This window comes from Tachypleus tridentatus, chromosome 12 (genome assembly GCF_004210375.1).
Source record: "Tachypleus tridentatus isolate NWPU-2018 chromosome 12, ASM421037v1, whole genome shotgun sequence".
Taxonomy (NCBI): domain Eukaryota; kingdom Metazoa; phylum Arthropoda; class Merostomata; order Xiphosura; family Limulidae; genus Tachypleus; species Tachypleus tridentatus.
This window is the reverse complement of record NC_134836.1, coordinates 69,038,389-69,147,428: the sequence shown is the minus strand read 5'-3', so window position 1 is coordinate 69,147,428 and position 109,040 is coordinate 69,038,389. Positions and strand designations below refer to the sequence as shown.

The 109,040-nt window shown below is 34.8% G+C and overlaps 1 protein-coding gene and 1 long non-coding RNA gene across 3 annotated transcripts; one reads left to right on the top strand and one right to left on the bottom strand.

Annotated features, from left to right (window-relative positions):
- Positions 1–1,226: 1,226 nt before the first annotated feature.
- Positions 1,227–54,339, bottom strand: LOC143233509 (solute carrier organic anion transporter family member 3A1-like). 2 transcript variants are annotated; one of them, XM_076469804.1, is made up of 16 exons: positions 54,180–54,339; positions 46,249–46,765; positions 46,003–46,144; positions 43,052–43,200; positions 41,188–41,371; positions 40,635–40,831; positions 36,377–36,561; positions 35,694–35,889; positions 33,448–33,612; positions 18,813–18,893; positions 15,458–15,575; positions 14,777–14,951; positions 12,826–13,013; positions 12,253–12,317; positions 8,387–8,510; positions 1,227–5,529 (listed from the first exon to the last, which is right to left on the bottom strand). In XM_076469804.1, exons 2-16 carry the CDS (start codon positions 46,565–46,567, stop codon positions 5,136–5,138), a joined length of 2,682 nt encoding a protein of 893 aa, XP_076325919.1. In that variant the 5' UTR covers positions 46,568–46,765; positions 54,180–54,339; the 3' UTR covers positions 1,227–5,135. The 2 variants fall into 2 exon arrangements, with proteins under 2 accessions (XP_076325919.1, XP_076325920.1); XM_076469805.1 differs by having other exon boundaries at positions 54,123–54,250.
- A 19,453-nt stretch (positions 54,340–73,792) lies between these two features.
- LOC143235831 (uncharacterized) lies at positions 73,793–77,558 on the top strand. Its single transcript, XR_013019382.1, has 3 exons — positions 73,793–73,879; positions 75,938–76,010; positions 77,230–77,558. It is a non-coding gene; the product is annotated as an uncharacterized LOC143235831 (long non-coding RNA).
- Positions 77,559–109,040: the final 31,482 nt, after the last annotated feature.

Below are 109,040 nucleotides of genomic sequence, written 5' to 3'. Positions count from 1 at the left end.
TCATACATGTTAGAAATAAGAAAGATAGAAACGTGTCTCAAGTAAATTCTTTTAAAATGGCAGGAATAAATTCTCAAAGTTAAAACATGGTCCTGTGAAAGTATTTTTAAGTTAAAACATGATCCAGTGAAAGTATTTTTTAAGTTAAAACATGATCCAGTGAAAGTATTTTTTAAGTTAAATCGTGGTCCAGTGAAAGCATTTTTTAAGTTAAATCATGGTCCAGTGAAAGTTTGTGATAATTAACATTTAAATTTTATATTATTATTATTCATAACTTTTATCGTATAGTTTAAATGAACTTAAAGATTTTACTTTTATAGGTGTTGAGTAGCGAAAGAATATCAGAAGATAGGAAGTTAACAAATGTTAGTCTAATACATGAAGAATATTATTTTTAAATATAGTATAGTTAAGTGTACAGGTCACCTGTAAGACCTAACGTGGAGTCTTATGTACAGTTTGGGGTTTTTATTCTTCAAGGACATTGAATTGTTGGGGAAGGTTCAGAGACGAGCCGCTAGAGTGATGGGATTGTTCTATAAGAACAGACTTAAATATCTAAACTTGTTTCTCTAGAGAGGAGAAAGACCACAGGTGATTTGATTGAAGTGTTTAAAGTTATTAATGCTATTGATAATATGAATACATCAAACGTTTCATGTTTAGTAGTGAAAACAGTAAGACAAGAGGTCATAACTAAGTTTTGGCAGTTTAAGAATCATCTGTAATTTAGACAGTGGTACATTTCAAACAGGATGATGACGTTTGACGGTGAGATTTATTCTCAACGATTGTTTTATTTTTGATCGACTGCTTTGTTTCGCTTCACATATGAAGAAGAACGTAAGGGCTATCTGTTGCGTGGTGATCAAAACAAGGGCTTCCAGAAAATGACAAGTTTATTGTCATCTTTCAAGAGCAAGAACAGACAACACACATAGCTTTTACTATTTATCAGATAATTCACATATAAAGGGGATTTGTTTCCATGGGAGGTTTCAAAGCACGCTCGCTGTATGATTAACCGCACTAACATGCCCTGCCATCTTTATTCAATTCAACAAGTTACATAATTTCGTTGTCTTCAAGGCGAATTAAAAACGAAATGAATGATACACGTTTTGACTGTTGTTTTTTGTATTATACAAATATCAACTACAAGTACCAAGACTGTCAATATCATATGTCGTATTTCTGCAATAGAGAACAACAACAACACTGTGTTATTAATAAATATCTTTAATATCGTTTTGGCCCAGCAGAAAGAATATTTTCTAACTTCAAGCGTTTCTAGCTTTGGTGTTACAATAACATAATATTGTAACACTATCTGGACCCCCAAATGAGCATAATCTTGGTTTACAAGACTTTGTTTCTTTGGCTAATTTACGATACAGGAAAACTACTTTATGTTCTACATAACAATTAATTATTCAAGTAGTTCAACGTTCACAGACCAACTAGAAGCACAAAATGTTTTATGTTGAAGCGACAGTATGCTAAATACTACACTACTAACCCATAGATACTTGCTTTTCAAAATTACTATCAGAATAAACTGTAGTTGGTTATTTATCTCAACTGTAACCACTTTGAAATTTGTTTTATAATTCTATTAACAGAGTAAAACTATTTTAATATTTAACATTAAAAGCTCACCAGCGTTTTTAAAATATGGGGTAACATCTATTGAGCATTTCATGTACTGCAGGTTTAAAATAAAACATGATTTTAATAGATTGTCAAAGAATTTATAAAACAGTTAAAATGAGTATATTTTATGGAAGTGAAAAAATAAGGGTCGATTCCAATGGAGCATAAAAATAGATCGGTAATAAGTATTTAAATACGAATTAAAATCAATAATTTTTCACCAATTAGTTGTACATTTGAAACACTGCAACTACTATAACATTTAGCAGGATTATTAGAATAAAACATTTAATAGAATCTACTATTTCCAAGAGTATATTCATTAATGTGGTATGATGACCAGCTGAGTACAAACTTGGTCATTTCTGGTTTTAAAAGTAAAGCTATTCCTGGTTCCATTACACTACTGCAAACACACAAGTAAAATGACTAGAGTTTAACTTTCACATTCAATTTAATATATATATTTATTTTTAAATGGAACTGTTAAACATATTTTTAATCAGTCCAAATTCATCTAAATCTGTTATAAAATTTATCTTCAAATAACCACAAACTATAGTTTCTTAGAACTAGTAATTCTCAGATCCTACTAGGAAATCATTTAGAATTTTTCATAAAACCTGATAAAAATTAGTTTTTAATAAAAACCTAATAAGAAATTAATTCCTATAAGTAAACTTTTAATAAATACCAAAATACTATAAAAATGTAAGTAAACAAAGATAAAAAAATCCAAAAACTAAACCTAATATTTAAAATATCACATATCAGTAATGAAGTAGCAACATACAAAGTTAACAGTAATATTGTAATAATTGTGCTGTACAAAGTACACAGGAAACTTATGATACTGATTCTGTGAACAAGAATACATACTTATAGTTGAAGTGCATACAATTATTCAGTATCTTAATTCCAACCAGATGTACATATCTATTATTAAATATGCTATAACGTTGATAAAGTAAGGTCTAACTAACACTAAACTTCCTAATACATTACAAAATAATTCTATTGTGTAATTTTAACAAACATCAAATACTACTCTACCTTTTAAATTACTTCAACTTAACTTGAAAACATTTAGAAATGTAATATAAGCTCACACCCAATAGTTAGTTTATATTTGGCTAGTGTCATTGGCATCTATTACATAAATATACATGTCTTTTGAACATCTGTATTCTATATGCAAGTTACACTTAAAAGAGCTACATATCCAATGACACTATTTTAAACTCATTTCCTCAAACATACATTTGTCTTGTCTTTCCTGACCTTTCCATGGGAAAGTTTTGAAGGCTACAGGAGACTCAATTTCCATAGTATTATTTTTCTAACTTGTTTTACCATTTCCTCTACAGTCTGTTTAGTACTAAATTTCTCAGCATTCTTTCCTTTACTACAAAGTAAAACCATATCATGAAGAGAACAAGTTACCAATATCAGTCCTCTGTCACTGAGATATAAATAAATAAAACCACAAAGACTCACAAATCTGAACAGTGCAGCTTCATCCAGACAATAAATAACACAAGTTTCAGTCACAGCTTCTAATCTGAACAGTTCATCCAGACAATAAGAAACATGAACCATTTCATTTACAGCTTCTAATTTGAACAGTTCATCCAGACAAAAAGAAACATGAACCATTTCATTTACAGCTTCTAATCTGAACAGTTCATTTACAGCTTCAGATCCAGAAATAACAAACATGAACCATTTCTTTCAATAGCTTCTAATCTGAACAGTTCATCCAGACAAAAGAAACATCTTCATTTACAGCTTCTAATCTGAACAGTTCATCCAGACAAGAACCATGAACCATTTCTTTCACTGCTTCTTATCTGCTTCATCCATCTGAACAGTTCATCCAGAAAACAGTTCGTCCAGACAGTAACAAACAAACCATTTCTTTCACAACTTCTAAACTAAACAGTTCATCCAGACAAGAACCATGAACCATTTCTTTCACAACTTAAACTGAACAGTTCATCCAGACAAGAACCATGAACCATTTCTTTCACTGCTTATCTGAACAGTTCATCCAGACAAAATGAAACATGAACAATTTCATTAACAGCTTCTAACCTGAACAGTTCATCCAGAAAATAAGAAACATGAACCATTTCTTTCACATCTTCTAATCTGAACAGTTCATCCAGACAAGAAACATGAACCATTTCTTTCACATCTCCTAAACTAAACAGTTCATCCAGACAATAAGAAACATGAATCATTTCTTTCACTGCTTCTAATCTGAACAGTTCATCCAGACAATATGAAACATGAACCATTTCATTTACAGCTTCTAATCTGAACAGTTCATCCAGACAATAAGAAACATGAACCATTTCATTTACAGCTTCTAATCTGAACAGTTCATCCAGATAAAAAGAAACATAAACCACTTCATTTACAGCTTCTAATTTGAACAGTTCATTCAGACAAGAACCATGAACCATTTCTTTCACTGCTTTTAATTTGAACAGTTCATCCAGACAATAACAAACATGAACCATTTCTTTCAATAGCTTCTAATCTGAACAGTTCATCCAGACAAAAAGAAACATGAACCATTTCATTTACAGCTTCTAATCTGAACAGTTCATCCAGACAAAAACCATGAACCATTTCATTTACAGTTTCTAATCTGAACAGTTCATCCAGACAAAAACCATGAACCATTTCTTTCACTGCTTCTTATCTGAACAGTTCATCCAGACAAGAAACATGAACCATTTCTTTCACAGCTTCTAATCTGAACAGTTCATCCAGACAAAAGAAACATAAATCATTTCTTTCACTGCTTCTAATCTGAACAGTTCATCCAGACAAGAAACATGAACCATTTCTTTCACTGCTTCTAATCTGAACAGTTCATCCAGCTTCTAATCTGAACAGTTCATCCAGACAATAAGAAACATAAATCATTTCTTTCACTGCTTCTAATCTGAACAGTTCATCCAGACAATAAGAAACATAAATCATTTCTTTCACTGCTTCTAATCTGAATAGTTCATCCAGACAATAAGAAACATGAACCATTTCATTAACAGCTTCTAACCTAAACAGTTCATCCAGACAAAAAGTAATATGAACCATTTCTTTCACAGCTTCTAATCTGAGTAGTTCATCCAGGCAGTAAGAAACACGAACCATTTCAATCATATCTTCTAATTTGAACAATTCCTTCAGGCATTAAAAAACATTAACCATTTCATCCAGTTTCAAAAAATAGTCATGTTTATAATGCAGCTACCTCACATCTTTCACAAAATGTCCAAACCTTGCTGATTCTTTTATTCCTGGATGAAGCCACCCTTTCATCTCCTAATGCTGATATTATATTCAATAAATTAATAGTCGTAGTTTATAACAAAACTGCTGAGTGGAACTAAGTATTGAAACTTCTACTAACACAATTTAGGTTTTACTGGCTTTTACTGTCTCACTTGAAACACTGTCCTCAAATATTATCTTTCTTTAACCTGGTTATAGGATGAACTGTGAAGAGAATCAATGTTATCATTCTCCAATGGTTGCATTTCTTCTTTATCATGAACTGTTCCTTCCCTTACATCTTTGTGAATGAAATCTCTCTCTGCACCTGGATGAAGACCGGTATAATCATCCTCCAATGGCTGCATTTCTTCGTCACTACGAAGTGTCCCCATCCTTACATCTTCGTGAATGAAATCTCCCGTGGCGGAGTGTCGATCCATAGATATAACAGAGGATACCAGTTCCCCGAGGGTCATGGCCACTGGCTGTTCAATGTCTTTTCTCTGTTTCCAAGAGATGAGAACCCAATCAAGGAAGAACAAACATCCTGAAACCACCTTTAATCCTGTACATACTCCAATGTACCTAGAGATACATAAATAAAACAGGTTTAATACAATAAACTGCATCAGTTGATAAGCATGGAAATTAGCAGTTTATAAAACTGATGGAAATTTGGATATAAAACAAAACTTGAGATTTCTAGTGTGAAATTCTAAACTGAAACCATGACTCAAACAATTTCAATGATATAAACACTTCAAAACTACATGACTAACTTCATGTGTAAAATGAAATTAAAATTCATACTAACCTTTAATAAAGTACAAAAGGTATAATTTCTGAAAAGCAAAATCAACAGAAGGAGCACTTATAAACATTGGGGATGTTTTATCTACCAGAACACAATTTTAAAAAACAGAAATTAATAATGAAATAGCTGCAACATTCATTCATGTTGCTGGTTGTGAGTAGAATAGTTAACCTAAAAATATCATAGTAGAAACTAATTTCTTACAAGAACCATCCTTCATTTATAGTTCCTGTTACTAGGTAATTATTATCTACAGTTTATAGTTCCTGTTACTTGGCAATTACTATCTACAATTTATGAAAACTTTGAAGTTGATATCTCTGAATTTTCCTGTGAGTAATGGTTTTAGTTTTGAATTTTACACTAAATATCTTCTGTTTAGTTTAAGTTCAAAAATACATGAACAACTTTAATCCAGTGCATAAATTATACTGAGATGAAAATATTAATAAGAAAAGGTAACAAATGTAAATTGTGAATATTCAACCTTGTTGTTTTATGGTTGGTATAAATCATGTGATTTTTTCCTTTACACAAATTCCAAGCCTAAAGTAGAAACCATTTAATGTGTGTTTCAGGAGTTGTTTATGTGTTTTGTTTCATGTAGTGTGACTGTACCTTTTCATTTACTACTTTTGTTTTCTTTATCAAGCTTTGATTGTTTATTTGTTGTCAAACTACACAATAGGCTATCTGTGCTGTCCTAGTCTTAGATATCAAAATCTGGTTTTTAGCATCGAAGTTTGACAAATGGTAGAAAGATAGTAGAAACATTACAGACTAGGTGTATTTGGTACTTTTACCTATAATTCAGTAGGTTCCTTATTTGTGACTTTCTGTTCACATAAAGTGATATATCAAAAGAATTAACAAACAAGAGATTGTTACAAGATAAATTATTACTTGCAAACTAAAATTTAAAGTGAAAATCTTCTTTTTAATAAAACTAACAGACCAAACTACCAATCTTATTATTATTAATACCTGGCTTCTTTCCATCTTCATGTGAATCAATCTGACAGACATATCTTAGGGTTAAAATAAAATAATTTTTTTAGAATTCAGACCACTAGGTTAAAACTAACCAGAAGCAGCTGCAATGTAAACATATCTTACTTCATTATTTTATTTTTTACAAGTGTTGAAATTGTAACAGGGTCTATGTAAAACCATATGTAGTTTATGTACAGTCAAGTCTGAGATAAGGATGCACTTAGCTAATTCTCTCATTCTGCCCCAAAAATATGGATAAACTCAAGTCCACCTGCAACAGTTCTGTTAAAGTCATTCTACTAGGTATAACAGAGATCAGCTGTGTAACATTACATCCCATTGTAACACTTATCCATCAGTATTCTAGTAAGTATAATTACAACAGATCAGCTGTGTAATGTTACATCTCATTGTAACACTTATCTCTAACTACTGCAGGAAGTATATACTTTTTGTTTGTTTATGTGTTACTAAGTGCTAAGCTACACAACAAACTATCAGTATTGTGCTGACTATGAGTATCAAAATACAGTTTTTAGTGTTATAAGCTTTCAGATATTGGAAAGACATAAATATATAACACAATATTAACACACTAACTACTGATTCTCCATATATCGTATGCAGTGGAGTATTTAGTATAGGGATAGATGAGGCCCATTGATAATTTTATTCTATGTAAAATTATATGGGATGTTGGGGCCCATGCAATCTTAACCTGTTGACTGCCAAGTATTTCAGCTGCTACGGCAACTTCGAACCAAGTTCAAAATACAACTCTAATGCTTCTTCATTTTGTAACCTTTTTCGTGATGTCATTTTGGATCGAAAGTGAAACAATATATAAGTAGGTCAAATGCATGTATGGTGCTAACATTTAGCATTGAAGTTAGGTATTATTGATAATGAATTAACTCGTCCGTGGCACTGTGTTACCGATCGGCTTGGATAAGTTATCTCGTCTATGGCACTTGAACAGGTTAAACCCACCACTGATGGTATGGTCTATTTCCAATAGTTAAATGCAAGTTTACTGTGTTCAGAGTACAGCACTATGCACATTTAGAACAGCTCCAGTAAATGGGTTAAATAAAATAAAGTACTTGTGCACTTTACTGGAAATACCACAATAAAATCTATACTTCTTAGTTTATTAGTACAATTTATGTTCTAGACCATGTATCAGTGTTTGGTGGCATTTCTCATGCAATTCTAATTTTTGGTAAACTAAATTTAAGAATCATAACTCAGAAACCTTTCAACATTAATATATTATGTATTTCAAGACAATTTTAAAGGAAGGCTACAACAAGTTGATAACTTTACCAGTAAGATACTATGATCTCTGAATCTGTTACAATGATGTGAAGGAGATACTTTTACAAGAAAGTGCTAAAGGAAAATCAGTTTAATTTTGTTTTTTAAAGATTTCTTAAGGGATATCTCTGCATAACACTCCTCAATATTGAACTTCTTATAATGACAAAGTATCGGTTTAAAACTGTTCCATTAAATGATTTTGGAACAAAAGCAGGCCTCTCATAAATGCCCATATCACGAACATAACTATCTAATGTAATAAGATGTGACTGACAAATATTACAGCAAAACCTTCCTTCTTTACTTAAAACCAACCTGAGCCTGAATTGTTCAATATCATGCATCAGACAAAATCCACTAGGCCTTCCACAGTAAGCTTTCCAAACCAAGCATGTCGAGTCGATAACATTCCCAAACATAATAGGAGAAGGAATATATCCTGAAAAACAAACATGAACTTTCTCCATTAATATTAGATAAATACCTACTAAACCAATTCTCTTGAAAGTAAACAGACATTTGTTTGTTTTATGCCATTACTTCTGATGTTATCTTAAATATGTTACAAAAATAAAATTTAGAAACATTTTATGTTAATGAAGTAAAGGTTACAACAGTGAGAATGTAAACAGACAAAAATAATTATGATTGGTCTCTGGTTATGGAGTTTAAGAGCTTTTATGTACTGAATAATAAGTACTATAAGTAGGCAGTAACCTATAATCAAAAGAACTAAATTAACAAAGGTTACAGTGTGAATTAACACCTATTTCAAGCTGGTGAGAATCATTCAAATTAATTAACTATTCATGTCATAACAATGCTAATTCATTAACAATACTGTTTTAATATGTACCTCTCTCTCTCTTCTCACTCAGACTTAACACTGAGAAACTGTTTTATAGGCATAAAGAGTGACTAAAATAACATAAGGTAATTAAAAAATTGAGTTATACCATTAAATTCACTATTGAGTATCACACCTACACCATCCTTGATGGTTACCCTGAATTGATATGTTGATTATCACACCCATACCATCCTTGATGGCTAACTTATTGATATGTTGACTAACACAACTACACCACCCTTGATGGTTAACTGTATTAATATGTCAATTATCACAACTATAAAATCTTTGATGGTTAAGTGTATTAATATATTTAATAACACACCTACACCATCTTTGATGGTTAACTTTGCTAATGATAACCATCTAATTTAGTATCCTATTCTAACAGCTGTAAAATTTAACAACAGTTAACACAAACTGAGTGAGAGATGTCTGTGGAAAATAACAATGATACTTGAATGCCATCTTCTGCACACTTCCTATTTCTTTACAAAACCTAGATTAATATGAATTAACACGACAAAGGTAATCAATTAGCTCGTTTCACATATCTGTTTAAAGCTTACACAAATGCAGGTAATCAATTAGCTCGTTTCACATATCTGTTTAAAGCTTACACAAATGCAGGTAATCAATTAGCTCGTTTCACATATCTGTTTAAAGCTTACACAAATGCAGGTAATCAATTAGCTCGTTTCACATATCTGTTTAAAGCTTACACAAATGCTTTCTCTGGTAATTGTCCCTGATGTTGAAATAATAGATGATAAAGAAAGCCCTTAAACAACAATACCCACCACCGACTTCTGTACTGAACCACTGGTATCAGACAATCATTCTAATCTTTTCTCAAACAGTTGGATCTGAAAATCATTATAATCTCTTCTCAAACAGTTAGATCTGACAACCATTCTAATCTCTATTCAAACAGCTAGACCAGAAAACCATTCTAATCTCTACTCAAACATTGGGATCTCACAACCATTTTAATTTCCACTCAAACACTGGGATCTGACAACCATCTTAATCTCCACTCAAATACTGGGATTTGACAATCATTTTACTCTCCACTCAAACACTGGAATTTGACAACCATTCTAATCTCTACTCAAAATGTGGTTATCTGTCTACCAGCCTAATAATGAACATACTACAAACATTGAAATGTAGTTGTGCAGCAATGGTAACTAAATTATGGACTAAGAGATCCACAGCTCAGTGTGCTAACCACTAGGCCACACCTGATTCAGAAACACAGCAGAACATAATAAGATGTGAAAGCTCCTGAAATGCGTTTTAATGTTATTATGTAATGGACGTTTAATGTTTCACCTGAGGTTAGAAATTTTCTTGATAACATACAACTAAGACAATCGTTTTATATATATCTCAGAAGATGTTTCTCAAGATGAGATTTTATACACCTATTTTTATATTGTAAATATTATATTTAAGTGATGTACGCCATTTAATAATACGACAACTTCTCTAATAAACAATTTGGTTTTATAATTAACTGAAAAACCAATTTGTTAAAATGTCATATAGTCCAAACAGTCAGTTTAATTCTCTCTTTTCTTTCTGAATAAATCTTCATTTGTCATCTCTAATTTTTATATTCTCACTCAATACAAACTAAATCAATTTGACCAACCTCGTAACCACCACCACAAAAAAAAATGAAATAAATCAAAATGACTTCTTTCTAGAATTACTTCAAATTGTAACAGGATATAACTTTTACATTACATTTTAACCATATGAAATTCAGACTGCTAAATACTTTCCTCACCAGATGTCTCACACACAGGTAAGTTTGCTATAATATTGTTATAGGTGGACAAGAAGGGTGATACACAGGAGAGTTCTGTCAGTTATGTTTCTTCAAGTAGGCACACAGAAAAATTAATGGATGAAGTTATTGTACACAAATTAAATAAGAAAGGAACAGACATTGAAAATGCATGTGGACAATCATAGAATAATTTAGCAAATATGTCAGACAAATACAGTAACCTACAAGCACATCTCTACAACATAAACCAATGAATTGATTACATCTCTTGTGCAAGTGGAATGAAATGTTGTGGATGTGCATCAGGTTATTTTAATTTTCTTCAGACTGTAAAATGTTTGTGCTTCTTGAAACAAATGTTGGCAAAATATTTGCGATAACTTTAGAAGAAATTACCAAAGGCTAGTTACTCTTAAGTTCCTCAGGGGAACAAGATGGCCAACCAGATCAGTTTCAACAAAACATCTGTATGAAAACTACAAGAGAATTTATACAAACCTTAAAGCTTTGTCTAAGGATACTGGTGTAAGTCAAACTGTATGAAATGAAACCACTGCTTTAGTTAATAAAATAAGAACAATATGTATAAAATGTTTGTGCTTGACTTTATGAAAATTACCAAAGTTTTCTTAAGTTAAACCAGATCAGTTTCAACAAAACATTCTTTTATACAAACCTTAAAGTTTGATGTTAAAAGTGATAAGCTTCAAGAAGAGATTTAGTCTACTGGCATAAAACTTATCAGTTCACTGAAAGAATATGTGAAGAATCTGGTAGAATTAAAATCAGCTTTCAAATATAGTAGAACAGTTTGAAAGTGACATTTCTAGAAAAAGAATCTTGCAAATGATGCGACTTCTGAAAGTGAATATTTCGTAAACTCAGAAGTTTCAAGCAGAATGTTTTGTACTGGTAGTTGGCAGGTTACAAATTTGTTTGTAAAACCAGTCTGTTGCATATAAAGTGATAAAATTAAGTTTGGTTTTCTATTTAATTTCAAAAATGTAAAAGAGTGTGTGTTTTTGTTAAAGCAAAAGCATATCGGGCTGTGTTTACCGAGGGGAATTGAACTCCCTAATTTTAGTGTTATATATCCATAGACTTACAGCTTCCCTGGCGAGGTATACTCAAATGAGACTAAAATTTTGCTGCTAAAACATTGGGAGACATATACTCTCCAGGTCTAGACAGCTCTTTTTTTCCCAATAAAATGGTACAGTATGCAAAATTATTTCACAGTGAAACATCATCCATCCAAAAAATACATCAAAGCAATCAGAAAAAAACATACTGATTGAAAGGAAGAGACTTTATGAAAGTCTTAATTTCTTGTCTTCTCATGGCCAACATTGACAGTAGAACTTTCAAAATGCTCATTCAAGGTTTTGTAGATTGTTTCACAACATGCCTAGCAGTTCATTAAATTATTGGAGCTAATGTTATCTTTTCATTTCCAAATGTTGTAAGTTTCTACTCTATTTTATGATACATACTGTACTTTTATAAACATCAGAAAGTTAGATCAATACCTACCAAACAGTCGAAAAATAACAAACTGCATCCCTAACGCAAAGGATCGTTCCTCTTCACTAACTGATCTGCAAAATAAGTCATATAAATACTTAAATACTTGAAAGAAGTTCTGAAGAACATAATATGGATAAAGTAAAGTCAATACATAAACAAATTTAATCTACTAATAACATAACTAGGATCTTAACAAATGAGTTAAGACTGATCAATATGATCAGAAAATTAATTAAAATGTTAAATAATTTATGTTTATTCACATTTATTATCACATAATTATTTAGATTTTATAAGAAAAAAAATCATTTCAGATCTATTTGATAAATCAATGTTAAAATGCCTTATATTTACTCCTAGAACACATGATCTGGGCTACACTTGTTCAGTGCCAGTACTCATGGTCTAGGATAGACTTACAGTAGCCAAAGTGCAACTAAAGCACTGTATCTAAAACAAAAGTCTATTATGAATACAACATACAAAAGTGGGCATACCAATAAATCTCATTAAATAAAAACATTTGCAGTAAATCATTTCCTAAGCTAGTTACCATGATGAAAATGCTCTTTTATTTACCTAAGGGTTATCATCAGAACAGGCATCTGCATGATGGAAACAACCAGTGTCATGATGAAGAGAAGAACCATGAAAGGAATCATAGCTTTGCACACCTGTGGACAGGAGCCATACGTAGCAAGTGGAACTGCCATTACATCTCGAAGTACTGTTTTGTTTGTTGGAATACAAGCACAGCTGGTGAAGTTCTATAACGATATGTTATGAGCATAAGATTTACCACAAAAATCGTTTCAATAATCTATAGGTACATATATCTCATATTAGAATCAAAGATTCAATTTAGATAGATATGCTGACTTGAACTACAAAGAAAGACGATAGGAGGTGAGGCATTGTGGGTTTAAGTACTCATGTCTTCACCCTTGACTTTTCATGAAGGTCAAAGTGTTCAACATCAGCATTTTGAAATTTATTTGATAAACAGGATATCCTCAATGCTTTTTGGGTGCTATTACTACAAACTTTAATCCATTATCCCTATAGATGATGAAACAGGAATGGAAATACATTAAATGAATACACATTTAAGATAAAGCCAAGTTTTAAAAACCATATAAGCAAGTCCTATAGAGGGGGTCAATTCATGAAATTGACTACAAAATCTCGTACTTCCCCATCATAGACATGCACAAGTTGCTCTATAATAAAACTACTACTATCAATGGCTGCATGACTTTTAAAGTAACAGAATATGAAAACTATTAGTATATAAATGACAAAACAAGGAACCCACAAATACACAAGTAGAACCTTTCACCTCATAGGTAAAGTAATAAAGGTAATTGTCCACATTTTGATCTTATATTGTCTTCTAATGTCATGCAACAAAATTTTTTAACATTCCTTTGTGAAGCATTTAAGAATGAACTTTATTATTACAAAACATTTGATTATTCCAAGTAACATTTGAATGTTACCTATAGTTTCCAGATGATACTTGCACATACACATCCTCACATTAGTATATCACAAATGTCTTATCTTTGTGAATGGTTCCCAAACACCTTTCAATGTTGTCTCTTTTGTTAAAGTTTACACAATTTTTAAAAAAATAATCCAATACTCAATATTTCTGTTTACAAGAGACAAAACAAGCAAAATTCAATGTTTCTCTAAATAGCTGCTTAAATACTGCTGCTGAGAAGTGGTAATCAAACCAAAAAGTTAAAATCAGCTTTGGGTCATCAGTCAATTGAAAGGAACAAACTAAAAGATGCATGAGTTACCTGGCAATCAGAAAACAACCAAAGACAAGTCTGACATTAGAGAAAATAACAGTTTTAAAATAAATGTAAAATATTTATGGTGAGGTATCAGTACCAGTTTCAAGCTGTCAGTAATATACACAAAACTGATGGCACCCTGACTACTGATAAATACAGGTAGGTTCTGATCCATCATGTCATTTTCTCGATCACATGATGCTGAATGGGAAAACGTTGATCTTATCCATGAAGTAAATCTGGTGAAACATCTTTATAATTGAGAAGCTGAAGGAACACACACAGAGTCTTAATATAAATGTTCTTGAGACAAAGAAAAAACAGAGAAGGTCAAAAGCTGATCAAACTAACTGTGGGGGTTAATACAGAACATTTTAAAAAACACCTATAATTGTACATTGATAAACTGTATAATAGTATGAAAACAAGATATAAAATAATTATCAGTGTACAGTAAATGACTCGTGTACAAGCTTCTTCTACGTCATACAACTTACCAGCTTTTATTATTTATTTCCTGTGACAGTTTTGTAACATTAATTAATTTGGCATCTAGCTGTTACTGCTCATATTTTGTGAATTCTCTGTGTATCACTTGTGTACATTCATAGTTATTGTAATTAGCATAAAATAAAAATACAAAAGGAATTTCATCTGTTTAGTATCTCCTTTACTTCAGTAAAGTAACTCCAACCTTCATAAAGTTGAAAGTTTACATTAAATACCTGGATAATGCCGATCCCTTGAATCCTGTCATTATCAAGTCGACACCCAGCATGGCAAGGAGAAAAGTAAGTTATCCCATTACGGCCACAAACAGGTTCAATTTCATAAGGAGTGCACTGGCACCCAAGATTACAGTCAGCAGTGAGGTTTACTTGAAAGTGGTCAAACTCAGTGCTGTAAAAGTGTATTAATATCTTAAATAATCTGTTGATAAAATACCTTCTCACAATACAAAGATGCAGCATTTTTCGTGACTCTCATAATAAAATCTAAATCACCTATTCTAAGTAAATTTATTATTTTTCAATGCTCTAAGTTTGATCTATATTTTAATGACTCAGACAGCCTTTTCAAAAAGTAAAACTCAGAAACGTTGTTGTAGCCTACAAATGACAACTGTCAACAAGAAGGAAAAAAATAATTATAATGAAACAGTCTGTTAAAAGAAGGAATGTAATACTAAACTAATGCACATTCCACCAGTTTCCTTGGTGTTTGATACTACAAATAAATTATTTCTTTAACATACCAACATGCTTTAAGAATTTGTCTCTCATGACTAAAATTAAAATTAACTTTTTGGAATAAAAATGAATTATTTTGAGCTTACGATAACAATAAATCTATTCTGCAATGTACCAAGGAACATGAACCTTTTTCTAAGCATAATCAGAACTTACTTGTTAAAATAAGGTAATGTAGCACCAGCCATCCTTATGTTATCACACCCAAGGAAATAAAGAACAGTGTACAATCCCAAAGAGAGGATATTAAAAAGCATCATAAACTGTATGGCCCCTAAAGAAGAACCATATTGTTATCATACCAAAACCTTAAAATTTTCTCTGTTAGGAAAAAAAAAAAAAAAAAAGATGAAATTCTCAATTTTGTGAACATAAAAATCAGTTATATTGAGACAAGAAAAATGCCACTGCTATACATTTAAAGACAGAAGTCTGTTTTAGTATCCATAGCAGTGTCAAATTTCAACATTAGTTAGCTAATGTTATATCATTCTCAGGTTGTGTACAATAATTATATTTTGAAAAGGTGTTCAATGTGATTGATTCAGGTATTGTAAAAGTAGAAAACAAGCAGTTCTGATATTTTCACTGTGTAATAGCATGGCAGCAACAGTTTTAAACTTGGCATCATTTACAAGACTTCATCAGGATTGGCATCATTTACAAGACTTCATCAGGACTAGGGAACAAAAACAAACTTTGGCAGAGAAAAAGTCATCTTAACTAAAACAGCTTCACTTTTCTAACAGGGTTGTTGGAATGAGTTCCCTTCTGATGTGGTAGATGCAGTTAATTAACAGTTTAAAAAATGTTTGTAAATATTTGAAAGGCTGACTTAAATAGACCAACATCTCCCTTGTTGTCCTTATATTATATGAAATGTGTAACGTTTGAAGAGGTGACTTAAATAGGCCAACACCTCCCTTGTTATCCATACATTATATGAAATGTGTAATGTTTGAAGGGGTGACTTAAATGCACCCTCTCCCTTGTTGTCCTTGTGTTATATGAAATTTGTAATATTTAGAAGAATGGAAATTGCTGTTGAACAATCATTGAGAGGATGTATTTACAAATGTCAACTGAAGAACATATGTAGGATTATATACTGACTTCTCTCTTAAATATTGTCTGTGAGCTTTCAGCCATCTGAGTGGCCAACAATGTATGTTGTTACCCAATTAAGGATGTGTTGAAAGGGTCAAACCTCACAGATAAAAGTATTTTAACAGAGAAAGGTCCATGTATAATCCTGCATGTTAATTTACCTATGTTATTTGTCTTAAAAAAAATGAAGAAATTATGTTGGTACTAGATCTGACAAAGTAACAAAATATGCACTTACAGGATGGTGCAAGTCAATATTTTTATTGAAGTTTTTTATAATAAAACACTCACAGCTAAATAAGCAGTGTGTGGTCAGTGGTAAAACACTTCAACTTTCAGACTTTTTAATCCAGTACTTGGTATGTTAACCACCTAGCCATGTTACACCTATAAATACATTAATGAAGTAGTGCCTATATCAAAATGATGTCAGTTAGTTCAGTCTGTCCTGTTACTGATATAATTTATAAACGTTATCTTACTTACAATTAAAATCGATGAACCAGGTACAGCAATGATAATTCCTTCTGATTTCAACCCTAATTTAAGTTTTCATGTATTTGTGTGTCAGTTAACCCCTTTAAGCACCAGATTTGATTTTACCCAATTTTGTAATGCCTATTAGAAGCACGGTGGTCTTGAAGAAGGAAAAACTTTGTTGGAGATGATCCAAAGTTTATTGAAAAAGTATCTTTGTTTGCATAACTTGCATATTATGATGTCATCAAGTGGTTATCTTGGATTTTGTTAAAATCCCTGGATGTCAATTTTGTTGTACGTTGGTTCACACTGCATCCAATCTTTCTGATCAAAATTAAAATAGAGATATCCATACATTTTGTTATGTTTTATAAGCAATCATCTATATTTGTCAATTACGAAGAGACAGAACTCACCCAAGTCAGGCCTGTGGTCACCATCTGCCAGTGAATCTTGTTCCTCATATCCAGATAACATCTTTTGAAGTTTTTGACAGTGTGATACGTCTCAATGCAAGAATGAGCACAAACACCCACACCCCAATGTCTCCATTTACAGAACATTTGACATCTGTTTCCTGGTTTTTACAATTTGGCCTAGAGGCACCAGCAAGTTCAACCCAGTGCCTTCCTGTAAGCCCTTGTTGTTTTTCTCCAGTGCTGAATCTGTCTACTCTAGTTGGCTAAATAGCATATCATTACGAGAATGAACAGGTAAGTATTTTCTCTGAATAATTTCATTCAGAGAAAAGGCTTGCCTGTTCACAATACCTTTGTAAATAATGTGACAATTCACCACTGAAACACTGAACAAGGTATTGAAGATTTGGTTGTACCACTTAAATGACCTGTAAGAGAATAGCTATTTATTCATCCTCTGATCATTTCCATAAGCTCCATTCATAGGATTTCTGTACCTGTCCAAAGAGAGAAGCTTTTACACTTTTAAAACCAGTGTCACTGTTTTCTAGACATATCTCTTTTTCAACATAATCATTAATATGGACTGTTGAAAGCATGTGGAGTCTTTTGGTATTGTGCCAAGTGCAGGCTAACAATTTTCCATAAAAAACAGGGTGATTCTTCTTCCTGAGGGGTAAATTATCAGGCTGTAGTCCCACAGGCATTCCTCTTCTTTTCACATTTATAGTACTGCATATTCCTGTATTTCCATCAGCCAGTTCATTATCAAGGCCTTCTGTAGCAACTGGGTAATCCATTTCACATACTTCTTAAGGTCATGAAGTGGTAACCAGGTAGAAGTCCCATCATTAACCATTATTATTATTATTGACATTCCTAGGTCTATGCCTAGGCCTAGATTCTGTTGTAGCTGACCTCTACAACAGTCTCTTCTACTAGGACTGCCATGCCCATGGTAACAAGCTACAGTATCACACCCCATTTTTAGTATGGGAGGGGTGTATCATCATAATGGTCACTATCAGTCATTGTCAATTCTCTACCTGAATCCTCATCTACCATGATTTGCTCGAGGGCTTCATCAACAGTGAAGTTGCTACCTCACATGCTGTTTTCAAGTCCATCTTTTTACACAAAAATTCAATTAACTTTCATGTTTTAATTTGCTCAAACAAGTTGAATAGAAAGACACCTGAAATTACCTCGAAATGTGTGGCCAACTCATGCACATTCTAATAAAAGTTCAGTTAGCTAAGGATTCTTTATTTAGTGCTCTGATGTGCAATTTGAAAAACCAAAAAGAAAAATACATATATAAATGTTTCAAATTCATTAGCAATAAATTTGAAAATGGATTAATAACCTTAATAAACATTGTAATGAACAGGTATATTTTTGTCTTTCAGTAAATAACATCTACTTGTATAAAGCATTAAAGTTTCAGTTTTCCAACTTAATATGTAAAAACATTACTTCCCGACTTTCATTTTCAAAATTCTTACCTTTTGGTCGAAGTTGAAACCTTTTCAGTAAGTATCCTCCCAGGAATATCCCTACACAAGCACCTGGTATGGCTATACCACCTAAGTGGACATAACAAAGATCTCAGTTACAAATGGAACAGAAAAACTGCTTTCTTTAGAAATATGAATAATTGTACTAAAGCTGAACTGTACAATATGAACCCTGAATACTGAAGAATGTTTATTTGTGTTTGTTTTTTATAACTTACACAGTGAACTAGTAAAATTACAGCTTCTTTCATCAGTATGCAGAATATATTTTTTTTTTACTTAGATATTGGTTGCAAGAAGAATCACATCAGACTTTTATATATTAGTTTCTGTTCTGTGTTTTACAGAATAGTTGATTGATTGATTTAGTGTTTTATGGCACAAAGCAGCGAGGCTATCTGCACCAGACATTCATTAAGAATGTAAAAAAAAATAAATGTAGTAATAGACATAAATGGAAATGAAGGTAAAACAAAAAAGTATAAAACCAATGTTGACACCTAGTCTACAATGTTAAGATAGAAGGCAGAGTATAAGAAGTTGTAAGGTATTTACTCAAGCAAAAAGGTAATGATCATAACCCGCCAGGAAGATTAACAGGTAAGTTCAAGAACCACCGTCAGTCACCTGAAGTTGGTCTTTCCAGTCCTGGTTCCGGGTTATGTGTCATAGCAACCAGTATCAAAATGTAAAAGAATAGAAGTTTTAAAAGATACATAGCAAAATTGTAACAATGAGTAGCCAAATGTCCAGTAAAAAGATAAAAGTCAAGTAAATGGAGTAAAATTTGTAAAAGTAAATGAAGGTAAAAACAAAACAGCAATTAAACCAGAAAATGGTGTAAAAACCAATGGTGACATCCAGTCTTCAAAGTTGTAAAATATTTACTCTAGCAAAATGGTAATGATCATAACCCGCCAGGAAGACTAACAGGTAAGTTCAAGAATCACCGTCAATCACCTGAAGTTGGCCTTTCCAGTCCTGGTTACGGGTTATGTGTCATAGCAGCTATTATCAAAATGTAAAAGAATAAAAGTTTTAAAAGACACTCCGCAAAATCGTAATAATGAGTAGCCAAATGTCCAGTAAAAAGATAAAAGTCAAGTAAATGAAGATAAAAGCAAAACGGCAATTAAAACAGAAAATGGTGTAAAAACCATTGTTGACATCCAGTCAACAAAGTTGTAAAGGACTACCTGTAGCAGAATGGTAATGATCATAACCCGCCAGGAAGACTAACAGGTAAGTATAAAAACCACCGTCAGTCACCTGAAGTTGGTCTTTCCAGTCCTGGTTCTGGGTTATGAGTCATTATGGCCAGTACTAAAAAGTAAAGTAGTAAAAGTGTGAAATGATATGCAGCAAAAGTATAATAACAACTCGCCAGGACGACTAACGGATAGTTCAAACAGTAGCGTTAGACACCTGAAGTTGGCCTTTCCAGTCCTGGTGTCGAGTTATTTAATGTTCTGGCCATTGTCCAATGTCAAATTGAATGAGAGATATTAAAACTGTAAAAAAGGAACCACAATTAAAAAGGTGTAATGAATAAATATGCAACACTTAAATGAGATTAAAAAGATTAATGGCCATTAAAAAATTAAAAACATTATCAAGGTGGACAAAGTAACCATCACTAATAACTCTGTCCAATGTTACAAACTGACCCTTGGAAAAAATATGTTTAAAATATTGCTGTCGTTGAGAATTGTAATGATGGCAAGAAAGTAAAACGTGACTGATAGTGATTTGAGTGTTACACAAACTACACATTGGTGCATCAGTTCCAGATAAAAGAAAATGATAAGTTAAAAAACTGTGACCAATCGTAGCCTAGTGAGAACAACTTCCTCCTTCCGAACTTTATGAAAGCTAGATGGCCAAAGTCCAATTTTGGGTTTGATTTGAAAAAGTTTGTTGTCACGTTGCTCACTCCAGGTGGACTGCCAGCTGGCATGGAGCCGAGCCTTGAAGATAACACCATAGTCCATATACGGAATAGGCATAGGAGTGATGGTGCTGAAGCAGACATATTTAGCTGCCATGTCTGCAAGCTCGTTCCCACGAATACCAACATGGCCTGGTATCCAGGAAAACTGGATTGAAGTAGCTGCTAATGAGAAATGGGCCAGTCGGTTTCGAATATCAGCGAGAATAGGATGTGAGCTAACGTGTAGTGATTCCAAGGCAAGTATAGAACTAAGCTAATCAGTATAAATAGTGCAGTTGGAGTACTGCTCAGCTGCAATATGATCCAGGGCAAGAGATATGGCATACAGTTCAGCAGTGAACACAGAATCTGTAGAAGGGATTCTGCGTGCAACTACTGACCCATAGCAAACCATAGAAGAGCCCACTGAGTTACCTGATTTGGAACCATCTGTATAAATGGGAACTGAATGATTGTTTGAAAGATATTCATTGAATAAAAGACGGTACTTCCAATCTGGAGTATCTGCCTTTTTTAGGTGACTGAAAAAAGGGTCACATTTGGGGGCTGTAATAAGCCATGGTGGGATGGGCCGACCTGTGGAATCTGCAATGTTATCCAATGACAGACCCAATTCATCCAATTGCGCCTGGATGCGAAGGCCAAACGGAGCAATGACAGATCGTCTGTTCTGAAAAAGTACTGCCCACCGAGGAAGGAAAACACATTTCCAGGTGGGATGCTTTGGTGAGGAATGAAGTTTCAAAGTATATTGTAAAGATAGTTGCAAATGGCGAAGGTGTAGAGAAGGTTCATGAGATTCAATGTATATACTTTGAACTGGAGAAGTACGGAAAGCCCCAGTGCAGAGTCGAAGTCCTTGGTGATGAATGGGGTCCAGCATCTTTAAGGCGAGGTCTGGCAGAGCCATAGACTATTGATCCATAATCAAGTTTCGATCTAATAAGAGCACGATATACCTTTAACATTGAACAGCGATCTGCTCCCCAACTGGTAGAAGAGAGAACACAGAGGATGTTCAGTGCTCTTGTGCATTTGGCCCGAAGCTGCTTTAAGTGTGGTATAAAGGTCAGTTTACGATCAAAGATAAGCCCCAAGAACTTGGTCTCCGGGACCACTGGCAGCAAAACTTCACCGATATGAAGTTCAGGATCAGGGTGAATACCTCGTCGACGGCAAAAGTGCATGCATACAGTTTTGGAGAGAGAGAAATTAAAGCTGTTTGCCAGAGTCCACTTCCGTACACAATGGAGGGCAGTTTGTAGTTGCCGCTCAATATATCTCATGTTTGACGACTGACATGAGATGTGAAAGTCATCGACATACAGCCCATTCGCAACAGTGAGAGGGAGTTGTTCAGTGATGGCATTTATCTTTATACTGAAGAGTGTAACACTCAATAGACAGCCTTGAGGGACTCCAAGTTCCTGTACAAAAGAACGGGAAAGTGTCAAACCCACACGAACTTGGAATCTCCTGTTCATTAAAAAATTTTTAATAAACATGGGAAGATAGCCACGTAACCCATATGTATGGAGGTCTCGCAAAATGCCATACCTCCATGTTGTGTCGTAAGCCTTCTCTATGTCAAAGAATATTGATACAAGATGTTGGCAGTTGAGAAAGGCTACTCTGGTAGATGTTTCAAGACGAATTAGGTGGTCTGTGGTGGAGTGCTGTCGACGGAACCCACACTGGGTGGGCGAGAGGAGGTTGTTTGATTCAAGGAACCAAACAAGACGAGCATTAACCATCCTTTCTAATGTCTTACAGAGATAGCTCGTCAAATCAATTGGACGGTAGTTTGAAGGAATCTTGGGATCTTTCCCTGGCTTAGAGAAAGGTAAAATAATAGCCTGGCACCAGGCATCAGGAAAAACATTCTCCTGCCAGATCCGGTTGAAAACAATAAGAAGGACATCAAGAGAAGCAGGAGATAGATGGTGCAGCATGTCATAATGAATATCATCAGGTCCAACAGACGTACTGGCAGACCGATGAAGGGCCATTTTTAGTTCCACCAGGGTAAAGGGACAATTATAGTCAAAGAAACAGTCAGTTCGAAAGGAAAGAGGTGATCGCTCTGCCCGAGTCTTGATGGCCAGGAAGGTGGACGAACAAGCAGAAGTGCTAGATACCCGGCAAAAGCTTTCACCTAGAGTGTTAGCGATGTTCAGAACATCAGTCACCTCCTGACCATCAGAGAGTAAGATCAAGAGGGGGACAGAATTGTAGCACCCATTAACCTTTCAAATCCTGTCCCATATGGTCTTGGAACTGGTGGTAGAATATATGCTGGTTGTGAACTTAATCCAAGATTCCTTCTGGCTTTGACGTCTTACCTACCTAGCATGTGCACGGGCCCGTTGGAAAGCAATCCGGTTTGAAAGTGTGGGATATCTACGAAAAGTATCCCAGGCCCGCTTTTGAGCCTTCCGTGCTAAGTGGCAAGCAGGATTCCACCATGGACGAGGATATCGTGGAAAACGTGTCGAGGTTTTAGAAATACACTGAGCAGCTGCATGTGTAATACAGTCAGTTACCGCTGCTACACAGTCGTCTATTGATGGCTGATTTACGATGGCAGGATCAAGTTCTGCGAGAGCAGTGAAAGTGGACCAGTCTGCCTGATCCAGCTTCCACTGGGGCATGCGGGTAGGGTGGCATTGACCACGGCCAGTCTCTCTCAAAAGGATCGGAAAATGATCACTGCCTAGTGGATTACTGTCAACCCTCCATGAAAAATGGGAGAATAATGAAGGGGAGCAAACTGAGAGATCAATAGTGGTAAAGGACTGACTAGGTGCATGAAAGTAAGTGGAAGAACCAGTATTGAAAGAGAAAGATTGTGATCAGAGAGCATCCGCTCTACAGATTGGCCCCTCCCATCAATAATAGCACTTCCCCAGAGGGATGATGTCCATTAAAATCCCTAGGATTAGAAATGGAGATGGCAACTGTTCAACGAGCATCAAGATCTGATTGATCATATGTCTCTCCAGGGGACAGGTACAGAGAACAAACAGTGATGGTATGACCCAAGAAAACACGGATGGCTACAGCCTCCAAGGGTGTGTTGAGTGACAAAGACAGGGTGAGCACGTGTTGATCAACCAACAGTGCCACCCCTCCATGTACTCAACCATCACACAACCTGTCATTTCTGTACAGAGAAAACTGCCGAATGGAGACAGTATCAACAGTTTTGAGAAATGTTTCTTGTAAAGAAAGACAAACAGGATGGTAGGAAGCAATCAGCATTTTGATATCATCCAGATTAAAATGTAAACCTCAACAGTTCCATTGTATCAAGGTAGCCATTTTTAAGAATGGGTAGGTGAAGCAGCTGGAGAACCCTTCGGTTTACGACCACGTCTTTTTTCTTTACTGTCTTTAGTTGGAGGAGGTCTATCAACCTCCATGGATCCTGCTCTGGGTCGGGTGGGCAGGTTTTTGTTACTGGAAGGGGAATCCAGTGACTGAGGACGTGAACAAATAATTGTTTTGTCTCTTGTGGTGGGAGAAAAAGATGTATCAGAAGAAATGCCTGTATTTGAAACTGAAAAACGTGGATCTTGAGGTTTGTTGGAAGGTATGGGAGGAACAGAGATGGGTGTGAAAGTCGATTCATCAACCTTTTTAACCACGGAGGTCAAAAGGCTTTTCATTTGTTTTGAAAACGATTCTCTTGGAGGCACAGAGATCTGTCTGCACTCCCACTGTAGTTGTGGAATGAAGTGCAGCAGCATATGTTCGAGATGGAGTTGTAAACAGCAATTTCCGAGCCTCAGGATAACTAATGTTATGTGTCGTTTTAAAACGCTGCACCTCTTTTTCCTCCAACCATTTTGGGCAAGAATGAAAGTAAGAGGGGTGAGAACCATTGCAGTTTACACAATGTGGGTTCATGTCACAGTCATAGGCATCGTGGTCCTTGCCTCCACAACGAGCACGTCAGGGAACCACGACAAGATGTCTTTGAGTAGCCGAATCTCTGACATTGGAACCATCGAAGAGGGTTTGGTATGTATGGCGAACCCTGCAAATGAGATAACCTGCCTTGATGGTGGCAGGTGCACGTGGTGAAGTAAATGTTAAAACGAGGGTATTTGTTGGCAGTGTAACTCCATCTTTGCGAGTGGAGATGTGCCTCACTGCAGAAACTCCTTGAGTGGAGAGACCAGCGAGAATCTCTGACTCTGGAACGTTCTTCAAATCCCTTTCAACAATAACTCCTCGTGAAGAATTCAAGGTAGCATGGGGTGTAACCTCAATAGGTATATCCCCAATTGCCTTTGAATTCAAGAGGAGTTCACTGTGTTGGGATGTGGATGTTTCAACCAATATGTCACCAGATCGAAGTTGCTTAACTGACTTTGGAGAGCCAGCAAGTCCCTCTAGTCCCTTTTGAATAAAAAAGGGGACATTTGCCCTAAAGGTTTTCGAAGAGAATGTATTATAAGAAAATGAGGTGCGTGTGTTACTGATGTTGAAGATTGCTGTTCTGAGTATTCAAGGCGTGGTAAACACCCATTGACTGTTTTTTACAATTTTATTTAAATTTTTGGAGGATCCATAGGAAAAGAAAAATTTCGGTACCCACTGACCCCACCACCATGGAGCCCTACAAGGGGACGCACTACAAAGTCATGCAAGGACAATGCAGCAACGCCAGGGTTTCGTGAGCACTATACCCAAACACCAGCATCAGGCACAATGTTCACAACACCCATTGAGAACTTCCAACACTGGTACTTGGTTGACTCTAGCCCAAGTGGACCAGCCGATTGACCCAAGGGGGGCCACCCAAAGGCTGCCCGTCTACAGGAATTCGAGGCCAAAGTGGTGTGTTGGGGTTGGACCCCTCAACCAACAGGTTCCTCTCCTCCCTTCACAGGTCGCCACGCACGGCAAACACGTGGGTGGATGTTTAGATCCCAGAGAAGGTAACCAGATAGAACTAAACCTTCCCTGGGAGGTCCCCTAACCACGTACAGGAATCCACACCGAGGAGTTACAGAATAGAGTTCTAAAAAATGTATTCTAAAGATGGCTGCAATGGGTATTAAAATTATAATTAAAATAAAGTACAGAACAACATTTCAACCTTCTTAGGTAATTTTCAGGTGAGCAAAAGGAGTTTTGCAACTTGAAGAGTTCTTAAAAATCAAATAATTGTTAATTATTTGTTTTTATGTATCATAAGTTAGAATGTTTGAATTTTTCTTCAAAAACAAAACTGCTGGCTTAAATATAAGAATTTCACAAACAGAATTACTTATGCTGAGTCAGATTAAAACACTAACCTTCACTTTTGAACATTGGAATCAGTTAACACTTTCATTAATTACACTCGTCGTAAAAATCAATATTAGGCCTATTAAATTTTTAACACTACATAATCTATATAGTTGTTTAAGGATTTTTAAGATTTAGAAAATAATATACTAATAATATTTCAAATAATATTCGGCACGTCCGTTTATGATTATATGTTTCACTCAATGATCGTCCTAGCTATTGGAAGTTCCATATTGATTAGGATGTCACTGGTGATGATTTTCACCTTTAGATCTGCCACTTTCTCATCTAACTCATCCCAAAAACAGATATTTACACTCAACTCTTCACTTTAAGGGTCAGAGTAAAATAAAACAGTGCTTTTGTCTCTACCCAACCCAACTACCTTCTCTTTTGACTCCTCATCAACTGAGCTTATCATAGGTTTATCAATCACATATAGCCCCAGATGATCAATATGTGTTATGAACTTCTGCAGGCCTTTTAACTGCTATAACTGATTCACTGGATCACAATATGGAGTCTACTCCTGTCAGAGATAAGTGTAGTTTATGCTGCTGACACACACTAAAGTTACTTCTAGTCTCCACTTTGGTACATCATTTATTTCACTGATTTATTGTAGCACCTCTTCTATTTCATAGATGCCTGTCCTAGGTGTCGATATACAAATCATGCACACCAAATATTGCAGAATAACTATTCTGTATACTTATATGAACATTGTAAGTTCCATACACCATATCCAATGGAAGCATAACTTCTCAACAAACATTACCATACTCAGTAAACAACTTGTTAATCTCTCTTAATATAAGGCAAGTGTTCATCCCACTCAACACGGTGTCACGACATAAGGCAAATGTTCATCCCACTCGACACAAATGTTCATCCCACTCGACACAGTATCACGACATAAGGTACCTAGCTCAAGAGGTGGTACAGTTGATGTGTCTCTGGCATTACAACTGGCATGGCTACCTTCACTTTCCTTATCATGTCGATAACGATTATTCTAGCATGCAGCTGGATAACCCATTGTCTATCACTGGCTACCTTCATTTCCCTTACCATGTCAATGACTATTCCAACATACAGCTGAATAACCCATGGTCCATCACTGGCTACCTTCATACATTTAACATTCAGTATCATCCTCTCCACAAACCAATCAGACTGAGAACAGTAAGGTGAAGTGCACATCTTCACCACACCTTACACAACTAGGAAAATCTCTTAAGAATAGCTCCTTGATCTGAATGGAGCTTTTCATGGTTATCTCGTGTTCCATGACATCAGCCACAGACTGGGCAAAAATACTGAGAAAAAGGAAAGCTTTTGTTTACATTAAGTAATTGATGGCCAAAAATATACAGCTGTGACTTCCTTTCACCTTCAGGAATGGACCATCAATAACCAGGGTTATTCTCTGTATAAGAGAACAAACAATTTCTGCTGGAGTGTATGTTGTAGAGGTGACTTCTTTCCTGGGTGCTACACATCATACTGTGAGCTGAAGAACTCAACTCATACGAGCAGTTTCTTGCAATAAAAACAGTCATGATTCTATTCTTCTCATATAGTTCAACTTGCCAGGCATAAAGTCTAAGCCAAAGGGCCAATCCATCCAAACGTTTATTTGTTCATGTTAATGGAAAGAAGGACCACAAATTCTTTTCCTCACCCATCTAGAATCCTCCTTTCTTAAAACTGGAAACAACCAAGAATGTCCAATTCCATCCTTTAAAGATAATTGTATTTTAATGGAGATAACCAAGGCTGTACAATTCCATCCTTTAACAACAACTTTATTTTTTTAATGCTAGTGATGTCCCTAGTTGTCTAGGGAAGCCTGTATGGCAATTGTTTAATGTATTTATATGACAGGTCTCTGTCCTTGACCAAATTAGCCATCCAGTCCAATAAGTACATTGACATATTCTGTCAACAAGTTACTAAATTGTTGAGTCTACATTGTGACATAACCCTCTACTAGAGAGAACAGATGTGTTGGTATCCAAGAACCTAGCTCAAATGGGGGTACAGTTAATGTGTCCCTGGCATTATAACTGGCATGGCTACCTTCACTTCCCTTACCATGTCAATGACTATTCCAACATACAGCTGAATAACCCATTGCCTATCACTGGCTATCTTCACTTCCCTTACCAAGTCGACATCTATTCCAACATAGAGCTGGATAATCCATTGTCTATCATTGGCTTCCTTCACTTCTTTTACCATGTTGATGACTATTCATCATGCAGATGGATAACCCATTCTCTATCACTGGCTTCTTTCACTTCCCTTACCATGTTGATGACTATTCCAACATGCAGCTTGATAACTCATTGTCCATAACTACAAAACATCACTAGGTCTTTATCTCCCTCAAGCAAATAACTGCTCAAGCTAATCCTGGTTGTTTTCTGGTGAGGAAATAGTTTACTTTATGAACCCTTTAATCATGACACATAACACCAATGCACCAAACACTGTTCACAGAAACCAAGGGACAACATTTGTGGGCATGGAAATATTGTGATTTATTGTAGTATACTATTCCTTCATTTTATCTGGCTGATACTGGATAACCCAGTTCAACTGTTACACAGACAAAATTAATTAAATAACAATGTTTTAATCAAGATCAGTGACAACTACATTTTTCTTAACCACACCCTTCTGAATGTCATTAGAGGATAATCTCTTTATTCACATCTAGTTTATCTACATTTGTCAGAAAAGATTTGTGTCAACAAGTTACATTGATGGTTTTGTTGTACAGCAAGATCTATCAATGTTCACACTACTTCTGTTAAAAAAAAGAGCAGTGTATCTTACCCCTGTACTCCACCAGATGTGTATCAAGACCCACCAAAGCTCTTAAAAACTAAACTGACCACCACAATTCTTTTGCATGTGTCAGCTGTTACTTGCAATTCCCAAAACTGTGTGAAAATCTGAGCTAGGTTCCTCTAGCCTTTAGATTGGTTGATTTAGTGTTTCATGGCACAAAGCAGCTACACTATTTGTGCCAAACGTCCAGTAAAAAGTTAAAATTAAAGTAAATTTACTAAAATTCAAAAAAAAAAGGTGAAACAAAACAAAGTTTAAAAACATAAATAGCATTAAAACCAATTTTTACATCTAGTCTAAGGCAGAAAGAAAAAAAAACTACAGTGATAAAAGTTGTAAAGGACTTTCTGTAGAGCAGTGAGTGGAGATACATCTCACTGCAGAAACTCCTTGAGTGGAGAAACCAGATGACTTAAAGATAGGTTGCAGCGAGAATCTCTGACTCAAATTGGACAAGGTACATGAAAATAAGTAGAAGAACCAGTATTGAATGTTTTCTCAAATCCCTCTCAACAATAACTCCTCATAATGAATTCAAAGTAGCATGAGGTGCAACCTCAATAGGTATATCCCCAATTGCCTTCAAATGCATGAGGAGTTCACTGTGTTGAGATGTGGATGTTTCCACCAATATGTCACCAGATTGAAGTTTCTTTACTGACTCTGGAGAGACAGCAAGTCCCTCTAGTCCTTTCTTAAGAAAAAAGTGAGACATTTGCCCTAAAGATGTGTCTGAAAGAGAATGTAGTATCAGAAAACGAGGTACAGGTGTTACAGATGTTGAAAATTGCTGCTCTGAATATTCTAGATGTGGGCATTTACCTATGGACTGTTTTTCACTATTTAAATTTTTATTTGGGGGATTCATAATAAAAAAAGGAAATTTCAGTGCCCACTGACTCCACCCACCATGGAGCCCTACAAAGGGATACACTACAATGTCAAGCAAGGACACTGCAGCAACACCAGGGTTTCTTTAACACTATACCTAAACATCAGTATCAGATACAATGTCCACAACACCTATTAAGAACATCCAACAATGGTACTAGGTTGACCCTAGCTCAAGTGGACCAGCTGACTGACTCAAGGACTGACCCATCTACAGGAATTCAAGGCCAAAGTGGTGTGTTAGGGTTAGACCCCTCAACTACCAGGATCCTCTCCTCCCCCCTTCATGGGTCACCACATATGGCAAACACGTGGGTGGATGTTTAAAGCCCAGAGGACTAGCCTTTAGAAGCTATAGCTTCAGTGTTCACTGTTTGCTCTAATGAACCCATTAGTCAAAACCAACAGTCTTGTGCATCTTGTTGCTCAGGAAGGTATGGCAGTTTAATAAAAGTTGACCTAATACTCTACAGGTAAAGCATGTGTCTTGCTCTTCTATTCTAGGGTACTATCTGAGAAAAGGTATTTGCTGCATATACCCCTTGATGAAAGTGTCAGAACAGCACTACCTATTTACTGGACACTAACGGATATGACATGGGTAGTTTGTCCTGGCTGCATCTTAATGCCAAGACATGTGGGTGGTTGGCTGACACAATCAAGTTGGATGTGACATGGGTAGTCTGTCCAAAGTAAAGACATAATTCTGTCTCCAACACCGACTGAAAGCTAGTACTACATGTATTAACAGAGACTGCCATAATAAAGACAAGAAGAATTTCTCACACCCACAAAATGCTGCATTATCTCACTGGGTAACTTTTCACCATGGAAACTGTAAAGGTCAGCTACATAAGCAGTCAAGATTTCAGGGCCTTAAATTCAAAAGGATAAATCTCTGGCACAGCCTAGTAATGATTGTACTGCAGTCTCAGAGTTGATCCTTACAGAATGCCCAAGAAAGTCTAAGGCTAGACTGTCTAAATTTAAAACTAGGCATTGAACAGCTTCCTATGGAGTCTAGCAATTCCAGGCAGTTAACAGCCTGAAATACTTTAGAAAGTGGTTCAAGTCTTCCTCTACTGTAACCCTAAATACAAACTGACCTGTTTCACCTTGCTTGTGGGGATCCGTAACTGTGACCATAAACTTTCTGAGCTTCTTGGTCATTTGGCTGAAACGTGCCATTTCTGGCACAGCATGGTAAGTTCTCAGGTGCCCCAAAGTCTCCTGATCCAGGATGGCCTAAACATGATGTGCCCTAATTGATTCATGTTGTCTCTAACACCATGTTCCTCCTGAATCATGCTCACTTCAGCAGTATACCTCCTAGTTCAGGGGGTGTCTTGACTGTCCCATGGCCCTATATGTTCACGTTTTAATACTCACTATCTCTCTGGGTAGCAAACTAGACTGTGCATCTAGTCTTACTTCATCTGCAGATGACTTCCATCAGAGCTGGGATTGAGACACTCAGGTTACTGCAAATCTGGGAGTCCTGTACATTCAGCCCTACCTGGTTTTAAAGTACCAAATCGACACAGTAATCCTCAGTTCATGTTTCTATCAGAGTTGGGTTAATTTTCAGAAAAAGAACTTAATCAACTGAACTGGATCAAACACACCAGTAACTGTTAGCACAGTCCACAAGAATGATATCCTGTAGGTACATCACCAAATTATCCTCCTGGATTTGAACACTGTGGTGTATTCAGGTGAAGATGGATTAACTTCAGAGATGTATTGGATAAACCTGCTAGATAACATGAAATTTGTTCTATATGTCACTTATGAATCATAACTGAAACTCTTACTTGACTTAGTTGATGTCAGATGAAGTAACTAGACTGGACAAAAAGTGATAGCCAAAAAGAGCTGTCCTTATTGTACACTAAACATCACTTTGAATGTATCACTGGACTGACTACCAATGGCCACTTCTACGTACAAAGATGTTACACAAACTAACAAGTCCAAGATTCTTTAATTTGAAAAAAAACTTATTTAACAAGCATGACAGACGTGAATTGTCATTCAAATTACCATTTGGACTGTAACCTGTAGATATCACCTGAACAACTACTGAAGGATACTATCATCAACAGTATTACACAGTGTATTGTTAGAAACAATGATACACAGTTCAACAATATTTATAATAATTGAGTTTTCTTAATGTAGCTTAATAACAATTGGTAATATTTTGTTAAAAATTACAACTTTTAAAAAAGTTGTTATATTTGAACATTTAAATGAAGGAATCATTATTTTTTGTTTTATAGTTAGTTGCACTTAGAATCTCAATATTTCAAGTATTATCACCAATGTGTTGTGCAGTGAAATGTTTAAAACTAAAAATAGAAAAAAAAAACATATCTTTCAATTTTTTGTTAAATTATCTTGAAAATCTTCTTAGTTTATATTCGTAATCATAAGGTTTTACTTTTTTGTGAAAAGTTTAATGTTTGATATTTTCTTTTATGATTATTACTCATCATGAAACAAACCAGTGTTGGGACATTTACCTGCTACACTAAGCCTGACAAAGTAAAGCAGTTTGGCTTATATTTCAAAAAAAACTATCCAACTTTTCTAATATGCATTGCAAAGCATCCCTAATGTATAATTAACTAAAATAAACTTGAATTGTATATCTACCTAACATATCTACAGGTGAGAACTAATGCTAAAGCACCAGTATGGACACAAGCAGTAACAATGCTAAGAGACATTTTATGAGTTCTCTGTGGAACTATTAATGCTGATTTTAAAATAACTGTTAGAAAATAGTATTTAAAAATGTGATCTTTCTATTGGTTACAAACACCTAGCTTAATCAAGTATAACTGACTGAGAAACTACCAATGAACATACACTGAATGACATCAAGAATTCCACGAGTTCCTCCCAACATCCCAGTAAGGAATTAAAATAAGGTGCAAGATAAACAGCTAACCTAGTTTGAGTCTATACAAAGAACTATGGTGAACAAAAGTTATACAGACAAAAACGTTCACCTTTGGTCAACTTCTGTATTAAACTGAAGCTAAAAATGTTTATTTACAATTTCTTCAGATATAAAAGAATCACAACTTACATAATATAAAAATTTGAACCACAATGAAAATTATTTTAATGCTTATTTTATTTCAATACATAGACATTAAGATTCTTTAATTAAATTTTAAATGTAACAAAGTAGAATCTTGTGATTTTAGCTGTAATTATATGGTTAAACAACATTTTCCCAGAGAACTAACAGGTATTACCTACACTTCAAGAATAATAAAGGAACAGGGATGACTTGAAACAAGGTCAAGTTAATGGTTTTCTTGACCTCATATTGTGTGAAAATTGCAGTTATATAAAACAAGGAACAGACTCAGAATTTATGTTATAATACCATGTGAAAAGAAAAATACATGATATATTCATAAACAACTGAACCTCCAGGAAAGTGGATGTTTGACATGAAGTGTATTAGACTTAAATTTTTTCACCTGTAATCCACTGTAAAAATTATTTGCTAACACAATTTTACTGTAACAGACAAAATCAACACTGTTTAAAAGTAATATCTTCAAAGAAGTTCTATTTGTGAAGTCAATCTTATCACAGTACCTGTAAATACGTTGGCTTCAGACTTTCCCAAGCTAAACTGTGTCTCTAAGTATTTTGGAAGGAAGATGATGAAGCCATTGACAATTGATAGTTCCATAGATGCTCCAAGACAGGTGACTATGTAGACTGGGTTAGTTAACAGATGCCACATAGACACTGGAATATCTGTTAAAAACAACATAAAAATGAAATCAGGACAATATTTAATAAGACAATATTAAGTATTTCAAGAATTAAGAACATTAAAATATAATTTGTTATGCTCTGCTCTAGTCAACTACACATATAAGAACCAATGATGAGCTTTCATATGATTAATACATATAAACCTGAAACAAAAGTATTTAAGTCATATCTAACTTAGCACTGTCCAACCAAAGTTATCTGATACTGTAACATATTTTCTTTTATTAAGGTAACTAAAAATATTTATTATTCATCTTTATCACATTTCTCACTTTTTGGTTAGAATCAGACACTGTAAATCTATTATTCATCTGTCTCTATCACATTTCTCACCTTTTGGTTAGAATCAGACACTGTAAATCTATTATTCATCTATCTCTATCACATTTTTCACCCTCTGGTTAGAATCAGACTGTGTAAATCCTAAAAGTCAGGTATCAAGTATGTAACTTGAGTTGCCAATAACTGTTGTTTTTATCAACTTATTTTCTATGTTAACCATTAAACCACGAGTGCAAAAGATACCACACTGTACTAGTTCTGGGATATTTGAAAGGTTTCTGGTGTAAATTGAAGATTTTTTTGTTTGTGTCAACTATGAACTTCGTACATGTCGTCCTGGACAAATGTAAGTTTAGAACCCATCACTGAAGTATACTGATGGAACATGAAGTGACTTATCTGAAACCATCACTGAAGTATATTAATAAGGCATGAAGTGACTTATCTGAAACTATCACTAAAATATACTGATAAGACATGAAGTGACTTATCTGTAGAAGTACAAATGTACCAATTATGGAATCTCTAGTGGTTTACATTAACAAATACCAGAAAGTCATGCACATGTCAATTGTCCTTTATGATGGGCAATTACTTGAACTTTATACATATCAATTGTTTTTATCATGGGAATTATTTGAGCTTATTTAAGTTTCAATTGTCTTTAATTTATCCTTGGCAATCTGTACAACAAAAGAAGAACATAAACAAACTGCTACAGTCTATATAATGGTTTATAGCTTGTGATGTAAATGTTATAAACCATTGGACAAAGGAAAACACACCAATGACTGTAGACTTAAAACAAGTACATCACATAGTTATTTAAACTTATTACTGAGTGTCTTGATAATCTAGTGAAAGATACCTCTTAAGAGGACTTATTACATAATAGTAAAACTATTTTGAATATCCAAATCAACAAATCAATTGACAGCAATCACCAATACAAATTCATAGCAGAATTACATTTTACTATTTCACAGATAGTGTGATGCCATCATAAAAGGATTGAAGAGAGTTTTTAACCATGGGCATCTCCAGAAATTTTTCCATATAGGAGTGAAAATCATGAGACAATGGACTGACCCATCTTCAAAATTTTGCCATTAAAACCAAAAGAACATGCAAGTTTCCACCAGCAGTTTTGATGGGTTTAATGTTTGTAAGGTTAATTTTGACCCATACTTGTAGCTATATATTCTGGTTCATTTTTTTAGGTTCATATATAAGACAACTGCTTATATGAATACAGTAACGTGAATTTACATACAGTACAATATTTCAATGGCTTTTATTGTGTGTTCATAGTAAGGACAAAAATATTGGACCAGTCTCCTTGATAACCTGCTGGTGGTATCAATACCATCAGCAAAGGAAAATTGGTTGACCCCAATCACACTGCTTCAGAGCTCAGAGGATGACGGTATTGGGTCAGTTTCACCAGCAGGTGAAAACTGGTTGACTCCAGAGGATGTAAGACCTAGTCTCTCTTTCCGATAATCTGAGTGACAATTGTCATGTCCAATACCCAAGAGCTACAACCTTTTCATTACGTGGAATACCTCTTAAATATTTCATATAATACTGAATGTAGCAGGAGTAGGATATAATGATGAGTACAGCACAACTGAGAAATTTAAAATAAGCCTGAAGATTGAATTTTCTCATCTCAAATCTTGTACTCTTTAACCATTACCATTTAGAAATAGCAAGTGTTGCATTACTTAAAGACTCTGAGGACAGATTTTCTTCATGAAACTCCTTGATAAACAAACCTTTAACATCTTTCCCATACTTCTGTTTCTTTTCAGTTTCCTTGGAGACAGAATGACTTGGCTGTGTTTCTCCAGGCATGTGCAGTTCTTCTTGTATTTGACATTCATTTGATGGTGAAAGTTCGTTACTCTCCAAAATCAAACGTTCTTTTTCTTTCTTTAAAGTTTTAGGGAAGGCAAAGAATGGAATTGCAATCTGTTAAAACAAATAAAATAATCATCACTGTTTATATGAAATATAAGGAGATACATACAATATTTATACTAAAAGTGTAAAATGACCATCACTACTCTTCATGTGAAATCAACCAAGGAATTACAATATGGTTATTGAGTATGTAAAGGGAGAAAACGAATATTAATACTGTCACAGATTCACATCTAAAGTGGCTAGGTTCATTCTGACATCCACTCACCCACATGCCCAACAGCAAATAGCTGTACAAATAAATAAATCCATTATTAAAAACACAAAGGCAGATAAACCCACGAGTGTAATCAATTCTATTTGCCTCAACATAATAAAAGCAATGAAGAATATGCGAGTAAAGAAAATGTAACTTAGCTAGAAAGCAACACTGTTAATTAATCATACGTTAGACACGTTAGAAAAATAACACAAATGTTTCTATAATTATGTTCTCCTATATAACACATGTAAACATGAAAAATATCCAACATACCACCATAAGCAAAACTCCATACAGCACAAAGCCTGCCCACCAAGCTCCAACCCAACGAGGACTGCCTGGATGTACGTCATAAGGCACAGTGTCATATAAGATGGCATCTTCATGGATAGACAACAAATATCCTCCCAGAAGAAATCCACAAACAAGTCCAAGTCCTGAGGTACTGTACATGCATCCTACAGGTATTGCTGCACTTAGGTTATGTTACTTCTTTAACTACAGATCATCAAATACATCTTTAAGGATATAATATACTAATTTTTTGTTGATTTTACTAAAAACTTTCATGCATTTCTGATTAAGTTAAACTTTCTATAAATATCTTAAATGTAATGAAATAAGACTGGTAATAATGATGCATTACATTATACATCAATATTATGTGATGATAAAAATTGCTTTATTATTTATTTAATGTATGGTTGTTAAACCTAAAGTTACCTGTGCTATGCCAACCATAATTAACAAACCTGATATTTAGAACTGTAAGCCTGTAGACAAACCACTGAGCCACTAGAGGCATATAGGTTTGTTCACATTTACAACACTGATTCAAAACCTTGTTATTATTACATAACCATCAAAACATGACTTTGTAGAAATTGGAGTTCTTAACTTGTTTGATATGCATATAGTTTAACATCACATTCCCAGAGTTATGAATTTAAAAAAATTGACAAAGAGTGTTAATTGCTTGATGCAAGCGCCACAGGCAAGAAGCCATGCTAGGGGGTTCAGGAGCATGTCCTTCTGCAGGAAATATTTTAATAAAAACATAAAAGAAAAGCCTGAATTATGCATTTTGAGACCACCTTTTTGGCAAATTTCAGAATGGCACACTGAGGTGTTTGTCTTATTTTTTTAATCATATATAACTTAAAGTTATCAGGCCCAGCAAAGTAGGCCTACAGTCCTGTCATCAACATAAAATAAAGTCACTTAAGAGAGTGCAAAATATATGTATAGTGTCTATAATCTGTATTCAAATATCATGGACAGTGTATGTTCAGATTCCCTGGATTTCAAGAATTAACTTCAAAAATAAACAGTGGGTGGCACCATGACACTAACCCAGTACCATTGGCGCCATCTATAGTGAATCATTCACTATAGATGACGCCAATGGTAATGTGAATGTGACGTTGACAAACAGAAGTTGCGGTAAACAAATCATTCACTATGTCAAGCCTGAAAAAGCAAAAAACACTGCATGGGTTCTTTAAACCCATTCATGAGGCTGAACCTGATCAATCTACTGCAGCCAATCAGGTTGAGTCAGAATTGTCAACTGAATTGTCAGAGTCATCACCGTGGCCTTCTACTTGTGCTGCCACTACCACCTCAGATCCAGTCTGGGGCATTGGAAATTACATTTCTGATGATGTCAGCAATGGTAAACAGGTAAGTCAACTCCTTATTATATTAATTTTGTATTAAAAATCATGCAAACACTCTGATGAGTTTTAGACTGAATATTTATTGCTGCTAGTGATTGTAGGCCTACAGCCACAGGATGTTAGGCCTGCTCTGTGAAGTGCAGCTCTAAGCCTTTCTCTTCGAGGTTATTGTACTCTCATAACAAACTTTCCTATGTGCAAAATAACTTAATTAGAACTATGTCTTTCTGTCTCTTTTAGATAAATGCTGAAACCAAAAAATGTCTCTTTGAGAATGCCTGGAAGCCAGGGAGTGATTATGTTTTCCCCCAGTGTGGTCCAAGAAAGCTGCATTTTCAGCATCATTGGCTTTCACAGTGGAGATGACTACTCTACAATCAACATGCAAAGGGTGCTTTCTGCAAGTACTGCTGTCTTTTTGCTCCTGATGGTGCTGGTGTTGGAAGCCAGAAATTGAGACAACTAGTGAAATTTCCATACACAAACTGGAAGAAGGCTGTTGAAGACTTCCAGGCACAAGAATTAAAACAGTACCACCAGGACAGCAAAGAGAAAGCTAACAATTTTCTACAAGTCATAAACACACGTTCATCTGTGCACTTGCAACTTGATGCAACTTACAAGCAAGAAATTGAACAGAACCAGCAATATTTAATGCCTATTATTGATACTGTATTGCTGTGTCGGAGACAGGGTTTAGCTTTGAGGGGAAAATATGATTCTGGTCCAATATTCGTTGGTGAAACTGATGAGAAGCACACCAATAATGATGGGAATTTTTTGGGCAATTTTGTGCTACAGAGCAAAGGGTGATGTCAAGCTTTCAGCAAGCCTTAAGAGTACAAAGAGGAATGCTATGTATGCGAGTCCTCAAATTCAAAATGAAATCATCAATGCCTGTAATACTCGTGTTCTTGATGCTTTGGTTAACAGGGTTAATGCTGCAAAGTGTTTCTCAATATTAGCTGATGAAACAACAGATATTTCAGGTATTGAACAGTTTTTGCTGTGTGTTAGATATTTGCATGCCAATGACAACTCTGTTGCAATGAGAGAAGATTTTTTGCAATTTATATCTGTTTACGACGTGACAGGCAGAAACTTGGCTGATGTTATCATAACTAATCTGACAAAATATGGTATTGACATAGCTTACCTGCGAGGACAAGGGTACGACGGTGCTGCCTCTATGAGTGGGAAATTCAATGGTACCCAGAGACACATCACTGATAAATTCCCATGTGCACCCTATGTACAATGCAGTGTCCATTCCCTAGACTTGGCAATTTCTGATGCTTGTAAAAAAGTTCCTGTGCGAAATTGCATGGGAGTAATTTCTAGCATTGGAAACTTTCTCAATACACCCAAGCAAAAGCACATTTAAGCTCTTTCGGTGGAGAATAAAGCACCTGAATCGAAAAAAAAAAAGTTGAAAGGTCTCTGCCCCACCCGGTGGGTTGAGAGGCACGACTCAGTCATTGTCTTTCTAGAATTAATCCATGCAGTTGCAGATGCCCTTGAGACCATATCAGGTTGGCAAGACAGATTCTGCCATGCAAGCCAATCAACTGTTGTGTTCTATAATACGGCCAGAATTCATCATCACTCTACTTACCATTGCTAAATTGTTTTCCTTTAGTTTACCTCTGTGCAACTTACCACAGCAACAGAACATTGATTTAGGTGCTGCAATGCATGATGCAGAAATAGTGGAAGATTTAATCCATTCACTCAGAAATAATACTGTGAATAAATTTAACATTTTCTGTGAGGCTCAAACTCTGTGTCGTGAGCTTCAAATTGACATCATAATGCCAAGGCAGGCTAAATGACAGATGTACCATGTTAACCCACAAACCTCTAGCCCTGAGGAGTACTTTCGTATTGTTGTATTTGTACCATTTGTTGATCACTTTCTTTCACAAATATGTGACCATCTGTCCAGTCACAAAACTCTCCTTACAAACTTCATGTGTCTACTACCATCAGGATCTACAACAGAATGGTCAGAACCTACAGCACAGCAATGTGACCAAATTAAAGAGTTGGTCAATATATACAAGACTGACATTGACAGCACTTCACTAGGTGCAGTAGGTGAACTCAGGGTTTGGTATAAATCACTTGCAAACAACAGACCAAAAAATGTCATAGATGCATATGCAATGTGAATTGCAGAAATGTTCCCAGTCATTTCTAGACTGTTGAAAGTATTTGCCATGCTGCCAGTGTCAACAAGCTCAGTGGAGCGTTTGTTTTCAACTCTCAGAAGACTCAAAACGAAACGTATTTGAAAAATACCACCATTGAAGATCAACTGAATGGCCTAGCCTCATTATACATTCACTGTGATATTAAAGTTGAACCAAACTGTGTTGTAGATGTCCTGGCAAGAACAAACAGGCGTTTGAGCCATTTACAGATATTCGATTGTATTTCTCTAGTTCTGACAAATCTTGTTGTCTTAAAAGTGTTCAATCAGAAATTTGCATTTGACAATTTGTTGTGTATGAAATTATCTACCATGCAATCACAGATCTTTATGAAACTTTACAGGTGGCAACTGAACTTGTCTAAAAAGTTTGGTTCCATAGGGGAGTTTTAACTCCCAACCCCCCCTTGGCTACGCCCCTGATCTTGTGCCTTACTTTCTTAAGAAACTCTGAACAAACAAAATCTTACATCCCTGTTCTTATCAGTATTGTTTAATTTGTTGCTTCCCACTGGCACAGCAGTACATCTTCAGACTAACAACTCTAGAAACATGGTTTTGATACCTGTGTGAGCAGAACATAGATAGTCCATTGTGGAGTTCTGCGCTTAACTACAGATAAACCCACAATGTTTCTTACCTATGTACATAGACGAACTCTCCTTTTTCACATGGTCATCTATGTATGTTGTACCCAACGTGAAGATAGGTGACCCTCCACAGCCTATCAATACCTGGGAAATCATGAATATCAAAATATGCAAAACACTTGATGAGCTTCCTTCTGAACACCTGGAGGAGGTCAGGTCACGACCTGGATGCTGAATACCAAAGTGACTAACAGAAAAATTTACCAAAAAAAAATCTTTGTGAGAATTTTTATCTCAACACACTTCCCATCAAATTATCTGTCCCTAAATTTCAAGTACAAATAAGGGTATCTAAATAACAGATTTCCTCAAAATAGAATGTTAGAATAAAATTTAGATGTTGAAGATTATTAAAAGTAATCTATTAAAAGAAAATCAAAAAAGTACCAGTATTTACATTTTCAAAATTCTGTTAACCATATCACAGTTATGTTACACTATCAGTGTTGAAAACAAAAACTGTACACTGAGCTTCTGATATTTATGTTATACTACCAGGTAAAAAAATTAAATTAAATTTCAAAAATTAAGAACAATACATACCCGCCACCCTGCAGCTCAGCATGGACAGGTTGGACGGACACTGGAGATATTCGACACGTGTTCCCATCCCGGAAATGAGAAGCATTTGACCCATGTTTATTAACATAATTATAGCTAGAACTTGGTTGATCCAGAAAGTATGGGAGTGAAAAAACCAAAGATCCTACACCCATTATTAAACAACCTGAAAACAGCACATAATATTAACCAACCAATGCATATTAAACAAGTTACAGCATATTAAACACAGTTTTTTTCATATTTCAAAGTGGTTTATTTAGCATATTTATAGTGCTTACATCATCACTTATGGACTCCTCTTACCTATTAGTTTTGAGATGACATATCAAACTTGATACATGCTAAGCCTTTCTCTGGATTTTCCACCTCCAAATCATTAGTTAGGATCCCTGTTCTAAAGTGTATGTAAAGCTAATAACTGGTTGAAGCCCTGTTACCATAATACCCAGCTGACAGAAGTGTAAAAATTTGGAGATTTTTTATTCCTCAAAAACTTTAATATATAGAGAAACAAAATAAAAGCTTTCACATGAAACAAGTTACTACCTAATTACAAACCAAAATTTGGTGAAATTGGTTTTAATTCATATTGTGTTTGAATTTGTTTGACTATGAAATCCTCAAATAATTTTGGTGCTAGCAGAACCAAAGTTGTTGTACAGTGGTTTGAATCTAAGAGATTCTGTGAAGGGTGTGCTGAAACATCCCTCAGACATAATAGAAATCTTGCAATAGGTTTTAAGATTCACCCAAAACCATTTTGGCGGGATCAAACTACCAGTTCATAACTCACTAGAGAGTCCTGTATTTCACTGTCAAGTAACATCTCAGCTCTATTTATAAAACAAGTGGTGTGTCCACTTGGTCTCATACCAGTAGTAACGTACCTCAAAGTGATGTTATGGTGATCCATTTTTGTAAAATTGAGAAAGTTCTTTATTTTGTTTTCAATGACAAAGAAAATAGCCAGGTATGGTAATGGTGCATAGGCCTAATCAAAACCATAAAGAGTAATAAAAGAAATACCTACCTACCTACACATAATAAGAATTGTACAAAGTCAGTGAAAATCAAATCAAACTGAATATAATTCAAATGAAAGTTTTGTTTGAAATTTAGCATCATTCTTTCATATAATCAAGAAATTAAAGAAATGAAAATGTGATGAACAGTGAAAAAAAGGGGTATAAACAACAATACAAGTTCTGGTAAAACAAAAATGCATCTAAGGATAAACACAGTCTGAGGAAAGAATGAGTCTGTCCATGTGCTATTACTACTCATGAGAACTACTGTGTATGGAGGATGTATCATCCTTGTATTGGTAGAGAGCTATAACTTGATTATATCAGAAACTGGCACACATAAGGATGAGAGTGTTCTTCAAGGCTTGTGGCAGAAATGTAGATGGCAGCATGCAATAGATAGCTTTTGTGGTGCACAGAGGTGAGTAGCATTTCTGAAATTATGCATATTTATTTATGAATTGCAGGGTTTATTTCAGAACCAACAGAAATGTATATATCTTGAGCATGCCAAGTTTAATGTGATATTCCAGAGTTAATAAAGAAACCAATTCTGTAACTCACACTGTCAAAAACTAACCTAAGAGGGCTTGTTAACTTTTGAAAAAAATAACATTGTATAAAATAATTTCTGAAAAGCGTATCCAATTCTAAAACACATGGGCTTGTTTTCAAATTATAAAGTAGCTCTTACATTAGAAGATGCTAAAGAATCAGTTTTCTAATAATAACGATGCATCAAATTATCATGCAATGTTCGAAATGTACGAGAATCAGAAAATTAGAAAAACTAATAAATGGGAAAGAAAAACAGCTACCTTTTCCAATCCAAACAGGAATATGTCTGTGACTTCCCAAGTAGCTAACAAAGATGATCGTCAACAAATTCCCGACTTCAAAAGTGCTCGCAATTCCACCCAATACACGACTAGGAATGTCAAACCTCTTCTCTATCGTTGTAATGACACTTGGAAAAAAAAAAAAAATTTCTAAGATGATTAACTCCAGTTAAAAGTTCTTCAAGTGAATTAAAAAACTAATGAATTTCTATAGCATCTCAGTGTTCATAAACATTTCATAAATTTGTGTTTCTTGTTGTTTTTTATCACCCTCCTTTCTCTCTTTATTAACTTGAAGATGACCTAAACATTGTTCTGTACTTTGTTTTAAAGTTTTAATACACACACCACCCATCTTTAGAATACATTTTTACTTCAAGTGGGTTTCTCATCATCATGGATCTACTTTCTCTCTGTTCACGCTCAGTAAGTTACATGCTCTTCATTTCTAAATCACACAATGAACTAAAGAATTATTTTCAGTCAATAGTTCAATATACATCCTACCTAACAATCCTTTAGCTGGTCATATCCAGGTTCCATTTTACTATTAAAAATATTAATTCCAAATGCAACACCTAACAAATCTTTACTACAACTGCTATACATATGGGAGTAAAATTACCAAGTAAGGATAGAAGTAATAGTTCTGTACAACAGAAACGAGGACAATAGCATGGTAAAAATTGAAATACATGTAAAAGGAATTGCCCCAATGAGTGTGGCTAGATACATGATTTTAGCCATATTAATCCCTTAGCTTCTGAGTTTTATGAAATAATTTATCAACCAATCAAAATTTAGTAATCAGTTAGATGCATTCCACATACTGTTACTCAAAAGAAATTAAAGCAGACCACTGGGTATGTTTTGCAATTGTCTGTCAGTTTACAATCGTACTATGTGGCAAGTTCTGCAATTGCTTGTCAGTTTACAATCGTGCCCTATGGTGTCTTCTGCAGCTAAGGGGTTAATATGCCCTGGCCATGAGCATGTTTTATATCTTGAACAATTTACAATGTTTCATTGTGGTTCTTTGGATGTGGGCAATGCAGTAGATGGCACTATTAAAGCATCTGTATATGTGGGTCTCCCACAGTTATTCTACAAGCTACAGAACAGTGTTGGGGTTTTAGAGGCCAATAGTTATTATTAGTGTATAATATCATCTTAGTGTGGATTACTCAACGTTCATGCTACAACCAACTCCAGTAGTAATTATTCATGTTTCATGTTACAACCAACTTCAGTATGGATTACTCATGTTTCATGTTACAACCATTTGCCAGCAAATGAAGTTATGAAGTAGAAAACCCATGGATTATAAATGCTTAATTAACTTCTTATATATATACTTAAATAACTTAATATTCCACTTTAGGAACTGTTTTTGTCATTCTCTTCTTTATCCAAGTCTAATCCCAGTTCCATATTATATTCTTTGACTGTTAGCTATTTCAAAGTATATATTCAACTTGAAAGAAACTGATAACTTACTTTAACTCAATTTTTACAGTACAGACCTTACTGTTTATAAACATAAAAGAAAGTTTAAGTTAATTATAAGTGTATATACGAAGTAAGGAACCATCAGTTTATTGATTAAACATGGGTGTCAAGTTAACTTGCAGAGGAAAAATTGAAAAAGTTTTCAGCTTTTGGCATTCTGTGTTTCATGTTGAGATGTAACACAAAGCGTACTGACATAACCAACCATAAGGGTGTACATTTGTACAATCATCCTATGATATAATTAATCTGGTATTCATTACAACATATTCAAATTCACTTTTTGAAAACTAAAAGAGTGAATTTTGATAGATGCATTTATCCCAAGACCAGATCTGAATTTTCCACTAGTGTTTCTATAATTGGTTATATGTACTACAACTACAGCAAAACAAGTATCATGTACAATCAGGCTATGTTCTATTATAAAAGTTTGCATATATTTGTAGCTTGTTTTCAGATCGTAAACATATTTCAAATGGAGTCTTGATGTATTATTTGTACTCCTGAATAATCAGGGAAATGCAGAAGTTAATAAGGTTTGTAGTGTATCAAAGTTTTTCAAACAATCAAGTTGTCCCAGCACAAACCATACTGGCTTCAACATGGTAAAATCGTTTCAAATATTTAAAATTTTTTAACATAAAATACACGTGCGATATAGTGATATCTAAAATGAGATTATAAATACACTGTTGTTTATTTCTCCACCAACTACATACAGTATTATTTCCCACCATGTTCATTGTTATTATTTTCCAACAACCATGTTCACTGTTCTTTTCTATCAAACAAGAATTTTTTTGGTTGCATCTTCTACCATCAGTGCCCTAATTTTGTTACCTACATTATAATAAAAAAACAATTAACAGCAGCTAAACATCAACATATATTAATTGTGCCTTAATAGCTATTACCAAAATGTATGGTATGCCTTCAGAACTTCATGCATTTAATGTGGTGTGAAAAAAGTAGTTTTTAAGATCGACTAATTAACCCAGCAACAAGGTCAACATATCTAAAGATTATAGACAAAAACCTTTAAACATATGTTATACTCAGTTATAGAAGTACTTTTCCATCTCTATCATAGAAGAATCAAAAACATAACTTTAAGATTAATTATAAACCTAAGTACATTCTCATCAGAGAAACCATCAACTTATCACTATAAGCTAGGGCACCATAAATGTGCTGATTTAGGCTACAACAAAATATTACAATCAAACAAAAACGAGTAACAGAAAATTAAAGGATTTTTACAAAACTTACAAGTTTTTTTTCCCACTGATGAAATGGTTTTTCAATCAATATTTACTGAAATAATTTTTAATATTTCTAAACAATAAGTAAAATATCCATCTATTATCAATGTTTCAAAAACTTTGATCAGAACTGTATAATGTTTGAGAAAACATTACCTGTTAAAATAGCCTGAAGAAAGAGCCTGTTGTAAGGTGACCAGAACACAAGACAGGAAGACAAAGATACGAATTCTAGCAAAAGTCTGCACACATTGTGGACGGAGGTTTAAAATTCCACATTCTCTGTCAAGTGGGTCCTCTAAATGACAATAAAAATAATTACCTCATTAGTGTTTACTAATACAAATATACCCATTAATAGAATAAATGGTACTAAAGTCTGAAGTAAGTCCTAACACATACCTACAGCCCCTTGATCTAAACACAGACATTCAGTTTTCTCCAACACTTTCACTACTTCATGCGTGCTAGCACTTGAGGACTCGGCAGTTTTGTAAAGTGACACGAAATCACCTGTTACAGTTTCTGTCTTTACCAATCTTGTGATCACATGATGACTGTAGAGACCCATGTTGGTGTAAAGAGAGAGGTCTCGTGAGGTGTTACTGCCTGCACTCTTGGTACGTCTATGGGAACGCCAATACTGAATAGCCTCTTCTCTGGATATTGTCCCAGCATATGGACCCCCATGGGCACTAAGGTCAGAACAACTTGATGCCATTTTGGTGACAACCAGGAAGAAGATAAGAAAAGCAACCAAAGGATTCTTAAATTAACTTTTACTGTTTACTTTCAGGCCTGTAAGTTGTCCCACATGAAGCCCTTTATGTACAGTTCTGCACATATTTCCATGTGCTGCAAAGGAAAAAATACTTTGTGATCTAACCTTTGAACTTTAGCCATCTTGAAGTAGAATAACCTGAAAGAGAAAACATGTCTTTAAAATAATTTGGTTGTTTTTGTTTTTTATAAACAAGTCTTATATTTTAGTGACTTATAAAGAACTGTAGATGTACTAGCAACACTTAAGTACCACATGATGCATGTATGATGAGAAACCTTCCTCAAATATTTGTTCTATCAGGTACTGCATGTACTGTTGAGAAATGTTCCTCAGATAATTGTTCCATCAGTTAAAAAGACAGGTAACTCACATACAGATAACAAACTTTGCTAACACATACAGCTCACTAGTTAGGCCACACTTAGATTACTGTATTCAGTCTTGGGTTCCTTAATGTAGAAGGGATATTGAATTGTTGTAAATGGTTCAGTGGAGGTATACAAAGATAATATTCAAATGGAAGTGCTGTCATTAGAGAATTGATCAAGATCTTTGAGCTTCTTTTCACTTGCAGAAAGAAGTCTCTGAGAAATCTGATTTAGGTCTTTAAGATTGTTAACAGAATAGAAAATGTTGATATATGATTTTATTTTCATATTTAATAGTGAAAATGATAAGACTCTGGAACAAAAATGTAAATTTTGGCAGGGTAGAAGTTATTTTCAACTAAGATAGCTTAATTTTCCCAACAGGGTAATTAGCCTTTGGAATGGATTATCTTCAAATGTGGTAGATGCAATTAAGGAAGTTAAGGGAAAGCTTAGCAAATACTTGTATTTTAAGGGCTGGCCTACATTTCATTTTAGAGTATGCACCACCCTACATGAGCCCACAAGGCTTCAAGTTACTGTAGTTTAGTACTAAATTTAAATTACAACCTTATATCTGTACTTCCACAAGATGACTAACTACACCTTATACTGGTTTTCTGTTTCACAGACAACTTTATTAGTATTGTAAACTATATTTTGAATGTTTCAATTTAAGTGTTAACTAAAGTGCATATGACATTAAAGTAGGCCTAGAAAACCTGGAAAGTTCTAAGTTTGATTTCAAGACTTGTTACTGATGAACACTTAAAAGTGATATTACATACAAAGGAACCAATCAACCAGATCATTTTGCTTTCTGCTTCCAGACAGCCAGTATCAGTGTAGTATTTAAATCAATTTTAGTTACCAGGTACATTCAGATGTTTAATCAGTGACCTGTGAAATTGCACAAGTTTATCTTTACCTTTACCATAGTAAATACAGTATTTCAAAGACAGTTGTTACAAGAGTGTAAAAACCTGTAGTAACACAAAAAAGAAAGAACCTAACATTTTATTATTAAGTGAACTAGACTATAAATTATTTTCACAAGATAATTAAAAAGAAGTAGCCCAATAAAGAATAACGTTACTCTTGAAACAGATTAAAAACTAACTCTGTAAAATACATATTTAAACATAAAAAATGTATAAACTCTGGCACACATACACTCAGAATTTAGCATAGATCCCACCTGCAAGACAATTCCCCCCACTTGTTGAGGATCCTTAAATTAGTATATAATAAAATAATCCACACAAGTTTTGAAATCAAGATATCTAACTCTTTTACAAGGTTCTGAGATTCAGAATTCATTTTCATACAAAATAATTTGTTTTTGGTATGTTGCCAGAATATTTTTAACTGTACTATTGGATACAGTCACTAATGTCTTTGGTCCAGGTGATTCTTTAAACAATCATAATTATGGTTCTTATTATCAACAATATACACAAAAGTTTGTTGCAAATTAACAGTTTTTGAAGATTGTACCTATTTTACATACATTACTGTAGCCTTTCTTTAGGCACTGAATACAGAACTTAAATTGTACAGGCCTGATCAACGAGTTATATACAGAATATTAAAACTCAACAGTCAAGTAAAATAAAACAAAAGAACAGTTAATCTTGGCACTAATTCACAAGGATGAACACATTATCATATATAAAAGCTTGTTTAGAGGCTGCAAATTGGTAGTTACAACACCCATAGATTGCTCTTTTGATTTCTATTTATTTTGGTTATTTTATTATTTATGAATTTCTTCATGTAATAATTGGAGAACGGAAGTTATGGTTAACAGACAGTGTGTCCCCATTGCAATATGGGTCCTACTTCTTCAAAACCTAGGGTACATTTTATATCCCACATATAAACCTGCATCTTTGGGAAGATCCTTTTGATTGGTGCAGTATTTTTTTTTTTATTTGTTTATTATTACAAATTATATATATATATTAATTTCACTTTCTTATCCATAAACAAACCTTCTGCAACTTATATGGAAAGAAACACCAGAACACCTCTGAAAATCAAGTTGGCAAAAGTTAAATAAAGTTAGCATTTATAATTCTGTGAATTTGTACAGTAAGATAACATAGCATTAAAAAACAGCAAAGGACCTACTAGTCCATCCATCTAGGGCATCTTATTTAGTACATCCTCCCATGAAAGAAAAAAAAACTCAAAACTAGCCTTTACACTCAAATAATTGTCACGTTATCCATTAAATTACTGTATCCACCACATCTGAAGTTGACTCATTCCAGAAGCCAACCACCCTATTAGAAAAATAACATTGTCTTAGCTGAAGATGACTTCTTCCTTACAAAATCTGATGTGTCCCCTACTTTATCACTTTCAACATCAAATATGAAAGCACAGATGATGCTTCAACACTTCCAGTTACCTCTAACAATCTTAAATACCACTCCCTAACTCTTGTTTTCTTTCAAGAGAAAACAAGTTCAGAAATCTCAATATATCCTATGATAACATTTTCATCCCAGGTGTCATCCTAGTTGCCTTCAACTGAATTCTTGCCAACAATTCAAATGGGAAACTTAAAGAATGATAAAGAACCTGTGTCACATAATATCTACTTAAAAATTTTAAAATGGATATGCAGGCTACTTGATGATATTTTCTCCCAATCCTTGGACAGTTGAAATATGCTAGAAAACTGGAAGTTGACTAATGTTACTCCTCTTTACAAATGAAGCAATAAAATTTGTCTCAGCAATTGAAGACCTATTAGTCTTACATCGGTTGTGGGAAATGTTTTGAAAAGTTGTAATGAATATTTACAAATGTTCAATTTTGACTTGTTTTCAAAGTCTGAAGTCTACAACTTATCAGAGTACAGAAATTAGCACCTTTTTAAGAACTGTCTAGGGAGCTGAAACTGTAGAATGTTTATGCTTAAAAGTCAAACTATACAACATTTTCCTCAATTTTAAAAATACTTTCACTTTAACAAAATAATAAATTATTGAATCAAGATGAGTCCTCACTAAAAAATGTAGTTTTACTTTATACATATAGTTTCCATTATGAATCAAAAATTGTCTTTCAATATTTTTACATCAGTACACGAGAAATCTCCTCATAATAAGATTAATTTTGTAAGTTTTACAACAATCATGTCATGAACAAACTATGCTGTTTTGTTAAAGTGATATCTTATGCTCCTTTTAATTAACAGACCAACAAAATACAACTAAAACATATACCCCACAGAACACCCCTGCTTGCATCACCAGTAAAATTTCCCACTAGCTGAATCAATAAGAGAAACACTGACCTAGTTACTATGGTAACAAATAATATTGATCCACTAGAATCTACATCTCTCCTCTATATAGAACATGTACTCAGTGCTGAAACACTATGAGAACACACTTTGATAGATGAAAATCCAACCCAAAATAAAAGATTTGGTAGTTTTTTATATAATTTCAAAAACTAAATAATATTTATATTTCTTCTTTTTTGCTAATTTGTCTAAAACAATCTAGAAATTTTGAACTTTGCAATTTTGTGTATTTTTCATGTTAACAAAAATTATAGGGAATTGTATCATGACAAACTATGAACATATTGTGCATATTCTACACCAATATTCTGCTAAACTTACCAAAAACTGCTGAAAGTGTCATAAATTACCTATTTGAAGATTGTTTATGTGTTAAAAAGTTCTGTTATCAATGGTTTAAGTTTTTATTTGTATACCAGAACTTGATATTACATACATTTCATATTATACTTTAAATCACATAATATTAAATAATGTGAAATATCTTATTCTTATTATATTTTGTTTCACCTAAATTGTGATAATTTCATATTCTATTCATGTACTTAAAAAATGGTTGAAATACGTACATTGATACAACCTTTGTGCATGTATTCTCAAATCAAAACATAAACATGACAATACAGAAGGATTTGGTATAACAGAACTATACAAGGGTATATCACAGTACCACACATAAATGACGATTTGGTCTTACAGTTAAACTATAGAAGGGTATATCACAATACCTCAATTGAATAACGATTTGATATAGCAGTTAAACTGTACAAGGGTATATCACTGTATCATACATGAATGATGATTTGGTCTTAACAGTTAAACTATACAAGGGTACATCAAGGTATCACACACACACACACACACACAAAAATCATTATGTTTGATTTTGTGTAACTATCAACATTATTAAGTTAATTAGATTTAAAAGCTAACAGGTGGTTTTTAAATAAAAGAATGCTGATCAACATGTTATTACACTTCAGATGTTTTTTATGGGAGGATATCTGGAACTTTAATGATATACAGACATACACATCTAATCCTAAGCCTTTCTCTTACAAATACATAGAAAGTGTTTTTAAAATATTTTCTTGTTATTACTCATCACTTATGACAAAACAACTACTACTTGTTTCTGTGTCCTCTATAAACATGATGGGATATAGATTTTTCATTTATAGTAAGAGTTCAAGTAGTTAGAAATAATTTGTTAGGTGATGTGAACAGATATTTTCGGTACTACCCATAGGATTATATACAGTAACATCACCTGGTACAAAATGTAAATGTTGTGTGAAACAGTTGAGATGGTAGAAACTAATGACAGAATACACAAAGTATTCTAAATAAATAAAGCAATGTTAATTAAATATTAAATATATGCTGAAAATTCCACTATCTATATAGTGATATGATACAGTGAACATTCATTCTATCATGTGTATCATGGCTAAGAGTTAAACCAACACTTTGAAATGACACATTCTTACCTCTACAGAGACTGTAAGTAGGGTAAGTGAAACTTAATGAATAATCGTCTACACATAGATGATGACTCAGCAGTAATGTGTCATCATAAATATATAATGGCTGAATACCAATCAGCTCTTTAGGGTTAGGTTAAATGTTTCAAAGGTACTCCACATATATACATATTGACCTTAAAAAACCATCTGAACGTTTAAGATCACTAAATTTGATGAAATAATCCGATAGTCTACCATAACAGTTGTTGGCACATTGTCTAACATATCTAAATTATACAATAATAATAAAGTTAATAAAGTTAAGACAAGAAACATTTCTAATAAATGCTTCACATTACCATTCTTTTAGTAACAACTGTTATCAAGTGAAAAAAAAGGACATTTATGAAACTAGCCATAAATATTTAACTACTTGAAATTATTTTTAAATGGTAATCATTTACACACAGGAAGTAAAACAAAACATTTTAGTACCTTTTAAGAAACCAACAGATTTTAAATTAGAAACAGTAATTGCATGAAATAATAACTAAAATACATAGTTATGGAAATAAAACAAACAGTTATTAGGAATATTCATAAAAATGGTAAAATACATTTTTAAACTTATTCATTGAGAGATGTTTTTAGCTTTGTAATGTGGGTCACTTCATGTTGATTCACAGATTTTCATAGAAGCTTACCTCTCAGAAATGTTTATTCCAAACTACAAAAAAAGGCAAGATTATAAAACCTAACAATTTCCAGCAAATACACAATAAACAGATAAATCAGAGAAACTTTCAATAGCAATGGTTAAATACTTTATAATAAAACATCCTAGTTTCTACTCCTGATTGTAGTTTGTTTAATAGAACATGATTACAATGATCTAAATAGTGATCTAAGTCAATAACATAACACAAACCAACACACACACACACACACAGTCAACACCAACCAACATGATAACAGTCAATAGTAAAGTTCTCCATAAGAAGTACAAATACTCAGATTTGCCAAAACCATGTGTTACTTGTAGAAATACCTTCTATGAACACAACTACTTTACCATACTCTCCAGACACATGACACACCTACCTTGTATGAACACAACTACTTTACCATACTCTCCAGACACGACACACCTACCTTGTATGAACACAACTTCTTTACCATACTCTCCAGACACTACCTTGTATGAACACAACTACTTTACCATACTCTCCAGACACACGACACACCTAACTTGCATGAACACAACTACTTTACCATACTCTCCAGACACACAACACACCTACCTTGCATGAACACAACAACTTTACCATACTCTCCAGACACACAACACACCTAACTTGCATGAACACAACAACTTTACCATACTCTCCAGACACATGACACACCTACTTTGTATGAACACTACTTTACCATACTCTCCAGACACATGACACACCTACTTTGTATGAACACAACTACTTTACCATACTCTCCAGACACATGACACACCTACTTTGTATGAACACAACTACTTTACCATACTCTCCAGACACGACACACCTACCTTCTATGAACACAACTACTTTACCATACTCTCCAGACACGACACACCTACCTTGTATGAACACAACTACTTTAACATACTCTCCATCAACTAGTTCTGAAAATTTGATTTAAATGTTTGTTTTAATGGTTAACATTTTAATCACCTGCTAGAGCACTCTACAACAGATATATGACTTCTAATCATTACATGTATTAGTGCAATATTTTCTAGCAAATCTACTTTTAGTTCATAGCTTGGAAAGTACCATGTCTTCATTCAGCAGAAATAAGGCTCAATAATTTATCATATTTTGATAATTGCTAGCGAAAATAACCATTTATCTCCTATTCTTTATGAAACCGTTTACACCAATAATACTAATTTAATCTGTACGTGTAATTTCATATAGCATGAAAAGAAACGTAAAGCAATGACTTAATATAAACAACTACCTCAGACATGTAGTTTACTTATTTGACAATTATTGAATTAGAATGTTAATGTCATTGCTATTAAAATTTCCACCAAATTTCAACCGTTATAATGAGAAATATACAAGCTTACTTTTAAACGTTCTAAACAGAATTCAGTTAATTTGTATTTTTTTCACAACAGTTGATCCATATGGTTGCGAAACTTCGTGGGAGAATATTCGTGTCAGTAAATTGCTAAAGCAGTACAGTATAAATTATCCCATGCCGATACATGAAAATATAGCAACAAACACAAAAATTGATTGATTCATTGAAAACAAATTGACGCAGTAAAATTATGTTTTAAAAAAATTGCTTACTTTTCTAGTGGGAGCAAAAAACGATTACTATACAAATGAGAGCTTAGAATTTCTCACCTTCACATGAAATAACAAGTTTAAACTTATTGTTATCGAATCCTTGTTTAAGCACAATCTCTGTTCAGGCTGTTTTGATTTTGCGCAACCATTTGACCTTCACCTATTCACAGTCAGCTGTCAGACTTCGTTGTGAAAAATTACGAAGTGGAAGGCTGCTAGCGTCATCCTGTGGCAATTACAAACAGTTTCTACAGAAGAAAGTTGTATTTCTATTACAAATAAATCTCCACGAAAGAAGCAATGTGGAAGATTGAATAGTTTTTTAATATTAATATTATGTAGCGTGAACGGAAGTCTGTTTGTAGTAACAAACAAATGACTGATTTCAGAGTTGTCTCTCTGATTATCGCTATTTTCATGATGTTTTATTTTATCGCTGTACGGTTTCAAACAAATTATAACAATATGAATGTATGCGTAAAAGCAAATGAGAATATAACAGCAGTAATCATAAATATTACGTATCCTCATACCGCCGCTACTTTTTGAAACTGTATGTGTTTTTAAAACTCATAAAATCTTTCTCAGGTCAATGATTATTAACGAATCGGATTACTTTTTGTAGTGTGTTTAAGAGTCTCAAACCTAAGGTACTCATGAAATTTGGTTCTTTGGTTTCGTTTTGTTTGAATTTCGCATAAAGCTACATGAGGGCTACCTGCGCTAGCCGTCCCTAATTTAGCAGTGTAAGGCTAGAGGGAAGGCAGCTAGTCATCACCACCTACCGCCAACACTTGAGTTACTCTTTTCTCAATAAATAGTGGATTTGAACGTCACATTATAAAGCCTCCACGGCTGAAATGGCGAGCATGTTTGATGTGACGGAGATTCGAATTAGGAGTCGAGTGCTTTAACCACCTGACCATGCCGCGCCAGATTTGGTTCCAATTCAACAACACTTATTATCTTCTGCTGATCTATATTATTAGGTCGTTCCAAAAATAATGGTAGACTTTTATATCATAATTTTAGTCATTTATAGGGATAAAAATCTCTCTTTTTTATTACTTCATATATAACATCGAAAAACTAAATCTTTCTTCTGTTCATTAATGTTTTCATTCTTTTCTAAAACTGTATTTCCAATATTTCAGACCATTACAATTATTGATGGGAAAATGTTGCGCATCATTAATTTGCATGAATCCAAACTTGGTCATAATACACTACAAACAGCTCACAGTATCAACCAAGCATGGATCGAACAACATTAGTTCCAAAAGTTTCGTAATAGAGATGCGAGTCTTGAAGATAAGGAACGCAGAGAACGTCCTTCTGCTGTTGAAAACAGCCAAGTTACAGCATCAGAGGAACGAAACCCGCACCAAACTGTTCGAGAAATAGCACAAGGACTGGGTGTTGGGATTTCCAAAATTTCGGACCATCTTAAGCAAATTGGAAAGTTGTAAAAGTTCGACAAGTGGGTTCCACACGAACTCAGTGAAAATCAGAAAAAAAAATACCGTTTTGAACTGTGCTTCATTCTGATTTTGTGCAACAGAAATGAATCATTTCTTGATCGAATTGTCACCTGTGATAAAAAGTGGATCATTTAAACAACATAAAGCGATCTGCCCAGTGGCTCAACCGTGACGAAGTTCGAAAACACTTCCCAGAGCCGAAGTTGTACCAACAGAAGATTATGGTCACTGTATGGTTGTCTGCCGTCAGTATTATCCATTACAGCTCGCTAAGCCATGGCCAGAATATCACCGTGGAGGTTTGCTGTCAAGAATTGAAAGTAATGCATAGAAAGTTGTGTGAAAAAATACCAGCATTGGACAGTCGAAGAGAACCAATCTTACTTGATGATAATGATTGGTCACACGTTGTTCAAATGACGCTCCAGAAGCTCAGTGAATTGGGCTACAGAGGATTGCCTTATCCTCCTTAGCCCCAGACTTTTTCAAACACTTGAACAGCTTTCTAATGGACAAAAGATTTAAGAATAAAGCAGCAACAGAGAATAGCTTTAAAGAATTTTTAAGTCCTAGGACTTCAGGGTTTTATTGTCATGGTATAATATCTCGTTGACAAAAGTGTATAGATTTACTAGGTTCTTACTTTTGTTTCATAAGGTAGCTTTTGACTGTTTTTAAAAATTTTATTAAAGTTGACATTCAAAATCCGCCATTATTTTTCTAGCAACATAATATTAGCCGAGTGATAGCTTTGGTGCGTGATATTATTGATACATCTAAGCCTAAGTTTCCCATATTTCACGTGTTCTACAACATACTTTATATTAGTCAAGTAACAGTTCTATTGTACGACACTGTTGGACTCGGCATGGCCCAATGTGTTGAGGCGTTCGACTTGTCATCCGAGGGTCTCGGGTTCGAATCCCGGTCGCACCAAACATGCTAGCCCTTTCAGCCGTGGGGGCGTTATAACGTTACGGTCAATCCCACTATTCGTTGGTAAAAGAGTAGGCCAAGAGTTGGCGGTCGGTGGTGATGACTAGCTGTCTTCCCTCTAGTCTTACACTGCTAAATTAGGGACGACTAGCACAGATAGCCCTCGAGTAGCTTTGCGCGAAATGAAGAAAAACAAAACAAACAAACGACACTGTTGATACATCTAAGCCTACGTTTCAATATTTCACATGTTCTACAATATACGTTATATTAGCCGAGTAAAGCTATGATGTGTGATATTGTTGATACATGCTTGCCCTTTCAGTCGTGTGGGCCGTTGTTATAAACGGTCAATCCCACTACTCGTTGTTAAAGAGTAGCCTAAGAGTTGGCGGTGTTGACAATCTGCTTGCTATCTCGTCTATCTCTTCAACATTAGGGACAACTAGTGCAGATAGCCACCGAGTAACACTGCACAAAATTCAACAGAACAAATAAATTATTGTTGTTGTTGTTGTTTTGAATTAAGCACAAAGCTACACAATGGGCTATCTGTGCTCTGCCCACCACAGGTATCGAAACCCGGTTTTTAGGGTTGTAAATCCGCAGACATACCGCAGAGCCATTGGGGTGCCAAATAAATTATAACAGAATGTTTTATCATCAAGTTTGTGGATGAAATACCTCCCCTCCCTCAACGTTCCAGTTATTTAGCAATTTTAAAATAACAGCAGTAATACTAATTTTTTTTCTAAATGTTGGGTCGTTAGCCATTAATCAAATGGTATTAAGATGTTGGATTATTTTAGTTTATTTTTAACGTGTTTAGCATAAATTCTTTGAATCAAGCAAAACACATATTAAATGCTATCAAATGTGCAAAAATTGTGTTGTAAAATATGACGTAAAAAACAACTGTAAAGCATTACGTATTGTAAAATGAAACTATAGATGTTTAAATTCATTTAATGTGCCAAGTAAAGTAAGAAATAATTTAGTTCATTCAATATACCACTGTATGTTATCTAAAAATAATAATAGTTTAAGTTTAATTTATTAGAAGCTTTCTTCACCAATTGGAAGGCCCAGCATGGCCAGGTGGGTTAAGGCGTTTGACTCGTAATTTGAGGGTCACAGGTTCGAACCCCGTCACACCAAACATGCTCGCCCTTTCAACCGTGGGGGCATTATAATGTACGGTCAATCCCACTATTCACTAGTAAAAGAGTAGCCCAAGAGTTGACGGTGGATAGTGATAACTAGCTGCCTTTCCTCTAGTCTTATGCTGCTAAATTAGGGACGGCTAGCGCAGATAGCCCTGGAATAGCTTTGCGCGAAATTCCAAAAAAAAAAAAACAAAAAAAAACAAATTGGAATAGCTCTCCATTGATTTTCCTACACAAAACAAACTGATTACGTGGCTATTTGTACCGCATTAATGCGCGGATGTAGTCGCATCATGTTTAGTCCGTCAAGCAACAAATAAGAATAAAGGTATAATAGTGTTTATATCTCTAGCAGAAATAACGTATCAGAGATCGTTACTTTGACTGGTGTTTCAAAGAAGAATATACTAAGGGTAACAGTTGACAAGACATCTGCTGTTAAGAATAAAGTGTGCCGATGTTTGACAAAGGGAAAACCAACGACTGATAGACATGTAAAATGTAACAGACGAACCGACCTTAACCCGGTGTTTTACAAACCTTTACCTCGGCAAAGTTTCCGTTGTACTTTCCTCTTCACGTTAAAATAATGTCGGCTCGGCAACTGATAAGACAGTGACAGATATAGGAGAGTTATGTTTTTGAATGTGTTACTTAATGAATGCTTAATACTTGATTACATGATGGCCGAGCGCGTAAGGCGTGCGACTCGTAATCCGAGGGTCGCGGGTTCGCGCCCGCGTCGCGCTAAACATGCTCGCCCTCCCAGCCGTGGGGGTGTATAATGTGACGGTCAATTAAGAATAGCCCAAGAGTTGGCGGTGGGTGGTGATGACTAGCTGCCTTCCCTCTAGTCTTACACTGCTAAATTAGGGACGGCTAGCACAGATAGCCCTCGAGTAGCTTTGTGCGAATTTCCAAAAACAAAACAAACAAACGATTACATGAATTATTAAACGTCGTGAGCTAACTGACTAATATCTATAAAGCACGACCTGTGAATAACCAATTAAAAGCTTAGAATATCCCCCACGTGATTCTCTGGCACTTTACACATATTTACGCGGGAAACCGTTATTTTCATGGAAGATTTCAATAGGTGAGACAAATGAGCTCGAAGTTTCATATTTTTTAGATCCAAATACAGTTTATATATAAAGCTTGATAAATTATATGGCATTAGTAAATTAATTTATGAATTTTTGTTTATTTCAAAATGTATATATAAAACCTAATAAAGATTATTTCGTTTCACATCTTCCAAGTATGAAATTTAACAAGGCCTAGCAACCTGTAGCAAACAGCAACCAGCTTCGTAAGTAGAAGAGATAATTGTTTTTTTGTAATTCTTTATTCACTGTTCAATTTTGAAACAAAATAACTTACTACTATTTAAAACATTTTATTAAATATAATGTATACACAGCCAAGACGTGTCACACTGTAAAGGCCAGTTTGATACTCTTGGATACAATGAATACACGTGTGCCACGTCATTGCATAATTGCCAGATACGGCTGAAAGATCAGTGTAATGAAAATAAGATATATAAATGTGCGTAATATTATGAAGTTTAAGATATTTAAAACTAAATATTTATTATTTCATGTTAAAATTTGTTGTCACTGTAGAACGGAAAAAACAAAGTAATTTAATTTTCTAACTTTGTGGTAGCTACGAGGTTGGCGAAATCTACCGAACTCGTAGACAGGTTCTATAGTTAAAATAACAGGAACAATATAAAGTTTTTCTTAACGTTTGATAATTAGCTGGAGGTTATAATGATTTTGTATGTCAAATTTGAAAAGTTTCTTTGCATAAACTAATTTAATTCTTAAACTGAAAATTACTTTGTATGTTCAATAATATTAAACATGCGAAAATAAAAAAGGCATATGAAAAACAATATTTAAAAATCTTGAGACTTAACAATACAATCTAATATTTTGCATATTAAAGCCCTATAATGTTTACTGATATTCTTCAACATTTAGTGAACAAATGCTTACAAATTTAAGTTTTATAGCATGAAAAATATTACGAGCACAAAATGGTTATGATGCAGGTCCAATGGACCGAACCCGTGCTGAAATAAATAATTAGCTAGCATTTTACTTGTGTTTTTGGTTTAAATAGTGTTACTGATGTTATATACTCACGTGTTTTATTTTTCAGTTATTTATCAAGTCTGTCGGACCTCTAACTAAAGTAAGTGTCCTATTTCATTTTGAACTGAGCAGTACTCCAAAATCTGATGAAACATGCTATGAAGGCAAATCAACAGAGAGCTACAACGCAGCCTTAGGAATCAGTTCTTATACTTTACAAATAAAAGACAACTTTAGCAAGAGATATTGCATCTACACTTCATGAAAACGTTTCAACAGAGGTGTAGATAGCCCTCGTGAAGCTTTGCGCGAAATTCAAAACAAACAAACAAGTGTCAACAAACACAATAATACAATAGCACACACAAATAAAAAAAAGCCAAAGCTTTCAAAGCTCAACTTCAAAAGACATTTAAAACTCACTGATCCAGATATGAATACATATTTCTACAATAAAGTCACCAACCATATACTTTAGTATATAATAATTTTTTTTCAATAAAAAACAATTTGAACCAATTTTCCCAATAAACATAATTAATCAAACACACGACCTATCACAAACTATGAAAACATGATACTAACGAAAGAAATATCTCCACAAGAACTACTTGAAGCAAGCCTGGCATGGCCAAGCGCGTAAAAGAGTTGGCGGTGGGTGGTGATGACTAGCTGCCTTCCCTCTAGTCTTACACTGCTAAATTAGGGACGGCTAGCACAGATATCCCTCGAGTAGCTTTGTGCGAAATTCCCAAACAAACAAACAAACAAAACTACTTGAAGCAATAAACAAAAAACAAATCTCCAGGTGAAGATATGAAATACGAGTCATCTTTCTAAAACCGCAACTAAATAGAATAAGCGAATACTCTCAAAATTATAGAATAAAAATAAACAGCAAAAACACAACTCGTAGTCTTTACGAAATTGACAAAACACAAAAAACAATAGCCAGAAATATGTATGGATGGCACATTACTTCAGACTGCCCCATCTAAAGTCTGGCGAAGAACTAACTATGCTAGGAGTCTAACTGGCAAAAGCAGTGGAGCATCTACAGATAACATACTAAAAATATATAAAACATATATTAGACCTGTAATAGATTATGCAGCTCCAGCATGGATAACTGTAAGCAATAAAATAATTAAAACCAAACTACAAACAATCCAAAACACACTCCCCACAACTGCATACAGAGTTCCAAGAACTATATCATCTCAGTTCATTCACAAATACTCGAACATAACAACCATACCAGATAGACTCCTACATAGTACAATAACGTACTTCGATAAAAATTGGATGAAAAATGAATTACTGTGCGAAGTGGATAGGTACCTCATACATGATGAAGTTAGTCCTAAACATCTCTCCCCACTCAATTTATATTTTAAACATAAAAAATAATAAAAATTAATTTTAAAAAAGTGCTACCAACAAACTTGACATTCTGCTGATAGAGCAAAATAACAATCATATATGTACCACAATATATGGACATCGCCCTGAAAAGTATCAGAATAATATTCATTTCACTCTGACTTAAAAGTAAAATAATTACAAATTTCAATACTGCAAGACCACATAAGTACGGGGAGGAGGAAGAGGTCAAAGAGAACCTGACCCTCCAGGGTATGAACATATCATACCCAAACACCGAGAGAGAGAGATGAGTGACTTATCGACAGTGGAATTTATGGAACGTAACTGGAAGCCTTCCCCACATTACAAGTTTGACAATAAAATGTTCAAAATAGGACAAAATTTAAGACTTCCTTTTCAACTGATGTGGTTTCATGACTACAAGTGACTTTCTTAAAGCAATCAAACTAGTTACAAAGGTAAATGGTGTCTCTCTCGTGTTCTACTTTTGCAAAAGAAAGTGGATAAACAAAACTTGGATGTTTTCGTGAAGACTTACTCAGTAACTTCAGTAAGTCCAAAAAGTCAATGATCAGTCGTGAATCGAAGGCCTACTGCCATGAAAGCATTCAGTGTGCATCCAACAATAAATCTCAAGCATATGATCCTGGACCTCGAGGCGACTTAATTATTAATTCAATTACTGCTGGCCCTGTAAAAAATTATAAAGAAATCCTCCTAACCATAGTTGGTCCTGTTTTATATTGTGTAAGAAGGCAGATAGGTTTACGAAGGCATCGAGATGACAAGATCAAATACACAGAGGTTGCTGCTCACAATTAAAGTAATTTTATTGCACAAGTTTGTCTCACGTCCAAGCACGGCCCGGCATGGCCAGGTGTGTTAAGGCGTGAGACACGTAATCTGAGCGTCGAGGGTTCGCATCCCCGCCGCACCAATCATGCTAGCCTTTTCAGCCGTGGGGGCTTTATAACGTGACGCTCAATCCCACTATTCGTTGGTAAAAGAGTAGCCTAAGAGTTACAGTGAGTGGTGATGACTAGCCGCTTTTCCTCTAGTCTTACACTGCTAAATTAGGGACGGCTAGCGCATATAGCCCTCGAATAGCTTTGCGCGAAATTCAAAAACAAATTCAAAACAACGTCAAAGCACAACCCCATTTTGAAAGAATAACACCTTTGAAGTCCACAAAATGCCACGCACACTGATAAAACAATACAAAACGAAATAATACAAATTGTTTCCATGTTTAATGGGCTTCCGTGAATGTCCTCACAACGCATTATTAGCGAATGAAATCTTTTCCACTGAGTGTGAAATTCTATCAGTTTGAGTAGAATATGCCATGGTTGTGACTATGAATATGATGGATTCATGTCAGTAGTAATTTTAAATATTTGACAAATCACCCAAACCCAAAATGTTATTTCAAAATGTAATTGTTGATTTCACTCCTGAGAAAAAACTTAGAAAAACGCAATAGGCATACTGATACACCACTTTTGACACAATTGAAGAGCTTTATGTCTACGTTGTCAGAACATTTGATGGAATTTTCCAACCCTCTAGTCACCCAGATATTCATATTGAAGGAGAGAGCTAGAGTTGGTCATCAGAAACATGAAGCAAGACAAATGGGCTATGTCATACATTTACCAACTTTGAGCATATCTTCAGTTTTATCGTTGCAAGGAATATTTTGAACCAATATTTCCAATAGTGTCATGTCTTCAGGGTAAACTATATGATGTTTATTTAGGCTTTCAAAAGTAGATCAGATGATTTTTAAGTAAACCTTTAAGCCTCTGTTGATTATTGGCTTTCCATTGTTTATACCAAAGAATTAGCACGGTTTGCAGATTCAGAAGAAACATGTCCCAGAATTATATGTTGTCATCAGATGCATCGCTCTAATAGCCCTGAAACAAGAACCTCTGACTATTAGAAACACAATATGGTAAATTATTTTCTAAATATAATGTCTGGAAGTCACGCTTTGGAGAAAACATGCTATGCTCGTTGATACTAGATGTCACGATAAAGGAGGACTATGATGAACTTCAAGCACTGACAAATATATTTTTCAAAATGGCGGTTTCTTCATCCATATCCAACTGTCTTGATCAGTGAGTTATATAACTTTATACGAACAACAAAATCAGTATTGAATTTGTGATGCAACTCATTTGTGAATCTTCTGATGAAATATTCTTTCCAAACATCAGATAATTATTTTACATTTTGGCAATTTTACCAGTTGGTTGTTGCAAATCTGAACTTCTGTTCTCTTTTTTCATTCTTTTAATACATGACTTCACACCACTATGACTTCTGATAGGCTATCTAATATGTGCATGAGAGTCATACCTAGACAAAAAGCAAAATCAACCAACAAAAGTAAATATCTCACGAATAAAAAAATCACGAAACCATATACTGCTACATACCATATATTCCCGACATCAGCAGAAAAATAACCAACATTTGGCAAAAACTAGTAACAAAATATGGCATTCCAGTTAATACCAAATTTATTCAAAAATCAGACACAAAACTGAGGTCTATACTATGTAAAAACTACACTGACAAACACCACACCAACATTATTTATTAGACACAATGTGATAACTGCCACGGCTTCTATATTGGAGAAACAAGTAGAAAAATGGAAACCAGATTCAGAGAACATAAAAAGTCACCTTCACACGTTTTCGAACACTGCAAGTCAAATAAACACAACATTAACCATAGAAAACACTCAAATGCTGAATAAAGAAACAAACATAAACAAATGCAAAATTAAAGAAGCCTTACTTATACAACAACTTAAACCCAAAATAAACCAATGTAAAGGAACACCTTTATACCTATTTTTAAAATAATATTACAAATAATAACAATAAAATAAATAATATAAAATTATATATTCAAATATCTAAGTACGTCCTCTACATTCCGACACTTAGATACACAACCCCTTTCAAACATGCGGTCAGCTTCCGGTCAGTTACCTCTTCCTTTCTTTGTGAACCTGACGATGACCGAAGATGGTCGAAACGTTGTTCGCTCCTCTACGTAAAAAAAATTTTTCAACCCAAACAAGCCGTTTTTGCATATATTTTTTTCTCTACAAATGGGTTTTCTCGACATAACTAATATGTTACTTGATGAAAATATTAAATCATATTTATTTCACTTCAACCTTGTCGAATACAAACACAAACCCTGATTTAACTATCAGAGTAAAACCTTTCTTGTTTGAGCCCACTCGCCGTCATAAACTATAATGTTTGTTTTGATTTCTGTCCATCTACTACCTTATACTTGGAAACACTGAAGAGATTTCTGTGTTTATCTAATACTTCATTTCAATGTTTGAAATAATTCATTTTTTATCCTATTTTAGTTATAAATTCAAATGGAATATATAACTTTTACCGAGATCATATTCACAACATTTAAACAAGGCATTGTTTATACATCTTCGTAAATTTTTTTCTCAGCTGCTTTACGCACAATAAAATCCTGCATTCACCACTTTAACCTATGTCTAATCCTTTTATCAAAATGACAAATTACTTACAAGGAGAGAATAAATGTGAGAAGAAAAGTACTTTGTGAGAAAAGTAACAGTTTTATAAGATTATTGACTTCTCCAACACTTTTGATTCTTCCGTCGTTATTCCCCTCGGTGTGGATTCCTATACGTGGTGAGGGGATCTCCCAGAGAAGGTTCTGTTCTTTCAATTTACCTTCTCTGGGATCTAAACATCCACTCTCGTGTTTGCCCCGGCATGGCCAAGCGTGTTAAGGCGTGCAACTCATAATCTGAGGGTCGCATCCCCGTCGCGCCAAACATGCTCGCCCTTTCAGCCGTGGGGGCTTTATAATGTTACGGTCAATCCCACTATTCGTTGGTAAAAGAGTAGCCCAAGAGTTGGCAGTGGGTGGTGATGGTTAGCTGCCTTTCTTCTATTCTTACACTGCTAAATTAGTGACGGCTAGCACAGATATCCCTCGAGTAGCTTTGAGCAAATTTCAAAAACAACCAACCCTCGTGTTTACCAAGCGTGGTGACTCGTGAAGGGGAGGAGAGGATCCAGGGAGTTGAGGGGTCCAACCCTAACACACCGCTTTGGCCTTCAATTCATGTAGACGGGCGGCCTTGTGGTGGTCCCCTTGTGGGTCAATCGGCTGGTTCACTTAGGCTCGGGCACCAAGTACCTATATTAGATGTTCTCAACAGGTATTGTGGATATTGTATCTGATGCTGGTGTTTGGGTATAGTGCTTGTGAAACCCTGGCATTGCTGCAGTGTTCTTGTTTGGCATTGCAGTGCGTCCCCACGTAGGTCTCCATGGTGGGTGGGGTCAGTAGGCACCGAAATTTTTTTCTAATGGATCCTCCAAATAAAAATAGTCAACAGGTAAACGACCACGTCTTGAAGAATCTGATCAGCAATCTTCAACGTCTGTACCACCAGTTATACCTCATTTTCTCATCCTACATTCTCTTTCAGAAAAACCTTTAGGGAAAATGTCCCTCGTTTTTATTCAGAAGGGACTGGAGGGATTTGTTGACTCTCCAAAGTCAGTAAAGAAGCTTGATCTGGAGACATATTGGTTGAAACATCCACATCCCAACACAGTGAACTCCTCTTGAATTTAAAGACAATTGAAGATGTACCGATTGAGGTTACCCCTCATGCTACCTTGAATTCATCACGAGGAGTTATGGCATGGGCCACGATGCCTATGAGTGTGAAATGGACCCACATTGTGTCAACTACAATGGTTCTCACCCTTCCTACTTTCGTTCCTGCCCTAAATTGTTGTAGGAAAAAGAGGTGCAGCGTTTTAAAATGACTCATAACATCAGTTATCCTGAGGCTCTGAAATTGCTGTCCACCACTTCATTTTGAACATATACTGCTGCACTTCGTTTCACAATTACAGTGGGAGTGCAGACAGATCTATCTGTACCTCCAAGAGAATCGTTCTCTAAAGAAATGAATAGCCTTATGACCTCCATGGTTAAAAAAGTTGATCAATCAACTTCTACATCCATCTCTGTACCTCCCTTACATTCCAACAAACCCCACGATCCACATTTTTTGGTTCCAGATACAGGTATTTCTTCAGATACATCTTTTTCACCCACCCCAAAATGCAAAACAATCATTCGTTCGCGTCCTTAGTTACTGGATTTCCATACCAACAACAGAGACCTGCCCAATTGACCCCAGGGCAGGATTTATGGAGGTCGATAGACCTCCCCCGCATAAGGACAGTAAGGAAAAAAGACGTGGTCGTTAACAGAAGGGCTCTCCAGCTAATTCATCTACACGTCATTAAAAATGGCCACCTTGATACAATAGAACTGTCGAGGTTTACCTTCTAATCTGGATGACATCAAAACACTGATTTGATTCCTACCATCCTGTATGTCTTTCCTTACAGGAAACACTTCTGAAACCTGCCGTTACAGTCACCTTTCGGCGGTTTTCTTTGTACAGAAAGGACAGACTGTGTGATGGACGAGTGCATAGGGGGGGGGTGGCACTGTTGGTTGATCAGCATGTGCCCACCCTGTCTTTGTCACTTGACACACCCTTGGAGGCCGTAGCCATCCGTGTTTCCTTGGGTCATACCATCAATGTTTGTTTTCTCTGTCACCTGGAGAGACATATGATCAATCAGACCTTGATGCTCTCGTTGAACAGTTGCCGTCTCCCTTTCTAATCCTGGGGGACTTTAATGGACATCATCCTCTCTGGGGAAGTGCTGTTATTAATGGGAGGGGTCGCTCTGTAGAGCGTATGCTCTCTGATCACAACCTTTCTGTTCAGGCACTGGTTCTTTTACTTATTTTCATGCACCTAGCCAGTCTTTTACTGCTATTGATCTCTCAATTTGTTCTCCTTCACTATTCTCCCATTTTTCATGAAGGGTTGACAATAATCCACTAGGCAGTGATCATTTTCCTATACCTTTGAGAGAGACTGGCCGTGGTCGATGCCACCCTACCCGCGTGCTCTGGTGGAAGCTGGATCAGGCAGACTGGTTCACTTTCACTGCTCTCGCAGAACTTTATCCTGCCTTTGTATGTCAGCCACAAATAGACGACTGTGTGGCAGCAGTAACTGACTGTATTATACAAACAGCTGCTCAGTGTATTCCAAAAAACCTCGACACGTTTTCCACTATATCCTCGTCCGTGGTGAAATCCTGCCCGCCACTTGGCACGGAAGGCTCAAAAACGGGCCTGGGATACTTTCCGTAGATATCCCACACTTTCAAACCGCATCTCTTTCCAACAGGCCCGTGCTCATGCTAGGTGGATAAGAGTCAAAGCCAGAAGGAATCTTGGATTTAGTTCACAACTAACATATCTTCTACCACCAGTTCCAAGGTCATATGGGACAGGGTTCGAAAGGTTAGTGGGCACTACAATTCTGTCTCCCTCTCGATCTTACTCTCTGATGGCCAAGAGGTAGCTGATGTCTGGAGCATCGCCGATACTCCAGGTGAAAGGTTTTGCCGGGTATCTAGCACTTCTGCTTGTTCCTCCACCTTCCTGGCCATCAAGACTCCAGGCAGAGCATTCACTTCTTTACTTTCAAACTGACTATCTCTTTGACTATAATCGTCCCTTTACACTGGTGGAACTGAAAATGGCCCTTCATCAGTCTGGCAATGCATCTGTTGGACCAGATGATATACACTGTGACATGCTGCACCATCTATCTTCTGCTTCTCTTGATATTCTTCTAATTGTTTTTTAACCAGATCTGGCAGGAGAATATTCTTCCTAATGCCTGGCGCCAGGCTATTATCTTATCTTTCTCTAAGCCTGGGAAAGATCCCAAGATTCCTTCAAACTACCGTCCAATTACTTTGACGAGCTGTCTCTGTAAGACCTTAGAGAGGATGGTTAATGCTCATATTGAAGCTAAGCAGTACTCCAACTGCACTATTTATACTGACTTGCTTAGTTCTCTACTGGCCCTGGAATCGCTTCACGTTGGTTCACACCCTGTTCTCGCCGATATTCAAAACCGACAGGCCCATTTCTCTTTAACATCTACTTCTATCCAGTTTTTCTATATACCAGGCCACGTTGGTATTCGCGGGAACGAGCTTGCAGATTTTGTTTGTTTGTCTGTTTTGGAATTTCGCACAAAGCTACTCGAGGGCTATCTGTGCTAGCCGTCCCTAATTTAGCAGTGTAAGACTAGAGGGAAGGCAGCTAGTCATCACCACCCACCGCCAACTCTTGGGCTACTCTTTTACCAACGAATAGTGGGATTGACCGTAACATTATACGCCCCCACGGCTGGGAGAGCGAGCATGTTTAGCGCGACGCGGGCGCGAACCCGCGACACTCGGAATACGAGTCGCACGCCTCACGCGCTTGGCCATGCCAGGCCCCGAGCTTGCAGACACGGCAGCTAAATCTATCTGCTCTGGCACTATCACCACTGTGTCTGTTCCATACATGGACTATGGCCCTGTTTTCAAGGCTCGGCTACGTGCCAGCTGGAGTGAGCAACGTGAAAACAAGCTTTTCCAAATAAAACCATATATTGGACTTTGGCTTTCTTGCTTCTGTAAGGATCGGAAGGAGGTAGTTGTTCTGCATAGACTACGCATTGGTCACAGTTTTCTAACTCATCGTTTTCTTTTATCTGGAACTGATGCACCAATGTGTTGTCTGTGTAACACTCAGATCACAATAAGTCACATTTTACTTTCTTGCCATCGTTACGACTCTGAACCAACGCACTATTTTAAACATGTTTTGTCCCAAGGTTTTTCCATAACACTAGACAGTGTTATTGGTGACGGTAACTCTGTCCACCTTGATAAAGTTTTAATTTTTTTAACGGCCATCATTTAAGTGTTTTATATTCCTTCATTAAACCTTCTTTATTGTGGTTCCCTTTTTAGAGTCACAATCTCTATTGTTCGATTTGAAAGTAGAAAATGGCTGTAACATTAAATAACTTGACACCAGGACTGAAAAGGCCAACTTCAGGTGACTGATGGTGGTTCTTGTACTTACCTGTTAGTCTTCCTGGTGGGTTATGATAATTACTATTATGTTCCAGAAAGTCTTTTACAACTTCTTTTACTCTGGTTTTCTCTTAACATTGTAGACTAGACGGCAATATTGGTTTTACTGTCTTTATGTTTTTCAATGCTGTTTTGTTTTACCTTCATTTCCTTTTATGAATTTTACTACATTTACTTTTACCTTTTTACTGGACGTTTGGTGCAGATAGCCCAGCAGCTTTGTGCCATAAAACACTAAATCAACCAAACAGTTAAATAATTATACATGACTTTATACATAATTATAAAATAATTTATAATTTATTCTTTACCATTAATTTTGTGTGTGAGGGATTATGTGGAATGGGATCATGTTACCTGCTCTCAGTATCGCTCACCTTCCTTCTGTACTGATTGAACCCATTTTCAGATGACCAACAGTTAAACAGTTTCTCCTGCACCTTCTCATAGATGGCCTCCCAAGCCTCTACTGCAGAATTTACTTTGCCTATCTCAGTTATTTTATTAAACATGTTTCACAGTATATTCCCCTTCTCATGTCATTATATCATGATAATCTTTTGTTACTTATTTTAGAATGGATAATTGCAAGCCTCACAATGTACAGGCTTTAATTCTTTATGTCTTAGTGTACCATCAGCAGATTTTACTTCTGATTTTATGTTATTTAAATCTCTTCTAAAACTATACATTTTTATCCCCAGCTTGGTTTTTAGCTTTGTTTTACCCTATTGGCATGCCTACAGTTAATTTTTACATTCAGTTTCCTTCCTTCTATGTTCCATTTATATTTAGGGTATTTTTGTGGGACACCTCTCTTTTCCTACTATAATGAGGTGTTTGTTATTTCCAGTTCATACCCTCCGCACATGTTTTTTTTTTTGCTTTTAGCATTTTCTTGAATATATTAAGGCAATAACAATGACATATATACATATAAATGGTTATAAAACCTTTCAGATGAAAGTAGAACAGTGGTGTTCATCTGATATATATAGCATGATACTGTCCACTGTGTAACATGTGAATGAGTCATCAAAATTGCAGTTTACCCCTTAGATTGATGTCACTCATCCTACCTTTATGTGGACCTTGGTTTCAAGTAGCTAGGTTTAGATTTAGAGCTGACAAAATCAGCACAAGTCCTCACACATGTAGTACAAATGTCTGTTTCTTGACTCCTTTATACTCTTACCAGATTCTTATTGTAGGTCAAGGTGGAGGTATTCACAGCTTACTATGATTCTTCCTTTTCTATTATTCCTTGATGTTAATCTTCTGAGGATGTTACTGCACTCGGGGCAATTCCTGTCAATTTAAAGTTTTGGAGAGATGGTTTACATTTAGTAGACATCCTTTCAGTCTCGGATGTTGCATTCCCATATCGACCAATCAATTTCTCACGTGTCTGAAATTCCTTCTGTTCTTATGGACTTGTGGTGAAGATGGTATGAAATTTTTTCCTACCCTCACCAGGTGGCTGTGTTTTGATTTGTAGTTGACTTGTTGCCAGTATGGTCCTGTTTCATACTCCATGTTAATGTCAGTTCTCAGTGGCCTGGAGCATGGATTGTAATTGACTAGCCGTGTACAGTCCATTGTACTATAGCCACTCTATATCTTACCCACTTTGATGTTTTCTGGGATTGAGTTTCTTAAATATGAGCAAAGACCATACCTGTTCCATAAGTGGTGTGGTCTTCCACTTCAAATTCTCAATTCCAAAGATCTTCTCATAAGCAGTAACCTTCAATTACTTTTGAAAAATGCTTCTTTCTTTCCATTACACCAGACTCTCCACTTATTCAGCATGAGGAGTGGAGGTAATGTACTGTATCAGAAGTTTTAATATTCCAAAACTGAAAATGTATTTCTGATAGGTTGTTGTCTCTTTTCACACTTTCCCCTTTCCCCTCATTAGAAACCAGTGAATCCATAGTTTTGCTGAAACTTTGAGTTGTAGTTTGATAGAATTGAATAGAGAGTCACATATATCAAGAGAGTATGTCACACATTTATTGGTGGAGAGTTGTCACATAATGATTTCCATAAAAGATGCATGATAATCAGTCAGTTCCAGATAAGTAGGAGATTCAAGTCTCATGGCATGCTCAAAAACATTTGTTCAGATAGAGGGCAGCAATGAACAGGAATAGCTATTTATGTGAGAAGAGGTAACTATCGATCAGAAATACATTTTCAGCAGAGGAAAAAAAATATCTTTGGCTTTAAAAAACAAAATCTATTTCCAAATCATGATATTAAAACATATAAAGTTAGGAAGACAATTTCATTGTTTTAATCACTATTTAGGCTTAATTTTGAGTATTATGTACAGGTATGATTCCGTTATCTCAGGTAAAATATTGAGTATTGTTATGTATTGTATAGGAAAAAGGCTATTAGGATGGATGGGTTATCATATAAGAATAGGTTTATCTTTTAACTTGTTTCAAGTATTAAACATTCTCAAGAAACTTATGAAATTGGGGCTTTTTTTTTATATTCGATATAAAGTGTAGAAGGAAAAGAGGATATGTATGTAAGATTTGAAAAGGTTACATTACACCTTCAGTTAAGATTGAAAGAGCCATCAACTTTATAGCATGTTAAAAAAAGAAAGTTAATGATTATTAACATAATAGTACACCACTAGCAACAAGAAACCATTTGATCTATCAGAGCTGTTCCTATGCACTCTCGCATTGAAAGAAATAAAGGTAAACCCACATTTCATTTTACAAGAAATTATCTATTCCCATGTTGCAAGATGTTGGTGCACACTAATGCTAGTGATAATTTATTGTTTATGCATGACACCCTGTTAAGAAGATAAAATTGGCCTTACCTGAAATCTAGTATGTCTTTTTAAAATCCTAAACTTGTATATTCTTATCCTTTGGTCTTCAGATAAATTACAAGAAATCAAGACACATTCATTCTTTCTGAATAAATTTATATATTTCAATAAAATCTCTTCTTTCTTTTAAGGTTCTTAACATGATTTTCATTAGTTGCCAGGCCAGTCAATCGCCTACTTCAGTTGATAACAGAGAATCTACCTAATTCTATCTAATTACTTTGGTTTTGTATATACCTTATCAACCAGTTTTTTTTTATTTTGTAAAATATCAGTCGTCAACATTATTTTAACAGATCTTTTCAAGTCCTTAATTAAAGGAATATGTTTTAAAGTAATTTTAAATACTTTATTGTGAGAGAGAAAAATGTAATGTAGATTGTGTGGTCTGTAGTATGTGCTTAATGGGCATTCTCTACTCATTCATACAAAATTAAAAAATAGTCATATAGCATTGGATTCAGTCAATAAATCAAACCACCCCATCCACTGCCCAAAACAAATTATATTTACCAAAAAGTTTTGCCTACTTCAAAGGCATCTTCATGTTACTGAAGGGAGAAGAGTTATGACATTTATGAAAAGATGTTTTACACGTAATTCAGAAAATGCTAAATCACTTGTTTATTGCAAATTTAAACACTTTTTATACCCTTATTTGAAAGAGACCAGAAAATAGAGAGAATGGTGTTTCTGATTTTAAATATTTCTGTGGGAGCATGCCTCTGGATCTTCTTAAAGGTATTGTGCCTAAAATATGATGTAAAGTCATAAGCCAGCACAACATAGTACACTAGCAGGATTACTTGCCTGATTCATTAGTATCACCCACTTACTCTTAAACATACTGAAAACCCTGTCTGCTGCTCTTTTCTGAAGAAATCTTAATATAACGTTTTATCCCTGGAGTAATTTTAGTAGCTGTTGTGTGAACAATTTACAACAAATTAGTGTCATTACTCAGACAAAACTCACACAATATTTTAAGTGAAGACTATTGAGGATTAACTAGTGACTTGAATAGAAAGATAACTTCCTGTATTTTACTTGATAATCACTTTAAGTTGCATCACTGTGAACAATCCTTTATACATCACTATTCCTTCTTGTGTAAGAAGACCAAAGCTGTAGACTACTTGAAAAGTATTTGGTGGATCAGAGCAAGATATATTGATTATCTTTCTCATGAAGCAGTTTGATCCTAGAAGCACTTGACATCTTGTAATTCAGAAGTTATTTTTTGTTTCATAAATGTTTAGCAGAATTTGAATTAATAATTTTTTTAATGTAAACCAATAAGATTTTCTATACTTAATCTTTACCCATAGAAAAAGATTTTAAGATTATAATATTTATTTATTTTAATTTATTCAATAAAGATATATGACTTGATATAAAATTGTAGAAAGACCTGCCAACATTATGGTTAAGAATGTAACTGAAATGCGTCTGAGGTAATAAACCACATTAATTCAAAAGTATCCAATACCAAATAATTAGTAGTAAACTGTATTTTAACAAAAAGATTAATTATGGGGCATTGAAAAACAAACTACATATTATGTATTATAAACATTCTCCCTGATTTTATTCCTCACTTATGTTTAAAATTAAGTGTGACAAGTAAATTTAGAAAAAGTAATTTTTTACAGCATCCAATCAAGAGCAGTTTTCCTGATGAAGTCACTGGTGGTGTTTTATCAAAAGTGAAAAGAAAATTGGGCTTACTAGAAGTTTCCAAAATGGTAAGTGTATCTAAAGAATTAAAATGCACTTCAAACTAAAACATTTAGGCTTCTGATTGTGATCGACATACATATTTCATTATCAATTAAATTATACTCCATTAAGTCTGTATATGGACTTGGTCATTCTGACCGGTTTTGTAATATCCATGTAATCATGAAACTACATAAACTACTGTAATGTTCTAAATATACTAAGTGTATCATCATAAGTTTTGGCAAATTTTTATGTAAACATTACAAGCCTTTTGTAAACTGAAATTATATTTTAAGTAAATTGCTTTTACAAAACATTTATCCAGTAATTTTTGAATTCTCTGTCAAGTAATTTTGTGTAAAGTGTAATTTTTCATGCTGAGAACAAAATTACTTTTGTTCACCTCATGGTTTTTATGTTTAATTTACATTACTTATAATACCTTCTAAATGTATAAGATTTTTTTTTATTTTTCATAGAACTTTAAACTTGCTCTCTTATCTTCTCTACCATAACACCAGCTTTCATGAAAATAGTGAAAAAAATGTTGAAAGTACAAAATAACTGCAGATTCTGAAATACAATTACAATTTTTATTTTAGCGCAGCCTCAGTTTTATAAACATTTCCCATTTGGCTGCTTTTGATTTCACTACTTTACAATGCCTTTCTGACCATGTATAACTGTCAAATATACACTTAACCAACCGACTCAAATACAAAGTGTACAAGAGCACTGAACATCTTCAATTTTCACAACCTCTCTTCCACCTCTTGTGGAGCAGATTGATTTTTTGTTCAAAATGGACCATTTGTCTCGTATCTATGTTTATGCCAGGACCTTGGCCTTGAAGATGCTGTACCCTATTTACAATCTGAGACTTCAGCCCTGAACAGGGTCTTTCCATACGTCTCCAGTTCAGAGTGTGTACACTGGGTTTCACTGGCTATACTTTTCAGGAATATACAGTCTGCTATTCTTCCTTTTTGTCTTCATAGATAGGTGTAGCTGTCTGAGTTCGGTATGTCATGGATTGACGTTGCTGTCTCCACCGATCAGTCCACCACACTATGTCTTATTACCACCTCTGCCTGTTACCTTTCTCTGAGTTATCTGAGGAAGGTTGATACTTCCAATTGATTACCAAACATTTTTTAAACCTTTTTTCCATTTCCAATTATACAGATGGTTTGAAATCAGTTAAGTCTATAGGATCTGCCATGGTTTGTTGTAGTTAGGTGGTTTCGTACAAAATCCCCTCTACAGTTTCCGTGTTTGCTGTCAAGTTGTATGACATTTCTCTTGTTCTGGATGATACAGAAGCTACGCAGTTCACTTACTGTACTATTTATGCCAACTCTTTTCACTCTCTACTGGTCAGAAAATCGCTTTGTATTAATTCTCACCTTGTTCTTGCAATATTCAACATTGGCTGGCCTATTTTTCTTCTATCTTCTATTCACATCCAGTTTTTCTGGATAACTGGCCATGTTGGTATTCACAGGAATGAGTTTGCTGACACTAAGTCAGTCTGTTCTGGTGCTGTCACTGCTGTGATTGTTCTGTATATGGACTACATTGCTGTATTCAAGGCTCAGCTTTGTTCCAGTTAGCAGTCATCTTGGAATGAGCAATGTCATAAGTTTTTCTAAATCAAATCTTCTGTTTCTCTTTGGCCATCTTGTTCCAGTAAGGATTGGAATGAGAAGTTGTCCTGGCTAGGCTATGCACTGTCACAGTTTAATAATCAATATTTTTTTTTATTTGGGACTGATCCACCAATATGTGGCTTTTGTGAGATTCAAGTATCAATAGCTTACTTTTATGTTGTGCTGTTATGAATCTAAGTGATGGTGCCATTTTAGACATGCATTTTCACAGGTTTACCTCTGATCTTAGACAATGTCATTATCAATGGTGACACTGTCGAACCTATTTGTGTTTTCAAATATTTATGAGACATTGGCCTTTTTAATTCTATTTAAGTTTTTTAGCTGCCTTTGGAACATTATTTGGTTTTTAACTTTATTTTTAACTTGTATAATATTTTAATTTAGTATTTTTACCACTCATCTGCACAGAGAGTGTTGTTGCTTTGTGTCAGAAACCACCAGTTGACAAACCAACCAATGAAAAACTACAGTTATAAAAAATGTGAGTGAATTTATGTGCTCTATCTATAAAACCTTTTAATGATGGACAAATTCTTTTGTATCAAATAAGTAAATATTGTAATATAACTTGTTTGTAATATTCCTATTTACAAATGAAAATATTATAACTTTAAAAGTTTAACACAATTAACGATGGTGACATCTAAATCTAATTGGTTTAATTTATTTCTATCAGAAAAGTTTTTTTCTAGAGTGAGCTCTAGTCAATATAAAGAAAGCTGTGCCCAGAAAACCTTAATAATTTGGTATAATATTATCTGTATATCTGCAAAGCTTTACTGTAGTCTGACTAGTAAGGTTTGCAATGTAAGGAAATTTTAGTCTAAATAAATAAAGATCTGCAACTTCTAGACTGAAGTTAACAGTCATTGAAGTTTCTTGTACCAGTTTGAATACATGTTGACCACATTGCATAAATGTATTACCAAGTAAAATTTTCATGGCGTGTAAAAATGTACTTGACTGAAACAGTGTAATTTTCATCAGGCCTTATACAGTCCTGTGTTTACAGAAGCAGAAAAGCCATTAACTTAAGTAATCCAAAAACTAAAACTTTTCATCAAATCTTCTAATTTTATAAACAGGAAAACTGGTGTAAAGATTACTAAACTTAAAAGTTTATACTGTCACAGCTTCAAAGCTTTTAATTTTCTGTTAACATTAAACTGAATTACCATTGATTACACATTGATTAATACTTGTTCTTTCTCTCACTCTATTTTTTTTAATAACATTGTATTATTTCTTTAAAAGTTGTTTGATGTAATTCAGACCATTACCTATAATAATTGACGTTTCCTTGGCTATAGTTTTTTATTGCTGTAATAAAACCTGTATTTTTATGTAAGTTTAGAATCTAAAGTAATGTAGGTTTAACGATATTTGATCTGACCAAATATATATTAAAATCTCATGAAACAGAAATTTCAGTTTTATTGTTTATGAACTTTTAATACCTGGATGTTTTAATGTATTTAAATTTGCTAAGCTTTGTCATATTTTACATCTGGAAGATATACAACAAAATGATATTTTTAGGTGTTATATATGCATTTCAAAATAAGTAAGTATTGCCAATTACTCGATCAATATTGCAGCATTCCACTGTGATTTATCAGACTTACTAACTGATATGTATTTTGGTTTAAAAAAAAGTACTGTTTTTTTGGATAACATTTTATTTTCCCCTTCCTATTAAGATGCAGGACAAATAATTTTGAAAACTTCCTACTTTTTGAAGACTGAGTAAACCATGTGGAGGAAAGTATACTGATATTTCAAATGATTATTCACATGTTAGAGGCAGAAGTAGGTGAACATAAGCAGGTACTTACAAAAATGAATATTTGGGCAGTACCCACCAGGTTTGATTTGTTAAATTTAGTGATAACTCTGCAAATAGAAAAGACAGGAAGTTCTTAATTTACACTCTAGCTTTTCAGTATTGGTAATTTGAATTTTTAATTCATAGGAAACTATAGTTGTTATATTTGAACATCAAAAACATCTAATATCTACCAAAACTGCAATCAACATACCAGGTGGCACACAAAATTTGCTATTCAAGAACTTTGTTGTAAAACTTATCTTTAAATTAAGAAATTAATTAATGTGTAATTCTAAAATTTGAACTATAGGTGACACCAAACTTACTGAAGTACATTCATAAAATTGTGTCACTAAAAGTTTGAATGTAAGTCTACAAAGATGATGAAACCCCTTTGGCCCCTAACCATAGGAAGGCCTGTAGTGAGAGGGTTAATTAATTTATCCTTTAAACAGCAACAAAGTCCATGAGACCAATCTCATAACCATTTTTACTTGTTACAGTTTACATACTGTTAGCTTCTAATATGTTAATTGTGTTTTCACTATATTTGGTAGACTTTATTAAACATTACAAGGCTTTTGCACATGAAAAACCAGGTTTTTTAATGAAGTACTTTTTAATAGTTTAACCTACCAGGGTGAAAGGCTCACTTTTTACAACCCTTACATCACTGGAGTGAACCACGTGAGCTTTATTTAACTTGAGTTCACATTAATGTCCTATACTGACTTACTTTATCATTCTAAAATTTAAAATTACTTTATTCAAACTATGAAACAGCCAATATTTAGCAGTAAGTACTATACTATAGTCCTGTGAAAAGTAAACACTTGGGACAGGAACAGTTTCATTTTATAAATATGGTGAGTAGTGAATTTTAGTTAATAATATTTTTTTCATTTCTGAGGCATTACTCATTGAAGAAGCAATTTACTTAGATAAAATGTACTTCAGTTTTTGATTGCTGAAAAAAAGATGTAAATATATCAGATGTTTTGTTGAGATGATTGTAAAATGTTAAGAAAATTAGTAATAATAGGTTAATACAGTGATTCTGTTTTTATTTTATCAAATAACTTATTTTAATGAAATAGTCCACCTGAGAAGAAACTGTGATTGCTATCATAATTACTTGATGAATTGAAGTTTCAGTTGTGATTTGTGTAAAGGATGTGTATTTCAATTTTGTATTTGTTTCTTGAGTTATTTTATTTTGATTTTAGTTTATATAAATACATTTATCAGATTTATTTAACTTGAATTATTTTTGTTTACTCTCCAGATATTGATGGCTTTTGTAGTTTTTTTATATGAAGCATGTGTTGATGATGTGAATGTTTCTGTATTCTTTATACATAAGTGTTTAATTTCCCTGGAAAAATTAGTAATTTTTTGCTGATGCATTATATCAGTAAATAAAATTAAGTAGTATATTTAGAATAAAACTCCAATATTTTCAGTGATGAATTTAAACAGTTAACTCTATATGAACAGTCTGATACTAGTAAAATATCCTGTTAGAAGATATTACCAAAGGATACAGACATCATAAATTACAAAAAAATCACTTTACAGCACTTCATCATATCACGTGATATTTCACAGACAAGGTCACTGTTGGATAGGCTGTGCACATTAGGCCTTATCAGTTTAAGTAACTGTATGAATAAGTGAAGGAACTTACCGAAAAGAATCATCAAATATTATATGTAAATTGATTAAAAAAACTGTTTTAAAAGTTATAATCTATATTAAGTGAAACCTTTTAACAATAAAACAAAGTGAATTTGCACAGAGTTTTAACAGAGTAAAATTTTATCTTAGAACAGTGTGTGTGATGGGTTTTGAATTGATACAAAAAATATATATTTCATAAAATCAAAACTACTGGAGAGGTTTACATTTGGCATTTGTTTCTGGCTTATCTCTCTCTGAGGATGAAATGGCACTTTTTGTGTTTGCTGTGCTCATGAATCAGGTATGTGATATTAATTTTTGTTTAAACTACACATTATAAATTATCTTTGATCATTCAACTTCTTACTGTTCTAACTCTGTATTGTCCCACATCTGTATTGTCGTACTCATCTTTTTGACACATTTGCTTCAGCCCTTTTATATTTCATGATACCCAACATCTTCTTTTTCTGCTTAGGGTCTCCTCTTTCTCTGTCTATTCTTGCCCACTATTTGTTTGTTTTTGTCTATCTTTTCTCTCTCTGTTTTTCACCTCCTTACTGATGTTTGTCATCGTGACTCCAATGCTTTTGATGAAGACCTCTATTCTTCTTTGTTTGTTACTTTAGTTTTAATTTTTTTCTTCTGTCTTTGTTCTGATTTTTTTGTTTTGGTATTTCCTTAGTTTGGTGTTCATACTCCTCCATCTTATATCTAGGTGCTTTGTGTTGTCCATTGTTTTTATAGTTCTGGCCTTTAGGGTTACTCCCAACTCTTTGGAATCCAGGGTTTAGACTTCTTGTCTGCAGTTTTTTATTATTATTTCCATGTTTTTACAAATCACTGGTTAGTAGGTATTTGTGTCTGACATCCATACTCAGAAGTGACATTCAGTTACAATTTTTTATTTTTATTCACTTGCTTATGTTTGTTGTTTCCTTCTTACAAGGCTAGTTGTCACAGTTTTCAGATGTTGGAACCAGTCCTAGACTTTGGTCCTATCAGTGCCTACCTCTCTCACTTCATCTCCCAGTCTTCTTTCTTCTCTAGCAACCATGGGGCTTTGTGTGTTCCATCTCATCATTTCAATCTTCTTTTTTCATACTTTACCTTTCTTATTGTTCTCTTTTTTATCCACTTCTCACCGATCCTCTGTATCTTCATTATTAACAGGGGGAATTATAGAATCTGTCTCCCACTCTACTCTGGATTTATATTCTAGTCTTTTTGTTGTCCCCATAAAGTTGGTTTCTCAACCTGTCATTTTTTTATCATCTCTGAATCACTATTTTCATTATTCCTCAGTTCTGTGTGTACAGCTCTCTTGGTCTATATTATACCCTGTCTTCCAGGCTTGGTTTAACCAAACTACATATTTCAGATATCTTTCCCCACATTCCTATTATACTGTGGTTGTATGGCTTTTTGTGGAACCTGTCTTGGCAGAAACTGGCAATTGCTACCTTCACTTATCTTTGGGAGCTTTCTTGTTTACTGATATAATATTTCAAATATAGTTTCTTGTTTACCTGGGTGTTTAACTCGACTACTGCACATGTTGGGCTCAATCCTCTTCCTTGTGTATATGTGCTATGGAAATTTTTCTCTACAATTCACTTTTTTTTTTTTTTGCATTTGGGGACTCTTGCTTCCCTGGAAGTCCTAGTTCCACATAGTCATGTACACAAGCATCTCCTTTAATAGACTCTAGGGGACCACTGAAACATGCCCTGCATTCTCTTATCTACACCACATTCCTGGATATACTGATCCCTCTTTGGGGTAACTTTCATCTTTTCACTGATGCTTCTGTTTCTGTATGGAAGGGGGGACAGTGTGTGTCTTCATATTTTCATCCTTTCGTTTGGTCATAGTTGCTTGGGGATCTTATGATGATCTACTCTAACAGTTATACAGCCATTACTTCACCCAATCACCAGGGAGGCATCTGTTTCTGGCACCTGTGATTTCTTTCTCTGAATTTCCTTTCTTGGGCCTACAATTATTATATTCAATTCATAACATGTCATGTCCTTCACATTTGTATCTGGTGATCATTCACTTTTCTTGTCTTGTCAGGAACTATCCCACAGAATAGCATGGCCAGGTAGTTAGGGTGCTTGACTCATGGTCTGAGGGTTTGAATTTCTGTTCCACTGAATGTGTTTGCCTTTTCAGCCATGGAAGTATCATAAACTGAGAGTCAATCTCACTATTCATTGTTAAAAGACTAACCCAAGAGTTGGCATTGGGTGGTTACGATTAGCTACGTTTCCTTTATTCTCTAAATTAGGGAAGGCTAAGCTCTCTTGTAGCTTTGTGCAAAATTCAAAACAAACCCTTGGAGTGGCCCTTACACCCTTTAATTATCTGTTGGGTTTTTAAACTTTTGAACCCTCTTCAATACTTTTGCAACACCCAATTTTATGGTTTCTTTCAGTTGACCTCAATCGTCCACTTTTATGACAGGGTGTTGCACCTTCATATGGTAAAACTTGTCTGGTTTCTTGTCTGACACATGAGATTGCCCTGGTTTTTCATCCAGGGCCTGTCTGTTCTGTCCGATGCAGGTTATCATGGAGTATTGTCCATAAACTCTTGCCTCTTTCCAGGCAGTAATCCCTTTCTTTTGCACCATCTCCTTGTGTACCCCTCACCCCAACAGGGGGACAGCCTATGTATGGTTGTTTGGGCATTGTATTTCACTGTGTGAGTTGTCACATTCCTGTTACTTGTATTATATGACTCTCAAGACATAATTTCTTGTTCGTGGTCATCATTGTTCAGACACTTATGCCTAAGATGTTTCCCCTACTCTTTATCTTAAGGACTTGTTGATGTTTCCTGTGCACATTTTTCTGTCAGAGTTTAGCTATTCGAAAATAAGATCAGATGTTCTCTTCTTTCTCCTCACTTCTATTTCATTTTCATCACTTTACAAGCATTGTAATGTATTGTCTTTTGCATTCTTAAATGAATATTTCTTTTTGTTACTTTTTCTCATGATACTGATATTTATTTATTTTACAAAAAATATTTTTCATTTGAAATTTTTATACCTAAAGTATTATGTCCCTTGACATATATTTCAGGTTATCAACTACCAGACACATTTCTCTCCTGGTTTCTTGTAATGAATTACATGTCTGGTAAGCTTATCTATCTCCCAGTTTTTCTGTATTAAAGGAGTAGGTATGCAGATATACTTGCTTGTCAAAAATGTAAATAGCACAAAATAATGAAGGTACCAAACATTTGTAGTGGATACGTATAAAAATATACAGGATAAATAGGACATACGTTTAGGATGCTCTTTCATATGTAAATATTTTCATTGAATTTTTCCATTTAAGTACATGATAGGATTGTTGGTTTTAATTTCTAAGAGAAGCTACTTGTAAATAATTATATTCTGTGGAATAACTAATGATACCATGAAATTTGTTGGCTTTATCAGTTTCCTCTACTTAAAAGTAGGCAATTTCACAAATGTAATTTGACTTTTATATTTTACATAGAATTTAAAAAGGTGTTGTGATCTTTATTAAATATTTTTACTGTATAGATGGTGATAGAAATCTGCATAACCAGCAGTAGGATAAACTCAAAATGCTTACCAAAAACATTGTCCTACATACTTTAGAACAAGGAGGGATACAGACAAAGAAGTGTGTGAAGCATCCAAGTAAAATATGAAAAAATACTTTGTTTTTATAACAGTCTGTAGCTGATGCTCAATATACCTCATGTTTGACGACTGATGTGAGATAGGAAAGTCATTGACATAGAGCCCGTTTTTAACAATAAGAGGGAGTTGTTCAGTGATGGCATTAATCTTTATATTGAAAGATGTGACACTCAAAACACAGCCCAGAGGGACTCCAAGTTCCTGTAGAAAAGAACGGGAAAGTGTCGAACCCACAAGAACTTGGAATCTCCTGTTGATTAAAAAAGTTTCAATAAAAATGGGCAAATAGCCACGCCACCCAAATATATGGAGGTTTCACAAAATGTCATACCTCAATGCTGTATCATAAGCTTTCTCAATGTCAAAGAGTATTGATACAAGATGTTGCCTTTTGAGAAAAGCTTCTCTGATTGACATTTCGACTCAAGTGGTCCATGGCGGAGCTCTGTCATCGGAACCCACACTGGGTGGGCGAGAGGATGTAGTTTGATTCCAGGAACCCAGGCGACAGGTAGAGAGAACAAACAGTGACAGTACAACTCGAGGAAACACGGATGGCAACGGCCTTCAAGGGTGTGTCGAGTAGTAAAGACAGGATGAGCACATGCTGATTAACCAACAGTGTCACCACTCCATCCATCACACAGCTTTTTATTTCTGCGCAAAGAAAAGTACCGAAATGTTACTGTATCGCCCGGTTTCAGAAATGTTTACTGTAAGATATACATACAGGATGGTAGGAAGCAATCGATGTTTTCATGTCACCCAGATTAGAACGTAAACGTCGATAGTTCCATTGTATCAAGGTGTCCATTTTTATTTATGTGTATGTAAATTGGATGGAAAACTCTTCTGTTTATGACCGCATTTTTTTTTTCTTTACTGTCTTTATTCGAGGGAGGTCTATCGACCTTTATGGATCCTGCTCTGGGTCGACTGGGCAGGTCTTTGCAGTTGGAAGAGGATTCCAGTAACTGAGGACGTGATAAATCATCGTTTTGCATCTTAGGGCGGGAGAAGATGTATCCAAAAAATGCTTGTACTTATAACCAAAGGAAGTGGATCTTGTGATTTGTTGGAATGTATGTAAGAGACAGGGATGGATGTTGAAGTTGATTCATCAACTTTTTAACCATGGAGGTCAGAAGACTTTTCATTTGTTTTGAAAACAATTCTTTTGGATGCACAGAGAGATCCGTCTGAACTCCCACTGTAGTAGTGGAACGAAGTGCAGCAACATATGTCCGAGATGAGTGGTGGACAGCAACTCTCGAGCCTCAGGATAAGTAATGTTATGAATCGTTTTCAATTGCTGCATCTCTTTTTTCTTCCAACCATTTAGGGCAAGAACGAAAGTAGGATGGGTGTATTACTGCAATTGACACAATGAAAATCCATTTCACACTCATAGGCATCGTGGTCCTTGCCACCGCAACGAGCACGTGTCTTTGAGGGACCGAACTGCTAACTCTGGAAACATGGGAGAGGGTTTGGAATGTATGGCTGTATCCTACAATTAAGATAACCTGCCTTGATGGTGGCAGGTGGATGTGGTGATATAAATGTCAGAACGAGGATATGAGCCAGCATTGTAATTCCATCTTTGTGAGTGGAGATACCCCTCACTGCAAAAAACTCCTTGAGTGGAGAAACCACTGACTCGGGAATGTTCTTCAAATCCCTCTCAACAATAACTCCTCGTAATGAATTCAAAGTAGCATGGGGTGTAACCTCAATAGGCATATCCCCAATTGCCTTTAAATGCAAGAGGAGTTCACTGTGTAGATATGTGGATATTTCCACCTATATGTCTCCAGAGCAAAGCTTCTTTACTGACTTTGGAGAGCCAGCAAGTCTTTCTAGTCCCTTCTGAATGAAAAAGGGAAACATTTGCCTTAACGGTTTGTCTGAATGAGGGTGCAGTATGAGAAAATGTGGTACAACAGGTGTTAAAGATGTTGAAGATTGCTTCTCAGAATCTTGAAGACATGGTCGTTTACCTATGGACTGTTTTTCGCCATTTTACTTGGGTTATTATTTGGAGGATCCATAATGAAAAAAGGAATATTTCAGTGCCCACTGACTCCATGAGGGGCCGCACTACAGTGTCAAACAAGAACACTACGACAACGCCAGGGTTTTGTGAACACTAAACCCAAACACCAGCATCAGGTACAATGTCCACAACACCTGTTGAGTACATCCAACACTGGTACTTGGCTGACCCTACCTCAAGTGTATCAGCTGATTGACTCAAGGGGGGGGGCACTCAAAGGCTACCCGTCTACATGAATTCAAAGTTAAAGTGGTGAGTTATAGTTGGACACATCTCCTTCTCTTTACGGGTCATCATGCACGGCAAACATGTGGGTGGATGTTTAGATCCCAGAGGAGATAAACTGTGAGAACAGAACCTTACATGGGATGTCCCTTATCACGTATAGGAATCCATACCAAGGGGTTATAATCCTTAATAATGTACACAGATGAGTTATTGGCGTGTCCCAAGTTTGTCTTTGGCAAAACCTCCTGGCACATTATAAAATTAACGTAGTATATCTAACAAATCATAAAATATATATTTGATACTCTAATATCATAAAAACAATTTTTAGTTTGATATAAAATTATAATTACTAAAAGTCTGATGATTTCTCACACTAACGTTAATGTTCTTATTGAGTCTAAGATTAATATTTGTGTTGTCAAAATCATAAGATAATTCTACTTTTTAAATTTGCATCAAAGAATATATTTAAGTGCTTCACTTTATGAAAAACGTATTAAAATTTTGAATTTAGAAGTGTAATATAATTCTAGGGTCTGATTAAATTATGGAGATAAAAATATGCACATAACGTGAATACACTTGTTGCATGAAGCAACAACTGTGACTTAGAAACAGTTTACACTTATCAACAAAACTTGTGTTTTGTTTACAGCAAAAGCTGACTTAAAAAAATACAAGTAACAAATAAGTCAGTTGTTATGACCTCGTGTCAGTACACATGAACATGAATTATTAGATGTTGTGGTTGTATTTAGGAATAAATACTCTTTCAAACAATTTGAAAACTTAATTTCTCAAACTGTATGAAGCCAATGTGTACCTGTTTATATGGTTTCATGGAGTGTCTACTGGCCTTCAAGGACTGCATTAGTGCTGGACATAGATAGCATATTCGTTTCTTAAAAAAATGAAATAAAGTCATCTTAATGTAAGAAAAACCACGTCCATACGAAAGTTTATTCTTAGGCCTGCTTGGACTTTTCTTGATCAATATAGAAACAATCACTTTAAACATTTTCAATAGTTAAAATAAAAGCAAATCACAATCTCATTGTATAAGAAATAGTTTCAAAATGTTGTGATAATAATTTGACATAAAAATGTTAAAACACTTGTAATACTAAAATTTTCAAGGTCAGAATTCCTTTGATTAAAATTTAAAAACTATAGAAGCAAAAGAGCACATATACATTAAATCAGAAATTTAGTCAAAACATATTAAGAACTCAATTTGCTTTATAAATAAAACACAGTTAGTATGCCTACGAAGCCCTTAATACAAAATAACTCATTTGATTCTCAACAGAAACAAGAACCATAATTTAAAGTTTTGAATAACAGGAATAGATCTACAGTTTAAATTTTATAAACAGCAACATAATTTTTTTGTTATTTCAGTGACACTGGGAAACAATAAAATGTGTGTTAATACAGCATTACATTATTCTAGTGATGTATGTGCATACAGTACTATTGTGGAAATTACATGGACATGTGGGTAACCCAACTGTTGCACCATAAGGAAATGGTTTTGCAACACCATTGGATAAATCCACTTGTCGCACCAAATAGTTTTAAATGTCAAGTCAGATAAATCCAACGATAGCATCCAAAGAGTTTTAATAATTTCCATTTTCTAAATTATAGAATGGTTGGATGAGAAAAAGCAAAAAAATGTTACTAATGGACTTACCTAATACCGAACACAGTATGCAATATTTTTGTAAATACAACCTAAAATACTGTTGGTTCTATCACTAACAACAACACAATGCTTAAATGATTTAAGAGACTGATCAACCATTACACTGAGATCCCTTTCTTTCACAAAACTGTTAATTGCATCTAAATTATACTCGTAATTCAAATTGTGATATCTTACAATAATTTGCATTTATTATAATTAAAACTCATTTCCCATTTAGTTCCCCAATTCACTGAATGATCTAAATACTTTTGTAAGTTAACTGCATTCTATTTAAAGATAAAAACACCCAAGACCTGAGTATTATCTGCACATTTTTTCAATTTATTGACTATTCCTCCATTTGCCATTGATGAAAATAGAAAAAAGTATAAAGACTTTAGTCGTGATGTACCTCACATGTGACATTAATCCAATGAGGCTAAACTCCATTTATAGCAATCTTCTACCCAGTCATTTATTATCCAATTAGTTAACTTGTCCCCGACATCCACAGATATAAATTTTATAAGAATTTCATGAAGCACCTTCCAAAATGTTTCTTTTAAATCCAGATACACAACATCTGCACCATTACTCTCACGTAAATAAGAAGTCACCTTTCCAAAGAATATCAAAAGATTTGTAAGGCATGATTTTCTCTCAGTGAAACTTTGTTGATATGTTGGTGGTTTAATTTGAACTGAAATAAAATGTTCAAGAAAGTATTCAGTTGTGTTTCACTTTTATATTTTGACTGATTGATTGTTTTATATTTAAGTATGAAGATACATAAAGGTCTATCTGTGAGCTCTGATCACCGCAGGTGTCAAAATCAGGTTTCTAGCGATGTAGTATCAGACACAGCTCTGTATCACTGGAAGGCTTTATCTGTTATACCTATTTGCATTGGTGCTGGGTCCAGTTTGATGTTTTTAGCTCATAAAAGAAGACTTTCTTCCAACAAAATTGTTAACCATTGGCACTGTGAGTAGTTAATTGATTTGTTTGTTGTTGAGCACAAACATACATATACAGAGGACTATTTTGGCTCTGTATGCAGCGGATATTGAAATCCAAGTGTTAGCTTTAGGAACTCAATAAGTGTGGACCCCATGAATAGCTATTTAGAACAACATTTTCTTCTAAAAATAACACATAAATACTGCTCCAGAGCGTTAAAGTCTGTATATGTGTCAAAACGGTTTAAAAACAGAGAAAGTTATTGTACGTCGGTCAAACGAAATCTGTGGGAGAGATCAGTGTTTGTTGAATGTGTTGACCATAGTACTTATTGGGCGTATGAAACCTTTGTTTTACTACGAGACTTTTTAAAACTTCATGGTTTTTCATGATGTTTACAATGCTGTAAAACACTTTACTCTAAAAATTGGCATATTTTTAACGTTAAACCAAAGTATCAGCTGAATTATTTTGTAACTTTTATCGTCACAAAATTATTTCAGAAATAATTTTGTTTAAATGAATGTCAGTTTATTCATGGTTACTGATTTTGATATTCAATGAAAGATTAATCTTACCGTTTATTAGGTAACTCATAACAGATATCAAAACCAGAACCTGATTTTAGCTTCATAACCCATTAAATTTAATTTTGCCCTTGTGATGCAGTGGTATGTTTGCTGTAAACCGGATTTCGACACCCGTGATGCTCAAAGCACAAATAACCAGTTGTATAACTTTGTGGTTACTTCCAGACAATCACTCGCTCACTTATTGATGAGTCACTCATGTTTGACGATTATGTACTTTTTTATTTTAACGTAGAACCGCAAAAAAACGCTAGTTGTGCTCCATCCACCTCGAAGAATTTGAGTACACAATTTACAGTCGTAATTTGGTAAAATTGACCGCCGACAAATAGAAGGGCAGAAATTCTATAAGTAAAGATTGCGCTGTTAAAATGATGTATTTTCAGTCTTCTGGTTTTACGGGTGCTGATTAACAAATTTAAAAATTCAATAATATATTTTAATCCTAGAAGCTTCCAACAAATGCTCACACAAAAACTTTTAGTATGATCGTATCTCCAAACGGCATAAGGTTTACTTAACACTATGTACAGTCAAAGATAATTTGTAAATTTCTTTTAAAGTTATTTTGTCGTGTTTTATAAGGTTATTAATTTCATAAATACAACTTTATAGCGTTTTCAAACGTTGTCAAGATTTATTTTGATTCATAATAAAATACTACAACTAGAATAATGAGCGCGAGAGGGCGTCGCCTTTAAAGTTTCTTTTCTCACAACGTGAACGAAAAGTTGGGAGACAATACTTATTTATTCTAAATAGTAATTAGGCAAAGCAAGGTGAAGTTGATTTATTATATACCTAAATTTCGATCCCAAATTATGTTTTCCATATCAAGTGTAACTCTTCAAGTTTAACTTTTATTGCTTCCGCCTGCTACTGAGGGTTTACAGTTTACAAAACTTTAAAGTGTCTTGTCAGAGTCGCATACTCACGGTTTGACTCACGTACCCACTAAACTGTGGTGTTTCTATGTAAGATCGCTTCTATTACTCTTTGTAAGGCGATACTGTAAACCAAATGAAAAGAAAGAATCTGTGTAAGTTTCAATGTGTATCGCTCTACTTATTATAAATTATAATTATCATTATAAATCCTACTTTCACAAACTAAAACTGAATCATCTATTAAACATACCTTTTCGGTACGAACGAAGTCACCATATTAGTGATAAAGACAGGGGTTCGATTACCCTGGGTGGGATCAGCAGATAGCCCGATTTGGGTTTGTTGTAAGAAAAACACACTCACACGCGTATGTCTTTTCAAAAGAGGCCCGGCATGGCCTAGCGCGTAAGGCATGCGACTCGTAATCCGAGGGTCGCGAGTTCGCGCCCGCGTCGCGCTAAACATGCTCGCCCTCCCAGCCGTGGGGCGTTATAATGTTACGGTCAATTCCACTATTCGTTGGTAAAAGAGTAGCCCAAGAGTTGGCGGTGGGTGGTGATGACTAGCTGCCTTCCCTCTAGTCTTACACTGCTAAATTAGGGACGGCTAGCACAGATAGCCCTCGAGTAGCTTTGTGCGAAATTCCAAAACCAAAAACAAACAAACTTTTCAAAAGAATCTTTATTTGAGCTACAAATATATAAAACAAAGACTTTAGTGTTTTTTATTTAAATTACATAAATTTTACATAATTTTATTTCTTCTTTAAACGTTTATTCAATTAGTGATTTTAACATCAATATCAATTTTTTACATAGAGCCATGAACTTCAAGGAAGCAGTCATGGAGATTGTACTGTTCTCAAATAACATCAGCAATAACTATATATTCGATTAATATTAGTACACGTAAATCTGAAAGTAGTAACTATTAAGTTTAATTCAAATTAAAAATAGACTTCTTATGTTTTCCAAAATTTCAATCTCTTTATAATACGGTGAACTGCATTTTTAATTTTAGTCGTGTTTGGTCTTGGTTGTTCTTCCCGGATAGTGTGTTGTCTTTGAAGTAACCATTGGGTAGTGAGATTTTCAGTTGATTTATTGCGCCACTCAGAAGAACACGTGATTGTGTATCCTAGTTTTGACACAGATTGAAACACAATGCAATTATATAATGCCTTTACAAAGTTATAATACTTTTTAAAACACATGGACACCTTCCATCCAAGATTTATAAATTGTTTGTCAGCCTTTGGTTTCATTTTTGGTAAACTTTCCATCAAACATCTTTAAGCCGTGAATCGTCATTAAATATCCACGATCAGTAAATTATGTCTGAAACACTAACGTTTCATCAGCTGATAAAATCATCGTCACGCTCTTTTTGATCTTGAAGAAGAGTGAGCTTTTGTGAAACAAGAACTTTTGCTAGTTCAGTTTCATAGTATTTAATTCTTTGAAGGAATGTATTAATACTCTGATCGTCTCCAGAAATAACAAAATGTTTTGTCTTCAAATAGTGAATGAAGAAAGGGAATATGGTCTCATCTTCTTGAAACTGATATTTCTTATCTTTAGGAAGATACCAACGTAGTCAAGGGAACTGCCTACTTTACATTTGGAGAGCGTTTCAACTGAAATCCTGTGTCTGATTCCATCGATTCTCAAACGTATAGTTTTTATTCCTTAAGAAAACATGGCAAAATATCAAGCTGTAGCAACTTATTTTACCTGATAATCTTATTTCCCAAAATCCTATTATTTTATTTGCTATCGTTCATTAACTTGTCATGTAGTAACTATATTTCATAAATGTGTATATATTTCCGTATCTAATCATTAGTTTTTAATTATTGTTACGTAATACATTGTTTTTTTATCAATAAACGACAACAGCCAATAATACTTAAGCATTTACAAATATTATTGTCGAATGAAACAATAACTATCATTGAATAAATTTTCCTTCCACGTTTCCTCATTTCTTGACCAATCAACACAAAACTTGTCACAGTGATGTACGATGACTTGAGGAAAGCCATGAAGGGGTGAGTTGGAACCTTCATCTTCTGTTTAAATAAATGTCACTATATGTGTGCATCTGTTCATAAAACGTTTCCACATTTTTTTGATAAAAGAGCACCAAACTTGACATAGTGATTCAGTAAGACATGAGAAAGTTCATGAGAAGGAGTTATTTAATTTCCGATCCCCGTTCAGTTTCGTATCTAATTTCAATCAAAACACATTACTTTTCAAACAGCAGTAATTTAAAAAAAAAAAGTTGGAATTGGTATACTATTTATTAACTGCCTTCGATCTAATCTATTGACCCGTCATGAATAGGTGATCAGTGCGCTCTTCTCATACTATTCAAGTCGCGGACTAGATCCCAGTCATGTCCTTAGTAGTCCAAGAGTTGGCGATGGGTGGTGATGACCAATTGGCTTTTTGTTATCTTACAATTCGGGAAGGCTGGCGCAAATATTCCTCGTGTAGGTTTGTACGAAATTCAGAAATCAAATAAACAAACTCTAGTCTATAATTTCAAAATTATGGGCGGCTATGCATAGAAACTTATTTGATTAGCTTTATGTGAAAACTTATGAAAGAAACCAATCTTTAAAAGTAACTTTGTCACAAAAAAATTGAAATTCTGTGTGTGTACGTGCATGTATCACAGTTTGAAAATGAAAAAATTCTGTAATTATTAATTGTTTTCAAATCACATAGTTTTTAGAAATAGGTTTATTCAATTGTTTTTGGAATTTCACACAAAGCTACTCGAGGGCTATCTGTGCTAGCCGTCCCTAATTTAGCAGTGTAAGACTAGAGGGAAGGCAGATAGTCATCACCACCCACCGCCAACTCTTGGGCTACTCTTTCACCAACGAATAGTGGGATTGACCGTCACATTATACACCCCCACGGCTGGGAGGGCGAGCATGTTTAGCGCGACGCGGGCGCGAACCCGCGACCTCCGGATTACGAGTCGCACGCCTTACGCGCTCGGCCATGCCAGGCCAAGTTTATTCAAAAGAAACACATTTATTAATTTGTTTTTAATGCTTCTTTAAAATGTAGTTTATGTGGAGTCGTCACAAACGCTCGCTGACTGTCATTGGCCAAAGGGATTCAAAGGTGAAAGTTGTGAAGATAAGGCAGCATGCTTGAGTTAGGGTATAATTTGGAAGTTTTGTCATTGAAATCTGTAGTTAGCGTTAAAAATTTGATTCCTGTTAATTAATTTTTTTTATGTATCACTAGAATAATATATTATTAATCTATGCTTACTAGAATATCTTCATTATACGAACATATCTGATAGTTAATCTTTGAAGAAAAGATACATTATGACTCAGAATCCGATTCAAACTGAATTGAATTGGATGTCTTATTGGATTTCGAGCCAAATTTAGCTATCTGGAAACTAAAGGGACACACCAACTTGTTATGTATATGTAGGCCTCTTGTATCCAGACTTAAATTTAATTATAATTTTAAGTTACAATATACATATTGTAAGTTATTAGTAATAAAGCGCGAAGGAAGTTGTAACAATGTGATAAAAACTAAATAATAATAAAAACAATAACTAAGAGTTTGTTTTGAGTTTCGCGCTAAGCTATTCGAGAGCTACGCGCTTGTCGCCCCGACTTTAGCAAGACGAGAGGGAAGGCAACTCGTCATCACCACCCACCGCCAACTCTTGGGATACTCTTTTACCAACGAAAAGTGAAATTGTCCGTTACATTATAACGCCCTCACAACTTAAAGGGCGAGCATGTTTGGTGCGACGAAGATTCGAACCCGCGACCATCAGATTATGAGTCGAACGTCTTAACCCACCTGGCCATGCCAGGCCACTGAGTAAGAGTGAAACTTAAGAGAATTTGAATTAGGTTGGTTAAGAAACCCAGTGATAGTGATACTATATTAACGATAATTTGAGTAAATGAATAACGTTAATATGTAATATTAATAGTAATACAGTGGTATGCTGATTTGATGACCTGTGAAGTGTGATAAATACAATTAATTGGATATTTTATCTTAATAGCAGTTTCATACTCTTGATTCACAAGTTTCAAACTTATAAAAAGGTAATTGTGCAAAGCCCAGTAACAAAATCATTCATTATAACACCCATTTAATGTTGTGAAACTGTTTGGTAACCTAATAACTTTCAAGCAAAGTGGTTTAACTGCGTAGTACAGATAATAGTGTCTCGCAAATAATCAGTTAATTTTAGATTCACCAAAAACAATTTGTGGGATAAATATGTCCTTCAAGCCCAACATATATTGGCTATAATATTTACAGGGCCATTTTTCTATAGTTTTATTACTTGAATTTTGCTAGTTTAGGACTAGTAATTAAACCATAAATTATGATTTTCTTCTTTTATGTCTGAGGCCTAACAAATAGCTTAACATTTAGTATTAAATATTTATACTGACAGTACAATAGTGTTTGATACTTAGAAGTTTTTACAATGTTAATAAAGTGTTTATTTTCTTACTAACTTATGATATTGTTTGCGAGGTTTATGCAATTTTTGAAGGCATTCTCTGTTGATGTTAATCATTTTAATATTTTTTGTATCATTCTGCATGAAAGTTAATTATTGGATTAGTTTTTGTAGTATTAGTTTGAAGGGTTTCATAAGTGAATAAAAATTTAAGTAGTAAGAAGAGTGGGGTATAAAGTATACATCATTTGATTAGAATAACCATTATGATTTATTTTAAGTTTATCAGTGTCTTATTTTGGGATCTTTGATATTTATATGTATATAAGCTTGTTTATATACTTCCTGTTTAAATGTTTAAATGGGAAACCTTGACAATTAGTCAAGTTATAACTTCTTCTTTTATTAATGATGTGGCCCGGCATGGCCAAGCGTGTTAAGGCGTGCGACTTGTAATCTGAGGGTCGCGGGTTCGCATCTCCGTCGCGCCAAACATGTTCGTCCTTTCAGCCGTGGGGGCGTTATAATGTGACGGTCAATCCCACTATTCGTTGGTAAAAGAGTAGCCCAAGAGTTGGCGGTGGGTGGTGATGACTAGCTGCCTTCCCTCTAGTCTTACACTGCTAAATTAGCGACGGCTAGCACAGATGGCCCTCGAGTAGCTTTGTGCGAAATTAAAAAAACAAACAAACAAATTTTATTAATGATGTATTAGTAAAGGCAGAATGTAATATCAGTAATCATAGAAATCACGTGTGTGTGTGTTAGTTTGATATATCTCAAAAACAAATTAAATAAAAAATGCTGCATTGACTGAAAATATCAGGGTACAAGCTACAGTGTGGGATCATAATAAGTACCCTAGGTTTTGGAGGTGATTGAAGAAATAGGACCCACATTGCAATGGAGATACACTGTCTATCAGTCTTAACCTCCATTCACCAGTCTCATATAAGAAATAGAGTAGCAATAGATATAGAATTAGAAATAGAAGTTAGGACAGCGAGATGTGGGAGCTCAAGTCCACAACTTTCTAAATGTGAAAACAATGTGGGACATGTTTTTACACAGAAAAACTACACACATGATTTATAAAATACAGTGCAACAACTGCCATGACTTCTATATTGGGGAAACAAGCAGAAAAATGGAAACTAGATTCAAAGAACAAAAAAAACACCTTTGCATGTTTTTGAACACTACAAATGTAATAAACACATTATCATAGGAGACATCCAGATGCTAAGTAGGGAAACAAATGCAAAATCAAGGAAGCCCTACTTATACAACAACTAAATTTAAAATTAAATCAATATAAGATAACACCTTTATATCTATACTAATTAATAACCTTACATCCAACTTCAACACCAACCCACAATCCTGTACTTGTTTATACTCTTGTCTCTAAGATGTGCCCAGCATTGTTCAGTAGCAAACTTTCTCTATTAACCTGAAGGTTTCTGAGGAAAGTCAAAATGTTGTTCTCCACTTATCATTAAAGTGTCAATGCCCATTCTAACTGTTCTGAAATACATTTGTGTTTCAAGTGGGTTTCTTGTCATCAAGAAAGCCTAATATTAACTAATCGTAAGAATTTAATGGTTTATTTAAGTGACTGTTCATTAATATTTTACATTGTACTAAAAATAAAAATCATTGTATTGTTTCCCAGTATCACTGAAATAACAAAAAATTATTTTGTTGTTTGTGAAATTTAAACTGTAGATCTATTCCTGTAATTCAAAACTTTAAGTTATTGTTCTTGTTTCTGTTGAGAATCAAAGAAGTTACTTTGTATGAATTTGCAAGTTTACTGCTCTGAGGAACATTTTTGGCATGCTAATAGTATTTTATTTATCAAACAGATTGAGCTTGTAATATGTTTAGACTAAATTTCTGATTTAATATAAATGTGCTCTTTCGCTTCCACAGTTTCTAAATGAAGATGAAATGAATTCTGACTTTGAAAAGTTTTTGTGTGTTCTAAGTGTTATAACATATTATGTAACATTATTATCATATTTTAAAATTAGTTCACATACAATGAAACTGTGATTTGCCTGTTTTTTTTAACCATTAAAAATGTTTAATGTAATTATTTCACTATTGCTCAAGAAAAGTTGAAGCAAACCTTAGAATAAACTTTAGTATGAATGTGGTTTTTCTTACATTAAGAATACTTTTTTCATTTTTTAAGAAAAATATACCATCTAACTCCAGCTCTTATGCAGTTTCTGAAGAGCAGTATGCACTCCATGAAACCATAGGAAGAACAGGTATGCATTGGATTCATACAGTTTTGGAAATTAAGTTTTGAAACTGTTTGAAAGACTATTTGTTCTTTAATAGAAGCACAACATCTGTTAACTCCAATTAATGCGTACTGACACAAGGTCATAACTATTTATTTAGTAACGAGTGCATGGAGGGGTAGCAATGTTGGTTGATCAGCATGTGCCCATGTTGTCTTTGTCACTTGACCCACCCTTGGAGGCTGTAGCATCCATGTTTCCTTGGGTTTGTGCCATCACTGTTTTTTCTTTTTACCTGTCACCTGGAGAGACATATCAATCAAACCTTGACCCTCTCATTGAACAGCTGCCGTCTCCTGGGGGACTTTAATCGACGTCATTCCCTCTGGGGAAGTGCTGATATTGATAGGAGGGGTCACTCCGTAGAGCATATGCTCTCTGATCACAACCTTTCTCTTTTCAATACAGGTTCTTCTACTTATTTTCACGCACCTTGCCAGTCTTTTACTTCAATTGATCTCTCAGTTTACTCCCCTTCATTATTTTCCAATTTTTCATGGAGGGTTGACAATAATCCACGAGGCAGTGATCATTTTCCTATAATTTTGAGAGAAGTTGGCCGTGGTCGATGTCACCCGACCTGCGTGCCCTGGTGGAAGCTGGATCATGCAAACTGGTCGTCTTTCACTGCTCTTGCAGAACTTGACCCTGCCATCATCTGTAAGCCATCAATAGACGACTTGTGGTAGCAGTAACTGACTGTATTATACAAGCAGCTACTCAATGTATTCCTAAAACCTCAATACATTTTCTATGATATCCTCATTCATAGTGGAATCCTGCCTTCCACATGGCACGGAAGGCTGAAAAATTGGCCTGGGATACTTTCTGTAAATATCCCACACTTTCAAACTGCATCACTTTCCATTAGGCCTGTGCACATGCTCGGTGGGTAAGGCGTCACAGCCAGAAGGAATCTTGGATTAACTTCACAACCAGCATATCTTCTACCACCAGTTCCAAAGCCATATGGGACAAGATTTAAAAGGTCAGAGGGCAATATAATTCTGTCCCCTCTCAATCTTGCTCTCTGATGGCCAAGAAATAGCTGATACCTGAAGCATTGACCATAATCCCAAGATTCCTTCAAACTACCATCCAATTGCTTTGTTTAGCTGCCTCTGTAAGACTATAGAGAGGATGGTTAATGCTCATCTTCTTTGGTTCCTTGAGTTAAACAACCACCTCTCGCCCACCCAGTGTGGGTTCAGACGACAGCGCTCCTCCATGGACCACCTGATTCGACTTTAATTGCCAATCAGAGAAGCCTTTCTCAAATGACAACCTCTTGTATCAATATTCTTTGACATTGAGAAGGCTTATGATACAACATGGAGGTATGGCATTTTGCTAGACCTACATATACATGGGTTATGTAGCCATTTGTCCATTTTATTTAAAAAATTTAATGGGCAGATGATTCCAAGTTCGTGTGGGTTGGATACTTTCTCGATCTTTGCTGTAGGAACTTGGAGTCCCTCAGGGCTGTGTTTTAAGTGTCACACTTTTCATTATAAAAATTAATGACATCACTGAACAACTCCCTCTTGCTGTTGCAAATGGGGTCTATATCGACGACTTTCACATCTCATATCAGTCGTCGAACATGAGGTATATTGAGCAGCAGCTACAGACTGTCCTCAATCGTTTACTGAAGTGGACTACAGCAAACGGCTTTAACTTCTCTCTCTTTTAAAACCGTTTGCATGCACTTTTGCCGCCAACGGGGTTTTCACCCTGATCCTGATCAGTGAAGTTGTGCTGCTTGTGGTCTCTGAGACAAAGTTCTTGGGTCTTATTTTTGACCATAAGCTGACCTTTGTATCATACATCAAGTAGCTACTGTTCATATGTACAAGAGCGTTGAATATCCTCTGTGTCCTCTCTTCCACCATTTGGGGAGCAGATTGATGTTCTCTGCTAAAGATATATCATGCTCTTATTCGATCGAAACTCGACCATGGAAAACTGGGCTATGGCTCTGCCGGGACCTTAGCCTTAAAGATGCTGGACCCTGCATCATCAAGGAATTCGGTTCTGCACCTGGGTTTTCGGCAGTTCCCCAATTAAGAGCTTATACACAGTCTTGTGAACCTTTTTTGCGCCTCCGCCATTTGCAACTGTTTTTTCTAAATGCTTTGAAACTTCCTTACCAAAACATCACACCTGTGATTGTGTTTTCCTTCCTCGGTGGGCCATACTTTTCAGACGAGACGATCTGCCATTTCTCCTATTAGCCTTCATTTCCAGGCGCAGTTGGATGAATTGGGTCTGTCCTTTGATAACATTGCTGTATTCACTGGTCAGCTTATCCCACTGTGGCTTCTTACAGTGCCCCCAAATGTGACCTATCTTTAAGTCATTTGAGAAAAGTATTCCCGACTGGAAATACTGTCTGTTATTTACTGAACCATCTTTCAAACCATCCTTCCATTCCTATTTATACAGATGGTTCGAAATCAGATGACTCTGTGGGCTCTGCTATGGTTTGTTGTGGTTTGGTGGTTGCACGCAGAATCTCCTCTACAGCTTCTGTGTTCACTGCTGAACTGTACGCCATTTCTCTTGCCCTGGATCACATAGAAGCTAAGCAGTACTCAAATTGCACTGTTTATACTGACTCGCTTGTTCTCTACTGGCCCTGGAATTGCTTCATGTTAGTTCACACCCTGTTCTCGCCGATATTCAACACCGACTGGCCCATTTCTCTTTAACATCTACTTTAACATATAGTCCTGTATTCTAGGCTCGGCTCTGCAGTGCAGTTGACTTGGAGTGAGCAACGTGAAAACAAGCTTTTCCAAATAAAACTCTGTTGGACTTTAGCAGTCTTGCTTTCGTAAGGATCGGAAAGAGGAAGTTGTTCTAACTAGACTATGCATTGGTCACAGTTTTTTAACTCATTGTTTTCTTTTATATGGAGCTGGTGTCCCAATGAGTTGTCTGTGTAACACTCGGGTCACAATAAACCACATTTTACTGTCTTGCCGTCGTTGAGAGTCATAACGAAGGCACAATTTTAAATATGGTTTGTCCCAAGATTTATCTGTAACGTTAGACACTGTCCACCTTGGTAATGTTTTTAGTGTTTTAAGAGCCATTAATCTTTTTAATGCAATTTCAGTTTTTTTTTAACTTATATATTACACCTTTTTTAATGTGATTCGCTATTAAGAATCAAAGTCCATCTAGTTCGATTTGAAATTAGAAAATGGCCGTAACGTCAAATAACTCGAAACCAGGACTGGAAAGGCCAACTCCAGGTGACTGACGGTGGTTTTTAAACTTAACTCGTCAGGAAGTCTAATAGGTATGGTAATTACAACTATGCTACAGAAAGTGCTTTAGAACTTGTATTACTGTAGTTTTCCTCTTACCGCTGTAGACTAGATGTAAAAATTGGATTTAATGATATTTATGGGTTTTTTTAATTCAAAAATTAAACTTTATTTTGTTTTACCTTAATTTCTTTTTTGTGAATTTTACTAATTTTACTCTAATTTTAATTTTTTACTGGATGTTTGACGCAGATAGCCTAATTGCTTTGCGTCATGAAACACCAAACCAACCAACCAAAACTACCATTCACTGTTTGTGGTAAAGTATTGTATGGATTCTCCAATGAGAACGATCCACATCCAAAACTACCATTCACTGTTTGTAGTAAACTATGGTATGGATTTTCCAACGACAACAATCCACATCCAAAACTACCGTTCACTGTTTGTGGTATACTATTGTATGGATTCTCCAATGACAACGATCTACACTCAATATTTTATTGAACTACTATTTTATGAGTGTGCATCAATAAGTTTGGTATCAAATCGTCGATTACGATTGAAATTTGAGCATTGATTGAAATTATGTTTGTGATGTCCAAATACGAAGTCTGTAGTTTCATTTAAATTAGATATTCAGTTACTGATATTTATAAGATAAGAACCTCCTATCTTTCTATTTTCTGTGATATTAATATATTCAGTGAATCAACCCCGGTGGCCCCGCCCACCTGTTTCATTTTAGAAAAATACTAAATCACGTACGCATACTTTGCCCAAGGGATTATTTGTTTTGTTTGTGTTTTGAATTTCGCACAAAGCTACACGAGGCCTGTCTGTGCTAGCCGTCCATGGTTTATAGGTGAAACACTAGAGGGAATGTAGCTAGACATCATCACCTGGGCTTCTCTTTTACTAATGAATAATGGAATTGATCGACACATAAAAGCAACCTGCGAATGAAAGGGCGAGAATATTTGGTGGGGCGGGGATTCGAATTTGTTATATGAAGTTTTATATCTTGTCTTATGTGAAGTTTTATGTTTTGTCTAGTTTTGTTGTATGAAGGCTTACGCTTTGTCTGTAACTTGTATAAAGTAACTTACCCTACGCCTACAAATACTTATTTAATATACACACGCTCGACCATTCTAAATTCACCATGTTATCTTACATTTTTTTACTTGTTTGTAGTTAAGAACAAATATAGAACAATGGGCTATTTATTCTTACCCACTGCGGGTATTGAATCCCGGTATATAGTGTTATAAACTCGCATATATGACGCTGTGACACAGTGAGGGGAGCTTGTGTTTTTAAGATATAGTTGATAAATCACAAATGAAAGAACTCGAGGTAGGGTTGACTGGAGTACATCTTCACCTAAATACAATGCTTTACCCATACTTTACCGTTTCGATTCTGCATATACGATCCTACGTTTAAACACTAAAATTCAGTTTTAGTCACTGAGACAAAATTATTAACACAAGGATCGTTATTTATCTCTTATCGCTATTACGTTTCCCTTCAATACGTAATATATTTCAACTGATAGGAACCTGAAGATATTCAACGATGAAGGTAAAGTGTACAATAACAACAAAAACAATGGTTGCTTGATAAATGGCGCGTGTTTCATGAATACCTAGAACTTATGTAAACCCCGTAATAGTAAGGGTATCATAAAGTACATGAAACGGTTGAAATACTTTTACATATTTTTGAAAGTTGAAAGAATTTTTTCTCACGATAGAGTGGGGGTACGGTTATCACGCTTTAATTCGCTCGACCACAAACAAAATAATAATGGCGCAATTTTACAATCGCGCAAGCGCATTAGGAAGTCCATAACTTGAAGTGAAATGGACCGAAACACAAAAACTAACAAACTGAAACAAGTGTACGATTAATGACATTGCAGAATATAGTAGCCTCACGCAATAGAGCCTAAAATATTAAATAAATAAACCAATTAGAAGTTTATTTCATGACAGGGAAACAAGTACATTATAAGTTTATGCTTCTTTGTCTATTATAATACAAAACGCTCCCAAAGTAAAATAAAACAAGTAACATGGCGGCGGGCTTTGTCAGTTGGGGTGTAGCTCCAGAAAGTTCAAGTCACTTTAGTACACATGATTTTCATTTTCAGCAGTGGATCATGTATCTTAACGTCATTTGAAATGTGTATAGAAAGACTGAGGGCAATACAGCCTTTCCTTGTGCAGTTCTACATTATAATATAATTGGTTTCTACTAGATGGCGGAATAAGCGCATCAGATTAATGTAACTGGTTCAAATAAACGGTTGTTTGCACAAAATGTTTGTTTGTATCATTCTAACAGAGATATGAATGATATTTTTTACTTTTTATACATAAAATAATAAAAACTATAACCCGAGACCTTTCGAAAGGTCTTCGAGTTAAATGTTTCTTTAATCGTTTTATATTAAGACTTCTTGAACCCACGTGTTTTTCTGACGTCATGTATCCGCTTCATAAAACTTAAATCTCCAATTGATCTTTAAATAATAAACAGGATTAACATAAGTTTATAGATTCTGCTTGAATAATTAAATTTTTATATCTTGGTTTAGAATTGTAGAGAATGCTGCTGTTTACAGAAACTGTTTAACTGGGCTGTACCTACAACAAGGGTCGAACCCACATTTTCGTGATATGAACCCAAAAATTTCCTGCTGAGCCACTAGGGTGCACTGATAAACGTAAAAACGCCATAAGGTCACGTGACGTAATGTTCAAGTCCTTAAGCCACTATTAAAGTATAGATTTCCTCCACAAATTATAATGGTTTGTTTAATAAAATAGTATTCTCTGTGTGTCTACTCACGTGGATGAATAATTACGTCACACACCTACACACACGACAAATACGGACACCTGAGATCTAGCGAAACCTCTGGGAGTATCAGTCCCTTTAAAGAAACCGTTTAGAGAACAGTTGCCACGGTTACTTAACAACGTAGTAACACATTTGTTAAATACGTACCTCTCTAAGAAGCACATGTTCCTTAAATTCACGTAGAATCAACTTCATCGAGTGTGTAACTATATTAGACAGACAGAAAGGGAACAATCCATATGATTTGGTTAAACACGGACTAAAACTGTAACTCGCCGTCGTTATTATAACCTACAAAAATATGGAGCTGTTGTACAACAAAGTCCATACCAATGTGTCAACCAACTATCATCAATCAGTCAAGCTAGGTCATAGCTGATGTTATCAAAGTTTGTTACTGTACGACAAAGTCCATACCAATATGTCACTATCAGAAGTGCATTGTATAACCATGGTTAAACGGATGTTTTGAACATCTTTGATCTTATCTAGCTGCTTAGCATTTACACTGGTATCTCAGACTATGATGGTTTTATTGTCTTGAAATTTTCATATGTTGTAATATAATTCCTGGGCGCTGAATCAAAAAAAATGATAGCCATTTTTCTCCATCATGTACAGATATTTTACAATACGTCGTATGCACTTTCACAAAAGTGAATAATTTTCATTGAAATCGGGCCACATTTTGTCACAATTAAAATGTTGACAACCACTGATTATAGAGTTCTCTAAATTAATCGCTACGTGAGAGTCTTATCGATCGTTCTAGGATCCATGAGAAACGCACCACTAGTATATGAACGGTTAACAGGCCACATGACGTGTCATTTCTGGATAATGTTTGTGTGTGCACTTTGACATTGTTTTCTTCTTTCCAATATTATTTGTTGCTGTGACAACAAAAGTTTGTGTAAATGATTCAAACATATTCCGTTATATTTATGGTAAATTTAATCAAAGAAAGTTATTTTTCTTCCCTATTTGTGAAAAACTCTTTACATGATAGAAAAAAAATATTTTCAAAATCTGCGTAGCTGAATTATCTAAACCGAAACAGCTTTTATGAGGTTTTAATTTACAGACCTGTACATTCAGTAGTGAATAATATAGGATGAAACAGATATTACGTTGATAAAGCAAGTGATATTCTTCAACTCCATTTTCTACTGCAACTTTCAGTGCATGGATGAATTTGATAACATTGGTTACTAGGGTGATGGTGTGGTTCAGTTCTCTGTTGTTATACAGCTAGTTTTGTGTAAGCTTCTATAGAAGACCCAAGTCAGAAAGTTTATGCCACTAATCATCAATATATATGAAAGCCAAGTATCAGCCACACATGCCCGATTTTTCTGAATTTCGTGAGTTATACGAGTCCAGTTCTACCTTTGTTTCTATAACACTTCCTCTTTGGATTACTTATTCCCATTTTAGTTAAATTTAATTACTAACATAGGTGTTAAGAGCTTCTATGTTTCGGTACTTTTTCTTCTATATAAAAGTACGTGAAGCTACGACCAGATAAAGCATGGTGTTGCGTGTGTGACACAATATCATCTACATCATTATGACGTCAAGTTACGTAGAAACCAAGGAAAGCCGGAAAGATGCCTGTGAAAAAAGTAGTCCAAAATTAGATCAAATCTATGCTTGGAAATTATTACGAAAGAGCTGTTGGTTTTGAATCAAGCACAAAGCTACACAATGGGCTATCTGTGCTCTGCCCACCACGGGTATCGAAACCCGGATGTTAGCGTTGTAAGTCCGCAGACATACCGCTGAACCACTGCAGGACTACGAAAGAGCCTTTAATGAAACAGACTGAAGATATCAGTTATCTGTGGGAAAGAGGACAACGTTTCCTCACATGAACAGGTTTGTATGCAATCACATGATCATCGTATGTTGTAATCTTCTATTCAAAAACACTCTTATGTAGTATGTTTAAACTCTTGAGGTAAAGAAGATATTAATCATGATAGGCTTTAGTTTCCTGTAGCTATAAGAGTCTGTATTTTTATTATGTCTGTTTACAGGCGTCAAATACATATCTGAAACTTCATATTTGGTATGGTTTGGATTCCCACCATTTTTGACTCGTTCTTATACTAGTAAATCATAATCTATATTATTTTTTGAACGTGTTGTACCCTAAAATGTAGATCTTTATTGTCAGGAAGACACTATATATTTTACTGTCAGGATTGCTTGTTTGAAGTTAAACACAAACCTACAGAGTTGTAAGTCCTCAGACATACGGAACACTGGTGACATTTCTTAGGAAGACACTTTGTACTTTACTGTCAGGATTGCTTGTTTGAAGTTAAACACAAACCTACAGAGTTGTAAGTCCACTTTGTAGTTATAAAAAAAAAACACATTATTTGCAAGCAATCAATAAACAATCAATTATGAAAGTTCTTATGCTTTGAACGACATTGTAAACAGGTAAACAGACAAATTCCTGGCGTGATTACTGTTTATGTTGTTGAATACAAAGCTATATCATGGGCTATTTAGGCTATGCCTCTCCATAGATACTGAAACCAGGATTTTAGCGTTATAAGCAATTCTGGGAGAAAAAGTCTTCTTTGTAAGATAAAGTTACACAAATATAAATACATAAGATGCTGCCTGCGTATTGAGTTCAAGTTAACCCTAATCATGTGGGAGATGTAAGAAAAAAGTCAACCTAGTTTACAACAATATAGCTGTTTGATTTTTATCAGTCGTGATCTTTAACATGGTATGGCTTTATAAAAGAGGTGTGGAAATCTTTTGTGTAAATTGTGCACCATTTTTCTTGCATCGTGACCGTCTCATTGCCTGGCACCGAGAGTAAAAGTCACATTTACGTTGCCATCAGCACGACATCTATTGGGTGCGAACACGAACTCATGAAAGTTTTCATATCTAAACGCCAACGTTTCCTGTGTCCTAATTTCACTTTATTTGGTACAAAAGTGTTAAAAAATATATTTACACGATTGCTCCCACCATCTACTATGAATAATGTACATTATTAAATGGGTGAATTGAAAATTGCATAATATATACATGTTGCAGTATTTAGTATTATTACATTTTCTCATATTATTAGTGTATACTGTATTTATAACATTTCACGAGTTAATTTTACTTTTATGTGACTCGAATTTAAATCCTTATAAATAAAAAAAATATTAATTTCTTGTGAGAAGTTTATTAACGGTTCTTCTAAATATTAGTCATTAGTAAAGTTAAAACTGTTGAGACAAAATTTCGTCCGTTATTTGCATGCATTTTCAGTCAGGTCGTATTTCTTAAGTTTTTATTAAAAAACTTCACAACCTACACTGGTTCTATGCTGCGTAAGTTATCCAATTAGGCTTAAGACCTCATCACTCTTTAGGCTTAATGATGTGTTACTGTTATCGGTTTTACTTATTACTTTTATGAAGGTGCAGAAGTTCATGAAAATAACCCAAGATTAACATCCAAGAAATCGCTGTGAAAAGTTATCTTGCAGTTTAGATATTTGTGTGTGTGAAAATCTGTTACCAAAGTATGGCACTGTTAACACTGCAACATCCTTCTTTACGGATGGCCTAGGAGAAGAAAACGTTCCTTCTTGTGCATGGGCTAGTGGAATGCAATGGTTTTTGTTATGGTAAACAAAGGTAAACTTTTTTAATTGTTTCTTTAAAAGCCTCATAATGAAGCATATTTGAAATTTTAAAACTTAATTCATAAAAGTATCATTTATAAAAACAAATGATTTTATTTGTAGTACTTACATAATCTGTAGGAAGTTCTTTGGAATTTTCGAACTATTTCATTCAGTAGTTTTTGTTTTGTTTTTCTCGTTATGGAATAAAACAAACCGTATAACCAGTTTTAGTGGATGAACAAAGCACATATCAATTTCTCTAAATTATATTGCACAAATGAAATTTGGAAGTTACAAGCTTTGCAAGATCTTGTAATACTAATCGTACAACTTGTACTTTCGTGAGATTAATGGAGTAATCGATGGTAACGAAAACTTGTAACTTAACTTTTAATTATACTTTTGATAGAACTATTCGTATTAGAACCAAAATATTTGAATTACTTCTCGTAAAAAAAACTAACAAAAAACAAGTAGCTAGCGTTGTTTATTTGAACGACGCCTTATGAAACACACGAACCAAATAACAAGATAGAAAATACTGTCCCTATCTTAGAACTGCCATCCCAGGAGTAAGTGGCCAGGATAATCCGACTTATGGATTTCATTTTACACCTGTAGTAATCCCTAATAGCTGAAACTACGTTGTTTCCTTCATCATGTCACAGCGTGAACCTTAAATACTGGAGCCTAATCACGTTAATAACTGGCTAGTCCACGCTTGTCCCATGGTAGAAACAGAGTTAGGGAAAATATCGAATTAAACTTAACAGATATTGTTAGGTAAATCTAATCAAATAGATTGAAATTATGTAGTAACAAGTCAGCTGAAGAAACTCAGACATTAATAGTACAAAACATTTTATTATTGGCTGTTTCCTGTAAATTGTCATGAACACAATACAGTTCGTTAAATACTTCACGTCCAAGCAGACATTAGAATATAAGTAATAAGGTTATTGTGAGAGGATTTTCGGCGAAATGAATGGACGGACAGAAAATATAACTTTATTAAAATTACAAATATATTTGGAAGCTAGAAAAATGAGTCCTGTTTGAGCGATTGCTTCGAGCTAAGCCTTAGATTAGCCAGACGTATTGTGGTAAGACGACGTGGTGATTATTAAAAGTGGTCGGTGGGAACGAGGACGTGTTAGTTATAAGATATACATCTATGGGATTAGAAGGACGTTCAGATTGAGATTTAAGGTCGCCCAGACAGTGTAAGGTAGCCCACACAAACAATATAGCCTTCTACGTCGTGACGCCTCGTTGTGTGGCTTGAAGGAAATATCAGAAGTGAGTCTCGCGCTTGTGGAAAGCGTTTTAACACACCCTATCGAGAGATTATCTCGTTATATTAAATAGGGCTCTTAATTAATAAACCAGTATCCGTAGACGTTACAACCGCGATATCTATCTTACGAAAACATCAGTTTATTTTTTAACACTAAATTTGGAAAGTCGGAGAGGCAGTTTCATATTTCTTGTCCTCTGCATAATTATTCGAAACGAATAAAAATGTCAGCACTGACAGATAACGTCCGAGTATGGAACTCCCTTCATCACCTTTTGTATAATATGAATAAATGTATAAAAACACCAAACATTAAACAATACTTAACATGATCCAACACGTTAAACAATTACATATTAAATACTATAAAAACATGTTCCTATACATACAAGTATTAATGACCGTAGTAAGAAACCATGGAGATTTTCCACGCTTTTACTTATGTAAACTTCTCATGCTTGTAAACAAGTAGGACTAGTAAAGCATCATATAATTGTTGTTTATATGCTAATAATTTAAAACGTCCTTGATGTAGTTATCTGACCAATAATAACCTTCAAGGAATATCGTTCCCAGCACGTATCGGTTCTCAGATGTTCTTTTCAAGACAAAGATATTAACTGGTACAAGGTCTTCTTGGATAAAAGATAATAGAACTCGCGCTACGTTTCATAAACTTTTCGTATAAACACACGTAGCGTCGCAACCATGCAAAACACACTTAGAATCGTAACCACATGAACATATAAATTTGAATTAGAACCATGTAAACACAGAATGTAAGATGACCAGTGTAAAATGATATTCAAAATTAACAGGCACTAGGTTCAGGAATCTATATTTTTTACAATATAACAGTAGGTTCAGGTATTATAATTTGTTCTACATGGTTTAACTTTCCGCTATCCACATCCACTGTGTGTAACTTATGAATAAATATAAATTTGTTTCACCAATGACATAGGGATCAGGTGTACTAATATATAAGCTATAACCATAACATTTAAGCCATAAACCAAAACACATCAAATACGAAAAAATACGCTGCAAATTTTAAAGAAAGGATCCTAGGGTACAAGCTACCACGTGGGATTATAAAATGTATCTTAGGTTTTGGAGGTGACTGCGGAATTAGGACCCATATTGCGGTGGGGATACAGTCTATCAGTCTTAACCCCCAGTTCGCTAGTCTCACATAAAAAAAATTAGAAATTGGTAGAGCGAGATGTGGGTGCTCGAGCCCACAACGTCTCATATCTATAATCACCCTTCGCTCCCTGCAGACAGTTATGGGAAGGTAACTGCTCTCCCAAGTCAAAATAAGAATTAAGAAAAACATAAAGATGAAAAAATAAATAAAAAATTAGTAAGAGAAACGTACCTCCTAAAGTTAGCACTACTGTCCCCACTATGGTAAAAACACTAATTAACATGACATCAATAAAGTGATAGTTTACTATGACTGTCATACTTTCATATACGGCTTGAGGTGAATATCAACATGAAGTAGTACTAAGTTCTTAAATCACCTTATTTTTAACTGAAAATAATTTCAGTAGAATTTCTCTGATTTTACTTTCTTTGTATTTATTACAGAATAACTTAATAATTTTATCTAAAGTGTCTTTATTAAATCAATTAAATATTAATTTTCTTATTACTATATCAACATTATTAATAAAATATTGTAATTTATTACAACTTTTACAATATCTGAATAATTGTGAAGTTATAATGTTTATAATAGATGGGTATGGTACATTACTATGTAAGGAGGGTAAACCATAAATTGGAAAATCAAAATATTTTATTTTATCAAAAATATTTATACTGATATCCTTTTTGTCAATTACTTTAACTTCTAAATCTATATAATGTGTATCTGTATTAGATGTTGAAGTATTTTCAGTTTCTAATTCTATTGGATAAATGATGTCCATAACAATTACATTTCGTGGGAAACGTGAACGTGTATTTTTATATAGATGATGTAAAAACCTGTATTAAATATAAGA

What these genes read in the sequence shown, in the direction of transcription:
- LOC143233509 (XM_076469804.1), bottom strand. Translation starts at nt 46,567, where the DNA reads ATGGCATCAAGTTGTTCTGACCTTAGTGCCCATGGGGGTCCATATGCT. An exon ending in TTTAGATCAAGGGGCTGTAG is followed by an intron (nt 46,145 to 46,248) that starts GTATGTGTTAGG and finishes ATTGTCATTTAG; the next exon opens with AGGACCCACTTGACAGAGAA. An exon ending in GCTGAGCTGCAGGGTGGCGG is followed by an intron (nt 40,832 to 41,187) that starts GTATGTATTGTT and finishes TTTTTCTGTTAG; the next exon opens with TCACTTTGGTATTCAGCATC.